Source organism: Ovis canadensis, chromosome 14 (assembly GCF_042477335.2).
Source record: "Ovis canadensis isolate MfBH-ARS-UI-01 breed Bighorn chromosome 14, ARS-UI_OviCan_v2, whole genome shotgun sequence".
Classification (NCBI taxonomy): domain Eukaryota; kingdom Metazoa; phylum Chordata; class Mammalia; order Artiodactyla; family Bovidae; genus Ovis; species Ovis canadensis.
The window spans coordinates 76,358,052-76,473,331 of NC_091258.1; the positions used below are offsets into that span (position 1 = coordinate 76,358,052).

Below are 115,280 nucleotides of genomic sequence, written 5' to 3' on the forward strand. Positions count from 1 at the left end.
TTGACTCATTGGAAAAGACTCTGATGCTGGGAGGGATTGGGGGCAGGAGAAGGGGACGACAGAGGATGAGATAGCTGGATGGCATCACGGACTCGATGGACGTGAGTCTGAGTGAACTCCAGGAGTTGGCGATGGACAGGGAGGCCTGGTGTGCTGCAACTCATGGGGACGCAAAGAGTCAGACACAACTGAGCGACTGAACTGAACTACCTTCCCAGGAAAGCAGATTCAGTTAAGAAGAATCCAGTGCTCTGATGTAGTTGAAAATGTTTGCTTTCCTCTCCCAGTAAGGAAGCAGAAGGGGATGGATTACTCTCTGATATCAGCTGAGGCAAATATCACCAGACTCACAGGACTGTGGGATGAGTGGTCCGCCTGGAGATTCTAACTGTCAGACTCCTACACATGGAGGCCCCACCGATCCATCATTATGACGCAGGATTTCCTACCCAGGGCTTCTTCCCAAGGGCTTTCTGCTCAGGAATCTCTGCTCCAGCATGTCTTGATTCCTTCTCTTCCCCTGCTGTCTCTTCCCTAGTGGAGGCAATGATTCCCCTGTCTCTCACCTCGCTTACTGATCCAAGAATTTTCCGTCTATTCGGTGTTTTCCCTGTTTTTAGGACAGAGAGCTGACTCCCAAGCTCCTCACATGAGGAACAAGAAAGTGCAGGTCCACAACTGATTTTTTAAGTCATACTGTGTGTGGTAATTCTGATGAAATGTGAGTGTCCAGTGTGAATAACTGACTCTTCTGCAACTGTGTTTAAATTACTTGTGCGGTCTTAAAGCTCGCTGGCATTGTGCACTTTCCATTTCTTTCTTAATACACGCTTACAAATATGCAGGAATGTCTCTAAGGGGTTAGTGTATCTGCTAGTCCGTCTCCTGTCGCATTGTCCTACACTTAGGACAGATTTTGTAACATCTGTTATGCATCACACCATGTTACTGAACAAGTGATGTGGTTCTTAACTTCATGGACCTTACCTGCTGGTGGAGAATAAGGAAATGCCAAATCAATAGGATTAAATATAATCAGAGTGAAAAGTGTAACCGGTATCATGCATGTGTGCTCCAGGTTGAGCCCCTCCTGTGGAGCATGACCGTGTCTCCCTTCTCAGAAGAGGAGAAAGGAATTCTTTCCCAGTGTTGGTTCTGTGAGACGCCTCCTGATGTCGACACCAGCTCAGCCGCCTTTCCGCTCCTGGCCACTCTGACGTCCTCTCCATGTCTTTTCACAAAGATGCCCTGAGAGACGCAGGGGAGGCGGCTGTGAAAACCATCTTTCTGTTCCAGGTGGTGGTTGGCGCTCTGGGCAATGCCATCCTTTTCTCCCGCAGCATCTCTCCAGTCTTGCTGGGCCACAAGCAGAGACCCACACAGATGGTTCTGCCACATTTGGCCCTGGCCAACCTCCTGGCTCTCCTCTCTCCTGGCATTCCCCACATAATGGCAGCTTTCGTGTCAAGGAAGCCCCTGTCCAGCCTCGGGTGTAAGTTTGTGTATTACATACAGAGGATGGCTCTCAGCACTGCCCTGTGCTCCACCTGCATCCTGAGCACCTATCAGGCCTTCACTCTCCTTCCCAGGAGGGCGGAGTGGGCGATGCTCAGAGGAAGGGCCCCCAAGGTCATTGGCCCTTCCTGCTGCACCTGCTGGATGCTCAGTCTCTTAATGTACATCCCTGTTCCTCTGAAAATCACTGGTCCTCAGGACACACACAACTATACTGATTCCCAAGGCAGTTGGTTCTGCTCAATCTCAGGTACTGTCACAAGTGTTGGCTACTTGTGGTTCATCTCTGATGCTGTGTTTCTTGCCCTCATGGTCTGGTCCAGTGGCTCCATGGTGCTTTTCCTGCACAGACACCGCCAGAGGGTGCAGTATATCCACACCCCCACTGGGCACCACAGAAGCCCCCCGGAGACCAGAGCCACGCACACCATCCTGATGCTGGTGGTCACCTTCATCATTGTTTACATACTGAATTCCACTTTTTCTTTTTATCTGAATGTTCTTGTAGAGTTTCGTCTGTGGTTGATGCAGACTTCTGATGCCTTGGCCTCATGTTTTCCCACTGTTTCCCCCTTTCTGCTGCTCCTGAGGGATCCTAAAACTCCTAGGATCTGCTCTGGAGTCAATAGAATTGATGCTTAATGTGATTGATGCTTAATGTGATTAATATCTAGTAGATGCCTTCAATAATAACTAATTCTCTTCTTTAAGTATTGAGTGGCTATTTTTATTAAAGTATAATAAGTGTGACATTATATCACTTCAGGACTTACAACTTTATGATTGAATATTTGGACACGTTACAGGTGATGAGTTCAATAAGTCTAGTTAACATCTACCCACCTCCACACTGTACTGTACTGACGGAGCTTTTTTCTCGTGGTGAAACTTTGAAGATCGATTCTCTTACCACTTTTCTTCATGTGACACAGTATGCTTAACTACTGAACCGTGCTGTACATTATAAGTCCGTGACTCGCTTACTTTATAACTAAAAGTTGGTACCATTGAAGTCAGCGCTGTGCTATGCTTAGCTGCTCAGTCATGTCCAACTCTGCGACCTCATGGGCTGCAGCTCGTCAGGCTCCTCTGTCCATGGGTATTCTTCAAGCAAGAATACTGGAGTGGGTTTCCATTTCCTCCTCCAGCGATGGAATATTACATAGCCTTAAAAAGAATTAAATAATGCCATTTGCAGCATGATGGATAGACCTCCAGAGCACCATGCTAATTGAGACACACTGCGCAGAGAAAGAAAAGTGCTGTGTGCCAGCTTCTGTGCGTGGATCTGAAGAAGCTGAACTCAGGAACAGAGAGTGAGGTGGTGGTTTCCAGGGGCCGGGAGGTCAGGGGAATGTGGAGATGCTGGTCCAAGGGCACTGAGTTCCAGTTAGAGAATGAGTAAGTTCTGAGGATCTGATGCGCCGCCTGGGGCCAGCCCCCAGCAGTGCTGCACTGTACCCTCGCCATCTACTAGAAAGTCAGTGAGAGGGTACATCTTCCATGCTGTCACCACCGGCTGCAAGAAAAGTTAATTCTCTAGGCGACGGAGGTGTCAACCTCCCTGTGGTAATAATTTCACAGTATATTCCTGTATCAGAGTACCATGCTATACACCTCACACTCACATACTTTCCATGTCAGTGCTATCTCAGCAAAGCTTCCTGAACCAGTCAAGATGCTGGGGCTTCCCCACTGGCCCAGTGGTTAGGACTTTGCCTTCCATCGCAGGGGGCGTGGGTTCCATTCCCGGTTGGGGAGCTAAGATTCCACATGCCTCTCGGACAAAAATGGAAAATGTAAGGACTTTAAAAAGGGTCTACATTGGGGGTGGGGAACTCTTTTAAAAGAAATAAAGGCCCTGTGACGTTCTCAGTGCTTTCTGCTGGGGGACACACCGCGCCTGCCTGTCCCAGCCCTGTCACGGGCGCCTGGCAGGTGTCTCCATGTTACACGGGCCATGGGCCTTGCGATCGGTCAGCGAGTTCTTTGCTGGGAGACGTCCTGAGACTGTCCTAACATGCGGCTGTTCATCACGACTCACCTCAGCTCCCACCACAATGCCCCCCCAAGTCGAAACATAGGCAGTGGTCTCATTTCAGCCTTCAGCGTTCACTGGTAGGAGTCCGTTGAAGGAAGAGACTTCCCTTCACCCATGTGTGCGTGCAATCATTTGTTCTTTCCCTCATTCATTTTTGCTCAGGCCAGATAAACTCCTAAAGCAGAGGGGCCCAGCAGCCTCTGAAAGTGTGAGGAGAGGCACGGACCCTGAAGGGCTCTTTGTTTGTATTTGGAGGATAATTGCTTTACAATGTTGTGGTGGCTTCTGCCATACATCGACAGGAATCAGGCACAGGTATACACATGTCCCCTCCCTCCCACCTCCCACCCCTTAGGGAGCACTGGGTTGAGCTCGCGTGTCTTACGTCAAACTCCCACTGGCTCTGTTTTACATACATTAATGTGCATGTTTCAATGCTATTCTCTCAAATCATCCTACTCTCACCTTGCCCTGCTGTGTCCACAAGCCTGTTCTCTCCATCTGCCTCTCTATTCCTGCCATCCAAATAGGTTCATCAGTTCCATCTTTCTAGATTCCATATTTATCTGTTAATTTATGATGCTTGTCTCTTTCTGACTCACTTCACTCTGTGTAATAGGCTCTAGGTTCAACCACTTCACTAGAAGTGACTCAATGTGCTCCTTTTATCGCTGAGTAACATTCCATTACATACACACACACACACACACACACATATATATATACACCACAACCTCTTTATTCATTCACCTCTCGATGGACATACAGGGCTCTTAAAGCTCACTCTGAGTCCAGTGCAGGAGAGGAGCGACGTGTTGAGCAGAGGCTGAAGTGTTCAGAATCCTGGTTGTCAATCGGTTTTCATCCATTGCTTGTCCTGTGTCCTCTGGGGTGGATTACCACAGCCCACACTGAGCCTCCTGGGGGCCTAGCCAGCACCCAACAAACATCTGTAGCACTGGGTTGAATTAAGCAAGGTGGCAGTTGGTTTCATCCCCAAGTCACGTAGCAGAGTCACCTTGCTTGCTTAAAAAAACAAGCACTTTTCTAACTCAATCTACACAAATATTATGATAATCAATAACTTGTTACTGGGCTTCCCTGGTGGCTCAGTGGTAAAGAACCTGCCTACCAATGCAGGAGACACAGGTTCAATCCCTGGGCTGGGAAGATCCCCTGGAGAAGGAAATGGCAACCCACTCCAGTGTCCTTGCCTGGGAAATCCCATGGACAGAGGGGCTTGATGGGCTACAGTCCATGTGGTCACAAAAGAGTCAAATACAACTGACCAACTAAACAACATAAACATGAGTTAGTCATGATTCCTCCAATTAAAAACTGAACCCTAAGGCTTATCCTACCCTTCCCCTCTTCTGTGCTTATAAATATTCCACCAACAGTGGGAAACCTGGACCATGTCCACCTCAGTCTATGTATCATCTGCTCAAAGGTGGCTTAGATGCTTATTAACCCAGTGCCTAACCACCCTGCCGATCTTTTGTCTATATTGTTGGATTAGCCGAAAAGGTCATTCGTGTTTTTCCATACATCTTCCAGAAAAACGCAAATGGAATTTTTAGCCAACCCATAACATAACTGAAGAGAAAAAACTAATACCTTCATGTAAGGAGGACAGCTACTATGAATAGGAAGATTTTGTTCCAGTTATAGCCATTTGTGCTGTATATAAGAACATTCACCTACTCAGGGTCCAAGATTGCTGGGAGAAATATCAATAAACTCAGATATACAGATGATACCACCCTTATGGCAGAAAGCAAAGAAAAACTAAAGAGCCTTGATCAAAGTGAAAGAGGAGAGTGAAAATTTGACTTAAAGCTCAACATTCAGAAAACTAAGATCATGGCATCTGGTCCCATCACTTCATTGGAAATAGATGGGGAAACAGTGGAAACAGGGGCAGACTTTATTTTTTGGGGTTCCAAAATCACAGCAAATGATGACTTCAGCCATGAAATTAAAAGATGCTTACTCCTTGGAAGGAAAGTTATGACCAACCTAGATAGCATATTGAAAAGCAGAGACATTACTTTGCCAACAAAGGTCTGTCTAGTCAAGGCTGTGGTTTTTCCAGTAATCATGTATGTGAGAGTTGAACTATAAAGAAAGCTGAGGGCTGAAGAATTGATGCTTTTGAACGGTGGTGTTGGAGAAAACTCTTGAGAGTCCCTTGGACTGCAAGGAGATCCAACCAGTCCATCCTGAAGGAAATAAGTCCTGAATATTCACTGGAGGGACTGATGTTGAGGCTGAAACTCCAATACTTTGGCCATCTGATCCGAAGAACTGACTCGTTGGAAAAGACCCTGATGCTGGGAAAGACTGAAGGCCTGAGGAGTAGGGGATGCCAGAGGATGAGATGGTTGGATGGCATCACCGACTCAATGGACATGGGTTTGGGTGGACTCCAGGAGTTGGTGATGGACAGGGAGACCTGGCATGCTGCAGTTCATGGGGTCGCAAAGAGTCGGACATGACTGAGCGACTGAACTGAGCTGAACTGAACAGTGTCCAAGTAAGTTTCCCCAAGAAATATCTGATTTGGGAAAGAAGTGGAATCACAGAAGTAAAGTGAGCGAGCTATTTGTGCCTTTTCAGGAAACGTGAAGATGCCTACAGTGTGGGCTTTGGAGTCCTTGACCTGAAAAGTGACAGTGGACAGGACCTTGGGAGTGGACAGTTCCTCATCCTAAATGGTGCCTTGAGAAGACTCTGAATTAGCCCTAAAAGAAGAATGAAGACATGAACACAGACCCAGTAGGAAGCAAAAGACAGCAAAAAAGAGCAACTTCTCAGTGGAAAGCGTGTCGGAAGCCCACGGGGATGTGTGGTTGGCCCAGGGCCGGGGAGTTCGGACCATCACGTGGGGTGGGTGTGGGGCAGTAGGAGCGCTGTATACAAGGAGGCGCTTGAGGCAAATCTCCTTAAATGTATGTTTATTTTTTTAATTATGGAAGTATGATGACACATTTACAGGAGACCTGGAAAATACAGAACAAGGTTACATATAGTCCCACTGTATATTACGATTATTTTTAAGTGGATAAATTAAGATTCTTTTATTTGGACTTTCAATATGAAAAATTAATAGAATGAATATACAAAGAAGTAGAAAGATAGAGTAGATCCAAAGAGCACTGTGAACCAATTCCACATAATTAAGATTTGCACAATTGCACTCATCTCATATGCTAGTAAAGTCATGCTCAAAATTCTCCAAGCCAGGCTTCAGCAATACGTGAACCGTGAACTCCCTGATGTTCAAGCTGGTTTTAGAAAAGGCAGAGGAACCAGAGATCAAATGGTCAACATCTGCTGGATCATGGAAAAAGCAAGAGAGTTCCAGAAAAACATCTATTTCTGCTTTATTGACTATGCCAAAGCCTTTGACTGTGTGGATCAAAATAAACTGTGGAAAATTCTGAAAGAGATGGGAATATCAGACCACCTAACCTGCCTCTTGAGAAATCTGTATGCAGGTCAGGAGCGACAGTTAAAACTGGACATGGAACAAAAGACTGGTTCCAAATAGGAAAAGGAGTATGTCAAGTCTGCATGTTGTCACCCTGCTTATTTAACTTCTATGCAGAGTACATCAAGAGAAACACTGGACTGGAAGAAACACAAGCTGGAATCAAGATTGCAGGGAAAAATATCAATAACCTCAGATATGCAGATGACACCACCCTTATGGCAGAAAGTGAAGAGGAGCTAAAAAGCCTCTTGATGAAAGTGAAAGAGGAGAGCGAAAAAGTTGGCCTAAAGCTCAACATTCAGAAAATGAAGATCATGGCATCTGGTCCCATCACTTCATGGGAAATAGATGGGGAAAGAGTGGAAACAGTGTCAGACTTTATTTTGGGGGGCTCCAAAATCACTGCAGATGGTGATTGCAGCCATGAAATTAAAAGACGCTTACGCCTTGGAAGAAAAGTTATGACCAACCTAGACGGTATATTCAAAAGCAGAGACATTACTTTGCCAACTAAGATCCGTCTAGTCAAGGCTATGGTTTCTCCTGTGGTCATGTATGGATGTGAGAGTTGGACTGTGAAGAAGGCTGAGTGCCGAAGTATTGATGCATTTGAACTGTGGTGTTGGAGAAGACTTTTGAGACTCCCTTGGACTACAAGGAGATCCAACCAGTCCATTCTGAAGGAGATCAGCCCTGGGATTTCTTTGGAAGGAATGATGCTAAAGCTGAAGCTCCAGTACTTTGGCCACCTCATGCAAAGATTTGACTCATTAGAAAAGACTCTGATGCTGGGAGGTATTGGGGGCAGGAGGAGAAGGGAACGACAGAGGATGAGATGGCTGGATGGCATCACGGACTCGATGGACGTGAATCTGAGTGAACTCTGGGAGTTGGTGATGGACAGGGAGGCCTGGCATGCTGCGATTCATGGGGTCGCAAAGAGTCGGACACGACTGAGCGACTGAACTGAATTGAACATAATTTTCACACGGCAACAGGGTACAAATTCAATTCAAGTTTCCATAGACTGTAAACTAGGAGACACTAGAATATATCCTGGCACATAAAAGAAGGTGCCACAATTTCATGGTCTAAAGGTACTGACATCATACAGTCTGTTCTCTTGCCACTTGGAATTATGTTAGAAATCAATGTCAAAAGATACTTGGAAACAACCCACATGTTTGCTGGGGGAAATTGAGGGCAGGAGGAGAAGGGGGTTACAGAGGATGAGGTGGTTGAATGGCATCAGTGACTCAGCGGGCATGGGTTTGAGCAAATTCCAGGAGATGGTGAAGGACAGGGATGCCTGCTGTGCTGCAGTCCTGGGGTCACAGAGAGTCAGAGACGCCTGAGTGACGGACGACAGCACCCGTTTTCAAGGGCAGTGTGACACTCACCCAGAGAGATCTTCAGCTTGGCCATCAAAAGCCCCGTGAGGCAGATTTTTATGAAGCCTCAGCGAGTAGATGTTTTAGAGTCACGGGCTGTGCGGTCTCTGCCACACCTATTAAGGCCACCTTTGCAGGTAGACGCTGCCCACAGACAATGTGAAAACAGGCGTAACTGCGTCCCTACGAAGCGCTCGAGTAACTGTCCCCATAAAAGGCATCGTCCTCCCGTGGAGGCCTGGGGGCATTAGGGATCCCCAGCATTTTGAGGTGGGAAAGAGGGCTTCAAAATGGGCTGCTTTCCAGATTAGAAAAAGAGCTCTGGCCGTACAGAGCAGGAACCATGGGTGAAGCAGTGAAGTCACTGGAGCCAGACTCCTGACCGGGATGGAGCTCAGAGCTGTGACGAGATGACGCCGCCCCAGGAGCACGCCCAGGAGAAAGCACAGGAAGGAAGTGACTGGTGCACCTTCGCTTTGTCCCTTTAATGCCCGAGTATGCTTCCTCAGCGTTGATTTCCCACAGAGGACACAGAAGTGTTTTCACCTGTGGTCTGGCTGTTGCGTTAGGATCTTTAATTGCTTAATCACCCTAGAGGGGGGATGAGCAGCACTGGGGATAAAACCGGCTCCTCACGGGACACGCGCCACGCTCTCCGTGCAGACAGCGGGGCCGACAAAGCCACTGCGGGGGTGGTGGCATCTGTGGGGACAGCGGGTCTGGGGGCCCTGCCCCTGTAACTGTAGACTCACCAGCCCCTGGCCCACCCTGGCCGACAGATCCATGCCCAGAGCTCTGGAGCCAGGTCCCGGCAGGTGTGCGCTGCCTCGTGTTCAGTCTCAGGGCGGGAAACAGACAGGACAGAGGAAGTCTCGGGGAGAGGACCGTGGAGCTGTGTCTGGGCACCGACCTTGGGCAGGACACGTGCTGAGCCTGCCTCACCCTGCGTGTCCACACCGGGGCTCCGGCTGGACGAGGGGGCGGCTTAGGGAGCTGAGAGGGGGTTTTCAGTGCGGTCCTCAGAGGATTTAGTGTAAGCGAGCTTCAACTCAGGACTTCTGCTGAGAAAGAAGGTTTTAAAACGAGATTCACTGCGGTTATAGTAAAACCTAGCACTCTGGAGTTCCAGGGAGTCTGCAGGGAATAATAATTCAGAGGAGAGCTCAGACAGATGAATGTCTGCATCTCCTCCATCTGCTGTGGGAGATGCTGGGGAAGAGCCAGAGGGGAGGCCCCCCGGGTGCAGACGCTGAGGGCAGAGCATCTATGAGGGGAAGAGAGCAGTGCCCATCCTCCCACGGCTCTCAGGGGACAGGGGACAGAGGAGGAAGAGAAACAACAGTGTGTGTGTTGTTATGAGACTAAGAGCGAGGCTTGGTGGTGGCGACTGAGGATGGCCAGCAGGTGTGGATGACCAGGTGAAACCAGCTGCCTGGAGTCTGAGGAGCAGGAGGCAAGTGAAGTGCTGGGCGAGGCAGTTCTAGGAGGAGGGGGAACAGGAGTTGCTGTGATGAAGCCAACACACATTTCTTGCTTTTTTTTAAGCAAAGTAAATTCAGCTGGACTTAGAAAAAGGCTGTGAGGACAGCAGAGCTGCAAAACAGAATGAGTTTCCTGAGCGAGAGCGTCCTCACATTCCTGCCAGGGGTGAGTAACGAAATGACTGTGTTTTTTTCAGAAAACCAACTCTTGGTTTTGTTGACCTTTTCTGTTCTTTCTCTGGTTTCCATTGTGCTCACTTCTGCACTAGTCTTTGTGATTTCCTTCCTCCTGCTAACTTTGGGCTTAGTTTGTTCTTTTTAGTTTTGTGACGTATAAAGTTTGAGATCTTTTGTTTTTTCCTTTTTTTTTGGTTCTTATTACTTGTATTTTAAAATTTTAAGAAACAATCTTCTCTATCAGTAATTAGAAATTACTTACTTCAGTAACTAGAGACAATGCATATAAGTTTATACTGATACCCGCAGAACCTTAATCTTCCTTAGGAAACTTAGCATTGCTGTGGCTTCTTTCTTTCTAAAACGTTTTTCAGAAAATGAATCCCCTTGAAGAATGTTTTATATTATACAGACTAGTTTATGTTATGTTGGAAAGTTACATTTCAAACAAAAATGTTAGTAGTTGAACATAATCCCAGTGTTTGCCGTACTGGTCAGTAGTATCCAGTATACTCCTCTATATAGTTCCAATATCCTGTATATGTTATTCCAGTAGCCAGTATATAGTTTGCTAAAAGTCTCCCTCTTAACTTTTCCATATAAAACTGGTCCCTCAGAACTCACCTAAAAAAACAGGTCGTTATTTTCTCTCTCCCCAGCCACTAGTATCCACCATTTTACGTTAATGTTATCTATATTTGATGACTTATATACCACGTGTGTGGAATTCTAAAGCACTTGTGTGTGTGTGGCGGGTTTATTTCACTGGAATATTGTCTTCGAGTTCTGTCCATGTTGTTCCTACCTTTTAAAGGCTGCATCATATTCCATCGGGCTTTTACACTGTATTTTGTTTATCCATTGGTCAGAAGGTCAACATTTGCGTTGTTTTCACCTCTTCACTGTTGGAAAAGTGCCACTATGGACGTGAGTTTGCAAATGTCTCTTCAGGTCTTTGCTTTCTGTTATTTTGGACATGTCCCTAGTATTTGGATGATCGGTCCTGTGGTGTCTCTAGTTTCGATTTTTTGAGGATCTGCCGCGTGTTTCCCATAGTGATTGCTGCATTTTATAAAGTTAACAACAGTGCACAAGTGTTTGAATGTCTCCTCCTCCAAAGCAGTTGTTATTTTCTGGGTTTTTTCAAGAGTAACTATGCTAATTTGTGGCAGATAATCTTATTTTGGTTTTGTTTTGCATTTAGCTAAAAATTCATCATCTTAAGCACCTTCTCATTTTCTGGTTGCCCATTTGTGTATCCTTTTTAGAGACATGTCTATTTAAAATCATTTGGTCATTTGTTAATCAGGTTGTTTGTCTTTAGTTAAGTTGCAGGAGTTCTTTATATATTTTAGATATATTAATATATTTATTAGCACCTTATCAGATATGTGATTTGCAAGCATTTTCTCCTGCTTTGTAAGTTTATTTCACTCTGTTGGCTGTGTCCTTTTAGCGGTTTTGAGGTTGATGCGGTCTCATTTGGGTTTTTTTGGCTGTGCTGGGTCTTCACTGCTGCATGCACGTACTTGAATATGCTGCCCACACCATTCTGATGCTGATGGTCGCTTCTGTCACCTGCTAATTATGTAATTCTGTTCTTGCTACTTGCATCATCGCTTTAGTGGGATGTCACATATGGTTGGTGCAGGCCTCTTACATTTTGGGCTTCATGTTTTCCTGCCCTTTGCCCCTGGCTGTTGATTTCTAGACACCGTAGAGCTCCTCGTTTCTGCTCTTAAAATTATTTAAATGACTGTTGAGAATCTATTGATATAGTCAGTTTCAATAATAGCCATGTTTACATTGTTCAGTAATAGTTCACTGAATAACAGTTGTTTACATAATACCCACAGTGATCTTTTATTTTTTCATTTTCAGTTGAATTATAATTGTCATAAAATGTTCTGTACATTGATGGTGTACAGTGTGTTGGTTTTATATACTTGTATATTGCAGTGACTACCACCATAGGATTAGTTCAGGGCTTTAGCCCATCAAATAATTATCATTTCTTTTTTTATCGTGGTAACAGTTAAGATCACCAATACACATCACCAACTTCCCACCCCACCCCCAACCCCGGCCTCTGGTAGCCACTGTCTACTCTGTTTTTATGAGTTTGGTGTTTAAGATTTCACATATAAGTAATAATATACTGTACTTTGACTGACTTCACTTAGCTTAATGCCTTTAAGGTCTATCTGTGTTGTCACAGATAATCATGATGATGTGATTATTAATCTAGAGCCAGACATCCTGGAATGTGAAGTCAAGTGGGCCTTAGAAAGCATCACTATGAACAAAGCTAGTGGAGGTGATGGAATTCCAGTTGAGCTGTTTCAAATCCTGAAAGATGATGCTGTGAAAGTGCTACACTCAATATGCCAGCAAGTTTGGAAAACTCAGCAGTGGCCATAGGACTGGAAAAGGTCAGTTTTTATTCCAATTCCAAAGAAAGGCAATGCAAAGAATGCTCAAACTACCGCACAATTGCACTCATCTCACATGCTAGTAAAGTAATGCTCAAAATTCTCCAAGCCAGACTTCAGCAATACATGAACCGTGAACTCCCTGATGTTCAAGCTGGTTTTAGAAAAGGCAGAGGAACCAGAGATCAAATTGCCAACATCTGCTGGATCATGGAAAAAGCAAGAGAGTTCCAGAAAAACATCTATTTCTGCTTTATTGACTATGCCAAAGCCTTTGACTGTGTGGATCACAATAAACTGTGGAAAATTCTGAAAGAGATGGGACTACCAGACCACCTGACCTGCCTCTTGAGAAATCTGTATGCAGGTCAGGAAGCAGCAGTTAGAACTAGACATGGAACAACAGACTGGTTCCAAATAGGAAAAGAAGTACATCAAGGCTGTATATTGTCACCCTGCTTATTTAACTTAAATGCAGAGTACATCATGAGAAACGCTGGACTGGAAGAAACACAAGCTGGAATCAAGATTGCCAGGAGAAATATCAATAACCTCAGATATGCAGATGATACCACCCTTATGGCAGAAAGTGAAGAGAAGCTAAAAAGCCTCTTGATGAAAGTGAAAGTGGAGAGTGAAAAAGTTGGCCTAAAGTTCAACATTCAGAAAACGAAGATCATGGCATCTGGTCCCATCACTTCATGGAAAATAGATGGGGAAACAGTAGAAACAGTGTCAGACTTTATTTTTTGGGGCTCCAAAATCACTGCAGATGGTGACTGCAGCCATGAAATTAAAAGACACTTACTCCTTGGAAGAAAAGTTATGACCAACCTAGATACTATATTCAAAAGCAGAGACATTACTTTGCCGACTAAGGTCCGTCTAGTCAAGGCTATGGTTTTTCCTGTGGTCATGTATGGATGTGAGAGTTGGACTGTGAAGAAGGCTGAGCGCCGAAGAATTGATGCGTTTGAACTGTGGTGTTGGAGAAGACTCTTGAGAGTCCCTTGGACTGCAAGGAGATCCAACCAGTCCATTCTGAAGGAGATCAGCCCTGGGATTTCTTTGGAAGGATGATGCTAAAGCTGAAGCTCCAGTACTTTGGCCACCTCATGCGAAGAGTTAAGTCATTGGAAAAGACTCTGATGCTGGGAGAGATTGGGGGCAGGAGGAGAAGGGGACGACCCAGGATGAGATGGCTGGATGGCATCATGGACTCGATGGACGTGAGTCTGAGTGAACTCCGGGAGTTGGTGATGGACAGGGAGGCCTGGTGTGCTGCGATTCATGGGGTCGCAAAGAGTCGGACACGACTGAGTGACTGAACTGAACTGAACTGATGTCACAAATAGCATGAGTCCCATCTTTCTAATGGCTGGATTATATGTATATGTATGTATTGTATTCTTGCTTGGAGAACTCCATGGACAGAGGAGCCCGGTGAGCTACAGTCCATGGGATCACACAACTGATTAACTACCACTTTCACACTTTCATATACATGCATATATCTCACAGCTTCAGGCCTCTGTTGATGCACACTTAGGTTGTTTCCATATCTTGGCTATTGTGGGTAGTGCTGCAATAAACTTATGAGTGTGGATACCTTTTCAACCTTCCGTTTCCATTTCCTTTGGATATATATCCAGCCTGAAGTAGAATCATACGGTAATTTTATTTATGGAGGAACCACCATATTTCTCACAGCGGCTCTACCAATTTATAGCCCCAATAATATACAAGAGTTTGTACCAATAAACTCATAATATACATTGGTTTATACCAGTAATGTACAAGGGCTTCATTTTTTCACATCGTCACCAACATTTGTGTTCTTTATGAGAGCTGTTCTAACAGGTGTGAAATAATATCTCATTGTGATTTTGTATTTTTTCCTGATCAGTGATGCTGAGCATCTTTTCATGCGCCTGTTGGCCATGTAGATACATCTTTGGAATAGTGTTTTATCTATTTCCTTTGCCCATTTCTTTTATTAGGTTATATTCTCCCACTTCATAGATTCTTTTCATTTTGCTGTTTCCCTTGATGTGCAGAAGTTTTTAACACTGATGTAGTCCCACTTGATTTTTTTTTTCTTTCTGCTTCTGGTGCTTTTGTTTTTGGTGTAATACCTAAAAAATCATTGTCATGACTGATGTCAAAGGGACCTTCTTCCCTATGCTTTCTCAGGATTTTATAGCATCGGGTCGTACACTTACATCTTCAATTCATTTTGAGTTAGTTTTTGTGACCTGTACAACAGGGTTACAATTTCATTTCTCTCCATTTCTTTATTTAGTTTTCCAATACCAGTATGTGGAAGCGATTGGCCTTTCCTCAACAAGCATCTGTCACTCCCTTGTCAAACGTTACTTGGCGGGAGGCGTGTGGATTCGCCTCTGGGGGCTCCGGTTTTGCTTTGGTCCGTGTCCGTTTTTGTGTCAGCACCGCACCACACTCGGTTAATAACTTAGCTTTTGTAGTAATTAACACAGTAAGTGTGGTGCCTCCAGCTGTGTGTCTTTCTCATGATTGCTTGGGCCATTTGAGGTATCTTGTGGTTCTATACAAAATTGGGGGAATTTTTTTTTCTATTTCTGTGAAAGATGCCATTGAAATTTTGTTAAGGATTGCATTGAATCAATAGCTGACTTGTGTAGTATGGACACTTTAATAATGTCTGTTTTCCAATCCATGCTATGGATCCTAAGATGCTATGTCTTCTTCAATTTCCTTCATCAAGGAAGTTTAGTTTTCATCAAGACTTTATCAAGTCTCATAGTTTTCATTTGTAGAGAGCCTTCACTCCTTAGTTCAGTGTATCCCTAAGTATTTTTTTTCAATCAAGGAGGTGGTTTCAGCTGAAGCCTGATCCCACAGGGGCTGTGAAGTGTGGATGGAAACATAGCTAAAAGCAAGGGTGTGTGGACTCTTTTTCAGCGGGACATTGGCTGGGGCCTTGGGGTGGGTCAGAGGGCTCACCCAGCGTGTCCACGTGGGAGAGCTGTGGTCCACCTGGGCAGGTCTCCCATCTCCTGAGCCTGTCCCTGCAGGTGGGGCCCCGTGTGCCATCCAGGGAGAGGGAGTCCACGTGTAGGCCCAACCAGGGCACAGTTTGAACAGTTGTGGTTGGTTCCTCATTGTTTTCTTTGATATGCTCAGAGTCAGTGACGCCTAGCCAGGTTTAGGTGTGCACTGGGGCAAGGAGCTGTGAGGCGGTCAACTGGACCGTTTCTCAAGACAGCACAGAGGAGGTCCTGCCACGCTTGTATCGTGTTGTCATCAGTTGCTCAGTCCTGTCTTACTCTTGCCACCCCATGGCTGTAGCCCGCCAGGCTCCTCTGTCCATGGGATTCCGCAGGCAAGAATACTGGAGTGGGTTGCCATTTCCTCCTCCAGGAGATGCTCCTAACCCAGAGATCAGATCCACGTCTCCTACATCGGCAGGCGAGTTCTTTACCGCTGAGCCACCAGGGAAACCCATTGTGTCATGAGTCTCCCGCTAAGTTCATTCCCCTCTGAATATATTGACTGCATGCAGCAGTTTCCCCCTGAATATGTCACAGTGTATTTCTCAACAGCAGCATCAAAGTTCCAGCTTAGAGGACAATTATCATTTTAAATTCTTCAGAGAAAGGACATGTGAGGCGTATATCAACAAAACTAGATCCATCTCAGTGTAAATGACAGTCGAAATCAGACAAGGTGTTCCCGAGGTGTATGTGAGTGGGGTTTTGTTACTATTGGCTGTAGTTTTGTGTGCTCGAAAACGTGGGTTCCAATTGTATTTTTAGGGATCAAGTAGTTTCTTTGAAATCTATATATCCAGAATAAAATAAAACAAGTTATCTGGTGAAGCACAGTGTGAAAGAATTATCCCTAAGATTAGATTTTAAATCCTGACACCTACTCAGCAGAAACCAAAGACAGCAGGAGCGTTTGGGATCCAGTGGGCAGTGTGTGGCTGTCCCAGGGCCGGCTGCACAAGGGGCTTTGAGGCAGAGTAGGAGGTGGAGCTGGAAGCCCCACCACCTTCACCGAGTCAGAATGTAACTATTTCGGGCTGTTGAGTCCCACGTTCTCTATCACACATACTCTCTGTTGTCACTGTAGTGCGGGGTCATTGTAAGGCGTCCCTGAATTCCAGTAACTTCTTTAATAATCAACCAGCATTCATGTGCAGTGTTTGTTTTTCTCTTTCTGACTCACTTCACTCTGTATGACAGAGCCTAGGTCTGTCCACGCCTCTACAAATGACCCAATGTTTTCCTTTTTTATGGCTGAGTATCAGCAGCACTAAGCGTGGGCGGCTGCGACACGGCGCACTAAGCACGGCCAAGAGGAGTTACCCCACGTCCGAGGCCAGGGGCGGCGTCCAGGAGGAGCCACCCCATGCTGGAGGCCAGGGGCGGCGCCCGAGGCCAGGGCCAGCGGCTGGGTGGAGCAACCCAAGGAGCGGTGGCTGCTCAGGCACCAGAGGACATAGAGGAGCTATCCCACGTTGAAGGTCAGGAAGGGCAGTGGTAAAGGAGATACCCCTCGTCCAAGGTAAGGTGTAGCGGCTTTGCTTTGCTGGAGCAGCCGTGAAGAGATATCCCACGCCCAAGGTAAGAGAAACCCAAGTAAGATGGTAGGTGTTGCAAGAGGGCATCAGAGGGCAGACACACTGAAACCATACTCACAGAAAACTAGTCAATCTAATCACACTAGGACCACAGCATTGTCTAACTCAATGAAACCAAGCCATGCCCGTGGGGCAACCCAAGATGGACAGGTCATGGTAAAGAGGTCTGACAGAATGTGGTCCACTGGAGAAGGGAATGGCAAACCACTTCAGTATTCTTGCCTTGAGAACCCAGTGAACAGTAGGAAAAGGCAAAATGATAGGATACTGAAAGAAGAACTCCCCAGGTCAGTAGGTGCCCAATATACTACTGGAGATCAGTGGAGGAATAACTCCAGAAAGAATGAAGCGATGAAGCCAAAGCAAAAACAATACCCAGTTGTGGATGTGACTGGTGATAGAAGCAAGGTCCGATGCTGTAAAGAGCAATATTGCATAGGAACCTGGAATGTCAGGTCCATGAATCAAGGCAAATTGGAAGTGCTCAAACACGAGATGGCAAGGGTGAACGTCGACATTCTAGGAATCAGCTAACTAAAATGGACTGGAATGGGTGAATTTAACTCAGATGACCATTATATCTACTACTGCGGGCAGGAATCCCTCAGAAGAAATGGAGTAGCCACCATGGTCAACAAAAGATTCCGAAATGTAGTACTTGGATGCAATCTCAAAAACGACAGAATGATCTCTGTTTGTCTCCAAGGCAAACCATTCAATATCACAGTTATCCAAGTCTATGCCCCAACCAGTAACGCTGAAGAAGCTGAAGTTGAATGGTTTTATGAAGACCTACAAGACCTTTTAGAACTAATGCCCATAAAAGATGTCCTTTTCATTATAGGGGCTGGAATGCAAAAGTAGGAAGTCAAGAAACACCTGGAATAACAGGCAAATTTGGCCTTGAAATGCGGAATGAAGCAGGGAAAAGACTAATAGTTTTGCCAAGAAAATGCACTGGTCATAGCAAACACCCTCTTCCAACAACACAAGAGAAGACTCTACACATGGACATCACCAGATGGTCAACACCGAAATCAGATTGATTATATTCTTTCCAGCCAACGATGGAGAAGCTCTATACAGTCAACAAAAACAAGACCAGGAGCTGACTGTGGCTCAGATCATGAACTCCTTATTACCAAATTCAGACTCGAATTGAAAGTAAGGAAAACTGCTAGACCATTCAGGTATGACCTAAATCAATCCCTTATGATTATACAGTGGAAGTGAGAAACAGATTTAACGGCCTAGATCTGATAGATAGAGTGCCTGATGAACTATGGAATGAGGTTCATGATATTGTACAGGAGACAGGGATCAAGACCATCCCCATGGAAAAGAAATGCAAAAAAGCAAAATGGCTGTCTGGGGAGGCCTTACAAATAGCTGTGAAAAGAAGAGAAGCGAAAAGCAAAGGAGAAAAGGAAAGATATAAGCATCTGAATGCAGAGTTCCAAAGAACAGCAAGAAGAGATAAGCCTTCCTCAGCGATCAATGCAAAGAAATAGAGGAAAAGAACAGAATGGGAAAGACTAGAGATCTCTTCAAGAAAATTAGAGATACCAAGGGAACATTTCATGCAAAGATGGGCTCGATAAAGGACAGAAATGGTCTGGACCTAACAGAAGCAGAAGATATTAAGAAGAGGTGGCAAGAATACACAGAAGAACTGTACAAAAAAGATCTTCATGACCCAGATAATCACGATGGTGTGATCACTCATCTAGAGCCAGACATCCTGGAATGTGAAGTCAAGTGGGCCTTGGAAAGCATCGCTACCAACATAGGTAGTGGTGGTGATGGAATTCCAGTTGAGCTGTTTCAAATCCTGAAAGATGATGCTGTGAAAGTGCTGCACTCCATATGCCAGCAAATTTGGAAAACTCAGCAGTGGCCACAGGACTGGAAAAGGTCAGTTTTCACTCCAATCACAAAGAAAGGCAATGCCAAAGAATGCTCAAACTACCACACAGTTGCACTCATCTCATATGCTAGTAAAGTCATGCTCAAAATTCTGCAAGCCAGGCTTCAGCAATACATGAACCGTGAACTTCCTGATGTTCAAGCGGGTTTTAGAAAAGGCAGAGGAACCAGAGATCAAATGGCCAACATCCACTGGATCATGGAAAAAGCAAGAGAGTTCCAGAAAAACATCTATTTCTGCTTTATTGACTATGCCAAAGCCTTTGACTGTGTGGATCACAATAAACTGTGGAAAATTCTGAAAGAGATGGGACTACCAGACCACCTGACCTGCCTCTTGAGAAATCTGTATGCAGGTGAGGAAGCAGCAGTTAGAACTGGACATGGAACAGACTGGTTCCAAATAGGAAAAGGAGTACGTCAAGGCTGTATATTGCCACCCTGCCTATTTAACTTAAATGCAGAGTACATCATGAGAAACGCTGGACTGGAAGAAACACAAGCTGGAATCAAGATTGCCAGGAGAAATATCAATAACCTTAGATATGCAGAGGACACCATCCTTGGTGGCAGAAAGTGAAGAGGAGCTAAAAAGCCTCTTGATGAAAGTGAAAGAGGAGAGTGAAAAAAGTTGGCCTAAAGCTCAACATTCAGAAAACGAAGATCATGGCATCTGGTCCCATCACTTCATGGAAAATAGATGGGGAAACAGTGGAAACAGTGTCCGACTTTATTTTGGGGGCTCCAAAATCACTGCAGATGGTGACTGCAGCCATGAAATTTTAAAGACGCTTACGCCTTGGAAGAAAAGTTATGACCAACCGAGATAGTATATTCAAAAGCAGAGACATTACTTTGCCAACTAAGGTCTGTGTAGTCAAGGCTATGGTTTCTCCTGTGGTCATCTGTGGATGTGAGAGTTGGGACTGTGAAGAAGGCTGAGTGCCGAAGAATTGATGCTTTTGAACTGTGGTGTTGGAGAAGACTTTTGAGAGTCCCTTGGACTGCAAGGAGATCCAACCAGTCCATTCTGAAGGAGATCAGCCCTGGGATTTCTTTGGAAGGAATGATGCTAAAGCTGATGCTCCAGTATTTTGGCCACCTCATGCGAAGAGTTAAGTCATTGGAAAAGACTCTGATGCTGGGAGGGATTGGGGGCAGGAGGAGAAGGGGACAACAGAGGATGAGATGGCTGGATGGCATCACTGACTCGATGGACACGAGTCTGAGTGAACTCTGGGAGTTGGTGATGGACAGGGAGGCCTGGCGTGCTGCGATTCATGGGGTCGCAGAGTAGGACGCGACTGAGCGACTGAACTGAACTAATATTCCATTATATGTGCACCACCTCGCTTTCATCCACTCATCTGTCGATTGACATTTAGGTTGCTTTGTTATTACAAATGGTGCTGCTAGGAACACTGGGGTACATGTATTAAAATAATACTTTATGTTGTTTAAAGTGATGAAAGGAGGCATTTTAGGTGATAAACTTTAACATGTCATGAAATAGCGCCACCCACCCCCCATTCAAAACACTAGAAAATACAGCTGAAGGAAAAGGAGACTTTTATAGGATAAAGAACCAGCCTGTAGGATGAAAAACATTTGATGGTCTGGGACCACATGGTGGAACTTGTTTGGTGTGAGGAGAAACCAGGAAATGCGTACAGTGCTCAGGGGTTGGCTGACTGGACACACTGCATTTCTGGTCCAGGGAAACACAAGGATGAGATTTATCTAAGTTTTGCTTTGCTGACATGTCACCCTGGGTAGGAGAAGGGCCATCATAGACCTGGACAATTATTTCAACATTAACAAAAATAAAACTGCTGCCAGGATAAATTGTTCACCTTTCCTTGTGGTAAACGCCCTATGTCCTCACTAAAATCTCACTTATTCCAGAAAAAAATTCTGATGGGATTCAGGAGGAGAGGTGGGATGTAAGGAGGGAGGAGGGACCATCTCCCATAGAAGCCCCCACCGGGGTCTCACTCCACAGCTGAGCAGTCAGTGGAGGCCACGGGAGAACCTAGTGGCCTGGAGGTGGGTCCAGTTTATGGAATGTCGTCTTCACATCTCAAATTTCTCCAGAAGGCAGATTTGAAGGAGCAGGGTCCACAGCATGGAGGCATTTGTGAATTCAGAAGTGTCGCGTGAGGGCAGCCTGGCGCCCGGCAGTACGTGTGCACTTAGGGGCACACGTGCCCCAGAGCAGAGGGATGAGTTTGAGCCTCTACGCAGGCAGCACAGCGGCATCCCCACTTTCTTCAGTCACCAGAGCTCGACCGGCAGCGTTGCTGCTCAGTCACTCAGTCGTGTCTGACTCTGTGACCCACTGTTTGTGAGCCCACCAGCTCCTCTGTCCATGGGATTCTCCAGGCAAGAATACTGGGTATTTGAACATGTATTATTTTGAATATGACATGCCTGCATATATGGTTTGGGGAGAAGGCATTTATCCTCTTTGGGGTGCTCTGGGCTTCCTGGATCGGTGGTTTGGTGTTGGCATTGTTTTGGGGGGAAATTCTGAGTCATCATTGCTTCGAATATTTCTTTCTCTCTCTCTCTTGCCTCCTGATAGTCCCATGGTGCATGTGTTCCACTCTTGGCACTTCTCCCACAGCCCTTGGACACTCCATTTTGTGTTAAGTCTCTGTCCTGGCCTTGCAGTTTCCAGATTTATATTGACAGATCCTCAAGCCCAGACACTCTTTCCACATCTACTAACATTTCCTCCAACGTACTAACAAGCCCATCAAAGGCATCCTTCATTTCTGAGACAGTGCTTTGGTCTCCGGCATTTCTTCCTAGTTCTTCCTTAGAATTCACCTCCTGCTCTCATTGCCCAGCTGTTCCCGCACGTCTGCTTTATCCACTAGAGCCCTCTGCACAGTGATCATAGTAGATTCACCTTCCAGGTCTGACCATCCCAACCTTCCTGCCGTGTCTGCGTCTGATGCTTGCTCTGTGTCTTCAAACTGTTCTTTGCCTTGTAGTATGCCTAGGAATGTTTTCTTGATATCTGGACATAGTGTACTGGGTTAAAGGAACTGTTAAACCTTTAGCGATGTGATGGTGAGGTGTGGGGAGAGGGTACCGTCCACCTCCTACGGTGAGGTCTCAGTCAGTCCGTGAGCCTGAATGTGTTACAGGACACTGTGAACCTGTTTCTCCATGTTTTTCTCCCCCTTGGATGGGACAGCATGGCTAGAGTGGCTGGATGCTCGGGATTTCCGTTCCCAGTTCAGTCAGGCTCTGAGAAGACCCCAGCTGCTTAGGCTCCAGTTAAGTCTCCCCTGAAGGCAGACCCTATAAGAACCCCACACTCTGGTGTGTTTGAAAATGGTTTCCTCCTCCATTCCCCACTGAAAGCACAAAGGGAGTTTCTTCCCCGTCGGTTATGTTGCGGCATTTCTCCTCCTGGCAGGCCTTGTTCGCAAGGTGTCTCCATCACGAGTCTCTGCTCCAGAACCTTGAGCCCCGCTAGTCACTGTCTCTCCGGTCATGGAGGCAGTGGTGCCCGTTTTCTCTCTCTTCATGATGCAAGAATTTTCTTCCTGTTCAGTCTTGTTAGGATGGAGTGATGACTTGAATGAGCTCCTTGAGTGAGGACCTAGAAAGCTGAAGTCCTTGAAGTCCTGAAGACTCATTTTTAAAAGTTATTTAGTGTCCAGTAAGTCTGGTGAAATAGGAGCTTGCTATAACTCACTTGCACACTGTTAAAATTAGACCGTCTTATTAGTTCAACAATATTTTTCCGTTTTCTCTTTCATTGCCTTAAGTTAGTAAGTCCTTATCACGGGTAGGAAGACCATGAACTCTAAGGGGTGTGGAGTACATCCTTGCATCTGGGTCCTGTAACACATTCATATACTCAGTACATGTTATTTAACACCTATTATTGGTCAGCCGTGTTACTGAACAGGATAGACCTGGTTCCTAAGTGCATGGGCCTTACCTGAAGGTGAAGGATCAGGATATACAGGTAAATAGAAATAAATACAAAACAGTGAAAAGTGTAAGTGGCGCCATGTATATATTCTCCAGGTTGAGCTCCTCCTGTGGAGTATGACAGTGTCTCCCTTCTCAGGAGAGGAAAAGGTCAAGAATTCCTGTCCAGTGTTGGTTCTATGTGAAGACTGCTGACGTCAGCACCAGCTCAGCCCCTTTCCGCTCCAGGCCACTCTGACGTCCCCTCCATGTTTTCACAGAGATGCCCTGAGAACACTAGGGGAGGCGGCTGTGAAAACCATCTTTCTGTTCCAGGTGGTGGTTGGGGCTCTGGGTAATGTCTTCCTCTTCTCCCACAGCATCCCTCTAGTCTTGCTTGACCGGAAAAGGAGGCATAGATGCGATTCTCACATACTTGGCCCTGGCCAACCTCCCGGTTGTCTCCCCTGGCATTCCTCACACTGCCATTGCAGCTCTTGTGTCATGGAAGCCCGTCGGGTCTCGGGTGTGAGTTTGCGTATTACATACAGAGGGCAGCTCGCAGCACCGCCCTGTGCTCCACCTGCGTCCTGAGCACCTATCGGCCCTTCACTCTCTCCCCCAGGAGAGCGGAGGGGGTGATGCTCAGGGGAAGGGCCCCCAAGGTCACTGGCCCTTCCTGGTGGGTCTGCTGGATGCTCAGTCTCTTAATGAGCATCTCTGTTCCTGTGACAGTCGCTGGTCCACAGGACACAGGAAGCGATGCCCACAGCCAAAGGAAGTGGTTCTGTTCGTAAAGACCCAGTGCAGCCATTGTCCTCCTGTGGCCCGTCTCCGATGCCGTTTCTTACCCTCATGGTCTGGTCCAGTGGCTCCACGGTGCTTCTGCTCAGACACCGCCAGAGGGTGCAGTGTATCCACACCACCGCTGGGCACCACAGATGCCCCCCGGAGACCAGAGCCGCCCACACCACCCTGATGCTGGTGGTCACCTTCGTCGACTTTTACATACTGAATTCCATGTTCAATTTTTACACCACTATCCTTCTGGAGTCTTGTCTGTGATTGATGCAGGCCGCTCTTATTCTGGCTGTTTCCCCACTTTTGGCGCCTTCCTCTTGATGCTTAGGGACTCTTAATCTCCTCACTTCTGCTCGTGAGTTGCTGAAATCGCTGTTGAAAGGTTTGTTGCTGTTGTTCAGTCGCTAAGTGGTGACTGGCTCTTTAAGACCCCATGGGCTGCAGCATGCCAGCTTCCCTTGTCCTTCACTACCTCCCGGAGTTTGCTCAAACTGATGTCCATTGAGTCGGTGACGCCATCCAACCACCTCATCCTGTCGTCCCCTTCTCCTCCTGCCCTCGTTCTTTCCCAGCATCAGGGTCTTTTCTAATGAGTCAGGTCTTCACATCACATGGCCAAAATATTAGAGCTTCAGCATCAGTCCTTTCAGTGAATATTCAGGACTGATCTCCTTTAGGACTGACTGGTTTGATCCCCTTGCTGTCGAAGATTAAATGTATATGTCAGTTTCTGTACCATCCACGATTGCTGTATTTAGTCATCTACCACTTACCCAATTTTATATTCGTTACTAAACATGCCTAACATCACACTTATGACTTTAACCATCCTCCAGTGTACAATGCAGTGGCAATCAACACACTCGCAACGCGGGCAGCCGCCACCACTGCCTAGATGCTTGGTATCATTAGGACGATCACTGGCTCCTCTCTCTACTCAGCCCAGACCGTCCTCCGTTCTGCCCTGTGGACTTGCCTGTTCAAGGCCCTTCACACACAGTCACGATGCTGTTCGTCCTGCTGCACGCGCCTCACCCCCGAGCACAATGTTCTCAAGGTCATTCCACCTTGTGGCAGATACCGAGCTTCCACACTTTATGGCTGAAACCTAGTCCACTCTACACAAACACGTTTCGTCAAACTCCTCAGTCACTGATGGACACCTGTGCTGTCTTGTCTGTGAATCGTGAACATGGGTGCGCAGGTGTCTGTCGCGTCCCTGGTTTCAGCTGAGTTTCATGTGCACCTGGGAAACACGGCTGGTCCTGGCTGTGTGTGTGTAACCTTTGGAGAAACCACCAAACACGTCCACAGCCACTGCTCGAATTCCTAGTCCCACCAGCAGTGCACAAGCGTCGTTTCTCCACATCTCCTCTAGTATTTGCCATTTCCCATTTCTTGACTGTATGCACCCTAGCAGCTGTGAGGTGCCATCTGTGGTTTCCATCAGCTCTTCCCCAAGAGCTAACGATGCCGAGCACCTTTTCAAGTATTTGCTGGCTGTTTGTATGTCTTTGGAGGAATGTCATCTTCCCAGTCCTTGCACATTTTTGTATGGGGTTGGTTTTGTTGTCCGTCTGGGGAGTATCTCATGCATTCTGAGCGTTGAACCCTTCCCAGTATCAGATTGGCAAGTGTTGTCTAACGGTCTGCAGCGTCAGGTTGCTGCTCTCCGCGGGGGGCAGCTCCTTAGAGCCCCGCAAGTTGGTCTGCGGCTGCAGGCGGGGCTCTGTGTGGCATGCTACAGGTAAAGGGGGTCTGACTGGAGTTCCAACTACATCCATCCGTTTCTAGCACCTAGCTTAATTCACATTTTTAAACAACCATTTTTTCATCTTTATAATGACTGAACTTGTGTGTGCTCAGTCGTGTCCAACCCTCTGTGGCTCTCTGGACCGTAGCCCACCAGGCTCCTGTGTCCATGGGCTTCTCCAGACAAGAACACTGGAGTGGGTTGCCATTCCCTTCTCCAGAGGATCCTCCCCACCCAGGGATCAGACCCTGGGCCCCTGCATCACAGGCAGATTCTTTGCCTGAGCTACAGGGCCCTCTGTAGGGTCTCCCCACCATACAAACTAACACCAACCGTTCCTAGCCGGAGTGCTATCTCTAAAATTCCCCAGGGGAGGGGCTGTGGAGAAACTGGATCTCTGGGGGAGGCTGGACAAAGGTTGAGCAAGACAGGAGTGGGGCGGGCGGGGGGCGGGGACAGGGCATCCTCTCTACAGTTTCCTGAGCTGGCAAGCGTCCGTTAAAACTGTATTTTAAGGAATACATTAAGCAGTACTCACAGAAACTCTTTAAGTGATCAAACAGAAGTAAAATCAAGTGGAAGAAATAAAGAATTAGCCCAGGGAGCCTCTCTGGTGCAGCAGTGAAGAATCTGCCCGTGAATGCAGGCAACACAAGAACTGCAGGTTCGATCCCTGCGTCAGGAAGATACCCTGGAGGAAAGCATGGCAACCCACTGCAGTATCCTTGCCTGGATAAGAATCCCATGGACAGACAAGCCTGGTGGGCTACAGGCTGTGGGGTCGCAAAGGGTCAGACATGACTGGACAACTGAGCAGAGAATAAAGCCAGAAGACACGCTCAGTGGGGAACTTAAGACGGCAAAAGAAACGGTGAAAAGCCTCTGAATACCTACCTTCATCCTACCATTGGGGTTTGGGGGGCCAAGGGGCTCCGTGTGTGGGGTCCAGGGCCTGTATAGGGGGGTGGTTAGGGACCATATGGGATGCAGGGGCAGGCAGATGAGTATGGTAGATGCTGAGGATGTAGGGGCCTTGGGGACAGGAAGCGCGTCCTGCCAGTCTACACTCGCCGGAACCCCTCCCCGCTCCCTGCAGAACACCTCTGGCCAACCTCAACCAGCTGGACCAAGTTCCCTGGGTCTCCACCCTCTCTGGGAGAGTGGGGTGGCCCCTATTCCATCCATCCTGGCACCGGGCGTGCAGAGATAGCTCCGGGTCGAGGACCCGCCAGTCCCCCAGACGCCAGAGGGGGATCCAGTGAGGCAGCCCGGGCATCCATGCAGGCCACCCTGCACCCTGGAGGTCTGCCCTGCCCTCACCCGGAGCGGGGGCACCTCCTGGGAAAGGACGTGGGCCAGCTGATCTCAGGCCACCTGGCCCATGGGTCCCCCAAGGGCCCTGAGCCAGAGCCAGTTGAGAGAACAGCTGCAGGAGCTCCCCACGGTGGGACCTGGCCCCTTGAGTGTGGTGAGATCCCCATGAAGCCCGGTCACCCAGGCGCTCTTTCTGGGGACCCCGGGGGCCTGCAAATCCCCCAGCCCAGGGCCCTGCACCCCAGGTGGCGGGTGTGCGCACCCCAAGTCCTCACCAACAACCCACAAGCCCAGCCCCACTCTCGACACCGTCCATGCCCCCACCTGTCGGCTCTCCAGACGGCCAGGGGGCCGCAGCCCCACCACCCACAGAGCCCCCTCCCACCCCCGACACAGAATCCCCCGGCACCTGGGGCCAGTGAAATCGAGGCTCCCTCTGCCCCTAAGAGGCAGACGGACTGCAAGCCCCAGGCCCGCGGGGGAAGGGGCCACAGGACCCATGAGTGGGACCAGGGGAGCTCCATGCCCATGAGAATTGCCATTTATTCCCGAAGTTGCCAAAATCATCACCGAGGATTCACCGAGGGGTGCGTGAGGGGAGGCGGCGGCTCAAACACTGATTGAGGGACAGTCAGGAGCTGGGGGAGGGGAACTGGCGGGGGGCCCCCGCTGCCCCTCCCCCTTCTAATGCCGTAGGAAGGGTCCTCCTCCGGCCAGCACCCTCCCCAGCCGCGTCCAGTTTCTCTCAGGGAGGCGGGCGGGGGACACAGGAAGAGGCTGTAGTGTGAGTGGGCCCCAGGAGGGGGAAGGGCGCTGGGGGGGGGCAGGGTCCCCCGATTCACATGCACTCACAACACTGGTCTCCCAGGAAGCAAAATGGGGGAGGCCCCTCCCGCCCTGGATTATAGGAGGAAGGGGTTAGTGTTGGGGGCCGGGGGTCCCGGGGGCATCATGGGGGGCAGGCCAGGGCCCCCGCCGAGAGGAGAGATGTACGTGGGCGGCGCTCCTGCGACCGGGGGCACAGGGCTGATCCGCAGCTGGTTCAGGGTGAGCGTCGCGGGGGGCGCAGGCTGGAAGGGGTTGGTGATGGAAGGGCCAGTGGCCGGGGCTCCTGCAGGGAGGAGGGCGCAGCAGTCAGGGGTCTGCCCGAGTCCCCGCGCCCACCCGCCCCCGCAGCCACACTCACCACTTGGCAAGAAAGGGTTAGAAGCCTTGGCCCCGGGCGCCGCGGGGCCCGGCCGGCTCACCAGCGAGTCCAGGTCCACCAGCGCGGCGTTGGGGCCCAGAAAAGACTCGGGTGTCTTGCGCGTGGGCGGCGTGGGGGTCGGGGTGGCCGCGGGCGGGGGGCTCCCCACAGCCTCAGCCAGAGAGCCCCCGACCCCGCTCATGTCGAAGGCGCCAGGGCTGCGGGCGGGCACCTCTCCAGCGAGCAGCTCCAGCTCCCCTGAAGGGGCCGCAAAGGGGCTCAGGGGAGACCCCGAGATGCAGGGCCCAGCAGAGGGGCCCCCGAGCCCCGGCCGGCAGGGTCCAGGCACCAGGCTTCCACCTCAGGGGCATGGAGGGGGCAGGCCCAGCAGCGGGGACAACTTCCAGGAGGCTGGGACCGCTGGGGTGGGGGCAGGTGGAGCAAGTACCCTTCGTGGGGCCTGGTTTTGCTTTTTTAAAGATATCAGAACCCAGCTATGTTGGGAAAAAGGCACAGAAGCAGCTGCAGAGAGGCTGGAGGACAAGACCCCAGCCTGCTGCCTCCAAGCAGTGAGCGTTGCTTGGACGTGGACAGAGCACAAGGGACTCCCAGCAGTGGGGTGCACAGGCCAGGCCAGCGTCAGTGTGCCCACCCTGCGTGGGAACCCCAGCAGGCAGGTGAGGACGGGGGCACAGCCCGCAGAAGGGTCCTAGGGACACGGGACGCCCTGCCACGGTCACAGGCCCAGCAGCACCCGGGGAGCTGCAGAGGGGACGCCCCGCACCACCTTTGCAGTTTTTCCCTCCAAACCTGCCATCACGGCAAAGGACACGTGCTCGTCTCTGAACACCGGCGGGTGAGTGCCACGGGCGCCCAGCGCAGGCGGGGTGGGGGCTCACCTGTGCTGCTCCCAGAGGCCGGCAGGGCCTTGCGCAGGCGGTCGAAGTCAGAGAACTCGTCAGCCTCCGTGTCAAAACCCCCAGCCACTGCGCGGGGGTCAAGATGGCACTCAGCTTCCCCAGGAGACTGGGCCCCGACGGGTCTGCCCCCTCCAGCCCCCCTCCAGTACCTGCAGTGCCATTGGTGCTGGGCTTGGCAGGGGATCCCCCCCAGGGGTCTGAGAAGGCCGGAGCTGGGGCCCAGGGGTCAGAGGCCAGGGGTCCGCTAACTGGGGCCCCACCTGGGGCAGGAAGGAGGCATGTGAAGTGCTGGCACTCCCCTCTACCCCTCTTAAGCCCGGCGTCCCTGCAGCCCCGGGCCTGGCCCCTCCCACCTAGCCCCCACTGCCCAATCCCAGAGACCACCTCCAGCCCCACAGCTACCAGTCCCCGCCCCCAGGGCTGCACACTGGGGGCAGGGATTCTCACCATCGGAGCCCCCCCACGGGTCGGGTGCTGGTCCTTCTCCGGCCGCAGGGGCCTGGGTTCCCCCCCAAGGGTCAGCTGGGGGCCCTGCAGGGGCAGCAGGCCTCCAGGGGTCCCCAGAGGCCGGGGTAGGGGCTGGACCCCCCCAAGGATCAGCAGCCTGAGGGACAGGAGGTCCCCCCCAAGGGTCCGAAGCAGGGGCAGCCGTGGGGAGGGCAGCAGCCATGGACACAGGGGCCCCCCAGGGATCAGTGGCAGGAGCAGCAGCCGGGGCCGTGAAGACGTCAGCAAGATCCATCAGGGATGACTGCAGTGAAAGAGAGAGGGAGGGGTGAGGCGGCCTCAGACCAAGAGGGCACCCCGGGGGGAGGGCAGGAAAGAAGCACCCGGGAGGAGGAGGGGACCCCAGACTTCGAGAGGGGACCTTGGGGATAGAGAGGGGATCCGGGGGTAGAGAGAAGTGCCCAGAACAGGAAGAGGGGTGGAGACGACCCCAGACCAGGCCCAAAGAGAAAGGACACCCAGAGAGCAGGTGGGGGGGGAGGGAGGCGGCCCACCAGGAGGCTGAGCTTCCTCGGACTGACCGCCGCCGCCGTCCGCTGCTCTGACAGGCTCTGCCCTGCCTACCGCCTCCCCGCCCCACACGGCCCTGACATCACTCTCTTCACAGCCATCAGCAGGCCCCACACGGACACACCGGTCCCCACCAACCCAGACCGCCAACCAGCCCTGCAGGACTGAGGACCAAGGCCAAAGCCACCCCAGGCCCCCTTGCCCCGCGCCAGTTCATGGGCTCCGGGCAGCACAGCAGTGCACACACCGATGCCGGGCTGTCCCTGGGCTGAGCCAGGTCCCCCTGGATGCAGAGGGGCCCCTAGCCATGCCCCCCACTCCCAGGAGCACGGAGCTGTGTGCACACTGAGGTCACCTTTGGCCAAGGCTGGCCCGGGGCCACCTCACCTCCTCCTGGCCCGCGGTCTCCCTCTTGCTCTCCTCTATGGCCATCTGCAGCCGCAGGTCGTCCCCACGGCGGATCCGCTCCTCCTGATCCACCCGGAGCGGCAGGCGGGAGGGGTCAGACTCTGGGTGACTGGACTTTCACTGCGCCCCCTCCCCCAAATGCACAGCCCCAGAACCCCCCGCCCACCCAGACAAGGCGACTGAAAATTACAATGGGATGTGGACAAAGGTGAGATGTGAAGACACATGGGGGCGGGGCGGGGTCGGAGTGAGGGTGCTGTACGGGGACAGCCGGGGGTAGGCGCGCCTGAGGCGGGGGTCTCCTCCCGTGGGGTGGGGGTACTGGCGGCAGGGAGCAGCGCGCCCTCAGCCCCTAGCAGCTACACACGGGGCGGGGGGGAGGGCATGGTCTGACACAGGTCCCATAGAAGCTGGAGTGGGAGTGTGGGGGAGGGGACCTAGGGAGGGTCTTAGGGGAGCCTGGTGGTCGGGGAAGCCGCTCTGACCTTATCGTGCTCCTCGCGGCTCAAACTAAGGGCCAGCTGGAGCTGGGCGTCATCCTCGGGGCCGCAGGACGGGGGCTGGGGGAGAGAGAGCGTGAGGGGGCAGGGCCGAGGAGGGAGAGTGAGAGGGGGCGGGGTCAGAGGGGGCGGAGCCGGGGAAGGCTGTGGAGGGCGGAGCCAGGTGGTGGGCGGGGCCGGGGAGGCGGGGAGAGACCGTGCCCACGCGCACACACACAAGGAGGGAGACAGAGGCAGGGCCCCGCGCACACACACAAGGAGGGAGACAGAGGCAGGGCCCCGACCTGGTGAAGAACGGCAGACAAGCTGGGGTGGGGCCGATCCTCCAGAGAGGAGGGGGGCAGAGAGGGAGAGCTGGAGGAGCGGAGGCGAGGCGTGGAGATGGAAACAGAGCGGACTCAGACCCGCGGCCTGCGACCCCACCGAGCCGTGCCGGTACCTGGTCGGCCTCCTCCTTGCTCATGGCCAGCGCCAGCTGCAGCTGCAGCTCCTCCTCCCCGCTGCTCTGCGGCCAGGCCTGCTCCGCCTCGGGCGGGGGCCCGGAGCCCACGGCTGCGGAGGAAGCTGCAGGAACACAGCCGCTGAGACCCCGAGAAGATGGGACCCAACAGGGGGCCGAGTCTGAGATGCCCCCGTGCCCCAGTGGGATGCAGGCTCCGTGGCTGAGGAAGAGAGAAGTGGCCCCACCTGGGGGAACAACCCGGGCACGGAGGGACGGCCCTGAGGGCCTGGGCAGAAGTCAGCTGGTGAGGGCCAGGGCCCCGTGGACCTCTGAGCCAGAGGCCTAAGCTCCTTCTCTTGGTTGGGGGTGAATGGCCTCCTCCCCACTCTCCAGGGCTGGAAAGCTCCCCATGGCTCCCACTGGGGAGCCAGGGATCTCGGTCTCCAGGGCTGGGCCCGGGGCTGGATGCTAGGAGGGGACAGCCTGCACAGCTGGCCCCTACCCAGCTCTAGGCACCAGGGGTGAGTGAGCAAAGGCTGGAGAGAAAACGAGGATGAAGACCAGAGGGAGCAGCAGCCTTCCCCTGCAGCCCCCGCCCCCAACACCGCACCGCTCCACCCTGGCCGTGGTCAGCAGAGAAGCCCCTGCCCGCCTGCTGGCGCACTGCCGCGACCCCAGCCCGCGGAGACCCCCGCTCACCCGTGGCAGTTACTGCCGCGACCCCAGCCCGCAGAGACCCCCGCTCACCCGTGGCAGTCTGCGCCAGCTTCTCCTTGGTTTTGAGCGCGTGGGCACGCTCCTCCCGCAGCCGGTCCTCGTCGCGCAACAGGGCCACCAGCTGCCTGGCCTTCTCGCGCACGTTCACGCCCTGGTCCTTGCCATCGCGGTCCACGTACTGGAAGTCCTTCAGGGTCTGCACGGCGTACATGTTCTCCTTGCACTGCTGTGACACGCGCTCCGAGCCCGTCTTGATGAGGTACTCCATCAGCGTCATGGCCTGTGGGGGCATTGTTTTGTCACCCAGGGCCCAGCAGCACCAGGAGAAGAGCCCCCCGGGCATCAGGAGCCCAGCCCCAAGAACAGTGTGCCAGCTCGCTCACAGAAGCATCGAAGCAGGCAAACCCAGAGCCCGGACTTGGGGGACAAAGATGCTCTGCACAAGGTGGGTGATGACGGCATGACACGCAGCCCCTGGGGAACAAGGACAAACTACGGGGAGCGCAACCTCTGTGTGTCTCAAGGCACAGCGGGGGGAGAGGCAGGCCTGGCCCACAGCCCACACAGGTGTCCCTGAGCAGCACAGACCTGCTGTTTCAAAAAAACGAAGACAAAGGCCACGCTGCTGGACCTGGAAGGTCACACTCGGTGCCCAGTGCACACCAGGAGCCTAGCAAGTGTCGTCTGAGGCAGGGACTCCACACCCGCCTGGCACTACTGCAGGATCACGGCCTCAGAGGGAGGGAGAAACAGCCTTTGGGATCTTCTCATTTTATGACATTGGGACACACTTCCTTCCCAACAAGTCAGATGGGAATACCCCGCAGCCCACAGCCCGGGCGAGGCCTCTGAGAGCGAGCAAGGGCTGGGCCCGTCCAGGCCCTGCGGGAGGCCCCGGGCACAGTCCTCAGGCACAGGGCACACGCAGTCTGCAGGTGACGCCTGGGCCTCCCAGACCCACTGCACCGCCCTGGGCTGCCACGTCAGCAGAGGGGCCACCTCGGGGCCATGCTGGAATTCAACCGGGTCACATCTCCACTGCCTTCCCGGGAGCCCAGCGAAGGTCTGGCATGGCTCCCGGGGGTGTGTCGATATGGTTACCAGGCTGCTGGAGGTTAGTCTTTAACTGACCCAGAGGTGTTTACACCTCACCCCGCATGGGGACCACAGGCTCCTGACCCCCCGGGGCTCCGCGGCTTCCCGGGGTCACACCCACACGTGACAGCAGTCCCCGAGGGAAAGAGGGATGCCAACACCATGCTCCAGAGGCCCGCACACCAGGCCAACCACCGCAGCCCCGTCCAGAAGCAGCCCTGGCACCAGCCTCAGAACGCTCATCGCAGGGCTCTGAGCACTTTGGAGCTGCAGTGTGCGAGCACAGGGACAACCTGACCCCTAGGGGAGCAACACGTGTGAGCGCCGTGCGGCCACCACACCTCACCCTCCGCACAGGAAGTGGGCATCAGTGACCGCAGCCCCGGCAGTCCCCATCGCCACCTCAGGTGCCGTGTCCCCGGGAGACGAGCTACCTGTCCCTGCCCCGGGCACAGAGAGGAGCCAGCAGGCTGCCTCAGGGGTCCCAGCCATGGGCACGTGCCAACAGGGCTCAGCAGGTTGCCCGGCCGGGGCCAGGATCCCATCCTGAGCGCAGCCCGGCACAGGCCACACGCCAACAGTGCTTCCCTCACACCAGGCGCGGCCAGAGCCCCAGTTCGTGGGCTCTGCTGCAAACCTGCGCGCCTCCGCCGGGCACGGGGGCAGCCCTGGAGCAAGTGCCTCCACCGCCCTCACCCGCAGCCTGGTCACCTGGCCCCGTCCCGCCCCAACAAGTGACTCAGGCGATCAGTGACCCGAGTGGGGCGTGGCAGGGAGCCAGCAGGCCTGCAGCCTCCCCAGGCCTGGCGGCTGGTGCGGGCTCTGGGCCACGAGACCAGGGCCTCCCTGTCCTGCCCACCCCACACAGAGGAGACCCCTGACTGCCCAAGTTCACGGACAGGACTCCTCAGCGCTCCTGGGCCCAGGAGTCCACTCTCCAGAGGTAGGCCCCAGCCCAGCCCTGGCCACTCCTGGACCCGCCTTGGGGCCCCAGGCCCCAGAGAAGCAGTGAAACGGGAGAGGGCTGTGTGCAACCGAGTTCCCTTCCCCCAAAGCCTGGGGTCTGTCCGTCTCTTTGTGCACTGGATAGGGGCACACCTGCACAGCACGGGGTCGGGGCACGAGCATGGACCCAGAAATCCCGGTTCTGGAAAACGGCAAGCTTCCGTTGATCACTGGACAGTGATCCCCGCCTTGTGTGTAAGAGCAGATGGTGCAAGCCACTGAAAAGGCACCGTCAAGTAGCCAGTTATGTCCCATCATCAGCGCAAACTTAAACACTTGGGAATGTGGGGCTTTTTTATGTAACAAACCTTTGTGCTTTTAATGGGGAATGATCCCTAAATCCCAGACTTGTTTTCCTTTTTAAAAGCAGAGAATGGCTTACAGAAAAGCTCTCTCTCACGCAGCTCTGAGTTCTGGAAATCAGACGTGACTGTACGAGCACCACTGCAGCAAAGATACAGAGCCGTCACACGGCCCCTACTCTCCCTGGGGCTACTACCCACTGCCTGGAGCCCCATGCACAGAGGACCCCGGGGACGACAGGAGGTGCAGAGGGGGCTGGGCTTGCGGCACCCGAGAGTGGACGCAGAGCACCCACGTAGGCCTTGAGAGCGGACAAGCCTAGAACCTGCCCCTTCTTCAAAGTTCACAAGGCTTGGGGCTCTCCTGATGGCACAGGGGATAAGAATCCAGCTGCCAACGCAGGAGACACGTTCCATCCCTGGCCCAGGTGGCATGAGGTCCAAACCACAAGCCGCCAAGCAACTAAGCCCGCATGCCACAAGCAGGAGCCTAGTGTCCCAGAGCCTGTGCTCCGAGACAAAAGCAGCCGCTGCGGCAACCGCAGCCCAGCACTGCCGTAACAACGGCCCTGACTCCACAAGGAGAGAAAACCACAAGGGTGAACATTCTTAAACTCGTCACGTTTGCTGCCGTCACTGAAAAGACACAGAATTCCAGCTCCTCCCGGAAACCAGGAAAAGCGGGCCTGCCTCCGGCTGTCCCCCCAGTCAGCCGCCCCCCTTGCCCGGCGGGCCCCCCCCGGGCCCCCCCCCCACACCAACCTTGTAGACGTGCCGCCAGTTCTTGCCGTGGTCGTTGAGCCGCTTCCAGATCATGCTCATGATCTCGGAGAAGGCGACCACGTTGTAGGTGAGGTCGGCGATCTCGGACATGAGCGAGCTGGACGGGCCCCAGGGGTCGTTGCTCGTGGCCTCCCGCACCTTGATCTCGGCCTCCGAGTAGTTGTGCACGATGTTCTTCACCTGGCGCCGCAGTGACGAGGTCGACATGGCGGCGGGCGGGGGCCCCGCGGCGAGCGGGCGGGGCGGGCAGGCGGCGCGGCAGCGACGGGCGGCTCACCGCATCTGGAGGGTGGAGGGAGGGCCTTCAGAACCAGGCGCGGGGCCTGCAGCCGCCTGGCCCTCGAGGTGCAGGACGGGGTTCCTGCCACAGCCGGCGAGGCACCGCCTGAGTCACCCCACTGGCTCTCAGTTCCTCAATCATGCCCAGCACCTTCCTGCTCCGGTGGCAGAGCCTGCAGGGGGCCACGGGCCCTTGGGGCACACCCCAGCCAACACTTCCTAGCCCGCACCTCCAGAACCTCAGTTTTCTGCTCTGTAAGATGGGTCCTCGATCCAGAGTCTAGACACAGGAAGGGAAGCCAGGGGTTGGGATGCGTGCACTGTCCCCGCGGGTGGGTCCTGAGACAGCCACCCCGCTCCTCCTCCTGTCCTCCGCTGGGCTTCACAGGAACCTCCAGCCCAACCCACCCCCACACCAGGGCTTGTCCTCGTGATTTCCTAAGCGGGTCTGACTTGGGCTGAGGCCACCCCCAGAGCCCGTGGGGGCAGCAACCACGTAGCTCTGGACAGCCGAGGCTTTTCCCGGCAGAAGAGCTAGCCCGGAAGAGCCACTCAGTAAATGGAGCAGGAAGGACAGGAAGCGGGGGTTGGGGGAAGGGGGCAGTGGGCAGGAGAGACCTCCAGAGCAGGTGGGGGCAGAAACGAGGGCACACAGGGAGGAGGCTGAGAAAGGGAGACGGCCGGGAGGGGGTCCGCCGGGGGGGGGGGGGGGAGATAAGGAAGAGTGCAGCCCCCTGGCTGGGCCCTGGCGGCGTGCCTGACACTCAGGGAGCACGGGACACACGTGATCTCATCTAATACCGACACCAGGTTCTAACAGGAGACGGGCCACAGAGCTAAAGCGCCCAGCCAAGGTCACACTGGGCAGGCGGCACAGGCTCCAAAACAGGTCCTTTAACTTAACCTGTGCTGAGGGGAGGGCGACGGAGAAGAAACAGAAGAGGGTGACGGGGATCTGCGAAGCCCTCTGCAGCCTCGCCCAGGGCCACGCCTGCGCCTCTGCTCCGCTGCACACTCGCTGACGCCTCACAGGGAGGAAGCCAGGCCCGGGCCTCCCCGGGGGCAGCCGGGTCCCAGAGCAGGCTCTGACCATCGCCCACAGCCTCTCCTGTGGAGGCCTCCTACCACCTGAGTCCCTGCCCCGAACGCAGGGGAGCCAGGCACTCAGGGACGGCTGTGAATGGCTGGAGAGATGGCCAGGGCTAGAGACAGGCCCAGCCAGACACACGAACACACGACGCTTGTGTGCGACACAGAGCAGGGGCCTTTGAGAGGAAGGGAGAGAAAGAGGAGAGAGGCACAGAGAAACCTGGGCAGAGACACAGCTACAGATAAAGAAACGAGACCAGAGCGAGGCAGGGAGGCAAAGAGAGAAGACAGAGGCCCAGAGACAAACAGAGGCTAAGCTGAGGCTGAGAAATCAGACAAGGAAACGGGAAAGAACAACGAAACTTGTGTCCAAATTCCGGCCTCCCTGGGATTCAGTTTGCTCAACTGTGAAATAAAGCAAAGGATTTCCAGCTGCCAGGTTTGTTGATTAAATACAATGGGAACATAAAGTACTCAACTCCCCGACCCCCAGATAATAAGAGCTCAATAACACTGGCTAATTTTCATCATCAGAAACCAAAACATTTTCGAAAGAAGATGTGCTATCTTAACACAGTGTGTTTCTATTAAAGGACGTTAGAAGAAAAACAACACAGCAAAGCTAAGACTTCATGGGTACGGCTAAGAAGGAAAAGGTTTTTCACAATTGGCTGACCCAAACAAAATTACTAGACCAAATACAAAACAAATGATATGACAAAATTCTCCAACAGTTACTCAGATATCAAACGATATCAAACCTTAACCGTGTGGGAGAGAAAATCTACAAGTACTAATGAGAACCAGAGCTCCCAGCAGCTAAGGTTAGGCTAGAGGCGAGGGGCAGCATCACCTCCGTTATTAGGCACGGCTGCCCTCTTATTTTAAAGACTAGGGAACTGTCTGGTCAGCTTATAAATATTACAGGCTGGCACAAAGTGGGCCTCTGACTGCAGAGTCGGGCTCTTCACCCCTCACTCATGAACCTGGGAGGACGACAGACCCGCCGAGAGGGACTCGGGGCTGGAGGAGACGAGCACCAGGACAAACATGACACGGGAGGACGGCGGGGAGAGAGGCACAGACCGGAGACACTGGCATTAGTTCTGATCCTCCGACGCCCACACGTGACAGAAAAGCGCAAGACCGGGAAAGACACACGGGGACGAGCGCTCTGTGGAAACGCCGAGACACACACGGACACGAGCACCGGCGAGGCCCGGGGGGCCCGCGGGAGGCAGACGCGGGAGAGGCGGAGAGCCGCGGGCGGTCCAGGCCGGGCGGGCGCAGACACACGAAGGCCGCGGAGCTGCCAGAGCGCGCCTGCCCGCCCCTCGCTCCCCGCCCCCCGCCCGCGCTCACCTCGGGCCGCTCACGCCGCGCTCCAGGGGCTCATGGCAGGCAGCCCCCTGCCCCCGCTCGGCCTCGGTGTCACGGGGAGCGTGCCGGGCCTCGGGCGGCGGACGCAGAGCCGCGCTCGGGCACACGCGCGGACGCACGGAGGGCCGCACGTCGACGGCCCCGCCGCCCCGCCGCCCGGGAGGGGCGCGGAGAGCCGGGCGGGGGAGGGGAGCCGCCGAGCGGACGGGAAGCAACCGAAGAAGGCGACGGACCGGAAGCGGAAGTGACCCCGCGACCCACCCGGCCGTCGTCTGCGCAATCGCCACTTCCTAGCCCCCGCCCTCCCACGTGTCGTCATTTCCGGCGCGCGGGACCCGTGGCCTTTTGCCTTATTTCCGCCCGCCGCCGCGAGCCGACAGAGGGTGGGTACGCAGGAAGAGTCTGGTCGGGAACGCATCGTTTCCAGACCACCCCCGCGCGCAAGCTCCGGACCCCCGGGCCACGCGCCACCGCCGGCGATGCCTTGGGCGACCTGAGCTCTTGGGGCCACCAGGCCAGCCGGCTGCCCGACCACCGCCCTCCCCGCTGTCTGCTGGGCCAGTTCACTGCCCCCTGCTCCCCGGGGCCACGCCCCGGTCCGTCCCAGCGCGGCAGGCCACGCAGGCGAATGTCACCTCGGCTGCGCCAAGGGCAGGGGCACCCAAGCCGGGGTTGACAGCCTGTCGACCTCCCAGAGCCAGGCCTCAGCCTGGGGCCCAAAGAACCCGAGACCTGGAAAGCAAAGGGTTCACACACACGGGACACGTAACAGCTCCATAAAGTAAAATACAACAAAATGTTTAATGAGCAAATTCGTCTTAGCAAATATGAAACTGCCACAGAGAGGAGGAGAGGGACAGGGGCCACGGGGTGGGGGGCAAGTCTGGGAGACTAGAGAGAATCGACTACGTAAGAAACCAGGACACCGGGGCGAGGACCAGAGGCCAGGAGGACGGGAGCTGTGGTCCTGAGAGGGAAGGGGCAGGGTACCGGGCCGGACAACAAAATTCAAAAGAGTTTGGCCATAAAATATAAACACACTGTTTCTACGGTGGGGAAGGGTAAGAGAAAGGGGGTATCCGGGAGAAGACTGCTTCAGGGAGGGGCTGTCGGGATCCAACCCCTCCCTGCGGTCACGCCCTCCCCGCCCTTCCCTCTGTGTCTGTGGGTGCGTGTGTCTGTGTGGGTCTGTGTGCGCACTTCCCCAGTCCCCGCCCCGCCCCAACCCCAGCCCACCCCCACCCTTAATTGCTGCCATTCCAGTTGCTGCCGGCTGTCATTCGGCTGTCACTCCTCTGCCCATCGTCTTCAGAGGGGGAAAACGGGGGAGCAGGAGGGGGAGAAGCCCCCAGCCAGCTCCACCCCTGCCCTCCCCCGCCGCCTCTACCAGAAGTCCCGGCGGTGGTAAGAGTCGGGGTCACAGTATTTTGTGACGACCACTCTGTTGGCGAACTTGCGACCCGTCAGGCCCTGCATGGCTTTCTGGCAGTCAAACACAGAGGTAAACTCCACGAAGATCTGTAGGAACAAGAGGCGGCTTGTGAAGAAAGACCCAGGCCTCTTAGCTTCCTCTCAGCAACCAGCAGCACCCACCCAAACCCAGAACTCCACGGGAGGAAGAGGGCTGGAGAGCGGCCTCACTGCAGGTGCAGGGATTCACCCAACACCCTCCAGCGCCCCAGGATCGAAGAAACACAGAACACAAGGGCATGGAGAGCAGAGGCAAGCTCGAGTCAAGAGCCCAAAGGGCAGGCCATGGGCAGGCTCAAGGAGAGCAGTCTACCTGCACCAGGCTCCCCTGGGTGCTCCCCAGTCCCCCGCAGCCATGGGGTCTCCCCGAGACCAAGGATGAGATAAGGACGCCTCAGCAATTAGTATTCACAGCCAGGCTGATTCCAAAGAAAAAACTTGAACCTTGACCTACTCAAGATTATCATCTTGCTTGAACCAGCAGCTGACAGAAGTGGAGGGCGGGGTGGACATAACCAGCCTAATTCAGAACAAGGGGAAACAGAGAATTCTAGAAAATACACCCTAATGCTTCGACAAGCAAAAACGGCTTACTGAAAAAAGAGAAGTCTGAAAGCAACCTGCAGGATTCTTATTTTGATCAAACCAACTTAAAAAGACATCTTTGAGACAGTAAGGGAACTCAAGCATGCCTAGGTAGACAGACACGAAGGGTAGCTTTGCTAGTGTATGAATGGTATCATGTAGGTTTTTAAAAATAAAGATGTTTTAGTCCTCTGTTTATAGTAGTTCTCAGCCAAGGTGGATGTGTCCCCAGGGGGCACCGGGCAGCCCCGAGGTGCTCTTCACCATCACGCCGGGTACGGGACACAACCAGCTCCTGGTTGTTGGAGGCAGGATGGGGCCCAGGTGGCAGCACAGACGCCAGACCCGAGACAGCAGTGGCTCAGACGGAGAGGAAGCGCTCCAGCGACACGAGACACACTTTGTTTCAGCAAAGAAACACAAAGGAGGAGATGGGAAGCCGAGGGCGGAAATTAAGACTGACAGTGCCCTGGCATCCTGACACTGGCCAACGGGGCGCTCTGACCCAACGTAAGTGTTATTCCACACGGTCAACCCTGACGGTTTCCCTACTCCTACGTATGTTTGAAAAGAATGATAATACAGTCTGGACACAAATCTCACAGGCAGATCCCAGAGACCAGGCAAGGTCTTTGCATCCATTTCCCCACCATCACCTCATGGAGGCCCCTCCCGGGTGGGCCACCCCTCTGCCCTGGGGCCAGTACATCTAGCGACCCCAGACCCCACACTTGGAAAGCAAGTCCATCCAGCCCCCTGTGCCCACAGCACCTCGCTGGGACCCCAGCCCCCAGCATTGCCCCTTCCCCTCTGACCCGCTCATCCTCCCCGCTTCTCAGCTTCCATTCATTCTGCCCTGTCACCCCAAGTCTGATCACGTGACGACCCCCACCCCCAACACACGCAGAGCAGACACAAGGTCCAGGTGCTGACACACCTTCTCCCCGCCCTCCGGCCAGACAGCGGTAGACGGTTCGTCTGCTGAGCCCCGAAGACCACCCTGCTGTCACCCTGACTGCGGAAACTCCCAGCTCTGCAGGGCTGCACGCCCACCCACACCTCCACTCGAAGACCTCACCGAGGTCTCCCGTGCCCACTCCGGCTAACCCCACGCCCTCAGTGCCGCCCGCCCGGGACCCTCTGTGGGCCTCACGCCGTGCCAACCTTTCTGCTAAAACGGAGGGCCCTGCCCTACCCCCAGCCCACCTCTGGTCTAACAGTGTCCCGTGGACGCGCAAGTGAGTGGCTGGGGGGTCACAAGGCACACACGCTCCCCAGGGTGCGGCGAGGTGCAGACACCCGGAATGGGGGCAGGGCCAGCACACCTCGGCGGGCCTGGAAACCAGGGAGCGCGCTGGAAGAGCTGGGGGTGGCCAGGTGAGCGCAGCAGAGGAGCCGGCCTGGGGGCGGGGCTGCAGCGGGGGCGGCTTTCAGCACTGCTGCCCCCAGGAGAGCCGACCACGTGCACAGCGGCACACAGGAGCAGGCTTTGTGGCAAAGTTGCTTCCCTGCAGAAACAAGTGCTCGGCCACAGCACTGCATCGCTGCCTCACACAATGCAAGGGTCAGAGCAGCACGTGTGGGGGAGGCGGCAAGCGGCGTGTGTGTATGTGTGTGTGTGCGGACGCGCGCACGCCTGTGGGGTATATGTGCAGGGACGCACCTTCCCGCAGCCGGGCACCTCCACGCCATCCACAGGCCGCGGGATCTCGATGGACTTGACGAGCCCATACTTGCCGCACTCATCTCGCACATCCTCCACGATCTCCTCATACTCCTCGTCGTCCAGCAGCTCCTCAGGCAGCACCATGTTCATCAGGCACAGCACCTCTGTCGGGTGCCCGCCCATCTGCACCTGCGAGCTCATCAGGCCGGGCACTTGCAAGGTCACAGGGGTCTGGTTGATGGTGCTCTGTGGAGGGGTGGAGGCAGGGGTCACGGGGTGCCCAACCCCGGTGTGGGGGGACCCGCCAGCACCCAGCCCCTCCCCGCCCCCAGTGCCCCGAGCCAATGGAAGATGACGTGCCAGGGGGCTCACCAGCGTGGCATTCTTGGCACCCACACTCGCCCTCTGGACCAGCAGCTTCTTGTCTCCCAACTGCATCCCATTCAGCCCCGCGATGGCCTGTGGTGGGGCGGGGAGGGGCCGGGGCAGGGAGAGGTGGTCGGGGTCAGAGCAGGCTGCGTGGCAGACAGGGCACGGCAGGGGGGAGAGCTGCAAGCCCCGCGCCCCGCCCTGAGGGGAGACCCCAGCAGGACCGGGCGTGCTGGCGCCGGGCTCACCTGGTCCGTGACGTTGATGTCCACGTACTCACAGAAGGCGTAGCCCTTGGAGAGTCCGGTGGCGCTGTCCTTGACCAGGTTGAAGGCCTTGAGCGGCCCAAACGACGTCAGCAGCTCTTTCACCTGCGTGGGCCGGGGCACAGTCAGGTTGCAGGGCGGGGCAGGGAGTGGGGGCCGGGGGTCGGGCCACGGTGCCATCAGTTTTCGGGGCAGGCAGAGGCCTACCTGGTCGTCATTCAGGTAGTTGGGTAAGCCCCCGATGAACAGCTTGTGCGCAGAGTCCGGGACCACGGTGGACACGACTCCTGGGGGGAGGGGAGTAGAGCAGACAGGTTGCGATTCCTGGCACGGTCATGACGGGGACCTGGGGGCTGTCTCCAGGGGGGCCCGCCTGGCTGCCAGCCCCCTCCTCACGACACCCGACACCAGCGGGCACAGCCGCACGATGGGCCAGGTCAGCAACCACACTCGCCCCAAGCTGGGGGAGCTCTCAGCCCCCAGGGAGGGTCGCAAACCACGGCCTCCCCTCCCCCTCGGGCCCCAGCTCAGAGCTCCTGCCCCCCCCACCCCCTAACCAGGGCTCCCCAGGGGCCTCAACTCCCCGGGCCTGCCCACCCCCGTGCCTCTGGGCCAGGTCCCGTGGGACCTCGGGCCCAGTGTTCTATGTACGTGAGGCTGGGCTGTGCCCAGCCCGAGCACTGAGCTACGTCCGGTGGGGGCCCCTCAACAGAGCAGGCCTCAGAACTACCAGGCACCCACTGGCCACACCCCCTGCTGAGCACCCCCGCCCCCCAGCCCACCAGGCTCTGCAGCGCTGTCCTCCAGCCCCCGGGGCCCACACCGTGGCCTGCTCCTGACTGCTTTCAGGGCCCACTGCGGCCAGCCACCTGGCCTGGCCCACCTCTTCGACCCAGCGCCGGTAGCCCGGAGGACCAGAGGGGCAGCGTTCCGCCCGGACAAGGCTCTTGGTGGGGGAAGCGGGGGCGGATGAGAACAACAGGCCGCCGAACTCCAGGCGGCCCAGCACGGGGAAGGGCAGGCCGCGTCCCAGCCACCACCAGCCTGCCGTGGTGAGGCTGCCAGGAGGGCCCACGCCAGATCGAGCGATGCAGACAGAGGCTCTGGGCTGGCGTGGGTGCCCAGAGCCCCCATGGGCTCTGAAGCCTCCCTAGGCCCCGCAGCAACGCCACCGCCTCAGCAGGAGCCCTAGCTGCCCAGCTACTGGCCTGGCCTGCAGACGCCTCCGGGCCACACAGGTGCACGGCCTCAGGCCGTGCCCCTTCCATCCAGGGTCCTGAACTGTTTCTTCTCCAACCAAAAGCATCTGTTGAATTTTACTAAGTGCATCTCCCTGGGGCTTTCCAGGTGGCTCAGTGGTCAAAAATCTGCTTGCAATACAAGAGACCTGGGTTTGATCCCTGGCTCATGAATATCCTCTGCAGAAACGAATGGCAACTCACACCAGTATTCTTGCCTGGAGAATCCCACAGACAAAGAAGCCTGGTGGGCTACAGTCCACAGGGTCGCAAAGAGTCAGACAGGACTAAGGGACTATCACTTTCACCCCTTCAATAATCTGTGAACTCGACTTCTTCCTTGGAGTAGAAAGGAAAATCAAAATATTGTGTTTAGGATTTGCCTGGTGGTCCAGTAGTTGGTCCAGTAGTTAAGAATCCACCCACCAACTCAGGAGACAAGGGTTCGATCCCTGGCCCGGGAAGATCCCACTTGCCTCGGGGCAACTAAGCCCACAGAACACAACTGAAGCCCAAGCGCCCTCAAGCCCCACACGAGAAGCCACTGCCACAAGAAGCATCGCAACTAAGGAGAGTCCTCAAGCAACAACAAAGACTCGCACGGCGAAAATTAAATTAAAAAAAAAAACTCGTCATTACAGAGAAACTTCTCTGGTTTGAGAATGCTTCACCCACACGCAGCATCTGGCTTCCTACCCCCTCCACAGCCCAGGAAGCACACTCCCCAGTCACTGTGGCTGGAGCCCCAGCCCCTCCATGGAGACTGGAGGCAAATACTAGGAGAGGAGACCCGCCGCAGTGAGAGCCAGGCTCCCACAAGGGAAGGATGACAGGCAGGCCTGCGTACAGGGGTGAGGCACCAGCTCTAACCCTGTACTACAGGACAGTCACGACACCACCGCACCACAGGGAACCCCCAGATGGTGCCTGGCATGGCAGGCTTGGGCCAGCCTGCATCAACAGGATGGTTAGGACGCATTTGGGTCACCAGGAGGCACCGAAGCACATCCTGTGGCCTGATCCCCCAGACACACGTGCACAGAAAACACGGCAAATCAGCAGGTCAGGGCCTCCCACAAGCTCCAGAGACTGCTGGCCTCCCCCACACGCTCAGCAGGGACCAGAGAGGAGCCAGGTGGTCCCCAAGGGCCGCCCTCGTTGGGCCCCGCACCCCTGGCTTCATAAGCACAAGGACTGCTTCCAAAGCGCGCCCTTCGGTGTGAACCTCAGCTAGGACAACCCGTGCTCTCAACCCCCGGGGGCGGGGATGCCCCCAACACAGGCCCACCCTCGGCACAGCCTGCAGGTCCGGTGCAGCCATGTGCTGCTCCTGCCCGGTCTGAGGACTTTCCAGAAGGGCCTTTTATACCATGAGTGTGACAGGGCCCCCGACGCCAGCATCTGTGAGCATTCGGGCCAGAGTGACCGAGGAGCTCCACCAGAGACAATGTGCTGCAAAGCACAGCAACTCTCCGGCCCATCAGAGAGCAGCCTCTGGCCACCCAGGTCTGCTTCGCTGTCCACCTACCCAGACGGCACTGACCACGGCAGGGAGACCTGCTTCAAGCCAGGGGTCAGCAGAAGCCCGAGACAGGAGAGCAGGGACAGCCGCCCGTCAGGCCTGAGGAGGAGCTCCACGGGCACGTGGGCGTCCACATGGGCTCTGGCGCGTGCACTGACCTGGAGGCCCAGCGCACCCCACTTCTCCCAAGACCCTAGGGCTGCCCAGCCTCCGACAGGCTGAGAGACCCCGGGCTGGCCCTGTGCACCCCTCAGTGCCCCCCAGAGCCCACTCACCAGGCACGTAGACAGAGGGATTCTCCGACATGCCCGGCAGGGGCTGGTAGTCATGAGGCCTGCGGATCTTCAGCGACTGGCCCTGGAAGATGATGCCGTCGAAGGCCATGGCCTGGGTGGTCTCGTCCACTGAGCGGAACTAAAGAAAGGACAGGAATGAAGCTGGTAAGGGGCAAGGCGAGTGGCTGGTCAGAGCCCACCCAAGGGTGCCAAGACCACAGCTGGGTGGCGAGCAGACTGCAGAAGGGCCTGGTGGGAACAAGGCCTGCTCACCTCTAAGAAGGCAAAGTTCTTGTCCTGGTTAATCTGCACGGCCAAGACAGGGTTGCCAGGGGCCTGCGTCAGCCCCCCCAGGCGCATCTGAGCGTTGAAGAAATCCATCATGGCCTCCTGCAGAGGAGAGAGGAGACAGGGGGGGGCGGGGAGGGGAGGTGGAGAGAGGAGGGGAAGGGTGAGAGAGGGAGACACAGAGGGGTGGGGGGAGGGGGGGGGACAGTGGAGTCCGGGTGGGGCAGAGATCAGTAGTTGGGACAAACGCAGGAGAAAGATGAAAGAAACAAGGGCAGGGGGCAGCACAGGAGACAGCCAGGGGCCCCAACCGGGGAAGAAGGGAGGTCATCAGAAGAAGCGGGAAACGAGGGAGAGGCGAGAAAACAGACGGAAAGTGTAGAGGAAACATCCAGTGGCGACAGCAGGAGAGAGACGGCATGAAGTGGAGCATCAACAGGCGGAGCACACGGAGGGTGGAGGGGGGGCGGGGAGGGGGCGCGGGGCGGGGAGGGGGGAGAGAAGAGTGATGTGGAGGGATCTGGTCCTGGAGTCGGGGGCTGGTTTATCAAATGCAGCAAAGTGCAGGTTGAGAAAGTCAGAATGGACCTTACTTGCCTTCGCCGATGGTAGCAAACTTTTTGTTGCTACGAGGGATCTCAGCCCCACAATATTTCACTTTAAAGAGAAATGGAAACAACTCTTTGATCTCGGGATTCTCGGGGGCGCCACGGGAAGGGGTAGGGAGAGGGGAGGGGACAGGAGCGGTGGGGAAGGCGGGGAGGTCAGGGCGATCAAAATCAGAGCAGCAACCATGGAGGGGTGGGGGAGAGGACGGGGAGGCGGCAGAGAACAAGAGGCGTGTCAGAGAGGCTGGGGCGTGCGTCTGCGTGTGTGTGCGTGTGCGTGTCTCCCTCTCTGTCTCTCTCCACACGGACTCGGACCACAGACTCGTGGGTACGTTATGTGTGTGCTTGATCCCTGGGCAGCTGGAGGAGGCTGGGGAGGGGAGATGGGAGAGGGAAGAGGAGGGAGGAGAGGGCCACCCAGCCCGGCCCCTGGCTGGCTCAACTCCATCGTCCGTCGGGGAGGGGGCCGGGGGGCCTTGCAGGCGCAGAGTCTGACCCGTGCAGGCTGGGGGAGGGAACGGACGGAGGGAGGAACAGCGGGCACAGGAAGGGGGGGCAGCGGGGGCAGGGGAGGGCAGTACCTCAGTGATGCCAAAGGGGATGTTGCCCACGTAGAGGCGCCGGGCCTGTCTGGTCATCTGGCTCCCGACCACGGGCACCGGCGTTGGGGTCACAGCCAGACCGTCAGGGGTCATGGTGGGGAGGAGGGCAGTGGCTGGAATCTGACCCGCAGCTTCAAGAGGGACAGAAGGGGTCAGAGGACAAACTGTCGGAGCAGGGTCTGCTGAGGGCCTCGCCCACCCCGCCCCCAGCCCAGGCGTGGAGCCCACCTTGCATGGCCTTGTACTGCATGGGGGTGATGTGCTCAAAGCCCGGCGGTGGCACGTCCCAGTATTTGCGGACCTTCTTCTTCTTCTCGTGGCGGGGGGAGCGACTGGGGGAGGCGGGAGGGGAGAGTGGGGCAGGGCGACCTCAGTCTGACCAAAGGCGGGCCTGCAGCCCCCCCGGCTCCCCTCGGTCCCCGGCTCGGCTCTCAAGGAGAGAGAGGACGCAATCAGGGCCGACCCGTTCTGGGCAGGGGACTCTTCCCGGTGCTCGAGCGAGCGGATGAGGACAGGGCGGGGTGCGCGGGGAGGCGGGGGAGGGTGTGGGGGAAGGGGCAGAAGAGAAGCTCACATCAATCCACCGTGCTCCTCTTTAGCGCCTCTGGTCAAAGGTTTGCTGGGGGTGGGAGGGAAAGGTGTGGGGAGGGGTGACTGGGGACCCTCGTCTCCCCCGCACACCGCACCCCCCCGAGGGCACTGAGCCCCAGGGCTGGGGCAGGGCATCGCCCCCAAGCCCCCCAGCCACGAGGAAGGGAAGAAGGGCCAGACAGACCAGCTTCCAGCTGGAGGCTGAGGTGGGAGGAGGCGGGGCGCCACCCACCCGCCCTTCCACTGGGGCTGAGAGAACAGGGGGCAGCCTGGGAAGGGAAGAGGCGTCCGAGCAGAGAGCTGTCCCGAGAGACGCCGCCCCGCCCCAGGGAGGCAGAGCGCAGCCCGGGAAGCCGACAGAGAACCCAGACCAGACGGGGGAAGCGGGGCCCTGACCCCAGAGTCGCCCCCGGAAGCCCCCGCAGAGAGACGACGGCGGCCAGACAGGACAGCAGAGCCCCCAGCCCCGCGTGGAGAGGGGCCGGCGGCCCAGACGCAGCCCCGCCGCCCTGGTACCTGCGGCGCCGCCTGTCCCGGGAGGCGCTGCGCTGGTCCCGGTTGCGGCGGTCGCGGCTCCGGCTGCGGCGCTTGCGGTCCCGGCTCCGGGAGCGGCTGTGGCTGCGCTTGCGGTGCCGATTCTCCTTGTCGCGCTCTGCGGGGACAGGGCCGTGAGCTGGGCGGGGGCAGCCCGGCCCGCCCGCCCCCGAGGCCGCGCCCCTGCCCGGGAGGCCACCCCCACGGGGAAGGGCTCGAGGAGGGCGGGGCGGCAGGCTTCCTGTCCACGCACGCGGAGCCCGAGGGCCCTGGGGGCCGGGCGGGAGCAGTTACCTGAGGGGACAGGGCCTGGCAGGGCCCCGGGGTGTAAGGTACCTGAGTCTGCTCAGGAGGAGCTGGGGGGCCAGAGAAGTCAGAGGAGGCTGGCTCCTGGTCCCCCTCCAGGGCTGAGGGGCCTGACCCAGGGTCGTCCCTGAGAGGGGCAGGGCTAGACGCTGGGGAATCAAGAGACCCAGTGATGTTTTCCTGAAGGGACCCGGCGACCCCTCAGGAGACTCCTCCTCAACCAGCCGGCCCCGCGCCCCACCTCGGGCCCGCGTCAGGCCGGGCGGGGCCGGGCAGCCCCCGGGGGGGGGCACCCACCCGTCCCGCCCCGCCCCCAAGCGGACCGCCCTCCTGGGAGGCCCCGCCCACCACCCCCGCGTCAAGGACGCAGGAGCTGGGTGGGCCCTTCGTCCAGACCGCCCCACGGCCGCTACAGCCGGGGCCTTCGACCTCCCCTCCTTTGCCCAGCAGCCCGCCACCCTCCGAGGCGCGCGGCTTCTGCCCCACGCGGTCTGTAGTCCAGTCCCTCGGTTCAAAGAGGCCACTGGTTCCTCCACTATGCTCAACCAGCCCTCAGACTCCAGTTCATTTTACAAGGAGGCGGGGGCAGTAAGGACAGGCTGTCAAAGCCTCGGGCGTACTGCTTCAACTCTCAAGCTCTTCCGAAGCAACTACCCGAGAACTTTTATAAATGAGTTTTAACACTAAAGCTACATACGCACCCAGAAAAGAAAAAAACCTCGTTGCAAACACTCAGATCCTGTCTAAAACCAGACTCTGCTGCTTTTACTCCCCGGGTTACTGTGGGGAAACACTTGCTGGGAGCGGGAATCTCGCTCACAACAGACGAGAAAATTGAGGCTTAGGGAGGTCATGTGACTTGCCCTGGCCAAAAAGCCTGGATACAGGTGAAGCCTGAATATGAACCCTGAAAGGTCAAGGGCAGCTAGGCAGGGGCAATACCTCTAAACACGAAACAGGCAGACCCATTAGGACCTGGCTGGAACCACTAGTGATGGTGAAATTGCCTCCTCAAAGATGAAAAGACTAAACGTGAAAAATATATCCAAGACTGGCACCAGGAGGAACGGGCAAGCAGTGTGAGGAGCATCCTGGTCCTGGGAAGGGGATGGACAATGGTTCTGGGCCTCTGGCTCCCCACTGCTAAGACGGGGAGACACCCCTGCAGCTGACGCTCAGAAACAGACAACCAGAGAGAGGTGGTCACACAGTAAGCACTGGTGCCCGCCGGGTGTCATGGACACAAACACGGAACCCAGGTCGCAGGGGCTGAGGCCTGGGGGAGGCAGGACCGCCAAGACAGACTCAGGGGCAGAGCAGCACGTGGGCAAAGCTGCCCCATAAAGCAAGGGAAACCCCTGCCCCACCCCAGAAAAAAAAAAAAAAAACCAGAATGATCCAGCACACATCAGAACAGAAGGGGAGCTCTGGCTGCTCTAAATGCCACGGCCACGTCGTTATGGAACAACTCACCAACCCCAGGGACATGCCCAGGCTGAGGGCCTGGCCTCCCAGGGCAGAGGGGACACCCAGGCAGAGACCAGAGCGCGGGTGTCAGGGCCCCAGGGCAGCTCCATCAGCTCTGGCTGTCCAGCCTGGGAGGACGCGACTCCGCAGCCCCGCAGACTCAGGGGCCGTTTCAGCTTCCTGCACAAAACCGTGCAACAGCAACCAAACCTCTAAACCTGTTTTCTCCTGTTATTTAAATGAGGCTCTTGGGCACCCCCAGGTGTACGGCTTGGGTACATCTGCTGGAAACGCGCGTCCACATTTCCGTGTGAGCCCGCACATTATGAACGATTTCACCGTTGAAAAGGTTCACTTATTGGGTTCTTTAAAGAGGCCAAGCCACATGCCACACATTGTCGGCATGTTGCCCGCTGAATCTCAGCTCTGCCTCTCATCAGCTGAAATCTGGAAAACTTTTATTCTTGAGTCTGTTTCCACCTCTGCGAAGGGTACGAAATCACTTCAGCCTCGCGGAGCTGTTACAAGAACCCTCTTAGGAAAACTGCAGAAGAGCTTAGCAACGTGCGTGACACACTGTGGTGGGTGCTGTAAACGTAACTATTATCACTATCATCTGTTAGCGACCAAAAAAAACACCAGCGACCTACGTGAGAAAAAAATAGGCCCACAAATACTCAGGCACTCATCAGGTGCTACTCATCGTCTGCTCCCCTCCAAAGCCCGTGCTGTTAAGCAGTGCATCACGTATGGGACAGACAACCTGTGGGTAGGTACGCTTCCCCAGGCACAGTCTACTGATCCAGCCACCCCCTCCCCAACTTCAGGCTGGGCCGAAAGGTGAATCCCAGCGCCCCTCACTCAGCGTTCCAGACACAAGCAGAGTAAGCCTCAAGCCCGCCACCTTCCCTCGACCCAAATTTGTTCACTCCCAAACCGGATTAAGAAGGCAAGGAAATCTGCTAACTGTCCTACAACTCTCCCAGCGCTAACGTTCTTGGAGTCCCCAAACTAATCACAGCCCCGTGCTTGGACTCGCCGTCTCCCGAGGGGGACGAGCTTCCCACCCTCTGAAGTGAAACGAGCCCTCTCCTCGCTCAGTGCCCAAGAATCCGCTCCACGCTGAGATTTAGGAGGCTGGCGCGATCATGCAGGCCGTGGGGAGCGATGACAGACAAACACTCCGCACTGCGACCGCCGGGGGAGCCAGGGCCCCAAGAAGGGGTGCAGGGGTGCGGGAGGGGCACAGAGCACGGACAATGCGGCCTCTTCCACCGCCGCCAACCCTAGCAGCCCGCGGGGTCCCGGCGGCCGGTGAGCAGGAAGAAGGGCAAAGGCGCCGGGGTGAGAGGTGCTCCCCATGCGGCACTGCCAGCGCCCACGTGAAGGGGGACCCACAACCGCCATTTTGGAACAAAGGGGGCGTGGAGAACCAGGCCTAACCAGCCGGAAGCGGAAGTGCCAGGGCGTCGGGCGAAAAGGAGTTGCTGGACTCATCTATACAATCTCCTTTCCAGATTAAAAAACGCATAAATCCGTGAGGTGACACCAGGCGAGCCCGCTGCGCCAGCGCCGCCTCCAACGCGACCACTCTAGGCGCGGAGCGGAGCGCGGTGCGCATGCGTCCGGGTCGGCGCCCGCCGCCCCCTCCCCGCCGCGCGTGGCACGCCGGGCGGTCACGTGAGCGAGGCGCGCGCCGCGGGACGGGAGGGGGGGTGCGCCGCGCGGCCCTAAGAAGAGGGGGAAGCGACGGGAAAAATGGCGGGGGACACGGAGGGAAGCCAAGAACCGCCCCGCCCGCTGCCCCTCTCCCCCGGCACTCTCACCTTGCTTATTCTCGTTGAGCTGCCGCTCGAACTCGTCGAAGTCCGACATGCTGAGGCGGCCGCGTAGGGCGCTGTGCAGCTTTCGCTTCGCCTTGCCGCGCGCCCGCTCCGGCCGCTTCGGCTACTTCCGCCGCTAGCTTCGGCTACTTCCGGCCGCCGCCGGCGCTCCGCCGCCTCCTACCTAATCAAGGCCTGGCTGCCCGCCCCGCCCCGCCCCGGCTCCGCCCCTCACCGCCTGCGCGCCCGCGAGGTGCCCCTCCCCCCAGGGTCTGGCGCCGAAACGCGTCGGCTATTTCCGGACCGTAGAGGAAAGCGTCCGGAGCGGTGACTACGGCTGCTTCCGAAAACACCCGAAGTGAGGGTTTCGCGGACTCTCCCAAGTTTTCGTAACTTTTCGGATATTAGCTCTTCCACGTTCGGATGTTTTCGGAGTTCCTTGCGTTCCTCTGTACCCAGCCCCCTCTAAGAATCCGGCTTCTTCTGAAAATTCAAACCGTCCCTTTGACTGCTTGCGCTGATTCTCCCCGCTCTTCTCCGCCGGCCCAGTCCAAGCGAATCGGCTACTTCCGACAGTCCTAACCGTCCCGGAGTCGGCACTTTCCGAAGGTTTCCGGCGCTCGCCTTCGGACCCAGTCAGAGATCTAGCTGTTTCCAAACTTCGGTTCCTTCCGGAGATTCCAGTGGCACCCTCCTCCCCTCCCGGAGAACTTCGGCTCCTTCCGCCACCACTTCGGGAAGACCCCCACTCACGGGTGACAGCTTCGGCTTTTTCCGTCAGTGCTTCGGCTCCTTCCGGCTCCGGGAACCGAAAAGGGAGGGAGGACAGAGGCGAGGTGGGTCAGGGGAGAGGAAACGGAGAAGGGCAGCGTCCCAGCTCTCGGCACCTGACTCTCCGGGTGGGGAAAGGGGAGGAAAAGAAGGGCCGCTCCTGTGGAGAGCCTAAGAAGGCTGCGCGAGACAAAAGCAGCCAGCGGGGTAAAGGGTGCGCGCGGCCGCTGCGGAGGTTGCCAGCGCGGCTTTGTGCGCCTGCGCAGGGTGAAAGAGGCGGGGGGGGGGGTGGGGGCGAGATGGGCTTCTGCGCCTGCGTTAGACGTCGGTCTGAGGCGAGGTTTCTCAGCTGCTCCAGAAAGGCCCCCCCACCCCTGCTTCCAGAGCCCTCAGCGCGCGTGCGCGAGTCTTCCCCTTACCCCGGGGAGGGCACTGCATTCCCAACCGTTAAGCTACGCCGCCTCTTTACTAGTTGCCGTGGCGACCGCACAAGCGCGCTCGCCCCGCCGCGCAGGCGCCGCGGAGGACACTTCCGGGAGACGGATAATCTCGCGATACCGCCTCCTGGCGGACTCCTCAGCTCGGAGGTTCCCGGCTGCCCCGGCAGGCCACCTCCGTCGGAGGTCATGGAGTCCCTCCTCCTGCCGCCGCGCCTCTGGTCCCAGTAGCCCAGCGGGTGTTGCTCACGCACTTTCCCCGAAGTGCTGCCCCGCCCCCAGGGCACAACTGCCTCCCCTCCCACCCCTGCCTTTGCGGGAGCTAATTACACCCTTTCTCGCCCAGTTCCCCGGCTCCCGCCTGACGGTCCACGCTCCGGAATCCTCCAGAGCCCCCGTCCCCGCGGCAACGGCCACCCCCTGCCCAGGAAAAGGCCGGGGCCTAGTTTATTCCAAATTTTATCATTTTAATTTAAATTATCTTAATAGCTCTGTCTCGTGTGGACTCGGGCGGTCTCGGAAGGCGGGTGGGAAGCTCGCTGCGGGGCTGGGGTGCGGACGGGATATGTACAGTGGCCTCGCCCCGCAGGGTCCCGCAGTCTTCCCCAGGAGGGAGGGCCCAGCGAGGGCAGGACGGTGCCGCTCAGATGCGGGGGTGCCAGTGGTCAGGGAAGACAGAACCGGGCCCTGGATGGTGGTCCTCTTGGAAGCAGGACTAAGGGAGGACAGCCCCCAACCCAGGGAAGGCGGAGGGCAGGGTGGACGCTAGGGCTGTGAGAGGCCCAGGGGACAGACCTATATACAGGGGGCCTGGGGAGGGGGTGGCGGTCCGAGCGGAAATGAGCCGCCCTCGTGGGGGCCCACCGCCCGTGCACACGCCGGCCCCGCGCGCCGGGCGAGGAAGCAGGGGCCGGAGGGCGGGCGCCGGGCCGGGTGGGGTGGGATCACCGCTTGAAGCGGTATGTGATGGGAAGCAGCAGCTTGCTCTTCTTGAGGGCCTGCACCTTCTTGAGGGTCTCCTCGTCCAGGGCCAGGAAGCAGCGGCGCGAGTACTCGAGCAGGCGCTCCTTGGAGGGGTCGAACTCGCCCACCTCGGCCAGCTTCTCCGGGGCTACGATGAGCAGCTCCGCGATGGGCGTGGTCAGCGCCACCGTGTTGCGGTCCACTCGGTGGTGCTCGAAGGCCCGAGACATGCTCTTCAGCTTCTGGAAGGTGCCCAGGATCTTCTTGTAGCGGCAGAGCACCCCGTCCGCGTCCTTCACTGCAAGCCGAGGGCAGGGGAGAGAGTTGGGGGTACAGAGACGGGGGGGGGGGGCGGCGGGGGGGCGGGAGGAGGCAGAAAGTGGAACCAGAAAGACCAGGAGGCTAGCTGTGAGTTACACACGGTGGGAGAAGGGGAGACAGGCAGGCCCCGGGGAGGGCCAGAGTGCGGGGAAGGGCTGCGTTCCTCCCAGTCCTCCTGGGCCATTGCTGCCTCCCCCGGGCCTGAGGCCCTAACTCCAGGACCACCCACGGAGGCCCAGACAGTCAACCAGGTCTGATCTGGTCTGTTTGCCGATGCAGGGGCGGGGACAAGGGAGCTCATACAGACCCCCAGCCCCCGCGTCCCCCACTCACCCCGCTGCCTCTCCCGGGCCTTGGGCTTCCCGAAGCGGCGCCGGCCTGGGCCTCCTTTCTGCTTCTGCCTCTTCCTCTCCATGGTGCTGCCTTCTTCAGATGCTCCGCTGACCGAGGAGGCGGCTGACTCGGGGTCTGAGGCCTCACCCCCTGTCCCCCCTCTGCCGTCCCCCTCGGCCCGCCGAGGCCCGGGCTTCCCCCGGCAGTGGTCGTCTGGAGAGGGGCGGGAAGACACGCACACACGTGAACTGCGGGAACAGGACATCGAGGTGGCGGGCGGCAGGTCACAGAGTCCCTGGGAAAGGGGGTCTCCCAGGAGGAAGTGCAGCACAGACGCCCAGCTGAACACAGTACACTAGGCCGGGATTTGGGGGTCCTGGGTGGAGCGTGGCCTGAGGATGCTCAGACTTGGTGCAAGAGGTCTGGGGGAGGGGCCCAGAGGACCAGGCCAGTACCACGGGGACCTCAGGAAAGAGTGATTTTGTGGGGTTCTCACAGTGGAGTTTTCTGGGGACCCAGTAAGGCCTCCAGAAGAGTAGGGGCAGGCAAGGGCTCGCTGGGGGTGTGGGGTTCAGACCCCAAGAGAAATAGTCTTTAGGTCTAGTCCCCCCGGGAAGGGCATGCCCCCGCCCTCACCCAGACCGGGAAGCTGCCCAGGTTCTGATGCAGGCCCTCCCTCTAACAGCGGGTTCGGAGCCCGGTGCTGGTCTTACCACAAAGAAAGTCCAGGGGCCCCTGCCCCTGACCATCCTGCGTGGGTTTCCCCAGCATGGGGGGGGCGGATGGTGGTAGACCCCAGCAACCCAGGCCAGAGGTGGCGCCAGAGCACAGGGATCCCCAATGAGGTAGGTGTTGAGAAAAGCTGCAGGGCCCTTGCCCTAACTCTCAGATGACTTTCCAGAGAGGAAGTGGAAGCTTTCGAGGCAGCCAGCCAGGGGTTGACCACCACCGAGGTCGAGGAGAGGCTGGATCCTCCAGGCCACTGTTAAAGATTCGGGACAGGAAAGCCCCTGTGGGGAGGGGTCGGGGCAGTGCTCAGGACCCAGACAATCAGGCCACAGTCCCGCCCATCAGCAGGACTCAAGCGGGAAGGAGGCTGGGCTTGGAGCCCACAGAGAGCCACCAAAGGAGGAGTGTGAATGCAAGGGCACCGTGTCCCTGAGGAAGGTGGAGCCGGGTGCCCTGGGTAGGGGGGACGCCCTCACCTGCGTCCAGGCGGGCAGAGGAAATGAACTTGTCGAGCTGGCACCGCAGGAAGTCCCGCTCCTCCTCCAGGTCCTCAATGCGCTTCTGCAGCCAGGAGTTCCTCTCCAGGGCCAGGTGCAGCTGGGCCCGGATGCCGTTCATCAGGGCCGCTGTCGGGGAAGCAGCCTCCGCCGGCTCTAGGGGCGGTCGGCCCTGGTCACACCCCAGGTCTCAAGGACCCTGGCTGCACCCCCACGGGACTCAGTCCCCCTCCAGTCCACTCACCCTCGAAGTTCCCCCGAGAGGGGCTCAGGCTGTAAAAGATTTGCGGGTCCAGGTGGGGCGTCTCATCGAAGGGGATGGAAATCTCCAAGGCCTCGCTGTCCTTCTTCACTGGAGGAGAGAGGCTAGGCTCACCCAAGGGAGGTCCCGGGGCCTCGGACCAGACCCCAGCCTGGGAGGAAAGGGCAGGGACCTGGGTGGGTGGAGCAGGGCCCCGGTTCCTCACCTGGCCTCCTTCGGCTGTTCATGGCGCGGCCTTCTGCAGACCCCGGCAGCTGAGCGCCTCAGGGCCACTGGACAAAAAGGGCAGCCACAGATGGAGGAACACAGACGGGCTTCTGGGGGGCATTCCGGGGGACCTGGGGCTCTCGACGTGGGGAAAGCTGTTTGAAGGCCGGGACTCGTGGGTCTGACGGAGGCGGGGCAGACTGAGGACACCTGGGGTTACAAACTCCTAGGCTCTAGGGAGTGGGGAGCTGGAGGAAGGAGGACCCGTGGGGTCGACGGAGCAGGGTTCTGGTCGAAGTAGGCCGACAGGGTCTCGACACAGGTTACCGGCCTGGGAGAGTGCCCCAACTTCCAGGTGCAGGGTGGGGACCCCAGCCACGGGCGGGCCTCCCCACCCACGGGTAACGTCCGGGCGAGCACCGGACGGTGCTGGGGGGCTGGGCGTGCGCGGCGCGGGAGAAGGTCACGCGTGGGGATGCGCCGCCCCCGCCCTTTGTCCCGCGGGCGGTAGGGCGGGCCGCGGCGAGTGGTCCCCGCGGAGGATGCGCCTGGCCGCAGGTGCGGACGCGGCCACCACCCCCTCCAGTGCCCGGGGCCGAGCTGGCCGGGGATCCCCGCTCACCCACCCGCGCGCGGAATCCGGCCCGGGGACCGGCGGCGGCGGCGGCGCCCATGCCCGGCGCTGGGGAGCGTCTGCAAAGAGTGAGGGGGAGCGAAAGGAAGCGACCACCCACCCGCGGGCGGGGCGGAGGCGGCGGTGAGTCTCGGAGACGGGCGATGAGGAGGGCCAGCAGCCGGGGCCACCCGGTGCGAAGGTGGCGTGCCTCCAGGAGTCCCGGGTCCCTGGTGAGCCGGCCGTTTGCGGCGGAGACCCGGCCCGCACTTGCGCGATGGCCCCTTGCAGCACTCCCCCCGCCCTCGGCGAAGCCTGGTCAGGGAACGTCACGAAATTCCCAATTCCTGGAGAGCTGGCGGCGCCCGGGGTCACCCGGGTGGGTGAGGAGGCGCCGGGTCGGGTTTGGGAGAGGCAGGGAGACGTAGGGAACAGCCAGGAAAGCTGAGGATCCCCTTAAGAGAGATGCTGAGAACTGGCCGGAGTGGACCCCCGCGGCCCGCTCCTGCATCTCCCCTGGGCTGAGCACGCAGGACCCCAGGCTTCCCGGGGCCCTCGGACTAGTGAGTTACCCCTCCCCGAAAACAAAGGCCTAAAAACCAGTCCCTGCCCCCGTGTTAAGAGCTGGCTTTGCAACTTTCGGACCTAGATCCCAATCCTGGCCGCTCCTTCGCAGCCTTGGTTTTCTCACCTGTAAAGTGGGACGATCATAATCCCTTTTAGGTCTGTTGTGGGGATGCGACGCACGCAGAACGCTCAGCCCAGCGCCTGGCCAGGGCCAGAACTGAAGCTCGGGACGCTATGAGTGTTATCTGGAGTCAGATTATGGGACGCTCCCTCTCTAGGGAGTAGAGACAGCTGGTTTTCTCCACCCAACAAGAGGTCGGAAGCGATGAGGCCCGGCACAGTGCCTGACACAACTCCGACACTCAAAGAAAACTCGGTGAGGGCAGGTGTTTATTCGGCTTCTGCCCCAGTGCCACCTGCCTCTCCTCCCTCTCTCCGGTAGCTTCCGTGCTCCAGAATTCCTGCCAGCTCTTAAGAGAGCAGTGCTTTCTACCCCTGCAGCTGGAGAGTGGAACCGTCCTGGCCACACGCCGCTCCTACTCACGTCACTACCGGTGTCAAAACGTGCAGGGGGCGGCACCTGCCCTAGTTCGGTGTCTTTCAAACTACATATTCATGCGCAGAAAATTTTATATGGTAGAATGAAATCTGTAATCAGCAGTCTAAAAAATTAAATAGATGGAAAAAACATGAGAGGCCTGCACGCAGAAGTAGCTATTGTTAAACCTTTGTTTTCCATGTATTTTGTGTATCTGTATACCGGGTTGCCGTATAAAATGTGTTTCTTACAATGGATCGTGGTTTTTAGAAAGTTAAGATTAAAAACATTCTGCCTCAGTGACACAGGTGGTCAGGAGCCAAGCTCGGATGAACCCCAGAACAGGCCAACCTGCCCATTCCCCAGCCAGGTGGGCCAGGCACTTGCGAAGTCTCCCTGCCAGGCAGTGGGCAAAGACAATCTCCCAGACCGACCTCGGGTGCTCAAAGCGCAACACGTGTTTACTGAGTGAGTGTCCAGTCTCCACCTCTGGCTGGGGAGTGGGAGGCAAGTCTGGGGCCCTTTCCCGCAGCATCGCACGTTGGGGGGGAGGGGGCGGGTCTCAGGAAGATAGTGCAGATTCCTGATGGCCCCCAGGCACAGTTTTCAGGCCAAAGATCGGTAACACATGGCACTCTTGCCCCCACCTGGCCCAACCCCGGCAGTCAGGGCTCAGTCGTGGAATCGCTGGTGTCTCTGAGGTTAGAGGGTTCAATTCAGGAAACGTGGGGTCTTGTTCCCATCTTATCTCCCAAACACCAGGAGATGACTGCAGGACTTCTTAAGGCCGTGGTCGGCCTCCCTGCGGCGATAGGTCTGTTTGTGTCCCGGGCCCCCTGGTGCTCGCCAGCTGTCTGAGGACGAGAGGTGTCCCTGTGTACCCCCGCCCCCAAAATCCCGCGGTACCTGGGGGGGCCCCGCAGCCTGGCTCAGGGGTGCTTCCACCGCGTATGCTTCTGCAGCGTGTTCTGCTCCATGAACCGGCGCGGGCAGTGCGGGCACTGGTAGGGGCGCTCCCCGGAGTGGACCCGGCTGTGCTGGGCCAACTCGCCCGCCTCTCGGAATCGGCGAGGGCAGAGCGGGCAGCCGTGGGGCCGCCCGCCGCCTGCCCGGTGAATGGAGTGGTGGCGCGCCAGATGGCTGGCTCGCTTGAATGCCTTCCCGCAAGTGTCGCACTCGAAGGGCTTCACCTCCGAGTGGGTGATGCTGTGTCGCTGCAGGTAGGACATGTACTCGAAGACCCGGGAGCACACGGGGCAGCTGTAGCATTTTTTCTGGGCCGACGCCCCATCGGGCCCGGACTCCCTCTGCGACTCCTCGTCCACCAGCACGGTGTACGGGACGCCCTGGGTGTCTATGAGCAGGTAGTGGTTGGGCCTGGAAGAAGAGGGCGAGGTCTGGGGACATCCTGTGGAGCAGGAAGGTCCGGGCTCTGGGGACCCGCCTGTCCGAGGGGGAGGGGCCTGCATGGCCTCAGCGGAGGGAAACGCCGGGGGCCGGGGGCCGGGGGCCGGCAGCACCAGCATCCGGAGTGGTGGCTGAGGCCTGAGGGGTGGGAGACAGGACGAGGAGGTCACGCGGAGGCGGGACGCTCGGCCCCACGAGCTCCGTCCTTCCCGCTCTGCGTGCCCTACTCTGGCCCGCTGCATATTCTGCAGCGCCACCCTGACTCTGTGACCCTCTGAGGCTCCCAGGCGCCCCCTCCTCGAGACACCTCTCCCTTCCTTCCCACCGCCGACCGCAGGCGAGGGATCTCTTTGTGGCTGTCTGCCCCCTGTGTGCCCTCCTCAGCTCACAAGTCGCCAGCAGGCCCCACCCATCAGGCCTCCAGGCCGCTGACCCTGCCCTGGGGGTCAGTGCCAGCTCGAGGCGCCCCCTAGGCCTGTGCCCAGGCCCTCAGGTGGGAGGCCGTGCCCGGAGCCCAGTGTCCTCCCCCGCCCCCGTACCCCTGTGCGTTCCGTCCAGGGCACGCCCACCCGCCCCCACTCCCGGCGGTCTGCCTGCGCTCCGCAGGCCTCCGCCCCAGCCCCGGCCCGGCCTCTCCGCGCGCCCCGCCCCGCCCTGCGCTCGGGGCCCCGCGCGCCCGGCCCCGCCCCGCCCCGCGGCCCGCTCCAGCTCCCGCCCGCCTCCCGGCCCCCGTACCCGGTGCAGCAGCTTCTCGGGTCCGGGTGGCTGCTGATCGGCCCAGGGCTCCCTGCGTGGGTGCAGACGGAGGCGGGCCGGGGCGCTCGGGACGTCCCCCGGGAGCTGGCGGCGCCGGGGAGGGGCGGAGAGGACCGGGGGACGGAGGAAAGGGTCCAGGGCAGAGCGGTGGGGGCGGGGCGCCCGGGCCGCCGGGAAACGGCTCCGGCCGGAAACGCGTGCCGGGACGGTGGTTCCCAAGTGCTCACGGTCTGGCTTCACCACCCGCGCCCGCCCCAGCCCCGCGCCCCGCAAATAAGAGCCCTGAAGTGAAGTGCGGAATGTTTATTGAGAGAGGGTGAGGGTAGCGGGTGCGAGGGGAGACGCAGGAGCGAACCGGGCCGCGGCCGCAGCCTTTGACCCTCCCGCGCAGACGGCTGGCGTGCACCACGCGGGAGCGGCACCCGGGGCGCCGGGCGCGGGGAGGAGAGCCGGGGCCGCCCGCCGGCTCAGTGCAGCCGCACGTGCTGCGCCAGCTCCGCGGCGTCCTGGAAGCGGCGCGGGCAGAGCGGGCAGGCGTGCGGCGGCCCGGCACGGGCGCGGTGCGTGGCGCGGTGCCTCGACAGGTGGCTGGAGCGCTTGAAGGCCTTGCCGCAGGCGCCGCACGTGAAGGGCTTGAGGTCCGAGTGCGACACGCGGTGGCTCTGCAGCCGCAGGGGGCTGGCAAAGACGCGGGCGCACTCGGGGCAGCTATAGCCCTTGCGCGGCCCGGGCTCTCCAGGCGGCGCCTCGCGCGGGGTCGGGCCGCGCGGCTCCTCCTCCAGCGGTGCCGTGTACGTGTAGGGGACCCCGTTGGCGTCGATGAGCAGGTGGCGGCCCAGCCGCGGGGGCCGGGGCCCCGCCGCCGAGGACGCAGTGGAGGCAGGGCCCTCCGCCGGGGGGAAAGGGGGCGCCTTGGGGGGCGGCGGGTCCATGGCCTCGGGAGAGGAGGCCCGAGGGTGGGGGGCCCGCGGTGGCAACAGCAGCATCCGGAGCGGCAGCTGGGAGCGGCGGAGGGGAGACAGGTCAACACGGCCGCTGCTCGGGGACAATGTCCCCGCCGTCTCAGCGCTCGCGGCCCTCTGTCCCACTGACTTCCTCCCTGACGGGAAAAGGGGCCGCTTCCAGGCCGAGTCGCTCGGCCGCACCAGGCAGCCTCGACGGCTTCTCCGGCTAAGCTCAGCAGCTCAGAGACCCCACTTGCCTTTCCTCGCGAGTCCTCCTCTCCTCCCCCAGGGGACCCGAGGGCATCACCCGGCCTCTTCCCTTCTCCTCCTCACCTTCCTCCTGCTTCCCGCCTCCCTCACTCCTCGACAGCCAATCAAATCCCAAGCCTATTTTGTCCTTTACATCTTCATGGCTTCTTCCAAGTCTCGCCAGGATTCTTGCCTCCAGAATTTCTCTAACGGGTCGCTTCCTCGGCCGCAATTTAGGATGCATCCTCTCCCCACACCCACACCCCACACCCCACCCCCAGGACCACCGCAGAGGCCTCTCTTTGGCCTCCAGACCTCCTAGACCTCCATGCCCACTAGTTCCCTGGAAGGCCTCCCAAACCTGGATACGTCTGTGGCTGCTCTTAATTTCCTCCCAAGGTATGTCCCCAGAGTCCCACTAATCCAGTTCCCCACTTTTCCACTCGGAGCTTATCTAACTTGTTCCTACACTTGGCCCCTTAAGGATTCAACATACTCTCCCATCACCTAGGGGCTTCCCTGGTGGCTCAGACAGTAAAAAATCCGCCTGCAGCGTGGGGGACCTCGGTTCGATTCCTTGGGTGGGAAGATCCCCTGGAGGAGGGAACGGCTACCCACTCCAGTATTCTGGCCTGGAGAATGCTATGGACAGCGGAGCCTGGCGGGCTACAGTCCCTGAGGTCGCACAGAGTCGGAGACGACTCAGCGACTTTCACTCCATCATCTAACCTCCGAATTTCAGGTACGCATCGCTAGGACATCTCAACTGCCAGCTTTCTATGCAAGCGTCGGCTTGTGAACTTTCACACCTGCTACATCCCCACCTCCCCCGCTCCCGGGGGTCCTTCTCTGGCCCGGCCCCTACTCATAGGCCGCTGACAGCGTTCCGACCCTCTCCATAGCTGCCGGGGCCCCGGAGCCCCCCTCCCAAACACCCCCCTCCTGCGGGATGCAGCACCTTTATTTCCCCACCCCTCCCCGCGCTGTGCCCGGCTCAGCTTCCCGCGCTCCCCCAGGACCCGCGCTGCCCCTGCCCCTCAGTCCCCGCCGTGGCCGGCCCCGGCCCCACCCCCACCCAGATTACCGCCGGCCCGGCGCGGCTCCTCCCTCCATCCCTACCCATGTACCCGGTGCAGCGGCCTCTCGGGTCCGGAGGAGCGGGCCGAGGTCCCGTGCGGCCCGGGCTTCCCCTCGCGAGGGCCGGCGGCGGCGGGGCCGAAGCTTCGGGGAGCTCCGGGCCGGCGGCGCCGGGAACGCGGGCGCGGGGGGCGCGGGGGCGCGAGGGGCGGCGGCGTCCCTGGGAAACGGCGCCGGCCGGAAGCGCGCGCCGCAGCGAAGGTTCCGCAGCTCTTGAGCTTCTGGGGGTCGGGAGCGGGGAGGGGGCCAGGGCGCGGGAATCGCAGCGACCGCCCGCGCCGGGAGCTGCTCGGTACCTGGGACCGAGGTCGCAGGGTAAACGAAGGCGGGCGGGACTGCGTCTGCCCGAAGTCCCGCCCGAGCGGGGTCGCCCAGGCCGTCGCCTCGCCCCGGCCATCCCGCCTGCGTCCGCTGCCCGGCGACGCCGAGGGCGGGAGGACCGACGTTTCTGCCCGCGGGGTTGATGCAGGTCCCAGGTCCAGAGGCCAGCCTGGGCGCCAACGTCTCCCAGCCGGGATCCTCCGGCCCGCAAAGTGGGGAAACCGAGGCCCAGAGAAGCCCAAAGCCTGCCAGATGGGCAGATGGGGAGGGTGGGCTTCTCAAATGTGGGGAGCCGAGGACCAGAGCCCCCAGATGGGGAGATGCGGAGGGGAGGGCTTCTCATGGGGGGGAAGGCGGGGCAAGGGGACAGAGGACCGGAGAGAACCAAAGTCTCCAGATGGGGTGATGAAGGTTTGGGGGGTGCCGAGGACCAGAGGGTGGCAGGGCAGCCAGGCCGGCGCCGGCAGCCGCGCGCCCGCAGCTCGTCCTCCAGCTGCACGGTGATCCCAGAGCGAACGCCACGCGCCGCCGGTACCAGAGCGGCGTGGGGCCGGCGCGGCAGCTGGGGACACAGAGCAGAGAGAACCGGCGTTAAGGTCGTGACCCAACCAAGCACCTGGGTTGGGCCAGAGCTCCCTCTAAGAGAACTGCCAACAAGAACTTTCTGCGATGATGGAAAAATCCTCTGACCTGCGCTCTGTGCAGGGGAACTGCCCCATATCTGAAAGGTGGCTCGTGATTCAGGACCTGACTTTTAAACGTTTCTCTTTCTCTTCTTTAAATAGACAGGTGGCTAGTGGCTGCCCACCTTGCAGTACAGCTCCTGAACCACAATCAGCCAGTTGCAAACTGGAGACCCGCGGGCCACAGATGATTCAGTTATATTGGCCTGGATCGAAAGATATGTTTTATTGGGCAATAATCTAAATGCCTGCCGACCTGAGGAGTTTCTCTCTCAGTATCCTATCATTTTGCGTTTTCATACTGTTCATGGGGTCCTCAAGACAATACTTAAGTGGTTTGCCATTCCTTTCTGAAGAGATGGGAGTACCAGACCACCTGACCTGCCTCTTGAGAAACCTATATGCAGGTCAGGAAGCAACAGTTAGAACTAGACATGGAACAGACTGGTTCCAAATAGGAAAGGGAGGACGTCAAGGCTGTATATTGTCACCGTGCTAATTTAACTTATATGCAGAGTACATCATGAGGAACACTGGGCTGGAAGAAGCACACGCTGGAATCAAGACTGCGGGGAGAAATATCAATAACCTCAGATATGCAGATGACACCACCCTTATGGCAGAAAGTGAAGAGGAACTAAAAAGCCTCTTGATGAAAGTGAAAGAGGAGAGTAAAAAAGTTGGCTTAAAGCTCAACAGTCAGAAAACGAAGATCATGGCATCTGGTCCCATCACTTCATGGAAAATAGATGGGAAAACAGTGGAAACAGTGTCAGACTTTATTTTCTTGGGCTCCAAAATCACTGCAGATGGTGATTGCAGCCATGAAATTAAAAGACACTTACTCCTTGGAAGGAAAGTTATGACCAACCTAGACGGTATATTCAAAAGCAGAGACATTACTTTGCCGACTAAGGTCTGTCTAGTCAAGGCTATGGTTTCTCCAGTAGTCATGTATGGATGTGAGAGTTGGACTGTGAAAAAAGCTGAGTGCAGAGGAATTGATGCTTTTGAACTGTGGTGTTGGAAATGACTCTTGAGAGTCCCTTGGACTGCAAGGAGATCCAACCAGTCCATTCTGAAGATCAGCCTTGGGATTTCTTTGGAAGGAATGATGCTAAAGCTGAAACTCCAGTACTTTGGCCACCTCATGTGAAGAGTTGACTCATTGGAAAAGACTCTGATGGTGGGAGGGATTGGGGGCAGGAGGAGAAGGGGACAACAGAGGATGAGATGGCTGGATGGCATCACTGACTCGATGGAAGAGAGTCTGAGTGAACTCCGGGAGCTGGTGATGGACAGGGAGGCCTGGTGTGCTGCGATTCATGGGGTCGCAAAGAGTCGGACACAACTGAGCGACTGAACTGAACTAGAGGTTGTCATACTGAGTGGTCAGAAAAGCAGAAACATTGTATGACATCCCTTATATGCAGAATCTTAAATGATACAGATGAACTTATGTACAAGACAGAAGCAGACTCACAGGGAGTTCCTTGGTGGTCCAGGGACTAAGACTCCACAATCCCAGTGCAGAGGACATGCCACAATTAATACGATGCAACCAAAAAAAATAAACAGACTCACCGACTTAAAAGAAGGCTCTTATGGTTCTGGAGGTGGGAAAGGATAGGAAGGGAAGGATAGTGAGTTTGGCATGGACATGTTCACACTGCTATATTTCAAATGGATAACCAACAAAGACCTACTGTATAGTATCACTATATCTTACGGGATTTGGAGAATAACTTTGGTGTTTGTCTTTTTTATTCAATAAAAGTTTTATTAGAAAAACAAAGATCCTCCAGAACTGTACAGCCATGAAGGGCAACCACTGGCCACACGTGGCTCTCGAGCACTTGGCACACGTCCAGGCTGACCTGAGGCGGGCTGGGATGCAGACACCCCTCGTATTCTGAAGACGGAGAACAAAGAGTGTACAGTACATCGTGCATGATGCCTGGGGATTCCACTGAGAAAGGGTCAGTTCAGTTCAGTTCAGTCGCTCAGTCGTGTCCAACTCTTTGCGACCCCATGAATCGCAGCACACCAGGCCTCCCTGTCCATCACCAGCTCCTGGAGGTCACTCAGACTCATGCCCATCGAGTCCGTGATGCCATCCAGCCATCTCATCCTCGGTCATCCCCTTCTCCTCTGGCCCCCAATCCCTCCCAGCATCAAAGTCTTTTCCAATGAGTCAACTCTTCACATGAGGTGCCCATAGTACTGGAGTTTCAGCTTTAGCATCATTCCTTCCAAAGAAATCCCAGGGTTGATCTCCTTCAGAATGGACTGGTTGGATCTCCTTACAGTCCAAGGGACCCTCAAGAGTCTTCTCCAACACCAAAGTTCAAAAGCATCAATTCTTCGGCGCTCAGCCTTCTTCACGTCCAACTCTCACATCCATACATGACCACAGGAAAAACCATAGCCTTGACTAGACAGACCTTAGTCAGCAAAGTAATGTCTCTGCTTTTGAATATACTATCTAGATTGGTCATAACTTTTCTTCCAAGGCGTAAGCGTCTTTTAATTTCATGGCTGCAGTCACCATCTGCAGTGATTTTGGAGCCCCCAAAAATAAAGTCTGACACTGTTTCCACTCTTTCCCCATCTATTTGCCATGAAGTGATGGGACCGGATGCATGATCTTCATTTTCTGAATGTTGAGCTTTAAGCCAACTTTTTCACTCTCCTCTTTCATCAAGAGGCTTTTTAGCTCCTCTTCACTTTCTGCCATAAGGGTGGTGTCATCTGCATATCTGAGGTTATTGATATTTCTCCCAGCAATCTTGATTCCAGCTTGTGTTTCTTCCAGTCCAGCGTTTCTTATGATGTACTCTGCATAGAAATTAAATAAGCACTGAGAAAGGATACACTGGGTAAACTGACTGGGTTAAGTATTAAATGAGTCCTTAAAACTATTTCAGCTGTTCCTTTTCACTTTTTAAAGTGTGGCTCCGTACTGGACATCGTTGGTCCTACAAATTCTTCCTCCTCTAATTTCATGGCAGGTGGTAGGGAAACTGGATGGAAACTGGTGGATTGAGAGAGTGTGCCCGGCTTAAGGGGCCAACACCCCTCTGTCTACACCAGGCATCTCATTTTGGCCCTGCTGACCTCTGGGGACTGGGCCATTCTTTGCTGCAGAGTTGTCCTGCACACTGTGGGAGGTTGACCAGCACCCGTGGCCTCCACCCTTCAGAGGCCAGAAGGACCGTCACCCCCCCCCCCCCACCCAAACCTCTCACCAGGCTGTGACAACAGGTCTTGCCAAATGTACCTCCCCTCCTGGGAGGGGAGGAAACAACACAGATCCTGGGCTACACAGACACCCCCGTGAATCTCTCCCTCAGATCCCTTTCTTAAGTTTCAGATCCAGAAAACTAGCTTTGTAGGTGAGAACCACACCCATCTCTGGAAATAGCAACAATGACCAACATTTATTGGGCCTTTCCTAAGGTGCCCTTGGACTGCAAGGAGATCCAACCAGTCCATCCTAAAGGAAATCAACCCTGAATATTCATTGGAAGGACTGATGCTGAAGCTGAAGCTCCAAAACTTTGGCCACCTAATGAGAAGAACTGACTCCCTGGAAAACACACTGATGCTGGGAAAGACTGAGGGCAGGAAAAGGGGTCGACAGAGGACGAGATGGTTGGATGGCATCACCGACTCAATGGACATGAGTCTGAGCAAATTCAGGGAGATGGTGATGGACAGGGAGGCCTGGCATGCTGCAGTCCATGGGGTCGCAAAGGGTTGGGCACGACTGAGCGACTGAACTGCATGGTGCCAGCGGCTGTGATTGTTAGATGTACCGAGTCATCAGAGCGGACCCAGACGGGAAGTGTCTTGAGGACCCCAACCTTTAGACGAGCAAACAGAAGCTCAGAGAGGTCACATGATGGGCCGGAAGCCATGCACCCTCAGGTGGGGGAGCCAGGATGACACTGCCTCTACCTGACCCGAGTCAGGGGTCATGGCCACTGTCTGGGGACACCTCGGGCTTGTCCTCAGCACACTGCTGCCATGGTAACAGCCTCCCCTCCCACCACTCTGCCTCCTCTGGCGCCCTCTCCCTATGGCAACACTGCGGCAATTTTGTAAACCGGCCAAAACATGTCACTCCCTGACCCCAAACCCTTCTTGCTGCACTTTAGATTAAACCCCAGTAGCGCCCCGGCCCTGGGTGGACTGGCCCCCAGCACCAAGGTGCCCCCTTGCCAACCTCTCCCACCTCCTGGGCCTTGTGTTGCTGTTCCTCCTTCTGGAATGTTCCTCCCAAGCCCTTACAAGGAGGCATCCTTTCTGGCCAGGTGGGAACTCAAGTAACCCTTTATCACTGGAGCGCTGCAGGTGATATCAGAGGTTAGGGAGGGGAGGGGAGACCCCCGACCTGCCCCTCGGGCCATCTCCTCTGCATCTCAATTTAGGGTCTTGTTCCTTAACGGATTTGCTACTTTCCTGCCTGCCTTTCCTGCTCTGTCCTGGGCAAGTCTATGCTCAGACTCTAGCAAAGGTCTGGGGAGCTGGGAGTGGCAGAATTCAATACCGGTTAAATGATGGAATGAATGGAATTCAGTCACCCTGCCGGAAGGTAAAGCTCATCTCCCCCACCCAAACAAAATGCCCTGCTTCTCTCCTGGGACAGGGTCACAGTGACGCCCTCAGTTCAGTTCCTCAGTCATGTCCGACTCTTTGCGACCCCATGAATCGCAGCACACCAGGCCTCCCTGTCCATCACCAACTCCCGGAGTTCACTCAGACTCCCATCCATCGAGTCCGTGATCCCATCCAGCCATCTCATCCTCGGTCATCCCCTTCTCCTCCTGCCCCCAATCCCTCCCAGCATCAGTCTTTTCCAAAGAGTCAACTCTTCACATTAGGTGGCCAAAGTACTGGAGTTTCAGCTTTAGCATCATTCCTTCCAAAGAAATCCCAAGGCTGATCTTCAGAATGGACTGGTTGGATCTCCTTGCAGTCCAAGGGACTCTCAAGAGTCTTCTCCAACACCACAGTTCAAATGCATCAATTCTTCGGCGCTCAGCCTTCTTCACAGTCCAACTCTCACATCCATACATGACCACAGGAAAAACCATAGCCTTGACTAGACGGATCTTAGTCGGCAAAGTAATGTCTCTGCTTTTGAATATGCTATCTCGGTTGGTCATAACTTTTCTTCCAAAGAATAAGCGTCTTTTAATTTCATGGCTGCAGTAACCATCTGCAGTGATTTTGGAGCCCCAAAAAATAAAGTCTGACACTGTTTCTACTATTTCCCCATCTATTTTCCATGAAGCGATGGGACCAGATGCCATGATCTTCATTTTCTGAATGTTGAGCTTTAAGCCAACTTTTTCACTCTCCTCTTTCACTTTCATCAAGAGGCTCTTTAGCTCCTCTTCACTTTCTGCCATAAGGGTGGTATCATCTGCATATCTGAGGTTATTGATATTTCTCTCGGCAATCTTCATTCTAGCTTGTGCTTCTTCCAGTCCAGCGTTTCTCATGATGTGCTCTGCATATAAGTTAAATAAGCAGGGTGACAATATACAGCCTTGATGTCCTCCTTTTCCTATTTGGAACCAGTCTGTTGTTCCATGTCTAGTTCTAACTGTTGCTTCCTGACCTGCATATAGGTTTCTCAAGAGGCAGGTCAGGTGGTCTAGTATTCCCATCTCTTTCAGAATTTTCCACAGTTTATTGTGATCCACACAGTCAAAGGCTTTGGCATAGTCAATAAAGCAGAAATAGATGTTTTTCTGGAACTCTGTTGCTTTTTCCATGATCCAGCGGATGTTGGCCATTTGATCTCTGGTTCCTCTGCCTTTTCTAAAACCAGCTTGAACATCAGGGAGTTCACGGTTCACGTATTGCTGAAGCCTGGCTTGTATAATATTGAGCATGACTTTACTAGCATGTGAGATGAGTGCAACTGTGCGGTAGTTTGAGCATTCTTTGGCATTGCCTTTCTTTGGGACTGGAATGAAAACTGACCTTTTCCAGTCCTGTGGCCACTGCTGAGTTTTCCAAACTTGCTGGCATATTGGGTGCAGCACTTTCACAGCATCATCTTTCAGGATTTGAAACAGCTCAACTGGAATTCCATCACCTCCACTAGCTTTGTTTGTAGTGATGCTTTCTAAGGCCCACTTGACTTCACATTGCAGGATGTCTGGCTCTAGATTAGTGATCACACCATCATGATTATCATGACACCCTTCATCCACCCAAAGTTCCCCATCCCGCCCCCCCCATCTCACTCCCCAAAGCTGGGCAAGAACAGAGTGCTCCCTGCCTCCTCCTGACGGCTGTATGCTCCCCTCCACCCCCCAAGCCCCAGCTCTGGCCCCTTCCTCCCACCTGGGCCCTTGCACCAGCCTTCTCCTTGGTACCCTGGCCCCCAGAACTTCTCCCACCCTGGCGCGATACTCATCTCACAGCTGCCTCACATGCATGAGACCTTCTCACAGCCCCTGTGACCCTCAGGACCAAGTCCCCAGGTTCCTCCACCTGGGATCTGAGGCCCTTCTTGAGGTGGCCCAGCCACAAGTGGCATCACCCAGCCCTGACCCGACTGGGGAACCTACTCCTAGGGCAGCACTCCAGCCTACAATCCACACGCACAAAGGAAAGGTTTCCACCTTGGTTGGGTTCCAGCCCTACCACTGCAATTTAAAAAGGACTCAAACTAAGTAACGTTTATTTTCACCTGCCTCGGCAGGCACCATGAGTTACTAGAAAGAAGTGATGAAGGTAACACCCTGGCAGTCCAGTGCTTAGGACTCCTGGCTTTCACTGCCAAGGGCACAGGTTCCATCCCTGGTTGAGAACTAATACTAAGATCCTCCAAGCCGCTACTAAGACTCCGCAATTTGTTCTGCTCGGTCGAAGATAAAAATAAAAGCTATGGAACAGTGTGTGCTACCTTCATATTACGTGAGTTTGCAGCTCACCTCATAAGGACGCTTCATTCTGTCCCATCTCACAGATCAAGAAACTGAGTCCAGGATGGGTGGTGATCGATCCCAGGCTATGAAGAGAGGCTGTGGGAGAGTCAGGGGTCCAACAAGAGACTCCTGCTTCTCCCCGCTGGCCAGGATAGCTGGAGGTCACAAGGAGTTTCAGGAGGAGGAAACTGGCCCAGCGAGGCAACCTCAGGTCACAGGACAAGTAAGCAGGAGGCCCAGGGCCCGCACTCTGCCTTCTGTACCAGAAACGGGAGGCATTACGGAACCCCTGCGGCCTCTCCACCGTCCAGGAAATCCCTTCCAGCCGAGCGGTCCTGGACGTTCTGGGCCAGCCGCCGGGCCTCCTGGGAACACAAGGGCACAGCGGGCCGGTGTGTGAAGCGACGCCTCGGAATCCTCGTTGGCGTGCTTGAAGACCTCCGAGCAGGAGGTGCTGTGGCTCCGGCGATGCGGGGAGCTCCCGGGAAGGCACAGGGACAGGAGGAGCGCCTGGGCTCCGGCCACGCAGGGCCAACACCATCCCCGGAGGTGAGGGGGTGACGGGCCTTCCGAGGTGGGCAGAGGCCCCGGGGCGGGGTCCACCCTAGGGAAGGAGGGCCCATGGCCCCCGGAGAGGCTCGGGGTCGAGGAGCCCTCTGAGAGCCTGCGGGGCGGACACACGCGGGACCCTCTAAATTCGCTCTTTCCGCGGAACCCACGAGCTCCGAGCTGTTCCGCCCCGCGCGCCTGCGTCCAAGAGGGCGCCCCAGCGGACGCACCGCCCCGCTCGGGCCTCTCCGGCCGCGCGGAGCTCGGGCTCTGCCTCCCGGCGCCGGCTGGCGGTGCGGGAGCCTCTTGGGTCCGAGCGCGGCGGGAAGCAGCCCGAGGGGCGGCCCCAGAACGTCTGTCCGCGGCGCGGTGGAGATGGACAGTAAGAGCCCGAAGCCCTCTTCCGGCTCCCGCCGCCATTGCGGCCGGGCGGGGTCCGAGGTATCCGTCCCGGCGGGAAACAAACACCCGCGGACCACGGTTCCGGGTGCCTGCGCGCCTCACTTCTGCCATCGGAGGGTTGAAAAAAAGAAAATACCCAGCCAGTATAGTCACTATTTGGAGACACGGTAGATGCGGAGGAAGGGAAGACAAAAGAGATAGCTTTTGTCCGAAAAGTTGTGACTTGCCTTTACTGTTAAGTCACTTCAGTCGTGTTCGACTCTGTGCGACCCCATAGACGGCAGTCCACCAGGCTCCCCGGTCCCTGGGATTCTCCAGGCAGAACACTGGAGTGGGTTGCCATTTCCTTCTCCGACGCAAGAAAGTGAAAAGTGAAAGTAACGTGGCTCAGTCGTGTCCGACTCTTGGCGACCCCATGGACTGCAGCCTACCAGGCTCCTCTGTCCATGGGATTTTCCAGGCAAGACTTTAAAAGTCACTTTATCGTTCTAGGCTGGAGAAGGAACCAGTCATTCTACAATAGGAAAAAGTGTTATGTTAGTCGCTTAGTCGTGTCCAACTCTTTTTGACCCCATGGACTCCAGCCCACCAGGCTCCTCTGTCCATGGAGATTCTCCAGACAAGAAAACTGGAGTAGGTTGCCATTTCCGAATCCTGGAGATCTTCCTGACCCAGTGATCTCCTGCACTGCAGGCAGATTCTTTGGTATCTGAGCCAAGGAGACCAGACATCGCCCTGGGAGGTGAATGCATCTTTCATGATACTGTCTCCTGCTTCCCCTGCCACCCACGGACTCGCAGCACACCCGAAGGCTGAAGATCATACAGTGTTAGAAAGAGCCAGCACAGAAAAGGTGCTGCCTTGTCCTTCAGAGATGCCGGGACCTAGCTCTGCAACTGACAGCCCTCGAGCTGGATGCTGGTGACCTGGGGCAGGATTCCCAGGACGTAGCCCCCTAAAGGCATGCCTGTGTGCCCTTCCCTTCCTATGCATCTACAACGGGCTTTCCTGATGGCTCAGCTGGTAAAGAATCCGCCTGCAATGCGGGAGACAAGTGTTCAGTCCTTCGGTTGGGAAGATCCCTTGGTGAAGGGAACAGCTACCCACTCCAGTATTCTTGCCTGGAGAATCCCATGAACTTCATGGGGTCGCAAAGAGTCAGACACGCCTGAGAGACTTTCACTGTGTCTTTCCCTTTTTGTGCCCACATTAGCAGGAGACCCAATCTGCCCTGATACACCAGTGCGTGCTGACTGGCTCCCTGGTAAGGCTGACCTGCCGGGAGCAGCAGGAGCAGCGGCAGGAAGCTCGGTAGGTGAGACGGGGCGGGCAGAGACAGCGGGGTCCTTTGAAGGCCTTGCCACAAGTTTCACAAATGAAGCACCGGACGTCCAGATGGGCGAGGGCATGGGCCTTGAGACAGGCTGCGTTCCTGGAAGCCCGCGGGCAGCCGGGACGGCCGCGCGCTGGGTGGGGCTGTGTTACTGGGCTTCCCCACTCACGGGGTCTGTGTGGGTGGGTGTACTCTGTGCCCGTCCAGTCAGTTAGCAGGTATTGATAAGGACAGAGCGAAGGGGCAAAGCAGACGGTTAAATACCCTTCGAGTATCTTTCTCTGCAGCTCCAAGGTCTCTTCCTTTCATGCAGGTCCTGCGACAACAATTAAGTGTTTTCATTGCCCCCCACCCCCGCCATCCCCACCGCGGCCGCCAATGAAGCCTCTCACCTCCAGAATCTGGATTCGGTCGACCCCATCACCTCCCCACCGTCTTTCCAAAGCCACCCCTCCCCCCCAAGACCTGCCTGGTTTCCGCCTCTTCTCTGTTCCCAAGAAGCTCGGCACAAACCATAGACAGAGGTTTCTGGTGGGCTACAGTCCATGGGGTCCCAGAGAGTCGGACATGACTCAGCAACTAAGCACAGCACACCACAAGCACAGCAGCAGCTGCAAGTATCCTGTCCCCTCAGTGGGTCAGCAGGTCCGGTCTTGGTGACCTGGCCTCGTGCTCCAGGGCCCTTACTCCGGGCGTGACCCTTCTGTTCGTCCGTTGTGAGGAACGGCCTCCCGAAAGCCCGATCCCGGAATGCAGGAGGCGAAAACATTAACCCCCAACCCGGGAGCCCTAAGTGGGGACACACGGGATCCGACCACCAAACAGAGGGGCCGGGGGGGGGGGGGGAGGTTCACGTGAAAGCCTTCCGCCCGGAAACACACCCCTCAAAGGAAGGGTTCCAAGGACCTTTAGTTCCGCCAGCTTGAAGCTCAGTTATTTCGTTCAACACATATCGGTTGTGTGTTGTTCAACACAAATGGCTCTTAGATACCAGCTTATGGGGGTAAAAGCGTGAGCCAACCAGACCTAGGTAGTCCCCGCTTTCCTCTACCTTAAGAGGCGGCACATATTATCTGCGTTGGACACCTGCAACAAGGGACTCTCCTAAGCCTCCTGGGGGCGACAGAGACCAAAATATTGACATCTTCCCAGGCACCCCCGCCGCCCCAGCACCTAGGAGAAGCAGGTAGGGATGACAATCAAGAAACAAATTCAACAACGACGAGTCTGCGTCACTAAAGAATCGGATATATGCCGAAAAGAGGACTTGAACAAGAAGGTGTCAGATTCAGTCCTAGCATTTTACAGATGAGGGGACTGACGCGCAAGGAGTTTAAGTGAGAGGCTGATGAGCAAGTGGGTGCTGGAGCCAGGGTTATCCTAAATCCGGCAGGTCTTTACACTTTCTCATCCCCAGACCTTCATTTTCGGGAACGTGTCCTATGGTCCCTGAGAGTTAGAGGGGTGCAGCTGAAAGACGGTTAGGGAAAGAGCTGCCCGAGTGTGACACAGCCCTCAAAGCTGGCTGTAGGTGCTGGCCAGGAAAAACCAGAAGGCTGGGCTTTCAAGCTCCCACCCACGCAGAGCGCTGGGAATTCACAAACGGCCGCCTTCTTGCCTCAGTACCCACTGTCTTGAAAGAGTGGGCATTCCATGTTTCCTGGCAAAGATCAGGTTGTAAAATGAGCTTAGAAACAGCAGGATTCCACTTCTCGTTTCAAATCAATCAGACCTCAAGTTTCTCCAGGCAAACCTCCCCACCCCTCCGCCCTCCAGGCTGCTTGGCTTGTGGAATCTTAGTTGTCCAACACCAGCGACTGAACCCAGATCCTCTGCAGTGAAAACACCAAGTCTTAACTACTGAGCTGCCAGGGAACTCCCATCTCTAGGAAAATCTGAAAAGCATGTGGTGACTCAGTTTCCTCACCTGTCCTGGACTATTTGACGTTCTTTGCTTTTTCCTTTTAATCTTACTTTTTTCTATATTCAGATGTAGATTATGATCGAATAAATTTTCAGATGTTGATGTATGGGGAAGTCCTTCTGGCTGATACATGATCTGTCTTGAACTTTATGCTGACCAGAACAGCCTGTCCTATGGCCTGGCAAGCATACATCCTCTTCGTACATCTTCTATAACCAGTAAAGAATGTAAGTAGAATAAAAATGGAGTCACTGTGGCTTAAGCATCAAAAATGGAGCTGGAGGATTTCCCTGGTGGCACAGTCAATAGGAGACACAGGTTCAACCCCTGGTCCAGAAAGAGCCTAAATGCCAGGGAGCAGTTAAGCCTGTGCGCCGAAACTAATGAGCTCATGCGCTGCAACTCCTGAAGCCGGAGCACCTAGAGCCGGTGCTCCACAGGAAGAGAAGCCACGGCAGTGAGAGGTCCCGCACTTCAACAAAGAGTAGCCTCCACTTGCTGCAACTAGAGAAAGCCTGTGCTGCAAGAAGAACCCAGTGCAGCCAAAAAATACATATTTTTTTTGTTAATGGAGCTGGGTAGCCATTATAGACGTGGTTTCAGATGCACTGTTCCATTACTGAGAACTTGAATTTTCTGAACTGTATCAGACTCAAGGCCAGCACCTGCCATTCTCAAAACAGTATCTGCTAGCAGCTGCCACCTTATATCTTAACCTGGACTAATCCTGTTTCAAGTGCTCAATACCGACGCATGGCTGGTGGCCACCATACTGGGGAGACTAATCTACGGGAAGCCAACTAACAAACAGGCAGCTACAAAGTAGGGGCACAAGGGCAATGATGAGGCACTCCAGGTGGTCAGAAGAGGCACGTGACCCAGCTGGGGTGGGGGAGGGGTGCAGAATTAGAAAGTTTTCCTGGAGGAAACGTCTGAGCTCAGGTGTGGACAGAAGAGTTAGCCCGCCTTTGGGAATCGTGAATGCAGTTACAAGTGCAGTGAAGTGGGGGCAAAGGCCAGGACTGCAAACAGCCTAAAGAACCATTCTTCTTTCAGGGTGATGAAACATCCCGGGTGGCTCAGTTGTAAAGAACCTGCCTGTCAATGCAAGAAATGCAGGTTTGATCCCTGGGTTGGCAAGATCTCCTGAAGAAGGGAATGACTTCTCCAGAAATCTTGCCTGGAGAATCCTATGGACAGAGGAGCCTGGCAATCTACAGTCCATGGAGTCACAAAGAGTTGGACACATTTAAGAACCACAGCTACCCACTTCAGTATTCTTGAGCTTTCCTGGTGATTCAGACAGTAAAGAAACTGCCTGTAACACAGGAGACCCGGGTTCGATCCCTGGGTTGGGAAGATCCCCTGGAGGAGGGAATGGCAACCCACTGCAGTATTCTTGCCTGAAGAATCCCCACAGACAGAGGTTTCTGGTGGGCTACAGTCTACGGGGTCACAAAGAGTCGGACATGACTCAGCAACTAAGCACAGCACATCCAATCACAAGCACAGCAGCAGCTGCAAGCATCATGTGCACAGCCAGGGACAATGCTGGCTGAGACATCAGCAGGGACCAGATTGAAGAACTTGGAGTTTGTGTTGCAGGCATCAGGGTGAGCTGGGAGCTAATGAGGGAACTGTCATATGGGGGCTTTACAAGCATTCCAGTAAAACTGGTAGCCTGACGGAGTGCCTCAGTCAGCCTGGGATCTGGAACTAGGCAGGAGTCAGAGGTTGCTTTCTGGAGGAATTAAGGCCTGATGAAATGGCCAGGATCCCCCAGGAAAGGTTATTCTGGGTAGCGAGAGTAGTCCAAGACCTGGCACCCGGAGCAATGAAAGCATGAGGGTTTCACTGGGGGTTATGACATGTTGTGTTTGAAAGATGCACAATCAAAGCGGTGAGAGGTCAGCGAGCTTGGCGGGAACTTCGTTATGAAGGCCTTCCAACGCAGGGCAGAGGAGTTGAGATTTCTGTCTTGAGTCAAGAGGGAGTGTAGAAGGATATTGAGCTGGGAAAGGATGAGAGTTTTAGAAAGGTCTCTCTGCCTATGTTGTCGGGCTAGAGAGTGCAAGTTCAGAGAGTAGGGAGGAGGCTGGGCCCGAAATCCAGCTGAGAAAGAATGAGATTTGAGCTACAGAAGGGGTGGTGGGGACTGAGAGAGCTCTAGAGCGATAGTGTGTGTGTGTGTGTGTGTGTGTGTGTGTGGTGGGGACTGAGAGAGCTCTAGAGCGATAGTGTGTGTGTGTGTGTGTGTGTGTGTGTGTGTGTGTGTGTGTGTGTGTGTGTGTCGTGTCCGACTCTTAGTGACCCCATGGACTGTAGCCCGCCAAGCTTCTCTTTTCCAGACAGGAGCACTGGATGGGGTTGCCATTCCGTTCTCCAGGGGATCTTCCCCACCCAGGGATAGAACTCCTGTATTGGCAGGCGGATTCTTTACCACTGAGCCACCAGGCAAGCGCCCTCCACCCCCGCCCCCAACCACCCTAAAACCACCCTAAAACCCCCCTAAAACCCCGAAGGAAATGGTCCTTCCGGCTGTCTTTAGTTCCCGCATTGGAAGCCAATTACCCTCTTAGCTACCCACCTCCCCGCCCACCATGGCCCCTCTAGTCCTCCTTCTAGCTCCTCTCTATGGTTCCCTCCCCCCCCCCACCCCCCCCGCCACCGCTCTAGCCAGACGCTTTCTCTCGTTTCCCTTCCACCCTGGACCCCTCTATCTGCCGCCAACCTCTTTATGGTCCTCCTTCTCCCTCCTTCATTTATCCGCTCCTCTTCTAAAGTTTAGAGTCTAAACTTCTCAGTATTGGCCATCAGCCTCGCGCACCCATCAAGTCCGTCCTCTGAGCTCCCTTTCTGCTCAGGTCGAGCGGGAACGGTGGACAGTGGGGAAGTGCTTTTACGGGAGGCCCGGCAGGGAGCGACCCCGGACTTGCAAGGGGAGACCCCGGCTAGAAGCTGCGCGATTCAGGCCCTTTACAAAAATGCTCGGGCTGCAAGCTCGAAGCCCAGAAAAGAAGATTCCGCTTTGCGCTTAGGCTCTAATAAGAGGGATCCCAAAAGGATCACTCTCTAGGGGCGTTCCCTGCTCCTCGTTGTTTTTGTTTTTTTTTTTTAAGTTTGCAAACTTGATTTTTCTTTCTTTATAATTTCCCCCCTTTATCTGCACCTGACGTGTGGAGCTTCCCTGACCAGGAACCAAACCCCACATCCCCTGCAGTGGAAGCTCAGAGTTTTAACCACCACGGAAGCCCCTCATTTTTGTTCTGATACTGTCACAAACAGACGAGGAAATCGGGAAATGCTCACCTCCTACACGGATTGGGGAAAATGAGAACAAGATGGGAGGGAACTTGCTTAAAACTAGTCAACCAGGAACCAGATGGAATTCAAGTCAGGGTCTCCTGGTTCCCAGTTCCCAGAACCTCAGGGGTTTTCCTGTTTAACAATAGGTGAGAATAGCAAATGAAACAACTGACAAAGGATTAATTTCCAAAGTATACAAGCAACTCATACAACTCAATACCAGAAAAACAACCTAATTTAAAAAGTGGGGAAAAGACCTAAACAGACATTTCTCCAAAACCATACAGATGGCTAACAGACACATGAAAAGATGCTCAATATCACTCATTATTAGAGAAATGCAAATCAAAACTACACGAGATATGATATCACCTCACGCCAGTCAGAATAGCCATAATCAAAAAGTCTACATACAATAAATGCTGGAAAGGGTGTGGAGGAAAGAGAACACTCTTGTACTGCTGTTGGGAATGTAAGTTGATACAGCCACTATGGGAGACAGTATGGAGATTCCTTAGAAAACTAGGTATAAAACCACCATATAACCCAGCAAACCCACTCCTGGGCATATACCATGAGGAAAGCAAAATTTAAAAAGACACATGCACCTCAGTGTTCATTGCAGCACTATTTGCAATAGCTAGAACATGGAAGCAACCTAGATGTCCATCAACAGATGAATGGATAAAAAGTGCTGGTACATATACACGATGGAATATTACTCAGCCACAAAAAGGAATGCATTTGAGTCAGTTCTGATGAGGTGGATGAACCTAGAGCCTATTGTACCGAGTGAAGTACGTCAGAAAAAGAAAGATAAATATCGTATACTACTGTATATATATGGAGAAGGAAATGGCAACCCACTCCAGTGTTCTTGCCTGGAGAATCCCAGGAACGGGGGAGCCTGGTGGGCTGCCGTCTATGGGGTCGCAGAGTCAGACATGACTAAAGTGACTTAGCAGCAGCAATGTATATATATAGAATCTAAAAATATGGTACCAAAGGATTTATTTGCAGAGCAGAAGTGGAGAAACAGACAATAGAGAACAGACTTATGGACTTGGGGAGCGGGTGAGATGTATGGAGAGAGTAACATGGAAACTTACATTCCCATATGCAAAATAGATAGCCAATGGGAATTTGCTGTATGTCTCAGGGAACTCAAACAGGGGCTCTGTATCAACCTAGAGGGGTGGGATGGGCCGGGGTGGAGGTGGGAGGGAGGTCCAAGAGGGAGGGAACATTTGTATACCTGTGGCTAATTCATGTTGAAGTTTGACAGAAAACAAAATTCTGTAAAGCAATTATCCTTCAATTTAAAAATAAATTTTTTAAAAAGAAAGAAAATAGATGAAGTAAATAATAACAGCACCGCTCCTAAAGGAGGAATGCAGGGCCTTCACAGTCAAGTTCCATCTGATATTCTGCCCCATCTCCAAGGATTCTTCTTCACACGTAGCAAAGCACATAGAATTCTTTGCTATAAAATTAACTAAGCATAACTGCAGAGGTGGATTTACCATGAATCCAATGAACCTTAAGCTTCAGGGGTTCCTCACTTGCACAAGATATTTCCTGAGTAGTAAGCACTGACAATTCAAAGAGTCGTTAGGTTAGTCACTGCTCAAAAGAAAGCAAAACAAAACACTTGCACCAAGATGTCCAGTGGCAGATGAATGGATAAAAAGTGGCATATATCTACATGCAATGGAGTATTGCAAGTGTGCTAAGTCGCTTCAGTGGTGTCTGACTCTTTGTGACCCCATGGACTGTGGCCTACAGGCTCCTCAGTCCATAGGGATTCTCCAGACAAGAGTACAGGAGTGAGTTGCCATCTCTTCCTCCAGCAATGGAGTATGACGCAGCCATTAGGAAAGAATGAAATAATGCCATTTGGAAGAACATGAATGGAGGAGAGATTATTGTGCTAAATGAAGTCAGAGAAATACAAAGTATATGATATCCTTATATATGGAATCTAAAATATGATACATAGGAACTTTTTATGCATACATATAAAAAACAGAAATAGATCCACAGAAGTAGAAAACAAACTTATGGTTACCAAAGGGGAAAGGGAGGGGAGGGGATAAATTAGGACGATGTGACTAACAGAATCATAGTACTGTATACAGATAACGGGCAGAGCGCTGGGCAGCACCGTGGATGTGTCTCTCCTTCCACGGTGCTCAGACAGAACAGGCCCAGGGACTCCCCTTCCTCCAGCCTCCGACCACCTTCCAACCATTGTTCCAGTGGCAACCTTGGAACCAACCAGCTGTCCTCGGCCCCCAGGACCAGCCAACGCCATTTGCAGAGCTCGGCTCCTTGTCTCCGGCTACCCGTGAGCTCCCAGATTCCTGAGAATTATTCCTGCAGGCGGAGGCGCCCCGGCCACCCGGTCCACGTGCAGCCTCCGCCTACCGCCCCGACCTCTCTCTGGGCCTCCCTGACCACTAGGACCAGGCGGCTCTGGAGGGCGGGCCATCTCCCCACGGATGGCGGAAGAAACGGGGAACGGGGGAGGCGGACGGGGCGGCAGGGAGAGGGGGGTGGCTCCATGGAACCTGCAGAGCCAGCGCTGCGCCGCGCGCTCTTCCAGGACATCCGTCCAGGGCAGGACGAGGTGCTCAGACCCCGGACGCCTTGGGGCCGCCCTGCTCGCGGAGAAGAACCCGAACCAGGCCTTCGTGGACCCGCAGGCCCCGGGTCCTCCCCGCCCGACTCCACCTCTGTGAATTCCTGCAGCCACGTCCTGGACAAGCGGGTGAAACTCATCACGACGGTGGGCGCCCACCTGACCAGCCCCGCAGGCCTCTCTCTGCCACTAGGCAGTTTATGTTTCTTGGTTGATTGGTTGGTTGGTTTTATTTTATTTATTTTTGGCTGTGCTAGGTCTTCGTTGCTGCTCAAGGGATTTCTTTAGTTGCCGAGTTGGGGGCTATTCTGTGGCAAGCACAGGACCTAGACCTCAGGCTCAGAAATTGTGGTGCCGGGGTTTAGTTGCTCCAGGATGTGAAATCTTCCCAGACCAGGGATCAAACCTGTGTCCCTTGTGTTGGCAGACAGACTTTGGACCACCAGGGAAGTCCCACTAGGCAACTTGTTAACTTTGGAGCCCTCTCTGGAGCCTTCCATCAAAGGGAAATAATACAGGTTTTTGCAACAACAAAATAAAAAAGAGATAACCAAAAAGAACCTACTTTTTATGATAGGTAACTATATTCACTATCTTGTAATAAATTATAATGGAAAAGAAGCCAAAAATATATACATCCAAAACAAGAATGAATATATATATACATATAATATATATATATGAACCAATTTGCTGTAGTGAAACTACCACAATATTGTAAATCAACTATACTTCAGTAAAAAGGAAAAAAACTGCAACCAACCCAATGTCCACCACTAGGAGAGTGAATAAAGGTTATCTGGCATCATCAGTCGGCTATCAAAACAGCATTGACAATGAATGACTACACTACACTACACTGTGGATATTCAGAAATATACAACAAAAGCAATATTGAGGGGAGAAAAGATTACACGGAATGACACCATCTATCCTAGAGGTGTTAAATGTGCAGGACAGTATCACATTGCATCATGTATGTAGCAAAATAGAAAGACATACATGCCTAGGAATGGTAAACAAAAGATGCAGACTCTAACAACCTCTCTTAGGGAAGGGAACGGAGAAGGCAATGGCACCCCACTCCAGGACTCTTGCCTGGAAAATCCCATGGGCGGAGGAGCCTGGTGGGCTGCAGTCCATGGGGTCGCTAGGAGTCAGACACGACTGAGCGGCTTCACTTTCACTTTTCACTTTCATGCATTGGAGAAGGAAATGGCAACCCACTCCAGTGTTCTTGCCTGGAGAATCCCAGGGATGGGGGAGCCTTGTCTCTGGGGTTGCACAGAGTCGGACACGACTGAAGTGACTTAGCAGTAGCAGGGAAGGGAAGGAGAAAAATTGATGGGGAGGGATACACAGAGGGCTTAGACTGCTTCTGTAAAGTTGTACAGTCTTTGTTTATTAGTAAGAACAGGGAGCTATTTATGATTCTGGATATTTTTTTTGTATAGAGAAATGGTTCCAGATACTATTAATAAAAGACTCCCTATATTCATCTGTCAATAGATTCTGCTGCAGTAACAAACAATACCAAGCTCAGTGGCTTTACACAACACATGATTATTTTAAATGTTATAAATCTAAGGAAGATGAGCATCATGTTCTGGTCGCTGTAGGCACATACTCTGGAATTCAGGCTGATGAATTCACTTCACTTCACCCTACAAATCCCCAAGCACAGACCAGCAGGAGTGGAAAGTGATCAATAGTCGAGCTGGCTCTTACCTTGTGCTGAAGTTGACACACATCTCTTCCACTTATATTTTACTGGGCAAAGAGAATCACAAGGCCACGTCTAATTGCAAAGGAAAATGCAACCTTATCATGTTCCCAGAAGGAGAAGCAGAATTTAGAAATGATCGTCATGCTTAGCATCTCTTCCCCTGTTGCCAGGAGTAACAATATCAATATCAATATCAAATAACCTCAGATAGGCAGATGACACCACGCTTATGGCAGAAAGTGAAGAAGAACTAAAGAGCCTCTTGATGAAAGTGAAAGAGAGTAAAAAGTTTGGCTTAAAACTCAATATTCAGACAACTAAGATCATGGCATCCAGTCCCATCACTTCATGGCAAATAGATGGGGAAACAGTGGAAACAGTGGCAGACTTCATTTGGGGGGGCTCCAAAATCACTGCAGATGGTGACTGCAGCCATGAAATTAAAAGACGATTGCTCCTTGGAAGAAAAGCTATGACCAACCTGCTGCTGCTGCTGCTGCTGCTGCTGCTGCTGCTAAGTCGCTTCAGTCATGTCCGACTCTGTGCGACCCCATAGACGGCAGCCCACCAGGCTCCCCCATTCCTGGGATTCTCCAGGCAAGAATACTGGAGTGGGTTGCCATTTCCTTCTCCAATGCATGAAAGTGAAAAGTGAAAGTGAAGTCACTGAGTCATGTCCAACTCTCAGCAACCCCATGGACTGCAGCCCACCAGGCTCCTCCGTCCATGAGATTTTCCAGGCAAGAGTACTGGAGTGGGGTGCCATTGCCTTCTCTGTGACCAACCTAGACAGCATATTAAAAAGCAGAAACATTACTTTGCCCACAAAAGTCCACCTAGTCAAAGCTATGGTTTTTCCTTTAGTCATCTATGGATGTGAGAGTTGGACTATAAAGAAAACTGAGCACCAAAGAATTTAGATTTTGAACTGTGGTGTTGGAGAAGACTTTTGAGAGTCCCTTGAACTGCAAGGAGATCTAACCAGTACATCCTAAAGGAAATCAGTCCTGAATATCCATTGGAAGGACTGATGCTGAAGCTCCAATACTTCAGCCATCTGATGTGAAGAACCGACTCATTGGAAAAGACCCTCATGCTGGCCAAGATTGAAGGCAGGAGAAGGGGACAACAGAGGGTGAGATGGCTGGATGGCATCACCGATGCAATGGACATGAGTTTGAGTAAACTCCATGAGTTGGTGATGGACAGGGAAGCCTGGCATGCTGCAGTCCATGGCGTCACAGAGTCAGACACTACTGAGCGACTGAACTGATACCCCTGCTCTCCCAAGAAAACAATTTAAAGTTGCTCCAGTCCAAATATCTTGCATATTTATTTCTTATTGGGTTTTACAACCATCTACATTGTACGTGAGAGAAATGCAGGCACGACCCTGAGAAATGTGGTGACCTCTTCAAAGTTCCACAACCAGGCCACAGAATGAGTCGGACTCCTAAGACCTCAGCCGTGTCCTTGGTGCTGTCAAAACCCCACCATCTTTGGCCTCTTTCCTCCCAAACATCATACCACCTGACTTATGCTAATAAATCCCAGTACGACCAGTGTGGCTGTTTGATGACTGTATTTCTGCAAATGGACTTTAAAATCCTTACGTTGGTAAACTTTTGTCTCACTGGGTTATGGCAAGCCATGCAGAGGAGGTGACCGCAAAAATGTGTAGCACGAAAATAGAAAAATCATTCAATTCTGGTCAGTGTCAACTGACTGCCAGAGCCTACTCATACAGGTTAAAAAGAGAAATTCGAGTTAGTTTCTCTGGCACCCAGCGCACCACGCAGAATGGCTCCTGAGGGCACTGACAGGTGATTAGAAAGAAATTCACCACTTTCTTCCCGGCTCCCTGGATGCCCCGCCCAGTCCTCCAGTGCGCCTGAGCCGAGGCGCTGACGCCATTCCCCGGCCACGCCCCCTCCCGAGGCGACCACGGGCCTCGGGGGCGGGGCCTGGGCAGAAGATGGCCGCCGCGCGCCCGGAACCCCCGAGTCCGAGCTCAGCGGCCCTGGAGCCGCGATCCTCGGAGCCTCCGGACGTGGTGCGGGCGAGGAAGGGGCCAAAGCTGGGCACTCGAGACGGCAGGAGGTCGCAGGGCTGGGGGCGGGGCTTAGGACGGGGCGGGGGTGGTATTTATGGCTCCGGCTCTGGGGGCGGAGCTTCTCGGTGGGCGAGGGGGCGGGGATTATCGTGGAGCCAATGAGGGTGGTGGGTGGGTCCTGGGTGGGTGGAACCCGAGAAGGGGTGGGTGGGACATCTGAGCTGTTGATGGATTCGGAGAGGAGTTCACGGGGATGGCGTTTGTCTAATTAGGGGGCGGGGCCTCCGAAATTTTAGGGGTAACGAACCTCGTAGGTTGGGAAGGTGACCCTGAAAGACAAGGCTGTGGGGTTATAGCTGGGGCATCCACGCTGGGGTGGGGTATGATTCTGCAGGGATCTGAGGGATGCGTCTTGATGCCCAGGAGAGGATTTGGGTGGAGGAAGAAATGACTGTTCCAGGTGACTTTGGATAGGCGCTCAGGATGGGAGAGTAGGGAGGATGAGAGACATTCATTCATTCGACAGACATTTACTAGTCCTACCTGGGCCAGACAGATGGAGAGGCGAACGAATACATAAACTGTATTCTTCCGGAGCGCGCCGTGGAAAAGGGGAAGAGAGACAAGAAATGAGACTTAATTGTGATCTGGAAAGAAAGAGTGAGCTGAGAGAGTGGGGGGTAGGGGAGCTAAATTTAGACGAGAGCAGTCAGCTGTGTACCGGCTTATAGTTACACTGGGGTCAGAGAGATAAGCAGGAGCTGGGTCATGGTGGATATTAGATGACGGTTTGGGATTTTAACTGCAATTGGAGTCATGTGATAGTTTTGAGTGGGAAAATGACTGCTGTCTGATTTCCATTTTTCAAAAGGTCATTCGGGCTGCTTTGGGGAGGTGGGTTATAAGGGAGCGGGCGTAGGCACAGAGACACTCAGAGGGTTAGAAAACTTGGCAAGAGATGATTGGCTTTTAAGTGCAGGTGGAGGAGAGAAATGGCTGGATCTGTGACGTATTTTGGGCAGGAGGGGAAGCCTTGATGGTCATAGGGCAGAATCCCGGAGGATAGAGAGCCGAGTCTAGAAATCGAGAGGCCCAGTAGGCTGCAGAGAGCGTTTGAATAAGTGGGGCGTGTTGGGGGGTGGGGTGCGGCAGAGTCCACAGGCTCCTCTCTTTCTCCCCCTCCCCACTCAGGTCCTGGTGCCTGATGATGGCCGCCCGGCCACCCCCCCGAATGGCCTCATCGAGATCCAGGTGGTGAAGGTGACAGACACCACCCTGGTCCCCGAGCCCCCGGAGCCAGGTTCTCTGCACTGTGCGTTGTGCCCGGCTGCCTTCCGGCTGGTCTCCGAGCTGCTGTTCCATGAACATGGCCACCTGGCGGGGGCTGAGGGTGGCGGGCAGGGTGGGGACCCCAGCCGGTGTCATGTGTGTGGCCACAGCTGCCCCGGCCCCGGCAGCCTCCGTGCCCACTATAGCCTGCATACAGGCGAGCGGCCCTACCGCTGCGCGCTCTGCCCCCGGGCCTTCAAGGCCCTGGCCCCTCTGCTGCGGCACCAGCACCGACATGGGGTGGAGCCGGGGGCCCCTCGGAGGCCCCCGGAGGCGGCGGCAGCGACTCGAGAGCAGCGGCGCGGGGCACCCCCGGAGAGGTCGGAGGTGGTGCTGGCGGCGGCGGCGGCGGGCGCGGCGGTGGGGAAGCCCTTCGCCTGCAGGTTCTGCGCCAAGCCGTTCCGCCGCTCCTCAGACATGCTAGACCACGAGCGGGTGCACACGGGCGAGCGGCCCTACCACTGCGGCGTGTGCGGCAAGGGCTTCACCCAGTCCTCGGTGCTCAGCGTCCACGCGCGCATCCACACCGGCGAGCGCCCCTTCCGCTGCAGCCTCTGCGACCGCACTTTCAACAACTCCTCCAACTTCCGCAAGCACCAGCGGACCCACGTCCACGGCCGGGGCCGGGGGACTCTAGGGGCCCGCTGGCACCGGGGGCCGAGAGGCCGGGGAGCGGGTGTGGGGCAGGGAACCCTCCTGAAGAGGGGTGTGGGGAGACGGCCAGAGTAAAGGCGGAGGTCGACCAGTAGTCTGGGAGCGGACATTGCTGCAGAAGAGGAGTAGGTGGGCAGGGGAGGACGACGAGAGGTTCGGGGTTCAGGGCAGGGTGACATCAGAGCTCGCAGAGATGGCCACGAGCAGCCGGCGTGGGAGAGCGCACGGACAGCGGGGTTCAGGACGCTCACAAGTCATACAGCCCCTGTGTGTGGTTCTGAGAAAGGCACGGTGGCAGCCCTGTGGGTGCTAGGAACCTGGGCTGGATGTCATGGCTTCGTCCGCCTCCCCGATGGCTTGTCCTTGCACAAGACATCACGTGTCACAGCAGAGCCTGGGCACTTCTTGAGGCAGGGGGATACAGGCTGGACCCTTTCGCCTACCTCACGGGATTGCACTGACCCTAAGACTGCCCACCTGTCCTCAGTCTGCCAGCTGGATCCTCCAATAAAGAAGCTGGGACCCTGTCACCTCAAAGCCAGAGGGTCCCCAAGTCACAGTGTCAAGGATGGAAGCCTGACCCTAAGGATATTGACACCAGGACCCTTGCTCCCATGGTGATCCCTCCCCTAAGCCAGACTCCTCTTTCAAGACAACTAAAACACTGGCCCACACTCAGCCAGCTGCTACGCCCCTCCTAAAGCTCTCAGCTCAGAGCCCAGGGTCTCCCGGGGGCTACCAAGTAGCCCCCAGTGGATCTAATTTCCTTCCACTCCCAGTTGGGAGCGAACAGCTTTCAGGCCGGTCCCAGGCTATCCCACAGAAGGGTTGGTGGATGCCAGTGGAGCTGTCCTGGGGGGCCTGTGGTTGGTGTGGGGCAGGAGATGAGTCACTGGGGCGGGGGCAGAGGAGGACCTGGGGGCTGGATGTGGGAGGCCTCCAGTGTTATTCCTATTAAAGGACTCTCTGAAGGGTTTCTCTATGTTGATCTTATGTTTTGGGGGGCGGGTAGGAGGGCTACCCTGGGGTCTTGTCCCCAGCAGTGAGTTGTGACTCTCTTCAAACCTCTGTTTCCTCATCTTTAGAACCAGGGAGGGGGTGGTCGGGGGAGGTATCTGCAGTGGACAGCGTCTGGCTATCCAGAGAAGCTATGTGGTTCAGCTGTGGAACTGGGGGTCAGGGAAGTTCAGCAATACGAAGGGGCTCCCAGGATCGGTATGCTTCAGGAAGGGGAGCTCAGGACTCACGCCTCTTCCTGTTCACCCAACACCTCCACAAGACATCCCAATAGATGAAAGAGAATTCTGTTTTCACCAAGGAGACACCCCTGGTGTGGACATTACCACCCAAGCTACACAGCTTGGCGGGTTCCTTAAACCGTCTTCACCCTTCACCCATCCATCGAATCCCTTATCAATTTCCTGTTGTTGGAATCTGAACGCTTCATCATCACTACTCTTGAAGACCAAGCCAACAACAGTCGCACAGGTTGGGGCCCTGCCCTCTTCACTCTCCAGGCTGTGGCCACCTGGACCCATCCTTTGGAAACACAGATTTCCTACCTTGTCACCAACCCCCAGCTCCTTGTGGCCACGAGGAGGGATCCCAAACGTGAGTGCCTATAGGGTCTTCATGATAATGTGAGTGAGGAAGGTGGTGGGGTTTCAAGGAGAAACACCAGGACCAGTGAGGTGAAATGGGACCACTGACACGTGGGATGCGATGGTGCTTCAGCAGTTTGGAGAATACATGCCACGTCCAAAGAGAGCAAGGACTACTCGGCCCTGGGGGAAAGCAGACCACGTTGCTAGATCTTCCAAATTTTTCAAAAGTTGCATTAGTTTATATTATGTGAACTCGCTCTCTTTTTTTAATGTGGCTGCATTGGGTCTTAGTGTGTATGTAGGATCTAGTTCCCCGACCAGGGATTGATCCCCGGCCCCTCTGCACTGGGAGCTCTGAATCTTAACCACTGGACCACCAGGCAGGTCCCCATATGTAAAATCGTTTCATGTTCAAAGTTTGGCAGCCAAGTCTTTTTTTTTTTTTTTCCTCCCATGGGCTAAACTGGAAGTCTCAGCGGCTCAGATCCAGCGGTTGCCAGCCTCCAACCCCTGCCTCCAAGGTCATCCGAGCTCCGCTGTTTGGGATTCATGGCTCTTCAGGAGCCAGTCCCCGACCCTCGGCGTCTCTGGCCACACCAATCTATTCAAAGTTGGCTGGAACAGCTGGGTTGACTTGGACACGCTTTAACCCTCCACCTGGAATTCAATGCCTGCATTACCTGGCAAGCTTCCGCGGTCCTGTCATGCTTTGGATGTCCTGCTCCTCCTGGGAGCCTGGTTAGCCCCTCCAGTCTGATGCGGAGAGTGTGCCATGCTCTCAACCCCCGGGGAGACTCCACGTCCTCTACAGCATGCAGCGTCCATGTGACTCACTTTGAGTCCCACACCGGGTCTGTCACCTGCTGGGTCTCCGGCATTAGAGCAAGGTGGCCACACTGGCTTCCTGCCCTCTCGTGAGTCAAACTGGACTCACCCAGGCAGTGACCCCTGACCTGACTTGGTCTCCAGGTTTCAGTCCTGAGGCACCCGGGACTGTAGGTCCAGGGCTACTATGAACCTGCTAAGTATCCCTGGAGCCTTTCTTCTCTGGGACCTCAGCATCCTCTTCTGAAAGTGGGCTAAGTCAGCCTCGCAGGGCATATATTTCACTGCTCTGAGGACCAAAATGAGGACAAAAATGAAAGGGCTTCTGATGCTCCACTAAGTCACCCTGGAGGGAGACATCCTATAAGTGGGCTATATAATAAACAGAGCCCCAGCTCACCAGCTCTCTTCCGGCTCATTTGAGGGCCAGGAACGTGTCCACTTCGTGTTTCCCCGTGCTAAGTCATTCAGTCATGTCCAACTTTTGCAGCCCCGTGGACTCCAGCCTGCCGGCTCCTGTCCATGGAATTGTCCAGGCAAGAATACAGGAGTGGGTTGCCATTCCCTCCTCCAGGGGGTCTCCCTGACCCAGGGGTCGAAACCGTGTTTCTTACGACTCCTGCAATGGCAAGCATGTTCTTCCCCACTGGCGCCAATGTTTCCCCAGTGTCCATCAAAGGACTGGGCAGATGGGCCCTGGGGAAATGTTGGCCGTGGAATAAACAAACCACAAAAGCATTCTGAAGGAGACGGGGTCCAGGTACCTGGTCGGTTCCTGAGCCATGACTTACCTGTCTTGTTCTGTGCACGCTCCACTGGGAGACCAGAGCCTGGACATGGTGAAGCCTTGGTGACTACCAGCTGAATGAGGAAAAGCAGAGAGAGGCAGGGCGAGGCAGAAGGTGTTGGGAACTCACCATCCCAGGAAGCCAGTTCTCAGCCTTCCGTTTGTCAGCATTCAACCCCCTCCCCTGGGACGAAAGAAGGGACTCCAGCGGCCCTGTTGATAAGATTTATTCTTCTCCGCTCTGTACAAGCCGCGTCTGCCCCCCCGCCCCCCACCCCCACAAACCAAGAGCACCCAGGCCCCCACCCCGTGCCCTCCCGAACCGCTCGCGCTCCGCTGTCCGGCCAGCTTGCTGGGGAAGGGGGAGAGGCCGTCCAGACCCGGCACGACCCAGCTCACTGCGGGGCTGAAGGCTGCTGGGGCGGGGGGCTGGAGAGGGGTACACATCAGGGGTGGACGGAGGGTCGAGTTCAGTGTCTGATAGGAGGAGGAGAGGGCCAGGGAGGTCCAGGTGGAGAGAGGCAGGCTAGGGTCTGCACGACATGGGCCTTGGGAGAGGAGGCTAGTCTGTCTTAAATTCGGAAGGATGATGGATGGGAGGGCCGGAAGGAGGAGGTCTGCGCCCCCGAGGGGCGAGTCCCGGAGGGGACGTGTGATGGGAGTGGCGATGGGGAGGCACACTCCCGGGTCAGGCGTCCTTCCCGGGCAACGGGCCGGGCCCCGCTCCCGGCCCCGCCAGGCCCTCAGCTTTGTGCGCCAGGCGGTGTTTCTTGAGGCCGTATGTGTTGGCGAACCCCTCGCCGCAGGAGGAGCAGCGGAAAGGCCGGCCGCCCTGGTGGGCCGCCAGGTGCTTCCGGAAGTAGCCGGGATCCTTGAAGGCCTTGAGGCAGGCGGGACAGCGGAGCTCGGGCCGCGGAGGCTCGTGCGCGCGCTGATGGCGCAGCACGGAGCTCAGGTAGAAGAAGCCCTTACCGCAGTGCTCGCAGCGATAGGCGCGCTCGCCAAGGTGAAGCCGCTGGTGCTCCAGCAGGTTGGAGCGGTAGCGGAAGGTCTTGCCGCAGGCGCCGCAGCGCAGGGGCCGTGCCACGGCGTGCAGCCGCCGGTGCTCCGCCAGGCTGGACGACTGCGCGAAGCGCTTGGCGCACACGCCGCACTTGAAGGCGCGCTCGCCCGTGTGCACCACGCGGTGCTGCCGCAGGTACCAGGAGCGCAGGAAGCCGCGGCCGCACACGCCGCAGCGGTAGGGCCGCTGCTCCGTGTGGCAGCGCTGGTGGCGCATGAGCAGGGCCGCCTCCCAGAAGCGCTTGCCGCACACCGGGCAGCGGAAGCCGCGCTTCTGCCGGTGGCTGCGCCGGTGCAGCAGCAGGTCGTAGGCGCCCGCGAAGCTCTGGCCGCACAGGCCGCAGCCCAGGGTCCGGCGCACCAGGTGCACATACTTGTGGGTCACCAGGCCCAAGAAGTGCTTGAAGCTCTGGCCGCAGGTGGCACAGCTGAAGCGCTCGGGGCCCGCGCTGGCGCCCCCGCCGCCCCCGGCCGCCGCGGACCCGCTCGCGTCCTCGCCCCCGGACACCCCGGCCAGCGCCGCCACGGCCGCCCCCACCTCCCCAGCCAGCCCGTTGTCCAGCACGGTGGCCGCGTCGGTGCCGCCGGAGCCCTCCGGGGGCTGGGCGCCGCCGGGCGTGGGCGGCAGCAGGCGCTCAGGGGCCGCCTGGTGCACCAGCTTGTGCCACATGAGGTTCTCGATGAAGCCAAAGGTCTTGCCGCAGGCGTCGCAGCCGTAGGGCTTCTCGGCCATGTGCGCCTCCTTGTGGCTCATGACGTGGAAGAGATCCGGGAAGTGCTCGCCGCAGTCCGAGCAGGCATAGCTGAGCCCGTCTGCGGCGGCCCCAGACGCGGCTGAGCCGCTCGGGCCGGCCGCCCCAGCAGCACCCTGGGCGGCGGGGAGGCCGGCGGCCCCGGCCAGGGCGCAGGGCAGCTGGAGCCGGTGCACCTGGCGGTGGCGCGTGAGGCTCTGCGGGTAGCCAAAGACCTTGCCGCAGAGCTCGCACTTGTAGGGCCGCTCGCGGGTGTGCACCACGTGGTGCTTGCTCAGGTGGAAGGACTCGCGGAAGCGCTTCCCACACACCGGGCACTGGTGTGGCTTCTCGCCCGTGTGGATCCGCTCGTGCCGCTTCAGGGTCTCGCGGCGCCCGAAGCCGCGCCCGCAAATGCCGCAGCAGAACGTCTTGCCGGGTGCAACGGCGCCAGAGCCCCCGGCCCCGCCGGGGCCGGCCCCGCCGAGCAGCAGCGGGTGGGCGCCCAGCAGCGGGACGGGTACGGCGCCGTACACCACCGCCGCGGCCGCAGCCGCGGCCGCCTTCTCGCCGTCGGAGGCGGGCGGGTCCGGAGGCAGCAGGTAGGGCCCCGGCGGGAAAGCGGGCGCAGGCGGCGCGCCGGGGGCCGCCGCGTCCTTGGGCGCGTCGGGGGCGGCGGGCGGGCCGTGCGCCGCCTTGTGGCGCAGCAGGCTCTGCGGCGCCGAGTAGGACTTGCCGCACAGCTCGCAGGGGTAGGCGGGCCGCGGCCCGGGCGCGCCCGCGTGCGCCGCCTGGTGCTTGAGCAAGTAGGCGGCGTCGCGGAAGGCCTTGCCACACACGCCGCACGGCAGGCGCAGCAGGTCGGCAGAGTGCGTCTTCACGTGGCGTTTGAGGCTCTCGCGGCGGTTGAAGCTCTTGCTGCACACGGAGCACGAGAAGGGCTTCTCGCCCGTGTGGATGATCTGGTGCTGGTGCAGGTGGCTGGGCTTCTTGAACACCTTCCAGCACAGCGTGCAGGCGAACGGCCCATCACTGCCCCCCGCCGTCGCCGCCGCCGCCGCCGCCGTCCCCGCCGGAGGGGCCACCCCCACGCCTGTGCCCGCGGGGGCTGCGCTGCCGTCGGTGGGCGCGGCCGGGGGCCCCGGGGGTGCCGAGGAGGGTGCGGCGGGCGCGGGCAGGCCCAGCGGCGGGAGCGGAGGCGGCGCCGGGGCGCCTGCGGCCGGCGGCACGTCCTTGTGGCAGCGGCGGTGGCGGATGAGGCTGGACACGTGGTTGTAGGTGCGGCCGCAGACGCCGCACTCGTAGGGCCGCTCGCCCGAGTGCACCAGCATGTGCTGCACCAGGTGCGAGGACTGCTTGAAGGACTTCTGGCACACGCCGCACGGGAAGCGCCGCTCCATCAGGTACTTGAGCCGCCGGAAGTAGCCTTTGTCGTCCTTGGCTGCGTCGCAGGCTGCTGCTCCCGCCGCTGGACCCGGCGGCGCCTGCGAGGCAGCGGGGAGTGGCCCGGGGGTCCCTGGGGGCGCGGCCAGCCCCGGCGCGGCCCCCAGCCCGGAGGCCGGCCCCCCACGCTTCAGGTTCCCAAACAGGTGCTGGTGGCCCGAGAGGTCCACGATGCCCCACTGCGGGGCAGGGAAGGCCGCGTCGAAGATCGGGGGCGGCGGCGCCCCGAAGGCGGGGGGCAGCGGCGGGTCGGGCTTCTTGGCCTGGGAGGACGACGACGAGGACGAGGAGGAGGACGAGGACGAGGAGGACGACGAGGAGGGGGCCTCGGCCTTGGGCTTGAAGCTGGCCTGGGGCGGGTAGTCATACTGCGGCGGCGGTGGTTGCGGCGGCGGCTGCGGCGGGGGCCCCGGCGCGCAGGGCAGCGCGGCTACTGCCTTGGCGTGCTCCCCATACAGCTCCATGGGCTCGAAGCGCTGGTGGTTGAGGAACTCCAGGAAGTCGAAGGGGTAACTTTGGAAGTGGACCCCGTCCTCGCCCCCCAGGCCGCCGCTCCCGCCGCCCCCGGCACCGCTGCCCGCTGGGTTGGCCTCCATCCTGGGCGGCGGGGAGACGGGGGACCCTGCAGAGAGGAGAGCGGGGCTCAGGAGGCAGGACCGCGTGGGGTCCCCCAGCTGCGGGCAGTGGAAGAGCCCCAGGCACCAGCCGGGACCCCCACTATCCGTCCTCGCCTGTCGGTCCCTCTGTTCTTCCCCGGCACCGAGCGGTCTTCCCCCGGGCTCCGCTGGCAGGCTGACCTCTCCCACTCGGCCTGCCGCCTCCTGCCCGCGTCCTCTGGGGCCCTCGTCTCCCCTCTCCTCCAGAGATTCCCCCTCTCTCTTCTTCCCGCGGTTCCCACACATCTCCATCCATCCCCAACACCAGCACGCCTTGTTCTCAGACTCTGGTCTCAGGCCCCTGTGCAAACACTTTCAGGCCTCCAGGCTGGGTCTCCCAGGCCCTCTGCTCTGTAGCCCCCACCACCACACACGCACTAGCCCACGCCCTGTGCTCCCAAACCCCTCACATTCTGCCTTTGCCAAAAGACAAGAACAGTTTCTATCAGAATGATTAAGAGGGTGGCCATGATGCCCTGCTAGCCTCTCACTGTGTGACCCTGGACAAGTTCCCGAACCTCTCTGTGCCTGAACCTTCCCATGTACACGTGGAGGTGACAAAGCATGTCCCTGTCTCCCAGGGCTGATGCGAGGACCCGACAAACTAAGGTGGGTCGGGTGGACACTTGGGGCCCTCTGGAGGGGATTCTCGTCCTCACAGTAAACGCTGGGCGGGGGTGGGGGTGGGGTGGGTGGAGCTGGGACGAAGGCCATGTGAGTAGTTCCTGCACTACCAGGTAGGAGGGAGACGCTGCCGGCCTGAGAGGAAAAACACGCTACAGTAGGAAACATGCCGGGCCAGGATTTTAGCCCCATCCCCGTCTGACCTATGCTTGTAAAGGGGGCGCTGACCCCTAGAAGGAGGGGGACTTAGGGGGCTGGCTGGCAGAGCTCGCTGGCCCAGTCCCTGGAGCTACCTGTACCTTCACGGGCATCATGCGTCTGGGAGGAGCCTGGTGGCAGGTGGTCCAGGAGCGGGGGTTCCCGCCCTCGCTCCTGGGGGCAACTTCCGCCCTCTCCACCCAGCAGTCATTCTCTAAGCACCTTTCTAGGACCTCTCCTTCCAGACTGCAGCTGGCCAGCGTCTGTCTGCCCCAACCCCCAGTGTCCCCTGCAATCGATCTCGGCCTGACACCCACCAGGGGCCCTGGGAAACGCCTCCACTGAGCGGGTGGAGCGCCACGGGGAGAAGGGCCCGCCCGGTCAGGCGTGCTTCTTAGCCACCGTCCCCCCTCCGCTGGGGCCTGGGGCCCTGCGGCCAGCCCACCCCAGTGGTCAGTGGGCCCATCCGCAGCCACCTGCCCGTCTGGCTGCCTCTGTTCCCAGACAGGTGAAAAGTGAGTGCCTCCCCGACCCCTGCCCGGAGGTCAGTATTTTTAGCCTCCAGCTCCGGGTGTCCCTGGGTGCGATTCAGCAGCCCATGCCCTTCACACTCGGCTGGTTAATCTGATCTCCGGAAGGAGCAAAGGCGTGGCCGGGTGCTGGTGGAAGCCTGTGGGCAAAGCCGAGTCCAGGAGGCAGTGCTGGAGTGGGCTGGGGAGGGGACAGCGGGGAGGCACGTGGAGGGGGCGGGGCCAGGGCGGGGTCCCATGATGAAGCCCCGCCCCACCCCAAGCGCACACCGAAGGCTGCGGGGTGTTCCCCCAGGCCAGCACCCTTGGAATCCCCGCCATGACGTGCACATACGGGTGGTTCCCTGAGGAGGAAGGCGAGGGTGGAACGGAGGGGGGGGGGCAGGAGCCTTACTTTGGGGGCACTCTCTGGGTTATGAGGGGCATTTCTACAGGGGCTGGGTGGGAAGGGGGGGGTTACCTTCCTGAACACATGGAGCGGTGAGGCGGTGCGGCTGCTCCCTCCTGCCTGGACCCTCGTCCCCAGACTTCACGCCCCCTGCCCTAACCCCCTTGAGGTCTCTGCTCCGGGTCGATGTCGCCTCCAGGAGAGGGGACGTGCGTCCCTCATCCTGCCACACTTTTTTCACCAAAGCCACTGCTGCCAACATACTGCTCTTATTTCCTCGTGCTGTCTCTTTACTGTCGGGTCTCCTCACCTAAGAGAGCTAAGACTTGGCCTGTGTCTTACCACTGGGTGCCCAGCGCCTGGCACAGGGTGGCTACTCGGTAAGTTATTTGCTGAAATGTGGGAGTTAAACAGCACCCTCCCTCATCACCAGTGGGAAATCAGATGGACAAAAATGGAAAAGTAACAAGAGTTAGGAGATGCAGCTAAAGCTGGGCTTAGAGGCAAACTTATAGCTGTTGGTGTCTACTGATATAAATTTGTTGAATAAAGGGAATCAACTGTGCTGACCAGAACTTCCGGGGGGTGCGGTGCGGGGGGGTGGGGGGTGTGCGGGGGGGTGGGGGGTGTGTGGGGGGGTGGTCGGCATTTAGCAGAGATGGAGCTGATATTGTCAAGGTGTGCCCAGGAGGATGAGTTCTGGTGGGAATGATGTCATGAAGAGGGCCTCCAGGGCAGGTGAGATGCCGAAGGACTTCGGCTGAGAGATGCAGGCGGTGGGACTGAAGGACAAAACTGACCCAGCTCACAACTATTTTCACTGGGAAAGGAGCCACATTTCTTGTCTCTGGGGAACTGAGTCTTAAACTGCTTTCTAAGGGGAAATGTATGGTGGATTTCACGCAGAGTGGCCTGAGGGGGTAGCCCCTCCCAAGGGGCAGGAGTCCCACAGCAACCGCAGTCACAGTCCTAATAACAACTCGTGTTTACTGTCTGACGGGTTTCACGTGGAACATCACCCCATGCCTCCTAACATCCTGTACATCACTGGATCCACTGCACAAGGAAGGAAATGGAGAAGTTGGAGGGGTCATTTCCCCAAGGAGGGGAAAGCAAGTGTTGGATTCCAGGCCCCTGATGCCCACACCTGTGGGCCATGCTGGTGCAATAAAGCTGCCTTGTGATGAGATTCTCGTCTGTAATGACAATAACAGTGACACACAGTAACGGGGAGCCCTGAGTGAGTGCTTCCTACATGGGAAGTACCCTTTTAAAGCCTTCATATGTGTTGACTCAATGAGTCTTCCCAATAACCCTAGAAGATGGTTCAGATTATTAACTCCATTTTACAGAGGAAGAGACTGAGGGCCCGAGAGGTCAATTAATTTCCTAAAGTCATACCACCAAGTGGCAGGGCCAGGAATCGCAGGACAGCGGTGAGGTTCAAGAGGACATGCTGTTATCTTCACAACATGCTGTCTTTATTTTTTTCTATTTTTGTGGTAACACCTCATGGCTTGCAAGATCTTAGTTCCCTGATCAGGGATGGAACCTGGTCCCTCTGCAGTGAAAGCATGGGGTACTAACTACTAGACCACCAAGGAATTTCCACGCTGTCTTTCAATACTTCTCTCTCCAAAATAAAATTTGTAAAAAGCCTTCACTCCACTTTGTACTGGAAATACACTCTGCCCATTCACTCTGCCTCCACACAACCCCAGGACTAGCCACTGGCATTTACTCAATGCTACCAAAACTGCACTGTGTGTTTCATATGCCTGTTTCAATCAAACTCACAACAGACGGGCAAGATAAGCATTAGTGGGGCTTCCCTGGTGGTCCAGTGGTTAAGAATTTGCCTTGCAATGCAGGGGAAGTGGGTTCAATCCCTGGTTGGGGAATGAAGATCCCACATGCCACAACTACTGAGCCCCCGCAACACAACTAAGACCCGACTGAGCCAAATAAATACAAAAAAAGGAAAAAGATAAGCTTTATTATCGTTCTTACTTAGTAAACAGGAAGACTAAGACCGAACCATGTCATTGTTGCTCCTCTGCTCAAAACCTGCAGTGACATCTCAGAGGAGGTCAGTGACCTCCGCAGCCCCAGCTGCCTCCTGGCAGCTCTGGCCACATGCTGGCTCCATCGCTGTCCCAGGGCCTTTGCACAGGCTGTTGCTTCTGCCTGGAAGGCTGGGACTCCCATACACACGGTTCTCTCACCCCCTCATCTCCTTCACGTCTTTGCTCAGACGCTGTCTTCTCAACCAGGTGCTCCAAGACCACTGTAACCTGTCACCCAGAGCAACATTCCTGCTCACCCCAGCCTCCTCCGCTTCTCTCCTTTCCAGTGCATGCATACGTGTGTTTGCGACCCTACGGACTGCAGTCCACAGGGCTCCATGGGGATTCTCCAGGCATGGATACTGGAGTGGGTTGCCATGCCCTCCAGTCAGTACCACCACCGTATGTTCTATTTGTTGCTGGACTGCCCCTCCCAGAGGTGGGCTCCAAGCAGGCAAGATTTGGCATCTGACTTGTTCACTGGTCTAGCTCCAGCACTTAGAACAGGGCCTGTCTCGACAAATGTGTTAAATGAGTGAATGAATGAGGCCTGGAAATAGGGAGTGGTCTGCTCAGAGATATGAAGGCTAGTGCAAGCCAGGGTTCATGCTCTTAACCATTTCACTCCCGGGGGAGGGGAGCAATAAGGAGCCCCCCTTCCGCCCGGGGGACTGCAGCTGTCCAGGAGAGGAGTCTACACACAGATCTAACTTCTCCGTGCTGGGGGGACAGGGATCTCTTGAAAGAGCCCTTCCTGTCACTTCCTCTGACACTGCGGCCCTGCTATGCTCTTACCCTGCTGCATTTCTTTCACCCAAACATCTATATTTTGCTTTTTAATTGTCTGCCCCAGAGCTGGCATATGCACTCCACGAGGACAGGGCTTTTTGTCTGTTCTGTTCTCTGCTGCATCCCCAGTGTGTAGCAGGTGTTCATTAAACAGTTGTTGAACAAAGGAAAAGAAGGGAACAAATGAAGGATGCTCTGGGCTCCGCAGAGCTGACCAAGGCCAGGTGACTGATCACAACGCCCCCACCGCTGAGGCCCTGTGAGAACACACTGTCTCCCCTCTCATCCTCCCTTCCACTTCTCTGCTCCAACCTCACCACCTCCCCTGCTGCCCCTCCCATCAGCATGCTCACAGCCACCTCAGGGCCTCTGCCTGGAACAATTCACCCAGACCTTTCCGTGGAGAGGTTGCCTGTGCTAATTCAGGTTTCACCTCTGAAGTAGCTCATAAGGCTCTCGGAAAAACCCCAGAAAACAGCACCGATCTTGTTTACTTGCTTTTGATCTGTCTCAACCAGACTGTAAAGACCCACAAAACAAAGACTGTATGGCTCTCTGTCCTTCACGCTGTACACCCTGGACCTGGAACAGCAAGTGCATATTCGTTCAGTGGAGAGTGAACGAATGCATGTCCAAGGGAAGAGGCGGCCGAAGCTGGGTCTTCCTTGGGGAGTCCAGGAGGGGCGTGGGGAGAAGCTGCAGGTGAGGATGCGAGCTGTTAGGGCCAGGGGCAGAGGAGCTTTCCGAGGGGAAAGCCTCACGTGGGGTGCCGTTCCCTGGGAGGACCCCAGACAGGCGCTGACCCCGAGGAGGGCGGGGTTGGGGGGGTTTCAGGGGAGCCTGGGGCTAAACCGGCAGCTATTCCTACCTGAACGGGGGGAGGGTGTGAATGTGAGAGCACAACTCTAGGGGGAGCTGTTTATGGAAAGGAGGGTGAGGGTGTCGGTCATCGAAAGCAATATTCTCAAGGGGGATTATTGCGGGGAAGGGCGGGGAGAAACGGAAAGAAGGTATTTGGGGCCGCTGATCAGAATGCAATGTATTTTTACAGTAACGAAGGGGGCGTTGGGGGGGGGGGTTAGGAGCTTTGGGGGCTGTTGTGCGTGGACAGAGAAAATAGGGGTCTGCTATAAAACACTAATACCACACTCTTGCGAAGCAACCTACAGGAATACCAAAGGGAGGGTTCACGGACAGCTGCTCTGCACGGGGACGGGCAATGCCGATGGCATTTTGGGGGCTGTCCTTCAGGAAGCAAAGGCGGGGGGGCTGTGTAGAAAGGGAACCTATGAGAAAGCCTTAGTGGGGGGCCCTGGCAGCAGCTGAGGGATCGCCACGAATGAGAGCGCTCTGGTAGCTGTCCTGCACGGGGGGCGGTAATGGGGCGCTATCCGGAGTAGTCTTCTGGGGGCCCCCCAACGAGGGCCGGGCGCGAGAAACACTGATAGGAACGCTCTGGGAACCAAGGCGGGCCAGGGCGGGACCCCCCGCCCACGCTGCCCCCGGGCCCCCGGGCCCCGCGCCCCGTCACTCACCGGCGCCGGGGTCTCCGCCGGGAGGAGGCTGAGGAGGCGGAGGAGGCGCCGCCGCTCCGGGGAGACCCGAGGGCCCGACCGGAAGTGCCGCCCCCTCCCCCTCCCCGGCAGCCCCGCGCCGCCCGCCTGCCCGCCCGTCCGGAAGCGGAAATCGCGCCCGTCTCCGAGGCGCCGGCGTGGAGGAGCGGAAAGGGGAGGCGGCGGCGGAGACCGGGAAGGAGAAGTGCGCCTGCGCGCTGGCTCGGGGGCCGCAAGAACAGGGGGAAGCCGGCCCCGCTTCCGGTGGGCGATCGGAGCGCAGTGCGCCTGCCCCTTCCTAGGGCACCGCCCACACGCCCCGGGCCCCTCATTTAAGCCACGCCCCTTATGCAAAATAACGCCTAAGCCCCGCCCCAGCCCCGACGACTCCTCTTTCGGAGCTTATTTAGCATAGCCCCCGCCCACCGCCTCAGAACCCACCCTCGTCTACCCAGCCCTGGAAGTCCGCCCGGTACTTCCCAGTCTCAAAGGCCCCCACCCTCAGGAAGCCCACTTTTCCCTGGTAACCCCCGCCTCTCGGAGCTTCTGGGGCCGAGCCACGCCCCTGAGCGTGAGCCCCGCCTTTTCCGCTATCAGTATTTAAGCCCCCGCCTCTCTCACCGCTTTCACGTTGAATTGTTTCGCACTTCCAAAGCATTTCCCTAAGTCAGGGGGTCTGAAAGTGTGGTTTGAATACCTGCAGCGGCGGCGCCACCGGAAATTCGTTAGAAATGTAAATTCCCAGTCCCCTACCCCAGATTCCCTGAATCACAGACCCTGGGGGTAGAGCCTAGGGACCTGCGTTTTAAAACACCCTTCAGGTGATTCTGACGCAGGCTGCAGTTTCGAACCACACAGCTTTACCACATTTTACACGGCCCCTCTCGTGTACTCGCTCTAAACCTCGCCTCTAACTCAGCCCCACCTCAAGCAGCTAAGCCCGAGTCTCTCCAGCCCTTCCTCCTAAGCTCTGCTTTCCTCATGGACTCTCCTTCGGTACTCCTCTCTTAAGGACCCTCTTCTCTCCCCTTGGTCTGCACAGCAGTTATATCCACCGCTCGGCATCCTCACAGTTCAAGTCCTACCTGTCCCAACACTTTGCTCTCCTGCAGTTTCCCCTTGAAGCCCCTCCCGTCGGATAAACCATCTATCCATTCCTTCTAAAGGCTCTCAATTTCTGCCCGCCCACTTGCTTAAGCCCCTCCCCGTCCTCAGCCCCCTTATCCTAGGCCCCGCCCACGGCCGTCACCGAACTGTGCAACGTCCTGAGATCTGCCGGTCCAGGTCACTCCTTATCTAGTTGCTGCTGCTGCTGCTAAGTCGCTTCAGTCGTGTCCGACTCTGTGCGGCCCCATAGACAGCAGCCCACCAGGCTCCCCCGTCCCTGGGATTCTCCAGGCAAGAACACTGGAGTGGTCAGTACAGCACGCAACTGTTAATTCCATTGTGTCTCTGCAAACAGCTCCAGAACGAAAAGATGGGCCAAAGTGGTGGCTGGTTAGAATGGAATCTGGTTAGAATGACGCGGGGAACGGGGACTCGGGGTCACGTTTGCACGGAAGGTTCTATGTTTTACTTGAGTGGACATTTAAGGGGAATGCTTTGGGGTCCGCTGAAGATGGGAGCGGCGTCAGAGGCTTCTCCCAACCCATTCTTTAGCGCCAAGCTAATGAAGCACGTGGCTTGGGGTGGTGCAGCGGCGGAAGGACACTGGAAGGGAGAAGGGGGCCAGCCCTGGGACCCTGAGGGAACGCACACCAGTGGGCAGTAGGCAGAGATTTATTTCCACAGTCCCTGCCTCCACAGGCCTGTCAGTCTGGGGGAGGGTGGTAGAAGGCAGCAGGGTCCAGAAGTTGAGGTCTGCACCCTCAGCCCACTCCCACAACGGGAAGACCACCAGACAAGGTGTCCCGGCCTCGCTGCCCAGGCCCCGCACCCGCGGCACGCCCAGCTCTAAACCTGGCCCAGGGAGCGGTAGCCGGGGGTGTGGGTCAGGCCAGCTCCTTCCCCTCCAGCTCTTCCTCGTCGTCATCGGCCCCTGCCGTGGCCGGGATACCGTCGTCGTCCCACTGCGCTTCAGGCTCTGGGTCCGGAGGACACAGAGGTGCCTCCATGGCTTCGGGGTGCTTGCGTTTGGCGTGGCGCCGGAGCGTGTTGGTCTCCATGAAGCGCAGCCGGCACACCGGGCACTGGTAGGGGCGCTCGCCGGAGTGGACGCGGTGGTGGTGGGCCAGCTCGCCCGCCTCTCGGAAACGGCGCGGGCAGAGCGGGCAGCGGAAGGGCCGCAGGCCCGCATGGATGTTGCAGTGCCGCCGCAGGTGGCTGGACCGCTTGAAGGTCTTGCCGCAATCCTTGCACTCGTGCGGCTTCAGCTCTGAGTGTGAGATGCTGTGACGCTCCAGGTCGGAGAGGTAGGGGAAGGCCCGAAGGCACACCGGGCAGAAGTGCGGGGCCTTCTTAGGGCCGGGGCCGGAGCTCTCGGGCCCCCCGGCCACTGACCCTTCGGAGACCGTGTAGGGCACACCCTGATCGTCGATCAGCAGGAGGTCACTGCTATCTCCACTGCCCACCGGGGCGCTCACCCCCTGTGCCAGGGGGGGCTCCTGCTCTGACTTGGCGGGGCGGCCCCGCTTGCGCGGGAGGGAGGCCTTGAGCGTCCGGTGGGAGGAGGTGGCCCCCCCAAGACTTCGGCCTCTGCGGCCCCGGGGAACAGGAGGAGGTAAGGCCAGAGGTTTCTCTTCTTCCTCAGGCAAAGGCGAAGGCCACGGGTCTGGGCTGGGGGTGTCCATTGAGCAGTGGGGGGCTTGGGTCTGGGCACTGGAGCCGGGCTAAGAGGAGAGAGGGGCAGCTGTCAATGCAGGGTGGTCTGGAATAGCCCTAGTCCCCCAGACAACTTCCTGGGTTCCAGTCTGTCGACCAGGGCATGGCCGACATCCGCTGAACGCGCAATTAAAGCCAAGCTAGTGGGTAAAATAGCAGGATAATTCTGTACCAGTCGCTAAACACCTGAGCCCCACAGGCGTCTCCAGACCTAACTCCTCAACCAGCAAAAATAAAGAAAACTCTTCCTGGGAGGACAGAGTCCAACTGAGGGTGCAGGCCAGTATTGGAGCCTCAGAACAGAGAGAAGAGCCAGCGAGGCCTCAGAAATGTTTTATCTCTCTTCCTGACGAGGTGAGTTGTGGATGAGGATGTATGTCAGAGCTGTTAAGAACCTGGGCTCTGGAGCCAGAGGTTTGATCAGAGCTCTGGAGCTCAGATTCCTGAGCCTGTCACTCACTCTCTGTGTGGTGGCCTTGGGCAAGGCACTCACCTGTTTGAGCAGCAGCTAAGCCTTTGCAAAACAGGGTATTTACACCTACTCGCACACACGTGCCATGAGGATAATATAGGCAAAGTGCTCAGTACACAAAGGGCTTCCCTGGTGGCTCAGACAGTAAAGAATCTGCCTGCAATGCAGAGGAACCGAGCGCCATCCCTGGGTAGGGAAGATCCCCTGGTGAAGGGAATGGCAACCCACTCCAGTGTTCTTGCCTGTAGAATCCCACGGACCCAGGAGCCTGACGGGCAACAGTCCATGGGGTCGCAAGAGTCGGACAGGACTGAATGAGTAACACTTTTATACACAGAGGTCCTTAGACAATATTAGCTCTTATCATGGCTTGCAACTAAGCTTTACACCAACCCTCTGAATAAAGGTATATAACCTCCTTTTTGCAAATTTGGAAAACGAAGGCACAAGTTGCAAACTCCCTCTGCTGGTAAGCGGCTGGGTCAGGACTTGATCTCAGGGACCCTTGTGTCTCAGGGAGTGATGAGAAATGGGCCCAAGGGACCTCATGAGGTCCCTTAGCCCTGCGTTTGAATCCAGCTCTGCTGTTAACTAGCAAGTGGCCTTGCCTCTCCGAGCGAGTTCCCACCTCGGTAAAGTGGACATAGCAGGGTTGCCGGTTGTAATAAGCACCAAACCATCTACCATCAGCACCACCACCAGGGCCTGGGACAAGGGAACTAGAGTGTACTAAAGTGAAGGGCGAGAAACACATTAGAGCAGGCACCCAGAGTGAGACCCACAGAAGGGCAGCCACTTCTCCGTGACCACACGGCTCCCTCTGTTGGGGGGGGGGGTGCCTAGGCCAGAACCCGGGTCTCTAGAACAGGGCCTAGACCCTCGCCCTCCTCCACCCCTGGCGCAGGCGCGCGCTCGGCCGGCGGCCCCGACCGCGCGGGGCGGGCCCTGCGGGGGCGGCGGCCAATGAGCGGCGCCGAGCCGCGGACTGCTAGGCCGAGCCAGGAAGGGGGTCTGCGCGCGCGCGCGGCCAGGCGGGCCGGCTCGGCGGGGCGCGAGGTCGGCGCGCGCGCCTCGGCGGTCGCGCGAGCCGGAGCAGGTGGGGGGCGCGCTCCAGGCGCGCACGGCCCCGGGCCTCCCCTAGCCCGCTCCCGTCCCCCAACCCGGGCCCCCCGCCTTTCGGGTACCTCATTTGCATGCCGCCTGGACTCGCGAGTGTGCGCGCGCGGGGGCGCGAGGCCGGGGTGCGGGAGGGGTGGGGGAGAGGGGGACCCTGCCTCCCGGCGGCGCGCGCGCGGCCCCACCCCTCGGAGTGGACGCCCCGCCCTCGGCGCCCCCGCCCGGCCCGGCTCGGCCCGCGGGGAACAAAGGGCACGCGCTGGGTACTAAGGGCCGGTCACGTCCCCGTAGGCCGGCCGCTCCTGCGCACCCGCCGCTCTCGCTGGCCCCGAGCGGGAAAAAATTACCGCACCAACACATCCTATAAACAGAAATATCGTCCTCCCACAAAGGACCCAGCCGGGTGACCCAATCAAAGAAAAGTACCAAAAGGAGAAGCGGGAAAATGGCGGCGGGTTCCCGTACTTAACATGGCGCCCGATGGGCTTCAAAGCCCACTGGAAGACTAAAGCACAAGATGGAGCCTGCTCTTTCCTCCTGTCTCTGTCGCAGGCGGCGAACTTCAATGTCTGTTTTTTCCTGTAGCAACTCGACGTCCTACCCAGGAGAAGCCTGAGGCTGCGACGAGGGAATCAAATCTGCCCTCATCTTTGTTAACACCCACCAGCGTCGACAACGCCGGAATGAGGCCGCGCGCTCGTAGCTTGTTGCCCTTAGTCTGTATGGCGCCGAGGGTCGCCCTAAGCCCCGCCCCTTCCTCATGCCCTCACTCAAGATGGCGCCGCCCTGGCTTCTCTACCCTCCAGCAGCTGGGAAAGGGACGGGAAAGAGGGAGAAGGGAGGGCGGCGGGGAGGAGAGAAGCCAAGAAGGCGGGAGGAAGGGGGAGTGTGGGGGAGAAGGGAGCCGAGGCGGAAGTCGAGGGGCCCCCCAGGTGGAAGTGACGCTACCCCCGCTGCCCAAAATGTCGGCGCCCAGAGGGAGGTGTAAGTAATTAAAGAGGAAAGCCGATTGACTTTCCCGGCCTCCCGGGGCCGCCTCAGGGCTCCAGAAACCCCGCTCCGAGCGAGCAAGGTGGACTCGCCGGGCCGCGGGCCCAGCCAGACCTGCCCCTGCCCCGGGCTCCCGGGCCCGCACCTCTCAGGGACAGGGGGGAGGGGCACAAAAGGCCGGCTCTCGGGGCCTGGGTCCCCGAACGGACTGGGGAGGGGGGCCAGCCCCGCGGGCGACTGGGTGGGGAGGAGGCGGGGCTTAGCGGCGCCGGGGCGGAGCGATGGCTACGAGGAGGCTGAGTGGGCGTGGCTTCGCGAGTGGGCGGGACTGTGGTCGAAGTGGGAGGGGCTTGGGCAAGGGGCGAGGTTTTACGAAGGGGCGTGGCTCCGGGAGACTGGTAGGCGGGCCCTAGGTTGAAGGGTCCCTACTGGGGCTGAGTGGGGAAAAGGGTTCATTGTGGATGTGGGAGGAGCTAGGAGAAGGGGTGGAGTTTGTCTAGGGATGAAGCTTTCAGAAAGTGATGGGCATAGTGGAGGGGGGTGGGGTTTAAGCGTGTAATTTGGGGGCGTCTTTAGTGGAAAGTCCGTGGTGGAAATTGGGATTCCCTGGTTGCTAAGACGGTAAGCGTCTGCTCGCAATGCGAGAGACATGGGTTCGATTCCTGGGTCGGGAAGATCCCCTGGAGAAGGAAATAGCAACCCACTCCAGTACTCTTGCCTAAAAAATTCCATGGATGGAGGAGCCTGGTGGGCTACAGTCCATAGGGTCGCAAAGAGTCGGACACGACTGAGCGACTTCACTTCGCTTTAGTGGAAATAGCAGGTCTTTATAACTGCAGGTGAAATGACTTAGAGAAGATGTGGATGGCGTCAGAGAGGAATGGCTGAGGTGGCAAGAGAGGGAGAGTGATGGGGCCTTGGAAAGAAAGGGGTTTACCTAAAGCCTGAGCTTAAGGAAAAAGTGAGCGGGATTTAGGAGGTGGATCTTGGAGAAGAGATAGGGACTTCAAGAGGAAGCTCGGAGGAATTTAGCAGACATCATTTAATCAAAACAGCTTAGCTGTTGTCTTTGCTGTGCGGTCAGTAAGCACTTGGCGCGTGTGGCCACAATTTTGTTTAGTCCTCACCACCTCCTGAGGTAGGTCCTCCTAGTACCCCATTTTGTGGATGGAAATAGAATCGGTTGGTTTTCTCAAGGATAGTCATGGTCACCCTGGAAGGTTGATTCATATGCCCTTAACCCAAAATCTTTGTTCTTTCATTGGCTAAGAATGTCAGCCTTCCTCTGAAGATGACTTTCATCTTCAAAGAAGAGAGGGGGTGGCTTTCAGAAATACAACAGGCTTCAGGAACAAGGAGACTTTGGAAGGAGTAGGTGGGGCCTGAGTGCGAGTGGGCAGGGCTTAACCACAGTGGGTGGGGCTTGGAGCAGGGTGGGAGTCCAGCTTAAAAGTGATTGGGAAGATAGGCAAATAAGTGGTGGGGGTCCAAGGAGAGTGGGAGGGGTTTTAAGAGCGGTGGGCGTGGCCTTTGACAGATGGGCGTGACTTAGGTAATTGGCAGGATTTCTAGGGACAAGGGGCAGGTCTCTGAGTCCAAGGAGCCTAACTGGGGAGGCTGATGGGGAGGTGACTCCCTCACCCCGCTCCATGTCTCCCTGCTCCAGAGAGAGCCCCCACCCGCCACTGCCCTTGCACCGCGCCGCCATGGATGATGCGCCGCTGCCAGCGCCCCCGCTCCCCGCCCGGGCCCCGGCCCCGGCTCCGCCCGCTGCTGCCCCCCGCGTCCCGTTTCACTGCAGTGAGTGTGGCAAGAGCTTTCGCTACCGCTCGGATCTGCGGCGCCACTTCGCTCGGCACACTGCGCTCAAACCCCACGCGTGTCCGCGCTGTGGCAAGGGCTTCAAGCACAGCTTCAACCTGGCCAACCACCTGCGCTCGCACACCGGCGAGCGACCCTACCGCTGCTCCGCCTGCCCCAAGGGGTTCCGAGACTCCACCGGCCTGCTGCATCACCAGGTGAGTCCTGCAGGCCGGCCCTAGGCTGGCCTCGCTGTGCTGGACTTGCCCTTGGAGTCCCGGAGACCCACTGTGGGCAATAGCAGACAGCTGGCCCCTGAGAAAATTCCTCCCTCCCTCCCCATCGAAGCATCCTGACCAGTGAAAGCATGAGGTGTTTCTCTTTGAGTCACCACCCAACCCAGGAACTAAAACATTCACAGTAAATTTGCCCCTTCCCTGTCTTGTGCTTCTGCTCATATGCCAGCATCTGCAACTTTGTGTTCATCTTCCCGTACAGTTTTTAAAGATAGATTTATGTACTTAATTCCTTTACTCAGCAATTATTTATCAACTGATTTCCCAGTTCCCAACCCCGGGGCTACCAGGATGAAACCAATAAAGTCCGTGCCTCCGGAGAACTTATATTCCATTGAAAGTTGTCCATAGCCAGGTAGACAGTCAGCAAATTCACATGCGAGGGTGATCTAGAAAGGAAGAGATTTGGGAAAGGAAGTTAAAACAGCAATAGCACTATTAACCATCTGCTATGAAGGAGGAAAGGGGGAAAGCTCTGGGCTACCAGTTCAGTTCGTTCAGTCGCTCAGTCGTGTCCGACTCCTTGCGACCCCATGAATTGCAGCACCCCGTGAATTGCAGCACGCCAGGCCTCCCTGTCCATCACCATCTCCTGGAGTTCACTCAGACTCCCGTCCATCGAGTCCGTGACACCATCCAGCCATCTCATCCTCAGTTGCGTCCCCTTCTCCTCCTGCCCCCAATCCCTCCCAGCATCAGAGTCTTTTCCAGTGAGTCAGCTCTTCGCATGAGGTGGCCAAAGTACTGGAGCTTCAGCTTTAGCATCATTCCTTCCAAAGAAATCCCAGGGTTGATCTCCTTCAGAATGGACTGGTTGGATCTCCTTGCAGTCCAAGGGACCCTCAAGAGTCTTCTCCAACAGCACATTTCAAAAGCATCAATTCTTCAGCGCTCAGCCTTCTTCACACAGTCCAACTCTCACATCCATACATGACCACAGGAAAAACCATAGCCTTGACTAGACGGACCTTAGTCAGCAAAGTAATGTCTCTGCTTTTGAATATGCTATCTAGGTTGGTCATAACTTTTCTTCCAAGGAGTAAGTGTCTTTTAATTTCATGGCTGCATTCACCATCTGCAGTGATTTTGGAGCCCCCAAAAATAAAGTCTGCCACTGTTTCCACTGTTTGCCCATCTATTTCCCATGAAGTAATGGGACCGGATGCCATGATCTTCCTTTTCTGAATGTTGAGCTTTAAGCCAACTTTTTCACTCTCCTCTTTCACTTTCATCAAGAGGCTTTTTAGCTCCTCTTCACTTTCTGCCATAAGGGTGGTGTTATCTGCATATCTGAGGTTATTGATATTTCTCCCGGCAATCTTGATTCCGGGAAGCTTGTGCTTCTTCCAGTCCAGTGGCTGCCAGACAAGGTAGGAAAGTCAAGGCAAGGTGATGCTCCGGCTGAGACCTGAGGGAAAAGCAGGAATTCGCCTTGGGAACAGCATAACAGGAAAAGGGAACAGCCAGTCCTGAGGCTGGAGGGACCAAAAGAATGCGGACAATGGCCGGACGCAGAGAATGAGGAGAGGGTCGCAGCTAGATCCTGGCCCGGTGGACCTGGCCGGAGGCTTCCCCCGCGTCCCTCCGGGAGGCCAAGACTCTGTCCCCGGGGCCAGACTCTCAGCCCTGACGCCAGGCTCTCCCTCCTGCCCTTGCAGGTCGTCCACACTGGTGAGAAGCCGTACTGCTGCCTCGTCTGTGAGCTCCGCTTCTCCTCGCGCTCCAGCCTGGGCCGCCACCTCAAGCGCCAGCATCGTGGGGCGCTCCCGTCCCCGCTGCAGCCCGGCCCAGGCCTGCCCGCCCTGAGCGCGCCCTGCTCCGTCTGCTGCAACGTGGGGCCCTGCTCGGTGTGCGGGGGCGCGGGGGCGGGCGGGGCCGGCGCCAGCGGCGAGGGTCCAGAGGGGGCAGGCGCCGGCGCTGGGGGCTGGGGGCTGGCCGAGGCCGCGGCGGCCTCCCTGCCCCCGTTCGCTTGCGGCGCGTGCGCGCGGCGCTTCGACCAAGGCCGTGAGCTGGCGGCCCATTGGGCGGCGCACACCGACGTGAAGCCCTTCAAGTGCCCGCGCTGCGAGCGCGACTTCAACGCGCCCGCGCTGCTGGAGCGGCACAAGCTGACCCACGATCTGCAGGGCCCCGGCGCGCCCCCGGCGCAGGCCTGGGCCCCCGGGGCCGCGGGCGAGGGCGGCGAGGCTCAGCCAGCCTGGGACGGCGGGCTGCTCCTGGGCCGCGCCGGGGGCGGCGTGCCTGAGCTGGGGGTGCTGCTCCCCGAGGGCGGCGGCGAGGCGCCCGCGGAGCCGTCGGAAGACACGCTGTACCAGTGCGACTGCGGGACCTTCTTCGCGTCGGCGGCGGCGCTGGCCAGCCACCTGGAGGCGCACTCGGGCGCCGCGGCCTACGGCTGCGGCCACTGCGGGGCGCTGTACGCGGCGCTGGCGGCCCTGGAGGAGCACCGGCGCGCCAGCCACGGCGCGGGCGCGGGCGCGGAGGCGGCGGCGGCGTCCGCCCGCGAGGGGGCGTCCCCGTCCGAGGAGCCCGCGTCTGCCTCGGGCCGCGGCAAGAAGATCTTCGGCTGCTCCGAGTGCGAGAAGCTGTTCCGCTCGCCGCGCGACCTGGAGCGGCACGTGCTGGTGCACACGGGCGAGAAGCCGTTCCCGTGCCTGGAGTGCGGCAAGTTCTTCCGTCACGAGTGCTACCTCAAGCGCCACCGGCTGCTGCACGGCGCCGAGCGGCCCTTCCCCTGCCACGTCTGCGGCAAAGGCTTCATCACGCTCAGCAACCTCTCCAGACACCTGAAGCTGCACCGGGGCATGGACTGACGCGGCCCGGCCGTGCGCCCCGCCATCCAACCTCCCCTCCCCGGCGGGCAACTCAGGCCTCGGGCCCCGGGAACCTAGGGACCACGAGGGAGGCTCCCCACTGGCCCTCCAGAGCCAGGCACAAGCCCGGGGAAGAGGGGACCCTGGCTGGAGGGCAGGGGACCACCCAGCGCCTGCACGGGCCCCTCAGCTGGTGGGCGGCAAGACTAACCTCGAGGGTCCCGGATCTATGGAGAGACTCCTAACCTCGAGGCCCCTGGATCACGTGCTGAGCACCCCAAAGTCAGTCGGCCTCTAAGATGTGGGGACCTGGGGATGACAAAGGGGTCTCCACAAGTCCTCCTCCTCTTGGGGGCCCTAATAATAAAAAATGGGCACCCCTTCCCCACCCCAGGGAAGACTGCCCCTCTTCCTAAGAGCCATCATTCCAACCACCTAGATCTAGAGAATGGGGGGAACCATGTCCCCGGATTTCCCTGGATCCCCCCGCAAATGCTACCCACCAGGAATCACTGGTGCCCCCAGATAACAGATATAGCCGGAATCTGCCTCCTTCCCTGTCACTTATACCCTGTGTGGAAAGAGGACCAGGGTAGTTGCCCGGTCTCGCTCCCCTACTACGGAATGGATGGACCCTAATGATCTTTCCCGCCCCTCAAAACTTAGAATAGGCTGGTTCAGAATCCGACACCCCCCGCCCCCTGTAGGATGGACTGATCGGGATGCACGTAGACTCCACCCCCTGTCCGCTGGAATGGGCGGGTGCGGGTTGCTGCCTGCACCCCACTCCTTAGAGCGAATAGGGCAGACATTCCTCCCCTCCCTCCAGCGTGGGGGCCGGTCAGCGTCATCCCCTGCTCTGTGAGCTCAAGAGTGGGGCGTGGGGTTCACCGGGGTGCCCCTCTCGCTCTGCGGTAGCACCTGTCAGTCTTTCCATCTCCGTCAGTTTGTCTCCGTATTCTTCCCAGCGCCAAGGGGAAGGGGGGTTTGGCTGGGGAAGTGTCCCCTGTGAGCCTTGACCTCGCCCCCTCGCCCCACTCCCCAGCTCCTCCTGGACCCCAATAAACGCTGTCCTTTCAGCTGCTCCCGTCTCATGTCCTGATCCTTGGTTTTTAGGGACGTGGGGGCTTCTCCCTCCCTGAGTTACAGCAGGGAGACAGACAAAGACAGAGCTTTCCTTTCGCCGGAGACATTTCGAGTCCTCCAATCCCTCAGAGACTGCCTACCACCTCGTGGCATGTGAGAATCTTAATTTTTCCCATCAGGGATCGAACCCGTGTCCCCTACACTGGGCGCGTGGAGGCTTAACCACTGGACTGCCAGGGAAGTCCCAGTGTATGACCCTTTTAATGTCAGGGATGGTTTAGATCTCATCCGAGTGGAACCCTGCCTCTGAAAAGCAAAATCCACCCCCAACGGACGGACATGCCCCCTGGGACCAGACACACGCTTTAGAAACCCTCAATCCCACAGGACACGCCCCCTAAACACCTAAAGGCCCCGCCCCTTAGGTGCTGTCTCCCAGGCAACCAAATTTGTCCCTGAGCGTCCTTCCCCTAGATTAGGATCCGCCCTTCTGAGAGCGAGCAGACTTTCCACACTGTCTTCTACACACTAGATTGTATTCCTATGCTGAGTGCCAGGCACTGTAATTCCCCCTGGGGATCCAGCAGAGAACAAAATTACTCCCTGAGAAAACAAAAGGCTGGGCTGTGTCACCTTAGGAGGAGTGGTCTGGTGTGGGGGGGGGGGGGAGGCGGTGCTTCTCTGCAGAGGTGACACCTGATCTGAGACCAGAGGGTGAGGAGGGGCCCGCCAAGTGGACAGCTGGGCCAGCCCAGGAGGGGAGGGGCCGGTGAGAGGAGGTGGAGAGGTGAGCAGGAGCCCGGGCAAGCAGACCCTGGGCTGACAGAGGCATCTGACTGTGCTCCGTGGACACGGATAAGCACGACTGTTAAGTGTGAAGGGATGCGACTGCTGCTGCACTTCCCATGGGTCCCTCTGGCTGCTGAGTGGAGAAGGGGGCTGAGGGAATGCAGAGCAGGCTACTGGAGTCCACCAGGAGAGAGACGTGCAGGCTTGGAGCCGAGCGGTGGACAGAGCGGGGTGGGGGGGGGTGGGCGCCGAGATGAATCCTGGAGGTGGGATGAGGGAGGGTGTGTTGTGTGTGTGTGTGCGTGTGTTTAATGGAAAAGGAGGAATTGGGTGGGGGCTGGTTTCCTGGTGGGGCCGAAAACATAGAGAAAGCAAGTTTAGGTAGTGGCTAGAGGGGTCACGAGTGCCATCTTGAGCTTCTTAAATTTGAGATGCTTGGGAGGTGGTGGTGTTCAGTCGATAAGTCATGTCTGACCCCACGAACTGCAGCATGCCAGGCTTCCCTGTCCTCCACTATCTCCCGGAGTCTGCTCGGACTCCTGTCCATTGAGTCAGTGATGCCATCCAACCATTTCATCCTCTTGCCCCCTTCTCCTCTTGCCCTCAATGGTACACTTTAATAAGGCTCTGCTATTGATAGGCCTGAACCCTAGAGAAACCCTGAACTCAGAACCACTGAAATACCCATTGCTATGATCTGAGCGTGTCCCCCCAAATTCATATGTTGAAATCTTAGTACCCAATGAATATGATGGTATTTGGAGGTGGGGTCTTTGGACGGTGCTTAAGTCAGGAGGGTGGAGCCCCCACGAATGGGATTCATGACTCATAAAGGGCTTCTTTGTAACTGAAGGGACTCCAGAGAGACTGTAGCCCCTTCCACCCCACGTGGCCACAGCGGGAAAGCACAGCAGTGAACAAGGCCCCTCAGCAGAAGGCAAATGCTGGCACCTTGACCTTGGACTTCCAGTTTCCAGAACCGTGAGCAATAAACTTCTGTTGTTTATAAGCCACCCAGTCTGTGGTATTTTGTTATACCAGCCTGAATGGACTAAGACATTCATCACCAATACAGTGAATAAATAAAAGGTGGTATATTTATCCAGGCTTCCCTAGTGACTCGGATGTCGAGGAATCCTCCTGCAACGCAGGAGACCCAGGTTCAATCCCTGGGTTAGGAAGATCCCCTGGAAAAGGAAATGACAACCCACTACAGTGTTCTTGCCTGAAGAATCCTCATGGACAGAGGAGGCTGGTGGGCTACATGGGTCCACATAATTGCACAAGGGTTGGACGTGACTTAGCGACTGAACAACAACAACAAATATTATGCTATGAAATACTATAGGGACTTCCTTGAAGGCCCAGTTGTTAAGAATCTGCCTTGCACTGCAGGGGACACAGGTTGCATCCCCAGTGGGGGAACTAAGATCCCACATGTCCTAAGCACCTAAGCCCACATGCCACAAGGAACCTGCCGCAACAAAGACCCAACCCAGCCAGATAAATCCATAAACACTCTACAGGAAGAGAATGCATGAGTACAGAGACAGATAGTTACACAAGGGAAAGTTACAAAGAAGCCAGGCCAAAGAAACCAGATAGGTAGAGTCCCTTTCCGAATCCACCACATGGAAGCAAGCAAAACTGAACTGTAATGTTGTTTAGGACGCCCTGTGGGTGTGAGCCATCTAGAGGAAAACTTTTATTTTCCCCTGTAAGCTCGGGGTGGGACATAGTGGAACCTTCTATGGGGCTCTGGGGCGGCTGCCAACATTCCTTTTCTTAATCAGCTGGTTATTTTATAATTCTTTGTTAAATTGTGCGTTTTTATCATGCCCTTTACACCGATACGTCTTATACTTCACAGAGAAAAAAACATGTAAAGGAAGGAGACAAGTTTGAGGGCAAACAAGTGGGAGTTTGTCACTCAAGAAAGACGTTTTGCCTGGAGATCCACACGTGCCCACTTGGGAAGGTGGCAGGTCGGCCCCTGGGAATGCTCAACCTCTCCTCTCTACCCCCACTACTCAGCAAGGGGAAGCAGACTCACCCATTTGGGGTAAAACATATATATATATATTTCTCCGAGTTGGAAAAACAAGACCCACCTCCTTAGGTACAGGTACCGCCCCCAGGGACAAGACCCGCCCACTTGGAGACCCACTCGGCCTGCAGAGCCGAGGGCCTGGAAACGTGCCAGGGTTGTCATGGAGACCCCACCCCCACCCCGCCTGGCAGTAGGGTGATGAATAGGGACCTCCCTCCCACCTCACCTGCACACAAATCCTTTCTCTTCCGAGACGGTAGTGAAAGGAATTCACCCCCTTTCCCGAATGCTCCCCAGTGCCAGGGGGTGGCCTGGACCTGGTCCCCTACTCGTGACACGGAGACCCCATTTTATCGATGTGCTCAGTTGAGGCTCAGAGGCTGAAGGGGTGGGTTTTACCCTGGGGGCGATCTCACCGGTTCCGGAGCGTCAATTACTAGCCAGACGCCGGCGACTCCCACGCGTCTGTGGGCGGCGCTGACTCCCTCGCGCAGACCCGCTCACCTGCGCTCCGCATCTCACCCCTTCCCACCGTAGTCTTCCCTTCCAGGGCGCCCCCACTGCAAAACCGCGTCCTCCTCACCCCGCGTCCCTCTTTGTGTGCGCGCTAAGTCGCTTCAGTCGTGTCCCACTCTTTGCCACCCCCTGGACTGTAGCCCGCCAGATTCCTCGATTTTCCAGGCAAGAATACTGAAGTTCGTCTTCCCCACCCAGGGATCGAACTTGCGTCTCTGAACATCTGCTGCATTGGCCAGTGGGTTCTTCACCAATAGCGCCACCTGGGAAGCCCCTCGGCCCTCCTTATTCACCTACAAATATTGCCCGACGTGCGACGCTCACTAGGGTAAAGCGGGTAAACAAACAGGTGAAGAAACCCCCCGCCCTCGGGCGTTTATACTCCAGTGGAAGGGGAAATAGGCAATCAGTGGGCAACTGATACACAGACTAATACTTGTGATACGTACAATGTTGAAAATTAGGGCCAAGCAAGGACTAGATGGTGACAGGAGAGCTCTTAATTTTTATTTATTTATTTAACCGCGCTGCGCGGCTTGTGGGATCACAGTTCCCCCATGAGGGATCGAACCGATGCCTCTGCCATGGAGGCGCGGAGTCCTAACCACTGGGCTGCCAGGGAATTCCCAAAAGGGCTATCTGAGCTAAGGTGGACGGGACAGATGTCTCTGAGGAGATCTGTAAGAAACGAGGTAAGTAAGGAAAACATGATGGCACCCCAGGAGAGAGCTACCCAGGTGTAAAGAATCCGCCTGCAGTGCAGGAGAAGCGGGTTCGATCCCTGGGTTGGGAAGATCCCCTGGAGAAAGAAATGGCAACCCACTGCAGTATTCTTGCCTGGAGAATCCCATGGACAGAGGAAAGTGGCTGGCTACAGTTCATGGAGTCACAGAGTCGCACACGACAACCTAGGAGAAGAGCATTCCAGGCAGAAAAGTGCGCGTGCAAAGGCCTGAGGGGGAACGAGCCAAGAGCGCGGTGAGGATGGAGCAGAGGGAGAAAGGCTGGAATCCGTTAAGGGAGGCTCCAGGGTTCAGGCAGGTAGGGAGGGGAG

At 56.8% G+C, this 115,280-nt stretch overlaps 9 protein-coding genes and 3 long non-coding RNA genes across 29 annotated transcripts; 3 read left to right on the plus strand and 9 right to left on the minus strand.

Moving 5' to 3' along the window:
• Positions 1-20,638: 20,638 nt before the first annotated feature.
• On the minus strand, positions 20,639-26,973 carry LOC138418283 (uncharacterized). The gene is made up of 2 exons (XR_011248485.1): positions 26,112-26,973; positions 20,639-25,561 (listed from the first exon to the last, which is right to left on the minus strand). It is a non-coding gene; the product is annotated as an uncharacterized lncRNA (long non-coding RNA).
• A 437-nt stretch (positions 26,974-27,410) lies between these two features.
• EPN1 (epsin 1) lies at positions 27,411-38,319 on the minus strand. Of its 3 annotated transcripts, none has more exons than XM_069551936.1 (11): positions 37,993-38,319; positions 35,242-35,544; positions 32,108-32,357; positions 31,358-31,482; positions 30,904-30,978; positions 30,398-30,481; positions 29,441-29,744; positions 29,143-29,253; positions 28,973-29,059; positions 28,074-28,331; positions 27,411-27,998 (listed from the first exon to the last, which is right to left on the minus strand). In XM_069551936.1, the coding sequence occupies exons 2-11, from the start codon at positions 35,467-35,469 to the stop codon at positions 27,790-27,792; spliced, it is 1,731 nt and encodes a 576-aa protein (XP_069408037.1). In that variant the 5' UTR covers positions 35,470-35,544; positions 37,993-38,319; the 3' UTR covers positions 27,411-27,789. The 3 variants fall into 3 exon arrangements, with proteins under 3 accessions (XP_069408037.1, XP_069408039.1, XP_069408040.1); XM_069551938.1 differs by lacking the exon at positions 37,993-38,319 and adding an exon at positions 37,717-37,979; XM_069551939.1 differs by lacking the exon at positions 30,904-30,978 and having other exon boundaries at positions 37,993-38,302.
• Positions 38,320-38,792: 473 nt separating this feature from the next.
• On the minus strand, positions 38,793-53,057 carry U2AF2 (U2 small nuclear RNA auxiliary factor 2). 4 transcript variants are annotated; one of them, XM_069551948.1, is made up of 12 exons: positions 51,624-53,057; positions 48,007-48,142; positions 47,474-47,518; positions 47,128-47,231; positions 46,879-47,030; positions 45,675-45,791; positions 45,402-45,540; positions 42,574-42,653; positions 42,349-42,471; positions 42,104-42,190; positions 41,729-41,977; positions 38,793-39,528 (listed from the first exon to the last, which is right to left on the minus strand). In XM_069551948.1, the coding sequence occupies exons 1-12, from the start codon at positions 51,670-51,672 to the stop codon at positions 39,394-39,396; spliced, it is 1,416 nt and encodes a 471-aa protein (XP_069408049.1). In that variant the 5' UTR covers positions 51,673-53,057; the 3' UTR covers positions 38,793-39,393. The 4 variants fall into 4 exon arrangements, with proteins under 4 accessions (XP_069408049.1, XP_069408048.1, XP_069408050.1 ...); XM_069551947.1 differs by having other exon boundaries at positions 42,092-42,190; positions 51,624-52,887; XM_069551949.1 differs by lacking the exon at positions 47,474-47,518 and having other exon boundaries at positions 42,092-42,190; positions 51,624-52,647.
• On the plus strand, positions 51,246-53,316 carry LOC138419293 (uncharacterized). 2 transcript variants are annotated; one of them, XR_011248928.1, is made up of 2 exons: positions 51,246-52,456; positions 53,175-53,316. It is a non-coding gene; the product is annotated as an uncharacterized lncRNA (long non-coding RNA). The 2 variants fall into 2 exon arrangements; XR_011248927.1 differs by having other exon boundaries at positions 51,489-52,456; positions 52,864-53,316.
• CCDC106 (coiled-coil domain containing 106) lies at positions 53,275-57,654 on the minus strand. The gene is made up of 6 exons (XM_069551953.1): positions 57,445-57,654; positions 56,139-56,205; positions 55,916-56,023; positions 55,651-55,827; positions 54,446-54,658; positions 53,275-54,089 (listed from the first exon to the last, which is right to left on the minus strand). Exons 2-6 carry the CDS (start codon positions 56,158-56,160, stop codon positions 53,773-53,775), a joined length of 837 nt encoding a protein of 278 aa, XP_069408054.1. The 5' UTR covers positions 56,161-56,205; positions 57,445-57,654; the 3' UTR covers positions 53,275-53,772.
• A 381-nt stretch (positions 57,655-58,035) lies between these two features.
• On the minus strand, positions 58,036-60,222 carry ZNF581 (zinc finger protein 581). 3 transcript variants are annotated; one of them, XM_069551955.1, is made up of 3 exons: positions 59,805-59,910; positions 58,765-59,403; positions 58,036-58,660 (listed from the first exon to the last, which is right to left on the minus strand). In XM_069551955.1, the coding sequence occupies exon 2, from the start codon at positions 59,382-59,384 to the stop codon at positions 58,788-58,790; it is 597 nt and encodes a 198-aa protein (XP_069408056.1). In that variant the 5' UTR covers positions 59,385-59,403; positions 59,805-59,910; the 3' UTR covers positions 58,036-58,660; positions 58,765-58,787. The 3 variants fall into 3 exon arrangements, with proteins under 3 accessions (XP_069408056.1, XP_069408057.1, XP_069408055.1); XM_069551956.1 differs by lacking the exon at positions 59,805-59,910 and adding an exon at positions 60,001-60,222 and having other exon boundaries at positions 58,036-59,403; XM_069551954.1 differs by having other exon boundaries at positions 58,036-59,403.
• Positions 60,223-60,309: 87 nt separating this feature from the next.
• On the minus strand, positions 60,310-63,208 carry ZNF580 (zinc finger protein 580). 3 transcript variants are annotated; one of them, XM_069551974.1, is made up of 2 exons: positions 62,342-63,208; positions 60,310-61,019 (listed from the first exon to the last, which is right to left on the minus strand). In XM_069551974.1, the coding sequence occupies exon 2, from the start codon at positions 61,005-61,007 to the stop codon at positions 60,489-60,491; it is 519 nt and encodes a 172-aa protein (XP_069408075.1). In that variant the 5' UTR covers positions 61,008-61,019; positions 62,342-63,208; the 3' UTR covers positions 60,310-60,488. The 3 variants fall into 3 exon arrangements, with proteins under 3 accessions (XP_069408075.1, XP_069408074.1, XP_069408076.1); XM_069551973.1 differs by having other exon boundaries at positions 62,334-62,928; XM_069551975.1 differs by lacking the exon at positions 62,342-63,208 and adding an exon at positions 61,299-62,228.
• Positions 63,209-65,101: 1,893 nt separating this feature from the next.
• Positions 65,102-73,468, minus strand: LOC138419292 (uncharacterized). Of its 2 annotated transcripts, XR_011248926.1 has the most exons (5): positions 73,059-73,422; positions 72,532-72,905; positions 71,484-71,770; positions 70,312-70,670; positions 65,102-66,193 (listed from the first exon to the last, which is right to left on the minus strand). It is a non-coding gene; the product is annotated as an uncharacterized lncRNA (long non-coding RNA). The 2 variants fall into 2 exon arrangements; XR_011248925.1 differs by lacking the exons at positions 65,102-66,193; positions 70,312-70,670 and having other exon boundaries at positions 71,336-71,770; positions 73,059-73,468.
• Positions 73,469-84,125: 10,657 nt separating this feature from the next.
• Positions 84,126-87,198, plus strand: ZNF784 (zinc finger protein 784). Its single transcript, XM_069549450.1, is given in 3 exon segments — positions 84,126-84,239; positions 85,431-86,181; positions 86,184-87,198. Coding segments are annotated over 3 exon segments (963 nt in total). The 5' UTR covers positions 84,126-84,161; the 3' UTR covers positions 86,318-87,198.
• An 841-nt stretch (positions 87,199-88,039) lies between these two features.
• ZNF865 (zinc finger protein 865) lies at positions 88,040-99,734 on the minus strand. Of its 4 annotated transcripts, none has more exons than XR_011248487.1 (4): positions 99,461-99,545; positions 89,443-93,296; positions 89,052-89,270; positions 88,040-88,940 (listed from the first exon to the last, which is right to left on the minus strand). XR_011248487.1 is itself a non-coding variant. In XM_069549449.1 (2 exons), exon 2 carries the CDS (start codon positions 93,268-93,270, stop codon positions 90,127-90,129), a length of 3,144 nt encoding a protein of 1,047 aa, XP_069405550.1. In that variant the 5' UTR covers positions 93,271-93,296; positions 99,461-99,734; the 3' UTR covers positions 88,265-90,126. The 4 variants fall into 4 exon arrangements, 1 of the variants encoding a protein (XP_069405550.1); XR_011248488.1 differs by having other exon boundaries at positions 88,044-88,483; positions 88,845-88,940; positions 89,052-93,296; XR_011248486.1 differs by having other exon boundaries at positions 88,042-88,940; positions 89,052-93,296.
• Positions 99,735-101,241: 1,507 nt separating this feature from the next.
• Positions 101,242-104,789, minus strand: ZNF524 (zinc finger protein 524). 4 transcript variants are annotated; one of them, XM_069549456.1, is made up of 2 exons: positions 104,551-104,789; positions 101,242-102,306 (listed from the first exon to the last, which is right to left on the minus strand). In XM_069549456.1, exon 2 carries the CDS (start codon positions 102,265-102,267, stop codon positions 101,470-101,472), a length of 798 nt encoding a protein of 265 aa, XP_069405557.1. In that variant the 5' UTR covers positions 102,268-102,306; positions 104,551-104,789; the 3' UTR covers positions 101,242-101,469. The 4 variants fall into 4 exon arrangements, with proteins under 4 accessions (XP_069405557.1, XP_069405555.1, XP_069405556.1 ...); XM_069549454.1 differs by having other exon boundaries at positions 104,313-104,682; XM_069549455.1 differs by having other exon boundaries at positions 104,352-104,663.
• FIZ1 (FLT3 interacting zinc finger 1) lies at positions 103,815-110,869 on the plus strand. Its single transcript, XM_069549451.1, has 3 exons — positions 103,815-104,870; positions 106,543-106,894; positions 108,631-110,869. The coding sequence occupies exons 1-3, from the start codon at positions 104,647-104,649 to the stop codon at positions 109,783-109,785; spliced, it is 1,731 nt and encodes a 576-aa protein (XP_069405552.1). The 5' UTR covers positions 103,815-104,646; the 3' UTR covers positions 109,786-110,869.
• The last annotated feature ends 4,411 nt before the right edge of the window (positions 110,870-115,280 follow it).

Coding starts and splice junctions, on each gene's coding strand:
- ZNF581 (XM_069551956.1), bottom strand. CDS start 59,384: ATGCTGGTGCTGCCGGCCCCCGGCCCCCGGCCCCCGGCGTTTCCCTCC.
- CCDC106 (XM_069551953.1), bottom strand. CDS start 56,160: ATGAACAGCCGAAGGAGGCCAG. Junction 56,024..56,138: donor GAACAGCCGAAGGAGGCCAG/GTGAGGAACCGG, acceptor TCTCTCCTCCAG/TGAAGAAGGACAGCGAGGCC. Junction 54,659..55,650: donor CTCTGCCCGCCTGGACGCAG/GTGAGGGCGTCC, acceptor GCCCCTCTCCAG/ACGACCACTGCCGGGGGAAG.
- FIZ1 (XM_069549451.1), top strand. CDS start 104,647: ATGCCCTCACTCAAGATGGCGCCGCCCTGGCTTCTCTACCCTCCAGCA. Junction 104,871..106,542: donor GTCGGCGCCCAGAGGGAGGT/GTAAGTAATTAA, acceptor TCCCTGCTCCAG/AGAGAGCCCCCACCCGCCAC. Junction 106,895..108,630: donor CCGGCCTGCTGCATCACCAG/GTGAGTCCTGCA, acceptor CTGCCCTTGCAG/GTCGTCCACACTGGTGAGAA.
- EPN1 (XM_069551936.1), bottom strand. CDS start 35,469: ATGTCGACCTCGTCACTGCGGCGCCAGGTGAAGAACATCGTGCACAAC. Junction 29,254..29,440: donor CCCGTGGGGGGGCTCCGATG/GTGAGAATCCCT, acceptor TTCCTGCCCCAG/GTGGGGCCCCAGTTAGCGGA. Junction 28,332..28,972: donor GGCCTCTGGGAGCAGCACAG/GTGAGCCCCCAC, acceptor CGGCCCCTTCAG/GGGAGCTGGAGCTGCTCGCT.
- ZNF524 (XM_069549456.1), bottom strand. CDS start 102,267: ATGGACACCCCCAGCCCAGACCCGTGGCCTTCGCCTTTGCCTGAGGAA.
- U2AF2 (XM_069551947.1), bottom strand. CDS start 51,672: ATGTCGGACTTCGACGAGTTCGAGCGGCAGCTCAACGAGAATAAGCAA. Junction 48,143..51,623: donor GCTCAACGAGAATAAGCAAG/GTGAGAGTGCCG, acceptor CTGTCCCCGCAG/AGCGCGACAAGGAGAATCGG. Junction 47,519..48,006: donor CGGGACAGGCGGCGCCGCAG/GTACCAGGGCGG, acceptor TCCCACCCCCAG/CAAACCTTTGACCAGAGGCG.
- ZNF580 (XM_069551974.1), bottom strand. CDS start 61,007: ATGCTGCTGTTGCCACCGCGGGCCCCCCACCCTCGGGCCTCCTCTCCC.
- ZNF865 (XM_069549449.1), bottom strand. CDS start 93,270: ATGGAGGCCAACCCAGCGGGCAGCGGTGCCGGGGGCGGCGGGAGCGGC.